Here is a 132,942-nt window from a genome sequence, read left to right as displayed (position 1 = left end):
GTAGTTTGTTGTATTGATTTGTTGGTGATTACAGATCTACAAAGGTAGCTATTTATAGCCCCGTACAGACGACTTCTTATCTGACTAGAATTCTATCCCTAATTCAAATGGAAAATGAATATTTACAAGTACGACTCGTACTAGGTTGGTTATTATACGCTTCATGGGCTGATTCCCTCTTCATCCTTATAATCCTTTCCAAGCCCATACCGGCCCAATTATTCCAACCTCCCAATCGACCGATTTCCTTATCAGCAAGGGGTAACCGATCGGGAACCAGGCGCGTCCGATCCAAACCCCAAGGGTCAAGTGAGGCGGAATTCCTAAAGATCTATCGGCCGATCCTGGACTGTAGCATCGGCCGATCCTGGACTGTAGCACCAACCAACCGATCTCTAACTGTAGCGCCACTCGGCCGATTTCCAACTATCACCCCTGTACCCTGCTGTATCTTCCCATTTCTTCCTCTCCTGACGCCGATTTTACTTGTGCCGAAATCTGGCGTCAACAAGACCATTTTTTAAAAAAATCATATTATATATGTGTCTCATTACTCTTGACATGCAGGTTTCGAATGAGGCGTACACTGTTTGCACGCATATGAAATGCCATAGAACAATACGATGAATATTTCATGCAGAAAAGAAACGATGCTGGTATACTTGGCCTTTCTAGTCCGTAAAAGATTACTGCAGCATTTCGGATGTTAACTTATGGAATAGCAACTGATGTTACAGATGATTATGTTCGAATTGGTGAGAATACTACTATTGAGAGTCTGAGAAGGCTTGTCAGTGTTGTTTGGAGGTTTTTGGAGATGAGTACTTGAGATCACCTAATGAAGATGATACTGTAGATTACTTGTCATTGGAGAGAGTAGAGGTTTTCCTAGTATGCTTGGGTCGATTGATTGTATACATTGGAGGTGGAAAAATTGTCCTTCGGCATGGCAAGCTATGTATACTGGGCATGTGCATAAGCCTACAATTATACTTAAAGCTATTGCAGATGAAGATCTTTGGATTTGGCATGCTTTCTTTGGGATGCCTGGTTCCCACAACGATATCAACGTTTTGCACCGGTCTTCTTTATTCGCATGGTAGCTGAAGGTCAAGCTCCAGAGGTGAATTATACCATTAATAACAACGAATATACAATGGGTTATTATCTTGCCGATGGCATATATCCCTCGTGGGCCACATTTGTGAAGACCATACCTGAACCACAAGGTAAAAAAAGAAATATTTTGCAACTGCCCAAGAAGCTTGTTGGAAGGATGTGAAACGAGCATTTGGGGTTCTACACGCTCATTTCGCTATCGTTAGTAGGCCAGCTCGATTTTGGGATGAAGACACCGCAGACAAATCATGAGAGCTTGTGTTATTATGCACAACATGATAGTTGAGGATAAGCACGATGAGGAAGATGATTTAAATTATGATGGGGTAGGAGAAAAGGTGAAAATTTCTTACGATAAAAAACCTGAACTTGAAGAGTTTATTAAACATTATAAGAATATAAAGGACAAAGATATTCACAGTCAGCTTCAAGATGACCTCATTGAGAACCTGTGGCAACATCATACAGACCAATTGATCTTGTCAATGCATTATCCTCTAGGCCTTGAACCTCACTGTTGGGGAAAAATATTAACGACCTCCCAAAGCCCATGGAAACAACAATCATAAAGGCCCAAGGCCCACCTAAGGTAATAAAGACTGCCGTCGGCCCAACACGGGAGGGAGGAGCCACGCTCCGCCTCGCCCGACCCAGTGTCCCGGGGTCGGACGTTCCCAACCCCTTGAAGACCAAACTCCGCCTCGCCCGACCCAGGGCGCGGAGGTCGGACTCATTCGAGCCCACAACACAAATATCCATCTCGGGCGCAGATTGGAAGATCAGGGTGCGGATCTCGTGGGTCCCCCTGTCGACCTGGCCATAAATGCGCCGCGGCCCTGGCACGCAAAAAGGAGCTGGCGCTCCCAGCGCGACTCGTCACAAGTACTCATGCGCGACCGTGCGGTGCGAGCTACAATGGCCGCGGCCCCCTCCGATTCGCCACAAGGTACTCATGGCCCGTGCCGCCTGGCACAGGAGGGCATTCCGCCCGTTCTCGCGCCCCGCGCTTCCAGCGATAGGGACGCGACGTCCGCGTCCCACAAGTCATCAGCAAGATAACAGAATCAGCTATCCTCCCCGACGGGCACAGACACCACGGCTAAACATCATCATCATGCCTGGCAGCAACGGCCACCGGAGAGATCATCGACAGGATCTGGAGGCAGCCGCCCTCTCCCGACGAACGCGCTGACAGGAGCCGGAGGCCGAAGCGAGGGGCGGCGGCCCTGGAACTTGGTCCCCATCCTTATGTTGTATTTTACTTAGCTTTGTTTATCTCTTTTATCTCTCCTCACACCCGGTCTCACCTGTAACCTCGGTAGCCTCCTTGTGCTATAAAAGGAGAACCGGGGGCTTGAGACAAGGGGGTTTTTTGGGAAGCCAACAGAACACACTCATACCCACCTAGAGCATCAGTGCATACCCGAGAGACCTGGGATCAGCTCCCTCTCTCGCACTCCTGTAACCCCTACTACAGAACTTCGCGTGGGCAACACGAGCAGCTCCCGATACTGGACGTAGGGCATTCCCTTGCCCGAACCAGTCTAAACCCTGTGTCTACCACGCCACCATCCGAAGCCTTACGCGCATAAAAGAAATTTACTAGTCTTAGTCTTGATCCGCTAATCTTGACAACGACACTCACCTTGTCCTATTTCACTTTGTAAACTTGCACTCGGATCAGTAGTTGAGCTTGTCTTCTGCTTCTTGTTAGATGTTTTAGCAGCAGCCAATTCATCAATTTTAGCAAGCCATTTTGGTTGTGTTCTCGTCTTCGAACTTGTACAAAGCACATGCCTCTACAACCTGCACACACCAACATCCAAGGGATATTCATATATGATATATAAAAATAAAATAGTCGAAACAAATCCTGATATTGCATAGTGAGTAAGTACCTTGTCTTGTATTGTAGTACCACTCTGACGTCTTAACTCAATCTGTGTTAGATATCCACAAAACTTGTTTACACATTTTTATATGGTCTCTCACAGGTGCATGAGAGAATTTATGGTACGCTTTGAGGGGCACGTCTCGTGTTCATGGAAGTACTCATAGATACGAGACCAATACTTACCACATTTTTGATCTTTGCCTACGACCAGATCCAAGCTTACATTCAGCCACCCTGAAACTAAAACCTCATCTTCATAGTCACTGAAATTCTTGGTCACTGAAATTCTTTGATCTCTTATGATTTGGCCTTGCAGAGGGGGCTGCTAGACTGACTTGCATTGCTTGTGATTGTTGGTCAGCATATGTGTTGTTACAATTATCAAAATTCCTTACATTGGTTTCATCCATCATCACGTTGGAAAAATATCCATTTTCTGCAAGAATTTAACCATTGAGAAGTTTTCTACATGTTAATTTACAATTATTTTGCATATGCTTCCAGCTTCTAGAATGCTTTACACAAGCCATTTCAGCTGTTGCTTCTCTCTGCCGATTGTTAGTAACTACAAAATTACTACGTTCAGTTTTTCATGCGTGAACAGAAGCTAGCTAGTGAACCTGTTGCATCTGTGCCACTGAATGGCTACTAAGTCAGTAACAATTCATAGGATCATAGTCCTATCGAGCAAGAGGCTAGTCTTGTTTGAATCTTGTCAAGGATGCTACCAGCAAGCTTTCAGATTGTTCCTGTTCTCAAAGCTGCTATGCAGCAAGCCTCCAGTTACATGTTACAGAATTTTTCTCTGAAAGCTACAACACCACAAATCACACTTCTCTTAGTTTAAGAATAAGTTTTCACGTAATAAGAACCAAACTAATTCTGATAAATAGGTCCAAGGTTGCTCTAATATCACAGAAAATTGAAATGAAGAGCTTATGATCACAGAGAATTGAAATGAAGAGCTTATGATTCATACCATTCACAAATAAGTTGCCGTTGGCCACTTGTTCAAAGGCAGCATAGGGGTCGCCAGATGGGTACGGCACCACCGATACGGAATCCAAATCGTCGCCGGCAAGAGCTGCCATCGGAGGACCACCGGCAGGTCGAGGTCGTCTTTACTAGAAGAAAAGGAAATTCACCAGTATAATGCTTCTCAAGATAACTAGGTGTTGGAGTATAAGTGAATTGTCCATCTCTCCTCATCAGTTTAACCTTTTGAGTTGAACTGGTTGGTGCATGCAACTCAATATGGTATCAAAGCCAGAGGTCTCAAGTTCGAATCCTGACGGGCGCGATTAAATAAAATAATTGCAACCCACTCCAATCTCTACGTATGTAGCATGAGGGAGCCTCTCTCCTCATTAACTTAAGCTTTTGGGTTAAACTGGTTGGTGCATGCAACTCAAGGAAATCTGCCAGACTAAAATACTTTGAAATTCTAACAGGGGACTTGGCATTTTTTAAGAATAGCCTGAATAGGATTTTGTCAGGAAGCTCATTCGAGCAAATATAAGCTTAGCATTCTGCTATAAACTAACCCTGTTCTGAACATGCACATCAGCTCTCATTTCACTTCTGTAGGATATACACATTACTGCAGCATGATTTCCGAAGTTTTTAATAAGAACCAATAAACAAATTACTGCAGCATGATTTGCGACGTTTTTAATAAGAACCAATAAGAGGACACAGGAAAAAGCAGCAGCAATATCAGTCAGTAAGTGGATACCTGAGTGGGAAAAAAACACCACAGTTCAGATCACTGACCGGCACCAAACATCAATTTGAGGGTTACAGGCCCACACCAACTATGTCGCCCGTAAGGTGTTAAACGCCATGCTGCTGTAGTGACCAATAACTAACCACTATTATACCAGCAAATTAGCCATATCAATGTATCATCCCAAGAAGAAGGAATGTAATGCATTGAAAGATACCATGCCCTGTTAATCATACATTTCAGCTCTCATTTTGTTTTTCCAGGATACACCAATACACTAATGACAAATATGCACCAACATCCATCCATTCAATACATGCAGCACAACATGACTGAAGATCTGAAAAAGAACCAAAAGGAGGACATCGGAAACGGCGGCAACCAGCAGAGGTATCCATGGAAACATTTTTACGCTAAAGCATTGTGCATCAGTGACCACAACAAAACACTGATATGAAATGTAATTGTCCTACACTCCTACAGCAAGTATGAGCCTGTTAAGCACAGTGCAAATCTGTCAGAGATGCACTCATTTGCACTAACCACTGCACTTGGCAGAAATTGCACGTACAGATATTGCCGTCAGAACTGCCACACTAACTAGTCACGCACACTGCAATCGATCTTGTGCCCTGCGAGAGAGACTATATATGCTCACAACTTGCTGGCTAGCGTGCATCCAAAGGACAAGCTCAAGACAATCTCCTCGATTGCACTATACAAAACGTTATATCCTGCTGCTTTGTTTTATCAGGCTCCCCAGAAATCCGTTACGGAGTTACCAGACACGAGATCAGGAACGTCCCACACCTGCGAGCAGTAGTCCGTCGTCGCCGCCGTGGGCTTCGTGCTCAACTGGCTCCGCCCCTCGCCCCGCCGCCGCCGCACCTCGCCCAGCCTCCCGCGTGCGGCACCTCGCCCAGCCACCGCTGCTGCGCACGCGGGAAAGGGCCGCCCGGGAAGAGTCCGATCGGGGGAAATCCGGCTGCTCGCGCGCAGGAAGGGTCCGATGCAGTGACCGGATCCGTTATGATGTGGCAAATAGATTGGGAAAGTTTCGAGGAGCTGAGTTCCTTTTTCTTTTTTTTTCTCCTTAAATAAGGTATTAGGGTACTATACACATTCTTTTGAAGTTGCTCTAATTCTTTTTTTTTTAACTATTTAGCAGCACGAACATGTCTAAATTGTGTGTATGCATTTACCTTTGAGTTCCTGATCTCGACGAGCCCCACTAACCAAAACACTATCTCGAGAGCATCCTCTAAGTAGGTTGCCACGTTTAAATAACCACATAGGGTACATGGTCCAAGGAGGCACTCCAAATCTAAGACCTCCTGGTACATTAACTTTAAAGTATACGTACCATATTCACCTTAATGAAAATTAGCACAAGAGATCACTTCTACAGTCCTGATTTTTACACATTAACCAAAATTAAAAGTGGATCCCATAATAAAGAAATGTAATTATTTGCCCATAATGCATGCTTGAGATAGTCTCTTTAATAATGACTACCTCGTCTCTCTTTGAAAAATAAGATGAGGTGGATTTTTCGAGGGAAAATTTAGCTAGCATATGTAGCAGAGGCCTACAAGCATCTCCAACAGCATTGGTATATTTGAATACCTAAAACCACTTATAGGTACAGGAGAGAGAAAAATTTAGGTATGCAAAGGAGGCCTTCTCCAATAGTTACTACTTGACCTATTATTTTGCTAAACCTCTCGCTGACGAATGGAGCCCACAAGTCGGTGGATAGCCACTTTCTCTTCTTCCCCGCTCCCTTCTTCCTATCCTCAGCTCGCCCGCCTCCACCTGCCACAGCTCCGGCCGCGCCCCTCCGTTCGACCGTCCCCTGTCACACCTTGCCTCCGCAGGGATCCGTTCGCGCCTGGCCTCCACAGTCAGCGCTGGGTCAAGCTACGACGGCGATAGCCTAGGCACTCAGGCAGGACCGGTAGTGGCCAAGGCCAAATCGAATCAATGGCACATCAAATCGAGCTTGCGAGCATGGCCAGGCTCAAGCTCTCCATCAGCCCCCATCGAATCAAGCTTCTTGATCACCGAATTGAGCTTCTTCATCACCGAATCAGCTTCTTCTTTCTTGCATCGAAGCAGAGTCTGACGAGGGCAGTCAAGGAGGTTAGAGTGCCGTGGTAGCGCTCCGATGGCGGCTACTTCCTAGATGTTAGGGGCGGCAGGAAGGCGAGGCACATGTAGGACGACTCGAGCCGGCAGGGCAAAACCCGCTGCGGTGCAAGGCAAGGCGGAGCAGGAGGTGGGGGCGCATGGTGAGGCGAAGCATCGCACGACTAGGCGACACACAGCCAGGAATTTGCACGGCCACTCGGAGGGTGTTCAGCTGCGGGAATGGCGGCGGTGCAGGGGTGAAGGCATGGACGGTGATGGCGGCGCTAGGGTGAAGGGAAGCAGATGGGTGGAAAGTGTCCAGGGAGACGGTTGGCTTCTCCCGCGTGAGGAAAGAAGAAATAGCAATCAAGAGTTGGATTAACCTAAAAGTTTTAAGTATAGCAATCCACATAGGTCATATGTTGGAGCTGATTTTTAGTGGTTTTTAGGTATTATGGCAGTTTTTAGTATGACAATTCATTATACTAAATCTAATGGAGATGTTCTAACGATGCTCGGCGTGCCTAGCCGTAGGTACCAAACCCACAACTGTCATGTGATCTGGGCCGCTCATCCGGACAATAGATGGACGACATTGCGTGCGGGGGCACCGCAACCTGATCTCCGATCGGGATCCTGGTCCACCCACAGAACACGACGCTTATGGCCTTGTGCGCTCGTGGCAATCGCATGCGTCAATGAAAAAAGAGCAACATTTCCTCTCTTCCCTGCTCTCGCGTCCAAACTTCAAAGGGAAAATTGGTTACTTAACATCGAAACATCGTGACTTCTATAAAATCCCACTAGCCCCGTAAATACCACATAAAATACCACTAAAAAACTTTAGCCCCGTAAATACCACTGAAAGGTGCAGACGTTAACTGAAACTCGCACTCGGTCCCGTAAAATACCACTGAAGGGTGCAGACGTTATCTGAAACTCGCACTCCGTCCCATTTTTTCACCGAAAACTTAGAAGGTGTTTGGATCCCCGGGTTAAATTTTAGCCCCTGTCACATCGAATATTTGATACTAATTAGGAGTATTAAACATAGGCTAATTACAAAACTAATTTCACAACCTCTAGGCTAAATCGCAAGAGAATCTATTAAGCCTAATTAGTCCATGATTTGACAATATGGTGCTACAGTAAACATTCGCTAATGGTGGATTAATTAGCCTGAATAGATTCATCTCGCGATTTAGCCTAGGGGTTCTGCAATTAGTTTTGTAATTAGCTCATGTTTAGTCCTTCTAATTAGCATCCGAATATCCGATGTGACACGGACTAAACTTTAGCTCCAGGATCCAAACACACCCTTATTTCACTTTTCAGCATATAACGAGAACGGGAATGACCTTGCTACCCTTGGCTTGAGGATAAAAGAAAATCAAGTCCAGGCATTCCTATCCACGCCTCCCCCGCTCGCCCGCCTCCCCGCTCTGCCCCCTCTGCGAGCACCCGACCTCCTCCACCTCCCTGTCTGCGCCCGCGTTGGCTAGCGCGTCCCCCGCGAGGCCGCTGCTGATGCGGAGGACCGCCGGGCCACCCAAGGCGCCCCCCGTGGTGGTGCGCGAGGAGATCGGCAATGAGGCCGCGGCGCTACGCGAGGCACTGGCCCGGCAGCAGGCCGCGTTCGGGGACCTGTAGGTGGAGCTCGACGCCGAGCGCGGCGCCGTGGCCGACACGACCAGCGAGGCCATGACCATGATCCTCCGCCTGTAGCACAAGAAGGCCGAGGCCATGATGGAGGCATGCCAATTCCGCCGCTACGCCAAGGAGAAGATGGCCCATGACGTTGCCGAGCTCGCCGCCCTCGAGAAGGCGCTCGCCAAGCGTGACGCAGCGGTGCTCGCGCTCCAGGTCGAGCGCCCGATGCCGTGCTACCGATGCCGCCGTCGAGGGCGTCCACTCGCGCTGCCCTGGAGCCGCCACGCTGTGGCACCCGCTGTCGTCATCCGCCGGCGGCAGATACTACCCGCCGCTGCGGTGCTGCATAGACCACCCGTGCACCGCGTCGGAGGTGGATGCCTTCGAGACCCCACACAACCAGCTCACCCGCCTCACCCATCGCGTCCACCTCCTCGAGCGCGGCGCCACGCCTATGGCCTCCACCACCACACCCATCATTCGCGTTGCGCCGGGCTCCACCTCACCGGTTTGGGGTATTTTTGTCCAAGTTAACAGAGCTGATGTTGAAATCTGAGATCTGCACCTTTCAGTGATATTTTACGAGATCGATGTCTTTCAGTGATATTTTACGGAAGTCGCGATCTTTCAATGCTACGGGGGCGTTTGGTTTCTCGAGCTAAAGTTTAGTCCGTGTCACATCGAATATTTGGAGACTAATTAGGAGAACTAAATATAAATTAATTATAAAACTAATTGCACATGTAGAGGCTAAACGACAAGACGAATCTATTAAGCCTAATTAATCCATCATTAGCAAATGTTTACTGTAGCAACACATTGTCAAATCATGGACTAATTAGCCTTAATAGATTCGTCTCGCCGTTTAGCCTCCACTTATGTAATAGGTTTTATAAATAGTCTACGTTTAATACTTCTAATTAGTATCTAAACATTCGATGTGACGGGAGCTAAAGTTTAGGGGAGCAACCCAGCACCCCCTGCATAACCAATTTTCCCAACTCCAAACCCCCCAAAACCCATCCATGGAACTCGCCGACCAAACCGTCGCCGCGGCCCGCGTGGACGGCGACCACAGCCTCCCCGGCGCTTCTTCGCACGGTGAGACATCCAGTTATTCGCTGTTGTTCCCGCTATGTTCTCTGGATTGTTGCGATTCCTCTTTGTGCGGTTCTGCTCTCTTAGAGTCTACGAAATGGGTGGATTTCATTGTTTTGTCGGTTCAATTTGGGCAAAATTGAGCTCCTACTCCTGGCACAATTGTGCATTGTTCAATCAATAGGGTATTGGGAAGATATGATGCTTGGTTGGCTTGAGATTTGGTGATCAATTACGCACTATCTGGGCGAAATGCCGTGCGCTAATGGCGGGGGCTTTGTGGATGCAGCGGGGTGGCGGTGAGCGCGCTCCGTCGGGAGCTCCTGAAGGAGAGAATTCGCGAGGAGATCATCACGCGTACGACCGAGCGCCGCAATTCGGAGCCCAAGGTCCGGTGCGAGCATGCTGTTCCCCACCATGGCATATCCACTGCGCGGCAAGCAGATCAGCGCCGCTCCCACATGCCCCTCTCACCAGAACTTCGTTTAGGAGAAGCCAGAGAGACACCCGGAGTGGTGATGTCCAGACGCCTGTTAAAGATCGGCTCAGTGGATGGTATCGGTCTCCGTGGCATGACAGGTCGGCAGGCAACGAGGATTCATCGTCCGGCTGGGTGAGGCTTATCTTACTTGCTCGATCTTATTCTGTGCTTCGATTCCTTCCGTTCTTTATCCAAATTATTAAGAAAATCTGGAAATGCTGCCATATTGAAGATAAGTTTCCAGCTTTGCATCCACTCGCTACATTGCTACAAGTTTTGCCCTCTTGTAAAGTCAAATATGATATCACTAACTGAAAGTCAAATATAGCTGTGTTGTTCGAGGTTAGAACTAGCCATGTCAGCTTATGTAACAGACTCTGAAGCCTTGTGCTGTTGAATCCACTTGAGTATTTGTGCAACCATGTTTGTGTTTAGCATGTTCTGCAGTTAATTTTTCGATCCACCAATCTTATGACTACTACCTTCTAAGCATGACTGCCATTTATTAGTTTCTTGGATTTCAAAAGTATTGAAACTGCTTTAAGCTGACCTATATGAATCATATGCAACATGATGCTTCACCCCTGGTTTCAGCACTATAATTGATCTTAGGTTCTGGGCTTTTAATATGTACACTGAAGTCAGCGCATTGTTTCCCTGTAAATATTTATGTTGTGCTACCCATTAGCGTGCTTAACAAGAAGCATCAATGTAATTTAGCACTAGGGACTAGCAGTTTAGCAATGTGATTTAGCTCTGATGTTTTGGTAACTTGTTGAACATGGGGCCGCATCAATGCATATGGATAAAAACAAATTAATGAGGTAATACTGGCACTGCACTTTGTTTTAGGGATGTTGTGCTTTTTTATGCTGAACATAGTTGCAAATATAGGAGGAAAACCCAAGGTTCTTCTAAGCATAGTAAGTTTTCAGATCCAATAGTTCATCTAGTACAGCACAGCATTTTTATTGGCTTTTTCTTTAGAATGTTTACCTTACAAGGATGTTGCTTCTGTTTCTTCCCTGTTATAAATGCTGCCAGGCTTCTGATTAGAACAGTTCCAGTAATAAAAAGGAAACTAGACAGTTAATTTGATTTCAGTGTGTATCTTATTTATATCTATATGGCGCTGAAAGTTTACTGAATCGTTATCATCTAGTAACCAGAATTGGTCGTTAATGTGTATTTACAAACTTATGTCAGACAGTAATCCCTATTTTTTTTGCGAGGGAGATGGTAACAATTTTTGTTCTGCCATTTTCCTGTGCTAATACTGCAAATTAACTGATCGATCATATTAAAGCAGGCAAGGCCGCCTAAAAAGACATTCTCTGGGGTGAAGAGGAAAGGCACTGCTGAAACTTCAGTTGCAGGGAATGAAAACTCATTTGGTAATTGGAGTTGTGCTCTCTGCCATGTGAATTTATGCAGTGAATTCTCTTTCATGGAGCATTGTGCTGGCCCCTTGCACTAATCAACTCTAGCATACATGGAATGGACAAAACAAACTACTAGGCTGAAGAGGATAGTAACAGCAGAGTCTTACCCTCGTCTGCAGCACAATCCAAATTCCAACAGCATGGAGTTGCAGCATATGCCAAGTTAGGTGTTCAAGCGAGTCAGAGCTAAAGAACCATCTGAATGGTAGGATGGGAGGCGCCAAGAGAATGCAGAAGCTTTATGGAGGGAAAGCAGGGAAATTGGAGGGAAGAGCTGGCTCCAGGAAGCTAAGTTGTCGCAGCCTATTTACAAGAACCAAAGACACGCAACAAGATGGAATTGTAGCATCTGCAAGGCTAGCGGTGCATCTGAGTTTGACCAGGAGAACCACCTCCGAGGCCAAAGGCACCAGCAGAATGTAAAAGCTCGGTTCTTATGAGGCAACGGGACAACTGTGGCCTCAGCCTCACATCTTGGTAGGAAGAAACACCTGGAAGTAAACAGTGCACACAACTGAGTTGCTGACTTGCTGCCATAGTTGCTAAAGATGATTTTGCAATTTGAGGCGCGTGCTTGTAACTGAAGTAAAACCTGAAATGACTCCAAGTCCAATATGCTCGCAGATCTCCTGACATTTTGAGATTGAACCGCAGGATTCTTTTGCAGCTGAATGCTGCTATGATCTTTTCTTTGTAGGCTTCGTTGCTAGATACTGAGAGCTGTTACTCTTTTAGTACTAGTTCATGGGAATTGGGAAGAGGTACACAATACTAGGCTATACTAGTGTTCGAAAAAGACTAGTATACAAACATCAAGATTAATTGTATACTACTGAAACCTTCACATATGGTATGGCTAGTATACATAAGTAGTATAGGTAGTATAAGGGTATTATGGTAAAAAACATAAATAACATCACTAAAAAATTATTTTTGACACTAGCATAAAGTTGAAAAGGTCATTCCATTTGAAAATATCACTTTTCACGTGTAGTAATTACTAAATCGTTCATAACTATGAATAGTTAGATCTTATATCTAACTTATATATACTTATATACTACTAAGTAGTAGTATTGTGTACCAAAAGAGCTCATTGGGAAAGCTGTTACTCTTTTAGTACTGCCTATGGGAAATGCAACGCATGTTTTTTCCCCTTTATTCGCAGGTCTAGTTCTTCAGTTCCGTTTGCTGGAATTATGTTTTGCCTTGAAACCTGTAGGCTGTAGTGTCCTATTTTTACTCTTTTGGTCAGTGATGCAGGTCAGCATACTTTATTATAGGAAGAAAAAAATGATGTTATCTTATTTTATTTCCGGCAGCATGTCAGGCCATTGTGTTTCGTTTCGTGGAAGGGGCCCTTTAGATCGGTTTCTTGAACTGATTATCTGCGAATTTAAAAAGAAAGGGAGAAATAAACCCTGTAGGTTGAGTTAACTTGAATGAAAATCATCTAGGAATTATTTGATGTGAGTGTGGTTTAGCCTTACAAAATCCAGCCGGTTAAGACTACCCACAGCGTGGGCGGCAGCCGATGCCCGGGAAAGGAGAGAGAGAAGCCCAAGCATCGAGGCTTGCCACTGTGCGATGCGACGCCGAAATCACAGACGAGGCTACAGGGATCATGTAGCATGGGATGAGCCGACCCATCCTATTTTTTTTGGGATCGTCCCAATTTGTGTTTAGTAATCCATGATGGATTCGTCCTAATTTTTTGTTTGGTTGGTGGCACTGTACTACGTGGAATGAGCACCGGCCGCACCGCTTGGGGCGCTCGCCCCTCCGGCCCCAACCCCTGGCCGCGCTACTCGGGGTGCTCGCTCCTCCGACCCCGACCCCTGAGCACCGGCCGCGCCACTTGAGGCGCTCGTCCCGCCGGCCTTGAGCACCGGCCACACCGCCGAAGGACCCCACCCCCGCCGGCCCCGAGCACCAACCGTGCCGCCGAAGGACCCTACCCCCGCCGACCTTGGGCTCAGGCCATGCTGCCGGAGGATCCCGCCCCCGCTCCGGCCCTGGGCACTGGCCGCGCCGCTTGGGGCGCTCGCCCCGCCAGCCCTGAGCTTGGGCCCCTACCGCGCCGCTCGTCCCGCTCGCACTTCCAGTCCCCCGCGCGCCAGTCTCGGGCGAAGACGGAGAAGGACGGCGCGAGATGGTCCGGAAGTGGGATGACCCCGTCTGCTCGTTTTGGCCGGACGGGGTCATCCCGCATCTTCACAGCATATTCTGTTTTTTGGACCGTTCCATCCCTCATGACTTCGAACCAAACACCATCAAATTTGGGATCGTCTCATCTCGTCCCCGGTACCAAACACACCCGTACACGCCTCGATGCTGAGTGAATAAATTAATGTTTCTTCATCTGCATACGTGGCGCGAAGGAAGCTAGGGCAACCAGAATGTATACTGGCAAAGCAGTTCACATAAGTGGGTCAATGGCAGTGGTCAATAATTATTTCCTATCTCACAATGTTGGTAGGAAAAGGAAGAAGTAAAGGTAGGAGATAAAATGGAGAGAAGGAAAGAAAGGAAGAGATAAATGATATTTTATTTTTTATGGGCAGGCCATATGCATTTGTATATCTTTTTACTAAAGATCACTATATGGACCACTTTCATAATGTTGCAGCTAGCTAATTGGAATATTTTAATATTTATGGATTGCTTTTTGAACATATTGTGGATGTCCAAAATGCAATGTTCACCTAAACGCTAAATGGTAGTCGTTCGGTCACTCCTTGAGTAGCGAGTAGGGCGTGTACACATTTTGTAAGATTGTAATAAAATGTATATTTATGCAAATGAAAATTAGAAATTTTGATATTTCATCGGTCTACTCACCGTGTAAAACTGTGTAATCACCGTTTCGCTCAGACTGTTTAGATCGTGCGTTTTTACCGTGCAAACGGTTCGAGTAACGGGAGAGACGTGGTTCCGACTGTTGGGCCACAATTTATGGAGCATTGATGAAGACACTGCATGCTGGTGGCATCGGCATGAGGTGGCATGGTCAGCATTTTTGGCACGCCTGCTGCAACTGCAAATCAACCGTGTGCTGTCAAATAGGTATCGCCGTCATTGAGCATTTCGAGGCCTTGTTTAGTTTCTAATTTGGAAGTTGCAAAATTGACATGTTGCCATAAATATGATACTGTAGCGTTTCGTTTGTATTTGTGAATTATTGTCTAAATATTGACTAATTAGGCTTAAAAGATTCGTCTCGTAAAGTACAACAAAACTGTGCAATTAGTTTTTGATTTCATCTACATTTAGTACTATATGCATGTACCACAAGTTTGATGTGATGGGGAATTTTTTTTTGTATAGTGTTAAAGTTGGGAGTCGAGGGTGAAGTAAGCTAGGCCGAATTCGGAATTCCACCGCGATACTGTTCGAACCTGACCAGCCTGCGGGCTGCGGCTGCGGCTGCGGGGCTCGTGACGATCGCGTGCATCAGTGGAGAAAGTGAGCAGCGACTCATCAGCGAGCGCTGACCACCGGCCACACCAAACCAAACCACCAGGCACCAGAACACTCTCCCCGTCTCCCGTCGCCCCGTCCCGTCATCTCCTACCCTCTCCCGCGGCTAGAGGCCCCCCAAAACCCCACCCCCTACCATGGAGATCGCCCGCCGCGCCGCCGCGACGGACTGCCTGGACGACGCCTACCTCCTCCCCGACCATTCTCCCTCGCACGGTGATGGAACTTGTCCTTTGCCTTCGTTTCCAGTTTGCGCGACTGCTCTAGTCCGCTCTCTCTCTCTCTCTCGGTGTTGCTGTTCCTCTTTTCGATGCCCTAGGGTTTAGAAATCGGTAGCGGATTTCAATCGGTTAAATGTGACGAAATCGAGCGCTTATTTAATTATACGAGCGCAAATTCTATCACTATTTGGAGGATGTCATGCTGATTGGCGAGAAATTTGGTGATCGGAGTCGGACCACATTGTCTGCGCAAAATGCCGTCAGTTGAACACACTAACAGCGGCGGCGTTGGGTATGCAGGCAGAATGTCGGTGGACGCGCTCCGGCGGGAGTTTGTGAAGGAGAGCATCCTCCAGGAGATCATCCTGGCCGAACTGGCCGAGCGGCGGGAGTTGGAGCCCGAGGTGCGGCGCGAGCTCGGGCTGGAGCACGCCGGTCCCCTGTCCCTGGGCACCCGTCCCGGGCTCCAGCTGACCGCGTCGTCCCACCATGACACATCCCCTGTGCGGCAAGGGGCTCAGCTCCACCTCCACATGCCAGTGTTGCCAGAACCTTGCTTGGTGGAGGGTGTGATGACACCCGGAGGCGTGCTGGTGCCCAGAGTCTCTGTTAAGGATCGCATTGATGAATGGTATCGGACTCCATGGAACAAAGGGTTTGCAGACGAGGATATGTTGATTGACTGGGTGAGCTTGTTTTCCTTAAATTTCATCTGTTTGTTATATACACATGTTGAAAATATAGAAATATTGCCATGTTCAACATGGTTTTTCATCCATTTGCTACAACACTGCAAATGCTGTCCTCTTACAAAGGAAATTTTTTTGCACATTAACTGAAAATTGGGTTCACAAGATGGTTTTGCATCCATTTGCTACAACACTGCAAGTGCTGTCCTCTTACAAAGGAAAAATTGTTGCGCGTTAACTGAAAATTGGGTTCACATCATAGTCCCTGTATCTCCCAGGTGTTGATTCTATTCATCATACCAACTTATGAAGGAGGCTTTCAAGCCTTTTGTAGCATTCATTTTGATCTATGCAAACATGTTTGGATTTAGCTTGTCATGCAAGGAAATTTTTCATCCTCCTATCTTGGGACTAGTGGTTAAACATGCCATCGATTTTGCTGTATGCATTTTTAATGTAATGAAAATCCATGAAGTTGACCTTTATCAACCTTATTCCGTGTCATTCATTCATTTACTCTCTGGAATAGGGGCCCTGTTAACACTCTAGGTCTATGGTAGTTATTAGATTTGAGCTTTTAATAGTTGATGCCCCCCCTAATAACGCAGCTTCATGTTTTCAGTGTGATTTTTTCCTTAAATATTAATATTGGGCTACCCATTAGTCTGCTTATTATGGTGCTATTTTGCCTTTTGGCTATGGACTAGCAACACAATCTGTAAATCATGTGAATTTAGCCCTAACACTTTGTTAAAGTGTTGAACTTGGGCCTTCATCAATGCATGGATTATATACAAATACATGGTGTGACATATACTGTTCCTACAGGGTTTTTTGGGGGGGCATGGTGTACTTGTTGATGATCTGCTCCAAAGATAAATAGTCCAGATAGTCTGAAGAATGACCCAGATTTCTTTAACTTTTCTAAGATTCACTGTTTCTTTAGTATTCTCTGAATATAGGCTTGCAAGTATGCTGCCTGCATGTACCTTTTTGTTTCACATGCTGCCTAGGTTCTCATCAGAACAATTTAAATGATAAAGTAAAGACCAGACGGAGTACATTTGATTTTTATATATAATAGTCTATTTATAATATGGAAACTCTAGTCTGGTGGGGTATCACTGAAAGTAGGAGGTATGTATCCTATATGGCACTGAAATTTGATATATCTAGTGCCCAATGAAGGTGGTAAATTGTGTAGCTACAAAGTTTATGTCGAAGATGGTATCCATTTTCCTTTTACCATTGCCATATGCTGTTACTGAAAACTAACTGGTCATTAAGCAGGCTAGGCTGCCTAAGAAGACATTCTCTGGGGTGAAGAGGAAAAGGACTGCTGAAACGTCAACATCAAACAAGAAAAGATCATCTGAGAAATGGATTTGTTCTCTCTGCCACGTGAATACATACAGTGAAGTCTCTTTCGAGGAGCATTGTGCTGGCTACCGGCACCAGTCAAATTTAGCAGAGTTTGAATGGACTAAGGAAGCTGCTGGAGCAAAGAGGATATCAACAGCAGAGGCTAGCATTGGCATGCAGCACAATCCAACTGCATGGAATTGCAGCATTTGCCAAGTTAAGTGTTCAGGCGAGTTGGACCTAAATAATCACCTAAAGGGCAGGAGGCACCAAGAAAATGCAGAAGTTTTATGGGGAGAAAGCAAGGAAAGTGAAGGAAAAAGTGGGTTCAAGGAAGTTGAGCTGTATGAAAAGAAAGAGGTACAGCTTGTTAACATGGACCAAAGACCCACCTCAAGATGGAATTGTAGCATCTGCAAGGCTAACTGTACATCTGAGTCTGACTTGGAGAGCCACCTACGTGGCAGAAGGCACGAGCAGACTGTCAAAGCACAATCCATACAAGGCACCAGGCGACCAGCACGACAGTCAGCCTCACATCTTGGTGGGAAGAACTTGCAGGCAGTGCTCAGTGCATATAATTGGGATGCAGTTGCAAACATAGTTGCTAAAGACGATGTTGCAATTTGAGGCACGTGTAAAGAACTGAAGGATTGAAGTGCATTTCATTCCCTCCAGTCTTGCTGATCTCCTGACATTTTGGGATCAAATTGCAGGAATTTAACTCTTTTGTGGGTAACTACAATGTATATGGTCTGTCGTAACTTGTAGGTATGGTGTTGTTATATTGACAATTACTAGTTTACTGGAAATCAGCTTATATGGCCACGGCCTCCTCTTTTGCATAGTAGGCAATGCCTGGTGGAAGTCCAAGCCTGTTTTTCGTTCATTCACAGGTTCAGTTCTTCAGTTTCTTTTATGGAAAGCATGGCTTACTGCCTTTTATCTGTTGATGTTCTGTTTCATCCTTTTGGCAATATTTGATTCCTGTTAGTGGCTGATGGAACTCGATATCTATGTCACAAATAACAGTAGAAAACTGATATTCCCGATGTGTATAATTCTGCAGACTTTCTGCATGTTTCTTATTTCTTATGCTGTCGTGCAACCGCAATTGATTACAATTGTGTACAAATAGGTTAGTTGCATACACATTTGATTCAATCAATCAAGACGATGTAGAAGGTACTCGACCTCCACTTGTTTAGTCAACGGAATCACTAATTGGTCATACAGTTTATAAACAACCGAAGGGTCAACTTTGAAATTGGTTCCACTGCTGTTGCTGACACCAGTTTCTATTGGTCCATCTGATGTTATGCTTTGGCCAAACACTATGGCCTTCTTCTCTACCCTTCTCTTTACCACATCTTCCTGGGCTTCAGATGTCAATAGTTTCATCAGAGCATCTCTGTCCTGCAATTGGTAAATGGTAAAATGTCAATTGGCTTAAACTCTCGCATATTCAATTGATCACCTGATGCTCTGTAAACTATGTACCTTGGCCTGAATTAAACTGGTGTAGGTCTGCTGGTCACCTCTGAACTTCACTTCTGCCACATACCTGCCATAGTTGATCCTTCTTGAAAGCACCTGCAGCAGGACTTACATTTTCAGAGTACATTCTTGACATTTAACGAATTATACATTTTTTTATGAATCATGAGTATGCAGTGTAAGGTTACTGTTTACCTGAAGACATGCAAGATCTGAATCTACAGTCGAGGCATAGTTGCCATCATCACCATTTTTAGCCAGCAGAGGGAGCAGCTCATTGAAGTACATGCTCCAAATGGCATCATTGACATTGATAAAGGCAGCCGCAGGATACAACTCCTGTGAGTTCAGTGAGATCGTTTCAGAATTGCTTGTTCATGAATCATTTTCTTTCAGCAATGGCAGCTGGATGCTTACGCGTGTGAAGTTGTATGGAGGTGCAAGAGTGAAAGGAACTCTGTAAGCGAAGAATGGAATCTCTTGTAGACTTTGGTACCTTCCGGCCTATGAAAAAGTTCAGCTTCAACTCTGGATTAGTGGAGCATAATTAACACTCACTTCAAGTTTTGGTCACAATTTACGCAATTTTTGTTGCTTGATGCCAACGGCAGTAGCAGTGCAAAGAAAACTTGCCGTTAGAACTTAATGCGTGGTTTACAACATGGTGATCAGAATTCTAAATTCAAATTCTAGTGCAAAAAAGGAAAAAACAATACTACCTCTCATCACAAATATACTTTTATACAAACAATAGCTATGAAAATATATTATATGTTAGGGAATTTTTTATAATATAAATTTAGAAACATCAACCTTATATTGTGAATCTATATTAATTTTAGGTATTGATGTTTCAAGTACTATTTTAAAATTTAAATAGAATGAGTTAGATGTTATGAAAGTATTTCTCATGATAAAGCTACGTAAAGTTTTAGATACTAATAACCAAAGAAAAAAAAGGCAACAACAGACATTAGGTTGGAGCTTCACTTACTGACTTCAGTCAAAACAACAAACATAAAATCGGCTTATATTTGTGACTAGAGGTTTTAAGAAGCTTTCATATTTTATATATTGTATTAATCTGTAAACGAAGATTTTTTTGGCCACTTTTTTACAAAGCACCTCTTTATTCCCCAGATCAAGATTGTTCAAAAAGTTATTGGAAGGGAACGAATTAATTATCATCAGTCAACACCTTCCCCGGAAACGGTAACCTTTGACCAGGATTTTCATACGCCTAAGTCAGCGCATCTTAAACAAAGTCCAGATAATCCAAACAATAATTTAATGGATCGCCGGCCATATGCAGCTACTGACATGCCGACGAACAATTAATCCGCACGAAAAAGAAACGAGCTCGCCAACTGAATTCTTCTTCTTCTTCTTCTCTTCATTGTTAGGAAAAAGGAAAACTGAATTCTACTTCCAAAATGAAGCAAGAACGCGAGTGAATTGTCGATTGAATTGTACCTTGGATTGGACGGCCTCGGACTCGCGGATGAAGAGCTCGGCGAAAGAGGCGTTGAGGTGGCGGCCAGGGCCGGCGCCGTCGCCGAGGTGGATGGGGTCGTAGGCCGGCCGGTTGAGCGGGTACTTTGCCCTCTCGATGAGGCTGAAGACTATGGCGTCCTCCTCCCGCGTCAGGAACTCCCTCACCGTGTCCAGGCTAAGCCCGGCGGACGGCGACACGACGGCCAGCAGCAGCGCCGTGGTGCAGACCATCGCCGTGCAAATCGCGCGCGCAGCCATTGCTGTTGTCTAGAGAGAGGAGCTTGATAGAGACTTTACAGGTGGGAGATGAAGAAGAAGACGAGGGAGATGATTTGGCGGCTCGGGGATTGAGATGCGCTGGGTATTTATTGCTGCCGAAAAGAACGCCACGAGATGGTCAAAGGAGGAAGATGAGCATGAACAGGATGATTCACCAACCAGTTTCCTTGATTAGCGTTGAAGAACGGAAGGATGGTGCAAGCAGCTGCACGGATGAGATGAGAAGTCAGACATCGGCGAATTGCAAGGTCAAATGGTTGCGAAGTTGTGAACAGATGTGGCGTCCTGACATCCGCGCAGCTCGTGACGCTGACAGTGGCCGCAGGTATCGGTTTTTTCTTGACGGTCATAGTCGTTACTCGTTAGGACAGGGAAAAACTTTGCTCTTCCAAATGATCAATTGCAGAGCTTTGTTTGTGCGGTGTGGATGGGTGATGCATGCATCGATCAATCGATGGATCATGGATGATTTCCTTTCCTCTGCATGGTGACATTCTCGTCACCCTCGACCATCGCCATTAAGGATTAAACTACTGAAAAGTATGGCACTTAACCTAATTGGATAAACCAAGATCATCAACTGAAATAGAACTGGCCACGTTCGATTGCATATTGCCATGTGCCTCATCCGCCGCCCTAGATCATCGCATCCGGGCGTCCGTCCTGATCTCTGCGCGAAAGTTAGGTATTGCTTCACTTGCTGGAAAACTGTTGATAATTTCTCTGAAAGATTGACGATGTAGAAAATTTTAACAAGTTCCCTACAGTCGTTGACTGAACAATACTGCCGTTGGTGGAATAAGCAGTGTCCTAGCGTTGACGATACCGTGGATAACTCCATCAACTTTAGAGCAAACAATACTTGACCATGAACTTTTGAATTTGAGATGCTCGCGGACAAGTAAGAAAAAAAAAACACAAAATTATCTACAAGAACCCCAAACGCAAAGAAGCCTAGATGCGAACGAAGCCCACCTTGCTCCGTCGTTCCCATCAAGCGGGCCCGCAACGTAGCACATCACCCAGGAGGCCCATCCCGATCCTCCGCGGCTGCGGCCCAATTTCAGCAGCCCATAAAGTGATGACCGCCCCGTCCGTGCGGGCCTGCTCCACAGCTTGGAAGTAAACATGGGCCTGGATCGTACCAAAAAAACGGCCCAAACCACGCTCTAAACGTGCATTGGGCTACAACATTTTTCAGCCGCCCCACGAGCATTGTTGCTGCTGAACTGAACCCAACCCTTCTTCTACACGATGCAGGATTGCAGGCGGTGGCGACATGAGAGCGAAAGAGACGGCAAAACTAAAGCTCCCTCAGCGAAAGCGAAGGCAGCACACGGGCAGGCGGATTTCAGCGCGCCCCTGCCCTCTGAAACGACGCTTTCCGGGGCCTTTCTTTTCCTACTAATCCTGGTGGTTGGTTGCTGCCTCGCCACTGTTACCATCAACCTTTTTCAGGCAAAGGCAAACCAAGAGGGACAGGAGACGTTAACTGCGCCTGTCTATTGCCAATTTGTGTCGCCTCACTCACCTTTGCTGTGCCTGTGCGCAAAAGCTCAGGTTTTAGTGCATCATCACGCCGACCATCAGGCCTCTAAAAATAACTGGAGGTGGTAGGATCAGGTGTCTGATGACACATTATTCAATGGCTAGCTAGGGGGCTATGTGAGTATGATAGTACTAGAATGTTGTTGGTAGGTGCTCGCTGTTCAGCACAGCGCCAAACGTGCGCACAGGATGGGTTTACGCAAAGGCATGCCGATGACGCCGGTAAGGCCTAGGGGCATGCCGATGACGCCGGTAAGGCCTAGGTCGGTAAGATGGGGAGGGTTATGGCACCCGCAATGGTAACGACGTTCCGCTCTCTGTCCATCTCAGCAATAGCAAGAAGAAAAGGCAATACGTCCAACAGACCAGCTTTAAGCACAATCTCCAACGAAATAAGAAAATACATAACTAGATTAATTACTTCATTCTAATCTAATTTCTCTTTCTTCAAGCTCTCGTCGCTGGATTCTTGAACAGTTGAACCTCCTGGAGAGTACGAGCAGCGAACACACCTTTCTGTCCACTAGATTCTGGCTTGCACCATCGCACCCCATCGCTCCCCTTTCTCTCCACCAGAGCCTGCCCTGCTTGTGCCGCACCTCAACCGAATCGGAAGAAGTTCTTGAAAGCCAAATCGAGCCTGCCGCCGTCCAATCGACGCCACGCTCCGGCGTTCGCAAGCTCCGAAAGCCTCGCCCCTACTCCCCTCTCTACGACCTCTCTACGCCAGCGTCACAACTCCTCCACGCACCGGCATTCGTGAGCTTCTCCGCGCACCGGTGGCAGCATCATGGCCTCCTCTCCTTGATCCCCACGAATGTGCAGCTGTGGTGCAGACCATGGTGGAGCACAGGGCTTGCGCGGCCCCCGTCTCGATCACGCAGGTGGCCCAGCGGCCAAGCCCCCACCTTGACCCGCGCCGGCGACCCGGCGGCCCCACCTCCAACTGCGTCTGTGCTGGTCGCCGTCTCCCCACCTCGCCTCGCAGCGGGCACCGGCGCCCGTGTCCTATGCCGCCTTGCCCTGTGCCGGCTGCGCGGAGGCCGAGCTCCGCTCGCGCCGCCGTGGAGAGCATCTCGCAGGAGCTTGGTCGCGGCACTGGCCATGGCACCCGTCGATCCGTGGCAGAGACCGCCTGCGCCGAGCTCCGCTTAGCTCGCGCTTGCGTTCTCTGGCTCGGCACAGGAAACCACGTAGGTGGGACCCGCGGGCATGGAAAGGCGTGCTACCGAAAGTATTGATCTAGCGACATTTTTTCCCCTCTCCTCTTCTCTCCGACGTACACGCGCTATCGCAAGCCACTACCGGCCCGTTGTGGGTGCCCTTGCCGTGATGCCGATAGTGATCGGGTTGCCCTTACCGTGATGCCGATAGCGATCGGTCATAGGTCACTTGGTAACCAGCGCTCGCGGCGTCACCACAGTTGCGAATGAATCGGAAAGGGTGATAGATGGAAGGACTGAAAGGCTTCCAAGAGAAGAGAGATATAGTGTCCAGACCTGGACATAGCAGGCCACTAACGGCCCGTTGTGGGTGCCCTTACCGTGATGCCGATAGCGATCGGCCACTTGCAGGTCACTTGGTAACCAGGACTCGTGGCGTCACCACAGCTGCGAACAATCGGAGAGGGTGATATATGGAAGGACTGAAAGGCTCCCAAGAGGAGAGATGTAGTGTTCGGACCTAGACATAGCAGGCCACTAACGGCCCGTTGCGGGTACCCTTACCGTGATGCCGATAGCGATCGGCCACTTGTAGGTCACTTGATAATCAGGGTTCACGACGTCACCACAGTTGCGAACGGATTGAAGAGGGTGATAGATGTAAGGATCGAAAGATTCCTGAGAGGAGAGATGTAGTGTTCGGACCTGGACATGGCAGGTCACCTTGCTGAAATTACAGGCAGGCAGGTTCCCGATCGTTTTGTGGTCGTTTCTTTTTCTAGCAACTGTGGACAGGGCTGGGGATGAGTTCAGCTTGCATTCCCCTAAAAGCCTGATCGAGAGAGGTTGGTAGGAGGTAGGGAGCAAATTTAATCTTTGTCTGGGAAACAACCACGCCACGTCTCAAGAGATGAAGATTCTTATTATGGCGTGAAGCTCAAAGGACACCAAGTAGAGAACTCAGTATTAGTCCCGGTATCCCGGGAGGTCTCCCCACACACGCACGTCGCAAGTCACAAGTCACACGATTTTTCACGCAAAATATGCGCGTGCGCGCTGCGTAGGATTCGAACACACGACCTCCAGCCTCGCGCGTAGCTTCCTTGCCATCCCACCTACACAGTACATCTAACTATATAGGGCATGCAATCCTTTTGTATTAACTCGTGAGGACCCTTTTATCTCGATTGGTATTACAAACCGGGATAAAAGGATTCGAGGGATTTAGTCCCCTTTCAGCCACCCCGTTCGGGACCCTTTTATCCCGGTTTGAAACACCAACCAGGATAAAAGACCCCCTTTATCCCGGTTGGTATTACAAACCAGGATAAAAGACCTTCATGTTGGTGAGCTCCCCGCCAGTGACCGAGCTTTAATCCTAGTTGGTGAACCTTTTGTCCTGAGCCAACTTTAAACCAGAATAGAGGGGGCGCACTGTTCAACGCATCAGCATCGCCATGCGAGGATGGCAATCGCTATTGTACGTCCAATTGATTAATACCAATCTATTTGAATAAAAATAAAATGTTGCTTGTGCAACTTATTACTACATGCGAGGATGGCAATTTTTCACTGCTCTCCATGTATAGTTTAGTGATTATGCAACATACATCCTTATGTCACCAAATACTATGGCATCTAGAACTCCCTTATGAATTTCTTCTCTATCAACGAAATAGGTACAATCTTGTACCCATTCGTTCAAAAAAAACTCCCTTATAAACATCAAAATATTTCTGGCACCTAGAAAGAGGAGCTATTTTGAACAATTGTAACTTACCGAAAAATACGGTGGTGGAATCGGAGCCAAAATTTTAGGTCGTCCAACAACAAAAAAGGAAATTCCACCAGTTTCACTACCTCTGATCAGAGATATAAGGTGCATTAGGACATTGACATGGACTCCAATACGACACCTTGACTAGCACAAAATATCTATAAAAATATATTGTCTTAAATAAGTTATATATTATGGAAGTATTTTTATGATGAATCTAGTAATGAATTTTTTGTGTTGTTATAAAAAAATTAGGTTTTATTCATAGTCAAAGGTAGCAAAAAAGTTTTTGACTTGGACATATATTTATGATAGAACCACTCTAAATAATAAAAGATCAATAACTTCTCCCATATAATGTGGAGCTGGCTTCGAAATTTAGCTCTTGCAAGTTTGAAAATAACTTGGTGTGGTGGCTGCCTTGTTGGGCTATTTGGCTCTATCAAATTTTCTTTCGAGAATTACATCTTTATTCAGGGAAAAATTAGAGGCATTGGTTGAGGTTAGATAATGGAGATTGTGGAATTCAAGATTGACATAAACAAAGTGTGCCGAGCATTGAAGATGGTTGCAAGCAATAGCTAATTTTTTTTGTTCCTTGTAGTGGAACATGTGTCCATCTAGGTTTGAGTCTAACTCAACATGAGTGTTCGTATTTTCCTAGATTTTTCTATAAATTAATTGTGATGTTTTTTTAGTTGTAGGTGGCATGCCAATCGACAAGTAAGTTTGTATTGTGCATGAATCTGGTATACAACGAGCGTGCATGCATTGCAATACAAGTGTCCAATCTCCCTTGTGCTCTTTTGTCGTCCAATCACATCGTATTGGTGGTTGAATGCCGACTGAATTCTTTTATCCGGATGCTGCTTTTCCAGAGAAACACCCTCGAATTATTCCGAATCCACTCTCCACTATCGCCTGGCTAATGGTCCCCTCGCTTCAGAAAGGCCGAGAATGTTGTACTCTACCATGATCCTTCAGGAACATGGATCATCCCCATTTGCCCCCGCGGTGAGAGCACCAAAAGCAACGCCCGAATACCCAATGAAGAATGAACACCCCACAAGAACCAACAGCTGGTGATCCGTGCACACCCTTTCCTCACGATGTAGGCACTGTCCAATGCTCCAAACAACAGAACCTGAAGGAGGCCAAAAATGCGTTCTATCTTTTGCCCATCAAAGTAGCTGCAACCTGCAAGCAGTTTATAAACTACAACTGATAAATTCATCGCAATCAAAAAAGGAAAAAGATCCCAATAATGAACAGTAAAGCAATGATAGTACTATGCAATGCCTGCCCTCCACTATATGCCGATCGAGCTACTTTGGACATAGTGGCGGTGTGGAATAAAGGTAGATGTGAGGTGTGTAGGAGTAGCATTCGGCCACATCATCCTTCGGATTGCACACCGGCAGTCATGGCCGTTTCCGATTAGTGGATCACTGACGACGCGTAGCCTTCTTGTCCGGCGACTTTGGTGCCCCCTTTCTGCACTGTCCCTCACGAATCCATGGAAGTGGAGTGCAGCATGCTCTCGGCATCTTGTAGTAGGTGGCGCGCATGAGGTAAAGAGGTTTCTGCTCTCAACCACATCTATCCTCTGTGGTGATCGCCGGCATGGTGCAAACTGATGCAGAGAGACGCCTTGCTCGATCTCTCAAAGTTTCAACTTCATACGGTAGATGATTGGATACGATACAGCAGTGATGTGACGACCGTTCCCAATTCGGTAAGCTCCCTGCTCCAGGCAGGCCATCGTCCAATAATTGGAGCGAAACTGAGCCGCCTCTCATCGCGTACACTGGACAGAGATTTGTCGCGGATCTTTTTGTCGTCCATCCATTCCAAGTTTCCAACGCTTGCTTGGACTAGCATGTTACAACACGTGTGTCGAGATCGTCCGGCCATGCCCCAATCAAGTTTCGTGAACCCTTAATTTTTTAACAAAAACGTTTCTTGAACCTTGACCGAGCGTCTACATGATCTTGCCCGGAGCGTACGTGCAGCCGCCCCCGGGGACCAAACTGATCGATCATCGATGCCGACCCGCGTGCCCTTTGTCGTTTGGGTGCACCAGGGGCGTAGTACAAGCTGGCTTACTTTTCAATGAGACGAAACGAAGTGAAAACCACGAAACAGGCGCATCAGTTAGGCCTCGTACGTGCACGTTATTGCCATGTAGTCGATCGATCCATCATCGCGTCGTCAATCATGGTACATTTGTTTATTTGGTATAATTCGATCATTGCATAATGTTTGTTGTTGGACGAAAAGGACGGGACGAATGAGATCATGGAACGAGACTGCAATGGTCCTGCCGTCGTCCTGGTGACGATACCATGTGTGTCCTCTCTGAGCAGGTAGCACAACGTACAGCTGGGGATGAACTTGCAACCTGCAACCTGCAACTCGTTCTGTGTGGTTTCTTCTAGATCTTTTTTGCCGGTCACTTCTCGTACAGGAGCTGACACTTCGTCATAAAGTAACTTTCGCCTCATTCACCAACCTTTGACGCGGTAAAACACAACAGACGGCGTGCTGACTCGAAACTTGAACCTGTAAACATCCACACCAAACCAGGAGAAAGCTACTCTAGTTTTGTGCCACTGCAGTCGGCAAAAGGCTATGTCAGCGTGATCCCTCCTCTGTCGAGCCGGGGAAGACGAAGTGCAGAAGTTACTGGCACGATCAGGATGGAGTAGCGTGCCGCTGCGTACACGGCTCCAAAGCCAGCAGCAACCACGCACGCATGGCTTCAATTCGGAACTGCAAGAAGCAGATCAGTCGTCGTCTGTGGTGTGCCGGGTCAGATCATCATGCCGATTTTATCCGAATCAAGCTTAGCGGCTAAGACAGTAGATCATCTGCACCTCGCCCAGACTGTCCGTGTTGACAGATTCCTTTTATTCGGATCATCTGAGCAGAACAAGCGCATCCTGCTTGGTTTTCTTTTCTACCTTCAAATTTCTAGAAACGACGACGTACGAAAAGCTTAACGGGGACGTGCACTAACCAGTGAGCCACAGCACCAGCACCAACGTGCGAAATGCCCCTGAGAGAGCAACTGTCAACAAACTCTCGCACGCGCTCGCCCTGGTTTGAAACGATCAGTAGCGTTCTTGGATGCTCTGCAGTCTTCAGATCCAGAGGAAAATTCCACGAACGCCGACACCGGGTAGAAACTGGGCGCTCTGATCGGCGACCACAAGGGGTAGTCAGACTCATACTAGTAAACCGGCTGGAGTAGACTGGTCACTGATCCCGAACCGGAGAAATGAAATGCAACGCCGTCGCAGCCCACTTGGACCGCCCGGTCCGACGCGGATGTGGTGGTAGTCCGCGGCGCAGTAACCAAACCAACAACCCTCGCCGTCACGGTCGCATGCACGACACGCCGGGGCCGGCCGGGCGCTCGGGCGCGCGCGCGTGACACGGCGCCACACGGGCACGGGCAGTCGGTCGAGCGCCAGGGAACCTGCACGCCACACCACCCCCGGACCCGGAGTGACTGAGCGAGCTCGTTGTGGTTGGGAATTGGGATGATCGGACGCCGGGTTTGGTAAGCGCACTAGCTAGGCCACTAGCGCCCTGAGCGCGATCGCGGGCGGGGCTCCGGGCGCCTTTTCCCGGCCACCCCACCCCACCGACCACTCGTTTCGTTCGCTCGCCCGGGCCCGGGGGGCACGCGGGCAGCAGTGCGGCGCCGAGCCGAGCGCCCGAGCCCATGCCCGCGCCGGCCGCCACAGTGCGCTGCGCGCCACTCCTTTCCTATCCCACCCCAGTACCTCACCAGTGAGGCGTTGACGCGCGCGGGGGGCTCCACCGACCACTTCCCCCGGCCTCGCTAGCTCTCGAGTGAGTGAGCTCGAGGCCTCGTCCATCCTTTTGCCCGTAAATAATGCTCTCCTCCCGTTGTCTCGCTCCCGATGCGTGGACGGGCGGACGACGGGTGGATTCCATCGGAGGCAGCTTTGCTGCTCGGACGGCCGGGGCGGGCCATGCAGAGACAGCGTACGTGCACCATGTGTGGCGCTCGCACGCGCCGACCCGGGACCCCCGGCCGGCATGCATGATTCCAGCAAGCCTCCTTCTCTCGACGCTGGCGTCGACCTCTAGTTGTGAAATATAAGAGGCGCTAGGAGGAACGTCCTCCTTACCCTCGGGTCGACGGTTGCGTGTTAACTAGATGAGAACGATGGTTGCGTGTTAACTAGATGAGAAACAGTCCCTCATATGGCATTTACATATATATGTTTACAGGCGCATGAGATAGATCTCTCACAAGTTGTTACTGGAAGAAGAAAATCTATAACAAACTCTATCTCTTAACAAACTCTATCTCTAAGAGGTTTCCTTTATTATCACGGTAAGTAAACTACCTGCATGCCTCAAACGTGTGGACTCTGATCATATCTTAACACCCTCCCTCGATCATAACCGTGTTAGGTTAAGATTGGCTTTGAAATTCTCAAGTAACCTTACCAACAGTGCTTTTGTAAATCCATCAGCAACTTGATCACTTGAAGAAACAAATTCAACATCTAGTAGCTTTTCTGACACCCTTTCTCTCACAAAATGATAGTGTACCTCAATATGTTTTGTTTTGGCATGAAAAACTGGATTGGCCGACAGAAATTTAGCACCCATGTTATCACACCACAATCTAGCTGTCTTAGGACTTTTAATTCCTCACTCACGCAGCAAGATTTGAACCCACATTATTTCAGCTGTCGCATTTGCAATTGCTTTATATTTAGACTCTGTACTAGACCTTGACACTGTTGCTTGCTTGTGAGCACTCCAAGATATCAAGTTGGAACCCAAGAAAACAGCAAAGCCTCCAGTTGATCTCCTGTCATCAATACTGCCAGCCCAATCGGCATCTAAAAAAGCACTAAACAAAGTTGCAATGATTTGTGTATTCGGAGTCCCAACCGAGTACATTGCTTCACATATCTTAAAATTCTTTTCATAGCTGCCTAATGAATAGTTGTGGAAGCGTGTAAAAACTGGCACACTTTGTTAACAGAGAAAGCAATGTCCGGTCTAGGAAGAGTAAGATACTGAAGAGCACCTACAATACTTCTATATTGAGTTGCATCTTTTGGACCTAAAAGCACACCTTCATGAACCGAAAGTTTTTCGCTGGTAGACATGGGTGTAGCAACCAGTTTACAATCAGACATTCCAACTCTCTTTAATAAATCTGAGGCATACTTATCTTGTGTTAGCACAATTCCATCACGTACCTTGGTTACTTCTATACCGAGAAAATAATGAAGTTCCCCCAAGTCCTTGAGGGAAAATTCTTTATTCAGGTCTTGCAATAAAGCTGTCGTGGCCTTTTCAGTTGAACTAGCAACTATTATATCATCCACATAGACTAATACAAACATAGTTACACCTCCTTTGTTATAAAAGAACAACGAAGTATCAGCTTTAGACGCATGAAATCCAAGATTAATTAGCTTTGCACTTAGCCTTGAATACCAAGCTCTAGGGGCTTGTTTCAATCCATATAAAGCCTTATCAAGCCTGCATACATATCCCTGCTTAGACTTATCCTCAAAACCAGGAGGTTGTTGCATATAAACTTCTTCATCCAGAAATCCATGAAGGAAAACGTTATTAACATCAAGCTGTCTTAGATTCTAGCCACAAGATATAGCCACAGATAAAACAATTCTAATTGTAGCAACCTTAACCACCAGACTGAAGGTGTCTTCATTATCAATTCCATATTGTTGTTTGAATCCTTTTGCTACAAGTCTTGCTTTATATCTATCTAAGCTTCCATCAGATTTTCTTTTGATTTTATACACCCATTTGCAACATATTACATTCCTCCCTTTCTGAGGTGGAACAAGATGCCAGGTCTTATTTTTCATGAGTGCATCATATTTAAGTTTCATAGCATGTTTCCAATTAGTGTCCACTAAAGCCTCATCTACATTGGGTGGTTCACCAGTAGCAACAAAGCAGCCATATTTTAGTGTACCATCAGTATAAACCTTTTCTTTTTGAATACCAGATTGCAATCGGGTTTTAGGACGAGCAACAATTTGAGTCATACCAGATCTGTTGCAGCCGATCCAACCTCATCCAAAGAAGATCCTAGCACCTGCCCTTCCTGGCACATGGCGTTGTGTGGCGGGAGAGCAATTCCACCATCACCGCCGTCATCATTGCGACAATCGGACTCACCAGCTTGTGCCCCCGGCGCTCCCAACAACGGATGCGTGACACCACCCAGTAGGCCGGCAGGCAAGCACGCAGGTGAAGCCGCCGGAGATTTGGTCTGCTGCACCGTTGGAGGAAGCGATCCCGAGGCTGATTCTGTCAGCTGCTGCCGCAAATCAGCTTTGTGCTCTGCGCCGCTGGATCCATTATTTGCTGTTGCATTTGATGGCTCCAGGGGTGTATTTAACTCCAAATTCTTTGTGTCATTCTCAACAAAGTCATTAGTAAAGTTTAGTGAACCATTAGCATGCTGATCTACCACATGTTCTATCCCACAAAGACTAAAATCAGGATTTATAAGGGAAGGAGATAGGTTGATAATTTCGGATCTTAACCAAGCCCCTGCATTAGAATGCATCTGAGAAAATGGAAACATATCCTCATCGAATACGACATCACAAGATATGTAAATCCATCCTGTAGATACCTCTAGGCATTTGAACCCTTTTGTGAAGGATACTATAGCCAAGAAAGACACATTACTTGGATTGAAATTAAAGTTTGTGAGTATTATAGGGACGTAAGTGAGGCCAACAGGCACACCCAAAGGTTCTCATAGCAGAGTAATCTGGTTTCTGATTGTATAAGCGCTCTAGAGGTGTAGAGAGGTCAATAACCTTACTCGGGACTCGATTAATGAGGAATGAGGTAGACGGCAGCAAGAAAGGCTTCATCCTAAAATTTCAAGGGCATAGAAGCATGAGAGAGTAGAGATAGTCCAACCTCTACTATATGGCGGTGCTTTCGTTCAGCAGAGCCATTTTGCTAGTGTGTGTGAGGACATGAGATGTGGTGAACAATGCCAACTTTAGAAAAAAAAGGAATTTAGTTTTCCATACTCGCCTCCCCAATCTGATTGCACGGCAAAAAATTTTCTATCAAATAATTTTTCTACCATTGCTTGGAACTCCTGAAATTTTTGGAAAACTTCATATTTGTATTTGAGAAAATAGATCCAAGTAAACTTGCTGAAATCATCAATAAAACTCACATAATAACATTTCCTCCCAACAGACTCTGGTGCTGGACCCCAAACATCAGAGAAGACAAGTTCAAGAGTAAATCTAGAGACACTTGTGGATTTAGGATAGGGGAGCTGATGACTCTTAGCTTGTTGGCAAGCGGTACACACAGTGTTACTACATTCATCTAAACATGGGAGTTTATTCCTATTGATAACTTGCTTAACAATAAAAGACGATGGATGACCCAAACGACTATGCCACCGTGAGAGAGGAATTTTGGTGGCGACACACACTTGCTTTAAAGATGACGCAGGAAGAGGGTAGAGACCATTGCGGCACCTCCCTTCAAGAATTTTGTTCTTCGATCCTTGATCAAAAAGAAGTTTGGGTGAAATTCAAGAAAGACATTATTATCAGTAGTAAGATGATGAACGGAGACAAGATTTTTGGAAGCTTTTGAAACATAAAGAATATTGTTTAAATGAATAGGACAATTGGGGGTATGAACAATAGTATGACCAACATGGCTAATGTCCATACCTGACCCGTCGGCTGTGTGAATCATATCCCCTCTGTTGTATTTTTCTCTAATCTGCAGCTTCTCCAATTCTCCAGTGACATGATCAGATGCACCACTATCTGTGTACCAATTTGTGTCCATTGTGTAGGAACGATTTGTTAGGATACGAGGTAGGCTACGCTAGCGTAAAACAAATTTTTCTACCACATAAATCAGGAATAATTGTTGTTATAGATCACGGGATTACCACTCGATGCACAGGTGCGGAAGTTGTAGATACACGTTGGTGCAGCGAAGTCGATCACACGTCGATGTCGAGCAGCTCCTCAGCAGCTCGTCCACGTGCAGCGACTCCCTCCTCTTGTCGCGGCTCGTCAGGCTCATCGTCGGCTCGTCAAGTTCCTCGTCGAAGCTCTCGTGCAGCAGCTCGTCCAAGTGCTGCAGATGCAACACCTCCAAAGTATCCACACATGCAGGGAGGAAGCGTCGCAAACCGGACTACTAGGTCCACGAGTTGCAACAAGGCGAGGCGTGGGAGGCGCGGCTGCTGCTGGTGCAAAAGGGATAAAACCCTAGGGCGCCCCCCACCCCTCAATATATAGGGGTTCGTAACAGGCCTCTAGGTCCGAGACCCATTAGTACTCCTAAACCTGATCCAATTCAGATCACATCCGAATTGGGCTTCCAGCCCTTTAAGTGTGTGACCCTATAGGTTCATATATGTATAGACATGGCCCGAGTACTCCTACTCGGCCAATAGTTAGTAGTGGCCTCTAGCAATACATACTAACTCCTATACGCACACAAAGATCATATCAGACGAACCATCACAACATCACGTACATGCTATTCCCTTTGCCTCACGATATTTGCTCTAGCTCCAAGCCGACCACTCTTTCTCGATGCTGTGATTCGGAATCCCTTTCTAGATTAACTCTTAACCTCAAGTAGCATGGCCATGTATTTCCATATTTGATCACTCGAGAGGCCAGAGATATCTCTCTCGAATAGAGAGGGCCAAATTCCATCTTGACTGACCATGCATCACAGCATGTTTCTTGACAAATCCGAAAGCTACCTTTATGACTACCCAGTTACGGTGTAGCGTTTGATAGCCTCTAAGTAAGTCGATCCACATCTTGAGTACATGCGACAGTCTCAGGTCTAAGGACAAAGCATACACATTGTGTAAAGAGAGAACTACGTAACTCGTGTTGGGTCAGTCCTAGCACATGTCTCTACACGTGCCCACATTATTAGTTTGACATCTCCATGTCCATGACTTGTGAAACATAGTCATCAACTAATACATGTGCTAGTCCAATATTCATGTGTGTCCTCACATGAACTCCAACTAGGGACAACTTTTAGAATAATTATACAAGTAAAGAGTTTCATACACAATTCACATAATTGCAATCAATTCAAGTAGCCTTTAATGGATATTCAAGGAACACAATATAAAACATGGATATAAAGGAATATCATCATCTCTATGATTGCCTCTAGGGCATACCTCCAACACGATTTGCAGCAGCAACAAACCTTTTATCTGGGACAAAATCCTCTTCAAATCGATGCCAACAGACTTCTGCGGTATGTCCCTTTTTAAAACATACCTGGCAAGTTGGCCTTTCATTATTGGAGCTGCTTGCACGGTTATTAACATAGTTGTTGTTGTTGACACCTTGCCTTGCGTTGGAGGAGTTGCCGTGATAGCTTCCACGACCATGACCAGGAGAAGGACCCTGGCCACGGCACCAGGTGTGCGCCCACGAGATCATCCACGGCCACCGCGACTGGAGTAGTTTGCTGACCCTCCTTGCTTGTCGTAGATCAGCTGCATGCGAGTCTCAAAATTCAGGAGTTGTGAGTACAACTCCTTGATCGAGATTGGTTCCACTATAGCAACCAGGGCAGACACAAGGGGATTGAATTCTTCATCTAGCCCGGTGAGAGTATACTCAACAAGCTCTTCATCTTCAAGCGGCCTTCCTGCTGCCGCCATCTCATCACCGAGGCTTGTCATCTTCGTGAAGTATTCAGCGACTGGCGAGCTTCCCTTCTTTGTGTTGGATAGCACAATGCGCATGTACACGGCCCTCGTCCGAGACCGCGACGCGAAGATCTCCTCAATGACCGCCCATGCCTCGGCTGCTGTTGACGCCGAGGAGGCCTGAGAAAGGATGTCCTTGGACAGCGATGAGAGGAGATAGCTCAGGACTTGCTGGTCCCTCGCCTCCCACTCTTCAAAGGCCAGATTCGGCTCTTTCTTCTCCTTATCACCATCTGTGATGGTGATTTCTGCTGCGGGTTGCTTTGCCTCACTAGTGAGATGCCCTATGAGACGCGCGCCGCGCATGACAACACGGACTTGGGCCTTCCACATCTTGTGATTGGTCTTGGTGAGCTTCTCAGCGACCGGTTGCCCGATCAGCATGCTCGCAAGGAATGTGAAACTTGATGCCATGGCTGGAGCTCTACCAATCTAGATGGCTATGATTACTATGTGAAATATCAGAGGCGCTAGGAGGAACGTCGTCCTTGCTCTCGGGTCGACAGTTGCGTGTTAACTAGATGAGAAACAGCCCCTCATATGGCATTTACATATATATGTTTACAGGCGCATGAGATAGATCTCTCACAAGTTGTTACAAGAAGAAGAAAATCTATAACAAACTCTATCTCTTGCCAAACTCTATCTCTAAGAGGTTTCCGTTATTATCGCGGTAAGTAAACTACATGCATGCCTCAGACGCCTGGACTCTGGTCACATCTTAACACTTGTGTCTTGCACCATGTGTCTTGCACTCTGGCATATATGCAAAGCTATATGCACCATGTGTCTTGCACTCTGGCATATATGCAAAGCTATATGCACCATGTGTTCCATGTCTGATGTCCCAGTCCAACCACTATTTGCCCAAGTCAGAATCTGGCTGACCTCCGGTGCATCCATCCACACATGGTCCAGGCACGTTTCTGTCCAGGCAGCACGAAACAGTTTCAGTTCAGAGCGGTACAAGTAACCAGTACCATAGACTTTTAGCCACTACGATTGAGCTAGAGTATCAAGGTTCAAGGCCTATTTTTTTCCCCTACCTTTTCGTCGCGACCCGTGCCACGTATTTTATTGTTTTTCCTACTTACTTTATATCGTATTGTCTCCTTACTCATATAAATTTTCTATGATCGGAATGTGCCTATATGCATGCACGTACTACTAGTGCCATTTCAAGAAAGTTTGGTGGCGCGATTAAAAATTCTAATTCAGGTACACTGATAGTGCCATTTCAGGGAAGCACAAATTTGTTGCCAATTCATAATCTGATTGAAGCAGAGATAGGGAAATCCCCCATATCAGACGCCAACCAAAATACAGATCGATATCATCTTGATGCAAATTTCTCAACAACTCGACAAAAGAAAACAACCATTTCTCGCGCATTATATACAATATAAAAATGCGCATGACATGTCGCGCGCGCGTCGTCGCCGAACGGCCGGAGATGGTAGGGGTTGCCGGCTCACCTAACCCGGGGTCGCCATCCCGGCGAGGGGCCGGCCGGGGCCACCGCACGGTGCCCCCATCCCATCCGTGCATCTCGCTGTCTCGGCTACTCGCTCGCCGCTCACGCGCACTGCGCTCGAACACACCACCCCTTGCCTCGCCATGGCCCTGCCTTGGCCTGGCTTATAAATTCCGCGCCACTCCAACGCCGGCCCTCTCAGGAAGTATCCTACCAAACCTACCAACTCGATCGCGCTCGCCCGCGCAAAGGGGAAACCTAAAAACTAACTCACCAACGCCTAGCTGTATTCCCTGCTTCGGCACTACTGCTACTCCACCGCGAGCAATAGCTATACCTTTCGTGACGAAATCGAGGAGTAGCTAGCAGGGGAGGATTGAGGAACTGATCGCCGCCGCCGCCGCCGTCGTTGTCTCGTCGTCAGTATGACCGTGGTCGACGCCGTGTCCGCCGCCGCCGCGGCGGTGGTTCCGCCGGCGGGGAACGGGCAGACCGTGTGCGTCACCGGCGCGGCCGGGTACATCGCGTCGTGGCTGGTGAAGCTGCTGCTCGAGAAGGGATACACTGTCAAGGGCACCGTCAGGAACCCAGGCATGCACGGATTCGCACACACACGCATATTGTACGTACGTACAAGCTAGCAGGGCACCTGACTAACGTTGTGTTCTTGGATGGATATCGTCTGGTGGCGGCGGCGATGGCAGATGACCCGAAGAACGCGCACCTCAAGGCGCTGGACGGCGCCGCCGAGCGGCTGGTCCTCTGCAAGGCCGACCTCCTCGACTACGACGCCATCTGCCGCGCCGTGCAGGGCTGCCAGGGCGTCTTCCACACCGCCTCCCCCGTCACCGACGACCCCGTGAGTACCATAACCATACTGCTCGACCGTTCCTCCTCCTCTAGCTCCTCGATCGCACACGGCAAACTCAATTATGAGAAAGAGATGCAGCAATAATCATGATGATGACGCACGCGCATGCATATATGCAGGAGCAAATGGTGGAGCCGGCGGTGCGCGGGACGGAGTACGTGCTCAGCGCGGCGGCGGAGGCCGGCACGGTGCGGCGGGTGGTGTTCACGTCCTCCATCGGCGCCGTGACCATGGACCCCAACCGCGGGCCCGACGTGGTGGTGGACGAGTCCTGCTGGAGCGACCTCGACTTCTGCAAGAAAACCAGGGTGGGTGCTTGGTCACTTTTACTTGCCTCTCTCTCTCTCTCCCTCGATCCATCTAGCTCAGTAGCTCCTGCTATGCTACCTTTCGCCGCACCATATCAGTATTTTCCCCTCTATTTTTATTTCTTTCTTTCTGCGGATAAAGTAAAGAAACTAAAGATCGATGGCTATCATGAGAGAAATAGGCGAATTATTACCTATGGGCATGCACTACCAACCGAACCCGGCCTAAAAAAGAGTTCGGATTGAGGCAGCCAATGGGATCGAGTGCGCATCGATGGTGCCTGTCCAGAGCACCACTAGATTTGAAACAAAACTTTTTCCTCTAGTGATCGACGTGCACTAGCCCAAAGAATAAACAAATTTGTGGTCTCGGAAAAATAAGAATAAAAGCAATAGCAAAGGCAAATGATTCTCCCCAAGGAATATAGAGCTAGCTAATTGAGCTTATTAAAGTACGTTAATCCTGCATGACCCCACGCCGATAGACACGTGCATGGCATGCAGAAGCAGAACTGCAAAGCTGATCAAGCTTAGCACAACCTGTTGCTTCTGTGTTACACTTAAGAAGACTAGAAGAGTATCGGCACCACTGGTTGCAACATCGAAACAAAATATCTGTAATATCAAAAATTTATAGTTGCAACACTAAAAAATATGGAAAAAATAACTATGTTGTTCGACTCCGGGAGAGAAAACTCTCGCTGCAACATGAATACTATGTTTTATGCAGAAACATGCAGAAACAATAGTTGCAACATCGATGTTTAACCATTAGAATATATGTCGAGGCATCCGATTTTTTTAAGATTTCATATGTCTGCTACGTAGCATTACCAAAATCTCTATTGGAGGCCTTGTTGTTAACAAAAACAGGACCACCGCTCTAGAAAATTTTAGGTTTAGTTTAAGTTTTGCACAAAATTAATCCTAGAGATTTGGGTCCTAAAACTCCCCTTACAATTCCAAACGGCCTATATTTATTTACTAATTTTACTTTTCTGTAAAGGTGATATTTTTTCCCGAACACGTACATGAACTCTTTGAAAAGCTGAAAAAATCGAACCTAGTTCGATCTGGTACTCGCCTTCTATATTCGATAGAAGCGCTGGTGTGGCTTTCCAATAGTGAGGTGAAAGGTAGAAGCACTACAAGTGGTAGTTGTACATGCGCGCCCACCATAAAAGTCTATAAACCGGCCACTAGAATCTGTAGTAACTTTAGCGTCGTCAATGAACGGTCATGCCATGCATGGAAATGGAACGTCGCTCAGCGCTGGTAGCTGAAAGCATGATCCATGTCGAGCATGTAAGCTACATGGACAGAAATGGTGGGCCTCTGTCGTTTCGTTCTGGAAGAAGCTTTTGGCTTTGTTGGGTGAACAAGTTAAATTGTACTGTATGCCTTTAACTTTAAGCTAGAGAAGCTACCAGGGTCGTCTTGCAAATGGTCAATCCTTCTTCAAGGTGAGCTGCAGTGCAGGCGTCTGATTTACTGGGAAGTGGTAAACCAAATTCTCGGATCAAAAAGCTGAGGAAGGAAGACGTCCTCTTAGTAAAGGAAAACTCAAACTTACTGATATTTGTCATTTCTATATGCAGTAGTAAAAATAAAACTGCTATGAGAATTTCGTAAAATATCACCATAGATGTAGGTTAAACACTGTGAAAATCCAGATGCACGATCGGTAGATAACAAATTTCCAGACAGGTGAACATTAGCAAAGCTAGGGGAAAAAATTTCGCTCTTCTTTCATCATAACACAGCGACCCGACACCCTTATTATTCTAGCATTTTTATTTCCCATCTCACAAAAAAAAGCCCAAATAACCCTCGCGCAATAATTCCGTCAGCATGACACACCATTGCTCTTGAACAGTTCACGGCCTGCTCAGTAGTGTCCTTGCAGCACACTGCTAGACTGCATGCGCTTTGTCTGAAACTAGCTAGCTTCTGTTGATGCAGAACTGGTACTGCTACGGCAAAGCGGTGGCGGAGCAGGCGGCGTGGGACGCGGCGCGTCAGCGCGGCGTGGACCTGGTGGTGGTGAACCCGGTGCTGGTGGTGGGCCCGCTGCTGCAGCCGACGGTGAACGCCAGCATCGCGCACATCCTCAAGTACCTCGACGGCTCCGCCCGCACCTTCGCCAACGCTGTGCAGGCCTACGTCGACGTCCGCGACGTCGCCGCCGCGCACCTCGCCGTCTTCGAGAGCCCCGCCGCCTCCGGCCGCCACCTCTGCGCCGAGCGTGTCCTCCACCGCGAGGACGTCGTCCGCATCCTCGCCAAGCTCTTCCCCGAGTACCCCGTCCCCACCAGGTACCGTACCAAACCTCTCGCTCGATCGCTCGCTTCGTCACCACAGTTCCGATTGGTTTCTAGCATAATTGTGGTCCATTTGGCTGTTTCAGCTGCTGCCAAATTCCTTCCGTACTTTCCTCAATGCTTAGCTAGCCAGCTACCAACCACATTTTGTTAATGGCGTGTGTCTTGTTCCACACGTATGAATGCGCATAAACTAAGAGCAATTTTGGTGTGCTTAATTAGTTATAGCAGTTGGTGGTGTGTCCATTCCAAGCATGTCTCATGATCCGTTACAAGCATGGATATCATGGCTAGGTCTACTTGGACCTAATACACACACACACACACATGTATGTATGTTATATTGTTATCGTGGTTAGTTGCTTAGTTAAGGGGGCAGTGGGCAGTAAGGGACGACACTGATGATTAGGTAGCAAGCGAGTGATGGGATAGCTAGTACTCTTACTCAATTCGGTGGATGCCATCGGCGGTAGGTAAACGATGGATAGGACTGGCCGGTGAACGTAAGCGAGTGATCATCACCTGCAGCTAGGCCGTGCGTGGGTTCATCAGGGGAACCAACTCCCTTGCCCTGACGCAACCTCGAGCGTACTCCTGTACAGGCCGGCCGGAAAACCGAGTCCCTGTTACTTTTGACCGCACGTTCTCTGATTGCAATTTGCAAGTGCAAGTCGTGAAGAAGGCAGAACCTTTGGTAAGTGTTTGTCACCACACGGATGGATCTCCAGTTGCTGTCTAGAGATCTAGACAAAAGTTGTAACGCAATACCAGTGTATGTTCGCCACTGAGAAGTTGATGCAGAGACTTTTTGGAGGAGTCGAGGCGATACGTGCGCGTCGACGTCGGCGGAAGTAGGTGAGGTGGTGGCCGGAGCTATCATGAGTCTGTATGCCACAACTGAACTCAACAAGGATATAGTAGTAACTCTAGCTCAGAATCTTTTTGCCTGCCACTAGTTTTAGCTACCTTTGCTTGTGTAGTGTCAGTGGATGGATGGTGAGCACTTGACCTTGACGGGTAGCTGTCGGAGCGGTAGAAATCTGTAGCATCAGAGCAGGAAAAGTAGCGTGTGGTCTTTGCAAGAGCTCTGATCGATGGCCATTATCCCGTGTTGATTACTTCCGTTGGCCAATTGAGTACGGCCGGTGCTGGTATGTATCAGCATCACCATGCACGACTTGGGTGCTAGAGTCCTAGAGCAGATGCCTTGCTCGCGTCTGCAAAACTGCAACTGCTGCAACTCTGCGTAAGTTTTGCTGGTCCATTGGCCACACCCACGCGGCATGCATGACAGAGTTGAACTTAATCTACGACGAAGTTGCTCAGAAATCATGCTTTTGTCAAAGACAGCAGCAATAGGAGCATGGGAAAACACAACCCGGGATACAGGCACAACCACTACTTGCAAGTTCAGTTGACGTTTCCTTAGGAAATTTATCTAAGAAAGCAGCAGTTTAAACAATTTTAAGAAACAGGGGAAGGATAACCGAAACTTCATAGGAATTTTTCCCATTTTCTCTTAGCTAAACTTCCCTTTCCTATAGAACACTCAAGGCATGGGAGTAGCACACAAGATTTATCCCAAATCAATTGGCAGCAGTTTCTTGAGCAGTGACCTCTGCAGTAGGTCATCTTCCTCGTTACGGAAAATCTAGCAGTAACTTTTTCCACATAAGAAAGCAAATCATGGCAGTTCTTCTTGCAATCATTTTTTTCCTACATCATTACTGAAAGATTCACCAGTATTGTTTTCCTACATCATGTATCACTTCTAGATGACTAAGACACACAAGTAATTGCTACACACGCATGTTAGAATATTTGCACGCCATCCTCCGGTATTTCAAACAAATCATGCACAACACAAAGAGAGGTAGTTTCATTCAAAGAACACGGAAGCTGCAATTATAGGACGCGAAACTGATGGGAATATTCAACTGTTGACTACAAATATTCAACTTTCTTTTTTGTCGATCGAGCGACGTCGGACTGAAATGGATCCGTGTTCGTTTACAGTAGTCAAGATCCATGACAGGTTCGTATGATTGTTTCAAAGATACCTCGTCGTCGAGCACCTTGGTCGATGTCGTAGTCTCACTCCTACCAACGAAACCTAACCTTAGCGTCCTCCATCACAGCACTAGCATCACACTGACGCAATGGCCGCGTATGCTCTTGGTCCAAGTGAAGGGATCTCACCTGCCCACAGGGAATCACCTCGTGTTTACACTGGAATCGACGTCATCTTGACCTATGCTTCTTTTTTAGGATGACCTGGAGTATTTGCTATTTGCTTCAGTTAGCTGACTGTGTTTGATTTAATCTGGTGCAGGTGCTCTGACGAGACGAATCCGCGGAAGCAGCCGTACAAGTTCTCGAACCAGAAGCTCCGGGACCTGGGGCTGGAGTTCCGGCCGGTGAGCCAGTCGCTGTACGACACGGTGAAGAGCCTCCAGGAGAAGGGCCACCTGCCGGTGCTCGGCGACGGCGAGCAGACGCCGGAGGCCGAGAAGGAGGAGCAGGCCCCCGCCGCGACGGAGGTGCAGCAGGGCGGGATCGCCATCCGCGCGTGAGAGGCAGATGTCGCTCACGGAATGAACAGGAAGCAATGCAAGCAGCAATGTTCATACTGCCCCCCGGTCCCTGATGTGTAAACCAAGTAGTGTTTGTTGCCTGTCCCTGCCATGACTTGTAATGTCGTGCTCGTTGATCTTGTGGACTATAGTGAGTGAATAAATATGGTTAATGTTCGTTCAATGTTCTGATCCTTCATCTTTCGCTGCGGAGTCCATCATTATGCTGCTTACAAAGCGATTCTGAAACCACATCGATATTGCTTGGAAAGCGATTCTGAAACCACCAACTTGAAGCACATGGAAAATGAGCGAGCCATCATAGTGGATAGGATTGGGGGTCGACTTCCCATAGTTTTGGGTCAGAAGGAACTCTCCTCTCTTTGCTGGGAAGCCAGCATTTGACATCTGCCATGGCATGTGCCATGCTTCTCCAACAAATGTAAAACAGAATGGCCAAACGTTGGAAGGATGGGAGTATCAGGAGGCCCCTAGACTGCAGAACACCCTTGTTACCAAAAAAAAAAACGCATTGGATAAACTCCATGCTTGGTAGCCCAGTTACGTGCAGAGGTAAGCTGTATTATTGCCTGACGCACTAGAACCTGCATTACTGCACAGAAGAGTTGCCTGCCACCCTTACTTTGATCATCGCATAAAGATTCACAATATGCCGTAAGATCAGAGAAACTCACACAAGAAACAATGACAGTAGCCAGGCATATACAACATGGTGGTCTGGATCTTGTAACATATATTACCAAGAATCATCTGACTTCTCCCTAGGTGAATAACAGAATGTTGAATTCTTGTATTTTAACTTGCTGACTCAAACATAAAGACAAGCTGTTGAGTGGTTAGATTTTGGAAGACGACAGAATCGACCAGAAGTTCCTCGATTATCAAACGTGTGAAATAAACATCTCCCTGTTCATGTTTGGTAGCCCAGTTGCTTAAGAACTGGCTCTATTAATGGTGATGCAAGAGTAGCTAGTAAAACACCACTTTGCCACCCTTGATCGTGACAATAAACACAATACATTGCACGGTCATTGCAACTCGCAAGAAACAATGACAGTTAACAGCACCAAGATCACAACATCTGGAGTTAAGTAACAAGACCAAACGAGGATCAAAGGGAAAGCAACAAAGAGAGCCAAAACAATGAGTTGGTGAACAGAGCGGAGAGTAGGAAACAAGTAATGTTTTGACCTACCTAATCTTTTGACTTGAAAGGAATCTACAACGAACAATCAGAATCAATTCTGAACTAAATAGTGTGATGCCCAATCATTGTCAAGAGACAACAAACCTCACACCGCATCACAACCTACCGCATCAAAAATAACTATATCAATCAAATTGTATCCTGAGGCCTGAGAAGACAGAGCCCAGAAAAGGAGATGCATATATATAAACCAATCCCTTGCTGAACTAAATATACAGGTGAGTTGACATTACAGAAATGTTCACTATTATGGCAACAGAAGGAACTCAGGGAAAAATGCATAAACTAATTCCAAGGCAGAAAGTTCTATATGAGAAGTTGAGACTTGATTATTTTTCCCCTCCAAAAATTCAGGATGGTACTCTTGCTACAAGACAGGGCTTTTGTACTCCAATACCTACGTATGCAGTCCTAATTCATGGGGGTATCCCTAATTTGTGAATGCATGGTATCTTCAATGCAAAATCACCTCTCATTGTTGAGATTCCGATATGGTACTTTTTCTAGGTAAAACCAAGTCTAGGCAGGCTCTGAACATTGCAAGCAGCGTTAGCAAATGCAAAAAAAAAAAAAAAAAAAAAAAAAAAAAAAAAAAAAAAAAAACACTCTTTTTTACATAAAACTTATCAGAGATGCAGTTGGTTGGCAGTGTGTATGACGGTTTTATTTATGATCTCATCAAGGTACAAATAACTGGTTGGCTCAAGGTTTTGTAATAAAAATTGAACTCATCATATTTGGTTTAGAAAGTCTGCTGGGCCTTGAGGAAGACAAGGAACAATATAGTATTTGAAATTAATGTTCTCAAAGAACGGGATCATTGATATTCTTCATTTATATCATTTATGCAGGAACTCAAAGTTTGTTGAGAATGGGAATTAGACATGATGGACACAATGTCATTTGGGGATGAGCAACAGAGCTTCAACCATCATCAGGGTGTGATAAAGAAGTCTAGAATAGGAGGTTGAGATAAAAGCTGATATAGTTTGGGTTGCTGTGTGCAGTTTAAGTTGAATCAATTGTGCTGACAATGTCAGGCTGGTACCCCTGCTCTGATGAACTTTTAGTAACTATGAAGATCAAAGGTGCAAAACCTGGGATCTTAAGCTAAGCATAATTCTAGAGCAGCTTTTAAAGGTCCAATCCCCTTCAACAAAACTGCTAATATCCCATCTCACCACAGAACGTATGTTTAACCCCCAACTCAAGCCCATTGGACTAATCTTCATCCCATCTCGTAGGTTTGTGCATCTTCATTTTCTAAATCTAGACATGCTAAATGACAACAAATCTACTTTTGCAGCACCACAATGGCAATATAAAGTTATAAACTAAAAATCATTATAAAGCACCACATCCATCAATCCATGTAGGAAAACATGGATATAACTGATTGAACATGTGAAAGTTTGGAATGAAAAAATATCTTTGTTACAAAAATAAGGAAACAAACAAAACATCAAATGATCTTTTACATACCCAACTCTTTCTTCTAATGAAAATCGATAGATCATATAGCTGTTCAGTGTCAAAAATTGGTCCTCTATTAACTATTAACACATCCGATGGCATAACGTTATCCAAGCATCGTGTTTGTCAATCATAGCACGAACTACCTAGAACAAGATGGATAAACTTAGATTTTCCTTTTATGATAACAGAGTTCATGTATAGGACAATTGGACAGTGCAAAAAGGTTATTGATGATGGACGAAAGGTACAGACTATTGCATGGAGGCATTAGGAGAAATAAATAATGAGCCTCAATGAATCCTAACAGTACAGGTATGTTTGGTTAAACACCTAACCAGGCCTAATGAATGCGGTGATCAAAGAGGCCCATCACTGTGTGCAAATCAGTTCAAAGGACTTTAAGAAAACAACAAATAAGGGCCGACATCCTAATGCATAAAAAAGTAGTTACCAGAAACAGAATGCTAGAGATATGGCAATTGAACAAGAAGAATCTGCTTTTGTGGGTGCTAGTTGACACTCAAAATTTATATGGGCTAGGTGTCAATTTGACAACACTGACAAGGGAATGAAACACCAGTGCATGAAATCTAATAAGGTCATTAATATATAGGAAAATTGCCTCTATAACACTAATGGTGAACCTTTTTGAAACCATGCTATTATGATTTATGCCATTCTAAATTACTAGTTTAGCACCACCTAGTTTCTCAGTTTTGCTCTGTTATACCACTATGTCAAATACCCCGTGCCAGCGCCGTCAAAGCTGCCATCTCCCGCAACTTCTTCCCTCCACTCGGCCACATCCACACGTCATCTCCAGCAGACCAGTGAGTGCACCCGCTGACTCCAATGTGTCTCATGAGACCCCAAGCCGCCCATCCTCCTCGCGCAACACAAGATCCCCCATTGCCTAACGCAAGATCTGGCCATACCTAAAGCGAACTGGCAGGATGATTCTAGGAGGTAGCCAAAAGCTGGCCAGCATAGTCACCCTACTGCTAACTCACTGCAATGCTCTCCTTGATGCGCCTGCCGAGACTGCCTCATGCACCAACCACTTTGCCGAGCTCTCGCTATCCTGCGCAAACCAGTGTGCACAGCCTAGGGACAACCTGGTTCAAGGAGGAACACTCTGATCTCCGGAATGGGTCGATCTAGGGATGAATCGACTTGTAGGTGGACGGCGGACCAGTTGAGGGAGGAAGAGGTGGAGCAGTGGCCAGAGTTCAGGAGAAGGCATGGTCTGGCAGAGCATTAGTGCGTGACAGAGACAGGAAGAGGCTAACGGTAGAAGGATTAAATCTCATCTGAGCGGTTGATTTTTTATCCTACGGTATAGTGGTAGACGACACAAAAATGAAGAACTAACTGGTGCTAAAATAGTAGCTCAAATTTGAGAGGTGTATGTTTGCAAAATGGTTCACCAGTAGTGCTATAGAGGCAATTTTCCCTAATATAAACAGAAATTTTGGTTATTGTATTTTTTTAGGGAATGTTTGTAATTACCTTATTTCACAGGACAAAACAGAATCTCGATACTATCAAAGGAACTTCCGCAACTATGAAATCATATTTTAGCAGATAATGCTTTGTGGATGCTAGACAGAAATATCACCAATTGAGTTAACAGATTTTAGCTAAAGATGGTAACTGGCATTCTGGTTTCTGGCAACCTGGAGATCAGTTGAAATAAGGCATGAAAGAACAAAGGGTTCAATAAAGATTCCGGCAACCTGCATGCCGTGAGAAGAAAAGTATTGCAACTCACATGCCAAGTAGGGATATCTTGATATTGAGGAATTCACATACAAATTCGTTTATCCATTAACATTCGGAGCAATGTACTGCTACACATCACATAAGCATCGATCTAAACGATATCAAGCCTGAAACCTATAGCATCTGGATACCAAAATAGTACTTGATCCAATTCAGCTCAATACCAATATCAGAACCGCAGAAACGACTACCTATTGCTTGAAAGTGTAGGGCTGGGGAAGCGAGATGGGACCCCGTCGGTCCTCGTCGCCGTCGAGCAGCCTCTGAACCCGCTTCTTGGCGCAGTACTGCCGGTCGAAGTGCTTCACCTGCGCAATCACCGATTTAACCAAGTGCCAACAAGAGAAAGCATGAAGCGCATGAAATCGTGCAGGGGCTATGCGCCGACGGCGGCGGCGCGGAATCCAGTGCTTACCCAGGTGGGGCGGCAGTTGCTGACGAAGTTGGCGCGGGACTTCTTGCAGTCGGCGGGGTAGAGGAGCCCCATGGTGGCGATCTCGGTGGGCTTCTTGTCCGCGTGCTTCTCCACGCACGCGTAGAAGGCGTCCCGTGCCTGCGGAGGAGGGCGCGCCTCCCGTCAGCAGCGGAAAGCCGGCGAGGAAGGAGAGGGTTCAGGGGAGGGAGGGGCGCGGGGACGGGGTTGAGGGCTATACCTTGTAGCAGGCCTCCCGGCCCTTGGCGAGGACGTCGGGCATGACGGATCCGTCGGAGCTGTGGTAGTCGGCGTCGGAGTCCGCGGCGGTGGACATCGTCGGCTGCGGGGGTGTGCGGGGATTTGTTCGGGGGCTTTCGCTTGCGGGAGGGGAAAGGACACGGGTGGGCCGGCCCGAGGTGGAAACGGGCAGGACACTCTGTGGGCTTTGGAGACGGTGCTGCCATGCCGGGCGTGCGGCCCAGAGAAGCGGGAGGGGGATGCGAGTTAGGGCCTGCCAGTGTTTACTGGCCTCGCGATGGGCCGTCCAAGTACAGTGTTATGGCATGATTTTTAGGTCAACGATTTTCTTCTGCATAAATGCCAAGCCGTTACCCTAAAAAAAAATTCCAAGCCGTTAACTCTTCTGATGTTATACAGTACTGCATTCCCCACACGAATTTACACAAGAGTCCATGTGAATCCTGACAATTGACAATACAAATCTCAAAAAAGAAAATCCAATTTAGAAAGGAAATGAACATTACACAACAACAGGATTCCCTCAATGAAAAAAAGAAAACCAGTACAACGACAGGCGTTTTAGTCATTCCTCACTACAACAGTCTACAGTAGCTACTACGACATCAGTAATGCAGTCCCCTCCTCATTCATGCATGCAGCCAACAACCGGGGACGACGACCGATCGAATATATCCACGCAAAGGAAGACGAGCGCCAGGAGACAAATGACGCGAGCTCGTCTCGACATCTCTGGCCGGCCTGCTGCATCAAAATATCGCGGCTCGCCGGAAGCAGATCAGAGATCGTCTTGCGTTGATTTCTTAGCATAAAGTGGAAGAAGTACAGACATCCTCGCTCGGAAGCAGATCAGAGATCGTCTTTAAACACAGCTGACAATGACATGCCTATCCGGGTGATGCATGTCCATTCCGCTGTGGGCATGGACGGATGGATGGATCTCAGCACTTTACAGGTACAAACAAAACGCTCTGAGATCCACTTTATTGTACATATGTAGAATATGGATGGCATGAACATGCATGAAAATGAAATTGGAAAGCTCAGAATCTCAGGTCATCTGGACCTTTCAAGTCATTTCCCTAGTTATTCGTTTATTTCGTATACGAACCCAAGCTGAACGAACTACTCATACATATAAAGCCTTCATCAGAGTACGTCCATAATGATTTAGCTAGGTTCCGGAACAGAACTTGTTGAGGCAGTCATTAGAGAGATGTTACAGTCTCCTGCCTGTAGTGGATACAACCATAACATAGCATGCACTGGCTATGCTTTCAAACGAGATACAATTGAATAACCAATACAGTCAACAAAAGGAAAAGATTCTTGCATACTTCGATCGTGGTCCTAAATGACGTTAGGAGTTAGCTAGGACTTGTGATTGTGTATGAGCATAATACTGTGAGGGGACCGACCGGCTTTATGGTTAAATGGGCCAACAGTGGCCTGATCTTGTAAACTCAACACTTTTAATTAACTTAGGGTTTCTATAAATTATCAACAGTGTTTCTTTTTACCTAGTTACACGTGAAACAGATACAGTTTTATCAGCACTTGGCATCTCTGGGAAACGATTAAATTTTTTAGACCCTATGGATGCACAGGATACTACAATAGGACCTGTACAACTAACTAATTAAACCAATGAAACTATATATGACACCTAGCTTATCTAGTGAAATGAGAATAACTAAATGATGATTAATTTGGTATCCGAGAGTAATCTAACAGCAAAAACTTCTAACTAATTAAAACATAAGAGGGAGTAAAAACATATACTACTTTCTATGTCCAAGTAGATGTGTTCATGTACAAACAATTATTATTGCTATACATCATATAATCTGGAGGTAACATTAACAATATGTCAAAAATAAAAAATGAAGAATTAATTAAAGAAATACTGCTGTGATTGTTAAAAAAAAGGCGTAAATCTTAACAATTGAGGTAGCTAACAGCTTTGTCTACATAATATTGAAGAGTTTGAGGGATTAGAGACTTCACCGAAGAATTAACTAAATGAACCTACCAAAACAAGCTTAGCTAGTATTCAAAATTTCAAAAAGGTTAGGGGGTGTTTGATTCCACGGACTAAAGTTTAGTCCCTATCACATCGAATGTTTAGATACTAATTAGTATTAAATATAGACTAATTACAAAACCAATTGCACAGATGGAACCTAATTCGTGAGACGAATCTATTAAGCCTAATTAATTCATAATTAGCACATATTTACTGTAACATCACATTGTCAAATCATGGACTAATTAGGCTTAATATCACATTGTCAAATCATGGACTAATTAGGCTTAATAGATTCGTCTCGTGAATTAGTCTCCATTTGTACAATTGGTTTTATAATTAGCTCATATTTAATTCTCCTAATTAGTATCTAAACATTCGATATGACTGGAACTAAACTTTAGTCCGTGGAACCAAACACAAACACCTCCTTATTTGAATGATAACAGGAGCTATCATTACAACGCTGGATAGCATGCACGTTTCATATGTTGATATATATCTAGGGACCAGAGAAAGGCGTGGTGGATCCTGACTCCTGATTCATGACTTCATGCAATCAGAGTTTTATCTCCAGATGTCCAAACATTGGCAACACGTGCCCAGCAGGAACCATGTTCAGGAAGGGTGTGCCAGTTCAGTTCTGGCCATATGGATAAGCTTGGGGGGAGACATACAAGTGGCGATCCACAGCTGGTAGCAATTGTTAGTATCTCTTCTTGTATTCATATAGTGCTAGTATTATTAAAAACCACAGCATACAAGGAAAAAATCTGTGTAAGGAACATTTGCAGATTCCTTTAAATGGGAGATTCCAAAGCCATACAAAGACAGCACTGGAAGTGTATAAGTTCGAGCTTTAATGAACTAGATTAATTACATCCTGGTAAAATGATTTACTGGGATTAACGAGAGCGACAATAAGTGAAAACAACATGACATGTATTTGAGATTTTGAGCAATAGGTATATATGGCTGTAGAGCAGTCGATCTGGACGATCTAGATTTAATTGATTAAGTAATAATTTAGGAACCCTCACAGAAAAAGCTAAGAAATTCACAGAACCTATTCAATATATAACAATATTAGATAAGAACTATACATAAAAAGGACTAATGTAAGGTACCAATTATGACCATTGCAATTAATCTATCCTGTCAATGACCAAATATGTGTGTACATGGCTTTGAAATTATTTATGGGTGAATTAAGCATGTTATTCCATATTCATCATTCGTGTTAGTGGATGGGTTCAAAAAGTTGTAGCCGTAGGAACACACATAAAATTGCACCAATTATCTTGTTTTGGTAAAACATCTCAGCCTTTGCAGAACACTTCTAGGTCTCTGGAACTGATATGACTACATAAAATTGTAATGGATCTTCCATTGTATATTTTGTTCAAATGCACTGTGAATGATAAAAAAACAGCTTTTTAAAGAAGCTGTATTATGAGTGAGAGGATATTTCATGCCACAACTATTTGGTGCAGGAAAAAATTGGGACACGGATCCAGAATTATTAGGACACCCTGCACATGAAAGAACAATCGAGCCTCTTAATCATCACACAGTACGTGAACCTCTAATATAGTTACCGAGCTAGGTCCTGAATGTGTTTCACATAAATGCATCTGCAAAGAAGTTTATGTACAAATACAACTAGCCATAGGCAAACACAAGAAAAATCATGGTACGACGAGACCCATAAAATAAGAATCTTGACCGAATTATCTGTATTAGATTGTTGCTTTTTCTGATGGATCAGAATAAATTGATGGTCTTAATATTGTGCCATCTTCATTAGAGAAAACAATAGCACAAACATACATAAGCGATCTGAAAAGATATTCGTGTGTTAAACCAAAAGATGCACTTATCTATGCATAACGGTCAATTTCAATATCAGGATATTAGTTGGCTAATTGAATTCATTCACCCCTGCTTGGCAAGTTACTAACACTCAAAAAGAATTTAGCACCATCCATCAGTACCTCAAATTAGGCACTGTCAGAAATGGAACAGTTAGAAAACAAACACGAAAAATGATCACCTGGGAAGAAGAATACATGGTAAGATCTGCAAGTACGCTTACGTAAGCACGTACAGCAGCTTCCAGATCTGGAAGGCAAACGCACTGATGCTCCTTCCTCTTCCGGGCAGGCAGATCTACCTCCTGCACGAGCCGGCACCACCATGGCAACCCCCCAAAAAACCTACCTGCACACATGAGATGATGATGGCAGTCATATGGCACTACTAGCTAATACTGCAAACAGAACATTTCAGATGAGGGAGAAAAAGTAAACGACCAGTAGGTCAGAGAAATAAACATCAGATCTCGGGGATTTTATCAAGTTACCGACAGATCTCGAAGCTAATGGAGTCACAGACATGAGAACAATGACGTAGGTAGCAAAGATCGATGGAGGCGACGGGACCGGCCGGAACAGTGCGAGGTCGTTTCGGCTACGCGCGCGCGTGCAAGGAAAGCCGAGCCAGCGGTGAGATCGGCGAGATCAGTTTAATCAAATCTATCACGCGCGGGGGCGTCGTCTCCTTCCCCGAGGCGTGTCCCCCCCGGTTCCCTCGACCTTGGGAGGCCGAGACACGGGGGCCTGCGGCGTGAAAGGAAAGCGCAAGCAAAAGGCAGGGAGAAACGGCCGGGCATGCGCGCAGCGGGGTTGCACACGGATAGCCGACACGTACCTTGCTCCAAAGTACGGGTCCAACTGCGCCACCGCTCCGACTCGCCCCTCCTCGGGCGGAGAGACGTAGGGCAGCCGGAGTGCAAGATAAGGACGAGACCCCGCCCAAACCGGCCTTATCTCGCCACCGCCGTCCTGCAAACCCTTCTTGTCCCGTCGCAGTAAAGCCTGAGCCTGCAACTTGCAGCAACAGCAACAGCAGGGAGAGGCCGGAGAGGACTGACAGAGAGAGAAGTGAGCACGCAGCAGCAGCTGCATCATTCGTACGTGTGCCGTCTCGATTGCAGATCGGATCGATGCAGTCTGACCGCTGCGTGCTCACTCTCTTCTGTCAGTTAGCCAGGGAAACCACCGCCGCCACCGCCGCAAAACCACTCGCAAAACAAACCATGCATCGTGAGGGAGAAAGTTCGTGCAGAAGCCGACCGGGAGATCGGCCGGACTTGAAGACGAAGGGGGCTGAGGCTCAGATCTGTGTGTGCTGCAGATCTGCTTCGTTGTGTGGTGAGGCTATGGCCGGGGTTTGTGCCGCATTATATAGAGCCGGAGACATGGTCCTCCTTCCTGCGCCCATCTTTTCCTGCTTTCCTGATCCCACCACATACGGCGCTAGGGTTAGGGCCTCATCCCTTGACCGCGCAGCTCTATCTCGGAGATATCTTGCTATCATGTTGCTAACTTTGGATATGGGGAATAGGGTTCTCTAGTGGGAAAGGAAGTATATCTCGGGATGCCCTCTCATCATACTCATCCATCGGCTAGAGATACTCGTCTGCAGATTGGTTGATATCAGGAGGTCCACATTTAACTGCGCAGACCATCGTGAGTACATCATTTGGACACGTCTGGCGACTTTTGTAAGAGGAAGAATTGGATATTATTTTTTATAGTATGGTCCAATGACTGAACGACAACGATAAATCATGCTTTTAGTTAAAAGTCATGCTAACATATTGCTTTAAGTTAAAAGTCATGCTAACATATTTGAGCACTATACTCACCAATTATGTCATATGTCCATGTATTGTATATAGTTATTATTGTTAAAGAGTAGATATGGACGAATCAGGCATAATTCTACGAGCCTATCTAGTGCCAACTCTTAACATTTATGGAGTATGCATATATGACGATGGAGAGTTTGCTCAGCCATAAGAAAAGAAAAACCCACGAGAGAGCCAAATTAACCATGATATTGAGTGGCTTTTATGGCGTTCAACATAGTATATTTAATTCGCTAATCTAGTAAATCAAAGCATCAATCAAGGTTGATTACAAAGTGTCTTTTTAGTTATTGTGCAAAATACACGTGTCAATTTTTCAGTAGTTGTTAGTTGAATGTAAATAACTATTGAAAATTAGGTTAGGTTACGTAAGAATATTAAGAAAATGATATGTAAGTTTTTTCTTTGTTGGGGTTAAATATATGATTACCTCTTTTGTCTAGGTGGGTTTCATAGTTTTTCTCATATTTGAAAGACCATTAACTTTGTATAAAGTTCTAAGATATTTTTTAGAAGAATAATAATTTCTAAGATATACAAAATGTTCTTTGTCGATTTTACAAATCCCTAGAAAAGAAATTCATAGTTTGATAAACCCTACAGTTTGAGTTTTCAACATTTATCTTTTACAAGAGCTCTCAAGCGAGATATATAGAGGGTTAAACGACCTTTTACAGAACGGACAGATGTAGTAATTAGCAGCCATTTCAAGAAGCATGTTTTTCTTCTTTTGTGGTATAACCTTTCCTTTTCTTTCTTTTCAGATGTTTCTGAGATGTGTTCCTCGCTGGACCGTGGTACGACCTTTCAATACGTTTTTGTGCTACTTTTTATCATAGGAATCTTGGATGAAATTCGTAGTATCTCCATAGAGTGGACCACGAAATTATTATATTTTATTTTTTTAACGTAAACGGGTAGGATCTTCCGTTTAGTAATATAAAATATGGGAAGCAAGGCCTAAGCTCAAAAAATGTACATACATGCACCCCCAAGCAACGGCTTTGCGCCCGCCGTGGACCATGGAAATTAGAAAAAATTATACCGAACTGGTGGGTCGTATTAGATAGAATGGGCTGTGGAAATGCCTCGCTTGTTTTGAATTCGTTAAAAAGCGAGCGAGCTGTGCCAAAAGCTTGTCACGAGGCCCATTTGTCGCAGATCGGAGCCAACAAGCCAGGCCCAGCCCTTTGTACTTAGGCCTGAGCCCAGAAGTGAGCCGAGTTACAGATTTATATTGCCTCTAATTTGAAATCCGGTCCCCTCTGTTTGAATTTTGAATTCTAAACATCTGGCACTGCTCATTGTGCATGAGAAAACTGCAGGTTATCTTTTACATCTCAGCAGAAAATGGGAGATATGCAGTTATTATGGGATCTAGACTATGAACCTTCAGCCTGTTCGTTTCAGCTTATCAGCCGACTTATCAGCCACCGAACAGTATTTTTCTCTCACAATAAATTAACCGTTTCAGCTTTTCAGCCAGCTTATAAGTCCAGTCGAACCAACTGAAGCTTGTCCCCGAGACACGAATGGCAGCATCCGTTTTTACCACTCGAAAATCCTGCGGCGAAGATGCGTGCTGTGAAACACGCATCCATGGCCTGAAAAATCGCTGTGGCCCGCGGGGAAAAGAAAACAAACACTAAAACCCGAGCATTATTGGCGACAATCATGGTCATGCCCCACGTCCGTTATCTGCATGTCGTGTGCCCATCCGCTCTTCGCATCTACGACGAGCCAGCCAACCCGGGAGAAACGGGAACCCACACACCTCGCTACCCATCCACGTCCACGTCCACGTCCATGTGCACTGTGCCCGCATCTTCTCAGGCTCAGCTGCATCTCCCTCCCTGGCTCCCTGCCTCATTCGCGTCTGATTCCGCTGCAAGAACCAGCAGACATCCAATGCTGAAAGCGATCACGAGCCACGGTGTCCAATGTCCCATTCCACAGCAGGTGACGCCATGAAGTCTGCACGGGTAAGGAGATGACACATGGACACCCGAAGTACAATAATTGTACAGTTTTCTTTAAGCGCAATAATTGGAGGTGACCACAAAAAATTCAGAGAAAAGCGACCAGACAAAGCTACCATTAGGGCAGCAATTAGCTACTGTTTTTGAGTTAACGATCAAGGCTGATTATCCAGTGTCTTTCTTTGCTAGCGCAGGATTGAAACACGAAGCAGAGGGTATGGCTGTTAAAGATTCTGCTGGCGAGATACACGCATCATGAGTGCAGGGGAGTGCATCTGGGAGCTTAGCTTGCGTTGCTTGTCTTGTGATCGTTTTCTTAATGGCATTATTGCTGCTCGTATCTTCTTCGTGCCTGTCAAATGGTTCGACGCTTGTTCTGTTTTGCAGGGGCATGTTGCCACAGTATAACGCTAACGCAGATAGGTGGTGAGCTTCTTGATGCATTTGAGCTGGCTGGTTGGCCACATGGACGGAGATAAGGCTACAGGACGTTTCTCTGAACCGCATCCGGCTCCGACCTGATTCCTGTCGACCCGGATCGTTCAAACATCACCTCAGGAATCCAACTTTTTTCTTCTGTCTTGTGACGTGCTGGATCAAAAGGAAGCTATGGAGTTTATGGGACTTTGCCTTTTTCTTTTTTTCAAGATATGCCTAGCACGTATTAAGAAGAAGAGACCACAACATTAATAAACACGAAGAAACACACAGCACTACACACAGAACTTTGCCTTCCCAAAAACAAAAGGAAGACTATCCTCTCCTAGTCTCCTGCGCCTGCAAGCAAAATTTCTCAATGAAATTTCAGACCACTCATCAGTCATAACTAAACAACAACGTTGCCATGGGATTTTTTAGCACAAGTACAAGGGATGCTCAGCAAAATATAATGCTTAATTTGCCTAATAGATTATGGAGCGTATCATTAGGTGTTTGGTACACATTGCAAACATGATGGTGGATTATTTAAAAACGCTGTCGTTGCGCACGAGACTTAAATCGTATGCCAATTTCACAAAACAAATGAATAAATAAAAGGGAACGGCTTGCAGTGCGTGAGTTCGCCACTGCCTGCCTGCATTTGTTTGTTTCCTGAACCAGCGGTGGTCAGTGCCCTGACGTGTTAGGTAGCTCCAATAAACAATCACAAGAACAAGAGAACTTCTCTAGTATTAAACCAGATGAAGGGATACGACTGCAAGAAACCGTATCCATTTCGGGGGTTTGTCTGAATCCGGTGGCAGAAACGAAATCGGAGATACCCTGAGATGGCTCGTGCACATGCTACACCTGCAGAGCACAGCACTGGTCTGTTCCCCTGCTTCTCTTTGCTAGATTAAAAAGCAACCCCCAGATTAGCCATTCATACCAGTTGACAGACGCAATGTCATTTCAGTCGCCCTCTCGGCCTCTGGTCATCTCCAAGCGTCTAGGTCTAGCAACACTAACACTGTTTCAGCTTGAAGCAAAGTGAAGTTCTGAAAGCAATTCTCTAAAGGTTGAACAGTGATTCAGAGGGCTACAACAGCAGACATAATCGGCAATTATTGTACCGCCCTACGCACATCCCGGCCAATCTCGAGCCGCCACACGAACGCAAGGATGGTTCAGCCACACTAACCGTGCTCCTGCTGCAATCCGTCCTTTGGACTGGACCAGTGAACACTTGTCGACGTCCAGGGCAACACTGGCACACGCCATTGCGACACGGTGCCACGGTCGAAACGTACTACGAGCTCATTGGATTCACTGAATCACTGTGGCCGATGATGGGATCTGACAGAGCCACAGAGGAAGCCCGTCAGTGGATCCATGCATCAGCTGAAGTTTCAGTTGCGTGCCGCGCTCAGCTACAGCTACCCTTCCCCGATTTGTGGTAAAAACGTGATCTTGCCCGAAGAAGTTTCGTCCCCGCCGGAGCATTTTCTCGGCGACAGCGACGGGGAGGTCGCCGGAGGAAAGAGAGACCAGACAGGCGGACACCACGGCCACCAGCGGCGATACGGTATCCATCCTGCTGTCACCGCGCGGCCACACGTTTTGAGACGAAGACGAGCAGGAGCTCAGGTCCCCGTGGTCCTTTTCCGCCAGATCTCTGGCTGCCGGGCCGGGGTGAGATCGTCTCCTCTCATCGTCCGCTGTCAGGCAGCGCGTGGCAATTGCCGAGAGAGGTGTATCGAGACAGTTCTTGCATAATTGAACATCCTTCGTCAGCTGGTCCTCACTGAATTTTGACGAGCTGCTACAAGGCTGTAGTCGAACACAAGCTTACTGTTCACCAGTCACCACCCCCAGGTAATTCAAGTTCATCCAAATTTTTGCTCCATTCCTTCATGTGCAGCTTTACCAAGTAATTCAAGTTCATCCATGTTTTGGCCCATGCCTTCATGTACAGCGTTAGGAACTATAGAATAAAGCTGGCGAGGAGGAATTTGGCGCATGTTTGAGCTGATTTTGGCTTAAACAAACAATGCTGGCACATAAAAAAGACATCAATGATGAAGGGATGCTGTTCTAGATTAAGACATGGAATGTTCAGGTGCAGGCAGAGCATAAACAATCACAAAAACAACTCAATTATGCAGAGGCGCCGCTCTAGGCAGCGATCAAGATACAGATTCCTCTCGCTACTGCCCCCACAAACAGCAACCTCACGTCATTATCGAATCGAGAACGGCGAAGCAATCACTTGAGTGAAAAATGGAACTGACACTGACTAAACAATGGCATCATGGCACTACGATACAGAGCAATGAGCGCGCGGCGGTGCGGCGTCACACGACGGCGGCGGCGGCAGGCGCCGGGTCGGCAGCGGCCCAGACGATGTCCTTGAGCGCCGGCCGGAGCTCGTCGCTGCAGAAGGACCGGTACTCGAGCGTGTCGCCGCCGTCCTTCTTAACATCGACCACGAGAACGGACGGTGCCACGCTGAAGATGTCGGCGGCCACGGCGAGGCGGCCCTTGGGCCCCCCGCGCTCCGCGCCCTCGAACCGCACGCCGCGTGCGCCGCTCTTGGTCACCCGCATCCGCCCACCGCCGCGGGCGGCCACCTCCTCGAGCCGGGAGACGACGCCGCTCGCCGACTCCCGCGTCGCGAACCGCATGCCGCCCTCCCGGTGCCCCCTTGCGGAGCCACCCTCGACGTCGAACAGGGGCGAGAGGTCGAAACCCGCGGAGAGGGAGATCAGGTGGAACGCGTTCAGCGTCTCCGGCGGCTCGTCCTTGTCGCCGCCGTCCTTCCCGGCGCAGGCAGGCTCGGCCGGCGGCTCGGCGGCCGCATTGACGGGCCTCGGGACGGACGACGACTTTTTGAACCACGGCGTCTCGACCATCTGGGCGATGGTGATGCGGGTGTCGGGGTTGGGGTCGAGCAGCCTGGGGATGAGCCTGCGCGCCTCCGTGGACAGCCACGGCGGGCACCGGTAGTCGCCGCGGCTCATCTTCTTGAACATGGAGGCGATGTTGTCCTCCGGGAACGGGAGCGAGCCGGCGAGGAGCACGTAGAGGATGACCCCGCACGACCAGATGTCTGCCTTGGCGCCGTCGTACCCCTTGTTCCTGAACACCTCCGGCGCGACGTACCCCGGCGTGCCGCAGAGCGTGTGCAGCAGGCCGTCGCTGCGGGTGTGGTCGGCGAGCGCGCTGAGTCCGAAGTCGACAACCTTGAGGTTCCCCGCCTCGTCGATGAGGAGGTTCTCCGGCTTGAGGTCGCGGTGGAACACGCCGCGCGCGTGGCAGAAGTCGACGGCGGAGACGAGCTGCCTGAAGTATCGCCGCGCAACGTCCTCCCTCACCCGCCCGGCCCGCACGATCCGGGCGAAGAGCTCCCCGCCGCGGACGAGCTCGAGCGCGAGGTAGATCCTGGAGCGCGTGGCCATCACCTCGTGGAGCTCGACGATGTTTGGGTGGGACACCCGCTTCATGACGGCGATCTCGCGCTTGATCTGCTCCATCATCCCCGCGCGCACAACCTTGTCCTTGGACAGCACCTTCACCGCCACGCTGCGCCCGGTGCGCAGGTCACGGGCCGTGTGGACGCGCCCGAAGTTGCCGTGGCCCAGGACGCGGCCGAGCTCGTAGCGGCCCTGCAGCACCCCGCCCGCCTTCACATCCCCGTCCCCCTCACCCATGAGGGTCGAATGCTCGATCGAATCGAATCGATCGATCCACTAATTTCTTCTTCCGATCCAAAATTCCAAAGAGAGAAAAACGAACAAACTGTACCCTACGACTAGCGCCGGGGAAGGGAGGGTGGGATGGGTCTACCCGTCCTCGACGTGCTTGCGGTGGCAGGTGCGGCCGCCGCGCAGCTCGCGCTGGCCGGCGACGTCAGTGCCTGAGCGCCGCCTCATCGCTCCGCATTCCCTGGGGGCGCGGGGGCGCTCGCCTCGACGGCGGTAGATCGGGGCAGGCGCGAGAAGCAGGGACACGGGCGACGCGGTGGCTCTTGCGAGGTGGGAGGGTGGGAGCCTGGGATAGTGGGATGGGTGGTGAGTCCGTGTGAGATTGGCTCGGCGATGCGGCGCCCGGTTTATAACGGGCGGGCTAGGGCGGCGGCCGCAGAGGCAGGGCCCCTAGGGGTGTACTGGAGCCGTGGGCGGACCGTCGTCTATGATTGAAGGGCTGGACCGTCGTCTGGCTCGGAACGGACGGGCCCTGATTGGGCTAGGCTGCCGGCTACGCCACGAGCGGCATGGTGGAAACCCGTTACGGTCTAGCACACCAGGTTGGCGTGGTACACCGGAAACCGCGACGGTAACGCTAACGCAGCGGGTGCCTACGCTACAGTCCACGGCCCACAGTTTTGGTGCTTCCTGAGATTTTTTTTCTCTCTCAGCCCATACGAAACCTGTGATTGTTGCAATTTGCAAACGAACTTCTTTTGTCGAACAAAGGTCGTTGCAATTTGCAAACAACCGTCGTCGATGATGAGCGGTGCGAAGCCATGCGAGTATGACGAAGGCATAAGACCCAGCGACCATCTTGTTGTGCACACTATGGAAGTGGTTTCTTAGATGGATTTATTTGTGACTTCTTTGTAATTTGGTCCCACACGTATACCTTATAGGCTATTAGGCTTATACGTACTAAGTAGTCGTGAGGAAGAAATATTGGAACTTTTAGGCAAAGCTGATTGTGTACTACTGTCATGTAGTAATGGCCATGGAGCTACTACCATTCAACTGATACATGGCGGAGTTTGAACATTTTTTTTGACCTGCAAAACGATGAGGGAGAACTCAAGATGAGATTGGAGCTAGAGGGACCACCATTCAAGTGATGCACATGGCATAGCAGGCTTTACCTCAAGATGAGGTTGAACGATGACATAGCCAGGTTGCTCAATGAGTTGATGCTGGTTGCTTATTTTTTTACTTAATTTTCACTGTTCCATCCAGCTATAAAGTCTCAGTCGTTTTTAGATCCGGGATTAAAAGAGTTTTAGTCCCGGGTCCAAAACTAGCTCCGACGGGGGCTCTTTAGTCCCAATTAGTAATATCAACCGGGACTAAAGAGCCCCCTTTAATCCCGATTGCAATGGTTAGGAACAACGAGGAAATTTGATAGGGACTAAAGCCACTCATTTAGTCCCGGTTAGTGGTTCCAACCGGGATTAAATGGCGATCTTTAGTCCCAGTTGAAACCAACAACCGGGACTATATCCCTCTTTTTTTATTCCCTTCGATGGACTCTCTCTCTCCGCACTAGCCTAGCGGGCTTTATCACCCCACTGGCCTCATCTCTCTCCTCACTACCTTATCCTTTCCCCACCACCGACCTCTCTCTCCCTCCACCGCTTCCTCTCCTCCCTCTCCTACTCTCTCCTCCCTCCACTGGCTGCCACCGGGCGCGCAGCCTCCCCAGCCGGCCCAAGCCGCCGACCGCTGGCCCTGCGCGCATGCGGGCGAGATGGCGAGTGGGGGGAGCTTGTGGATACGAGAAGCTGGTGAATGTTTCCTTTGTGAGTGGTAATGCATGATTTGTTTGTGAACGATTCATTTGTGATTGTGCTGTGTTGTGAATGAAATCGAACTCATATGTTGCGAGTCAGAATATTGTGCGAATTGATTGGTTGTGTGTTCTCACCTGTGTGATGTTCATGTAAGATGAGCATGTTTATTGCTTCAATTTGTGAAGTGTTAATTGTTTTGATTGTTTCTGTGGTGGAGTTGGAGCTCGGTGGTACGGTGGTCGAGGCGGAGCCAAGGGGGGAAGCGGCATGAGCAGGTAGGATGGTGGTAGCCCACTTTTTTGTTTAGTTTTTGAACCTTTTTAGCCCTTTTTAGCCTGGTTGGTACTATCAACCGGGATTAAAGGTAGTCTCGAAAGATTAATCTCGGTTGGATTTTCGAAACATATGCGTCTGTCCAACTGGGACTAATGCTGACTTTTCCACCGGTACTTGGCATAAAGGGTCAAGGTTTGACGAGGGGTTCAATCTTAGTGTTCAAGGGGTAGGGTGGGCATCTGTGCATGCGTTTATTTTTAGAATAAGTGTACAAAAGTTCCATGATACTATGCAACTTATTTTTCTCCCGTTCGCACATTTACTGCTTCTGTCCTTTCTGACCTCCATATTACTGGGAAACAGAGATATAGGGCCTGTTTGGTTTCTCTTGCTAAACTTTAGTTGCTAAAAGTTGCTAAACTTTAGGTGCTAAACTTTAGCAAAAGCTGTTTGGATACTCTTGCTAAAAGGCATTTAATGAGCTGTGCGCATGAGGGGGGAGACAAGCAATAAATGAGGGGTATAGGTTGTCCAGCCCAACTTTTAGCAAGTTTTAGCAACCAAAAACTTGCTAAAGTGCTAAACTTTAGCAACTCAACTTTAGCAAATTTTAGCAAGGGTGTTTGGCAGTTTAGCAGCTAAAAGTTGCTAAACTTTAGCAACTAAAGTTTAGTAAGATGGAGTCAAACACCCCCATAGTAGCAGTTTGTATAGCTTCCTCTTCAATCCCCAAACTCCCGTTCTTAGAAACGGAGTGTTGCTCGGCTTTAGTTCCTGATCACGAATGCCGAATTGTATCGAGCGGTCCTTGTATATTTGTGGAGCACGTAGCAATGTAAAACACCAATTTTCCCAGCTTTACAAGATGATCAACTCTTGTCGTGCTAAATTCGACACGCCAAGGATCCCTGCTTCCAGAGGTCCAGTAAACGGCAGCGCACACGTCAGCGACAACGACACGGCAATACAACGCCTGCACCTATCTGCTGCAGCTTCCTTGATTCCAACAAAAGGTCCCACTGCCATTTCATCGATTAGCATCTTAGCACTAGCAAGATGCTCCGATCCCTTCCATTCACTGATACATCACCAGAGAAACAAAATACTGAGCACCCGGTAATCGAAAGCGTTGCTGGATCACTCGACTGATAAAAACGCTGGACTCCGTCACGCGCGTGTTCCATGTGCGTCACGTGGAAAACGTAACGAGGGATTAATTGTGCGTAGCAGCATATAATCACAAGATCAAATGCTCATCCCAAATTCCATATCATGGAGCCTTGAAAGTGGGACACAGGTCGGCAGGGGTGGCGTCGTGCTAACCATTAACCAGCACGTCAGTCCCTAGCGGTAGCAGGGGTTACCCGAGCTAGCAGCGCCTACCGCCCCCCGGCGTCGACGTCGATGCCGACCGCCCGCTCCCTCTCGCGGGCTCGCGGCCGGACGCGCGCGCCCCTCGCCGCTAGGCCGGCGACAAGTGTCGCGGCGGTCGCTGTGCGCCCCTACCCTGCGGTGGGCAGGGCTGACGGGTGGACGGCCGGAGACGGGGCGCTGTGGGCCGGCGCCCTGCGCTCTCGTCGCGTCGTGTTCCCCTGCGGCCTGCGCACAAGGCTGAAGGCGTCGGGGTCAGAGGCCTGACGCGATACTCGCCACGTCCTGTACTTTTGCGTGGCGCCATGTCGCCAGTCGCCACCAGGCGGGCCGATGTCGCGTCGCGGTCGATCCCTTCACCTGCGCGGCCCTCTCGTGCCGTCGTTATCCTTGGGATATCATGGCGGGCGGCATGGATCGGTAAGCGGCGGCAGCCACACGAGCGGCGGCGGTTCGCCCATGCGGAAGTGCCGTACACGGACGCAGGAAAAAAGAACTGCTGCATTAGCGGCTTTGCCATCCGGATCAGCGCCGTTTGGACCAAAACAGAGGCTCGTGCACGAGGTGACGTGATCAGTGATCACCCCACAGCCTGTTCCGTTGCTATGGCTCGCTAGACAGTCCGTAGTGTTGTATAAGAGAATTCTGACAGAAGCATCGTAAACTTGTTAGCCGCGAGAAACCGGTAAGAGCAATTTAAAAGGCTGTTAATCTTATCCTCAATATTTTTTTTAGAAAAAAGAGAAAAACGAACTCCAACAGTTTACCCAAACCTTCCCAATTTTTTAGCAACGCTAAAAAACAGCCTACCACCGTGTATATTTTAGTGTTGGCATTCCTCCTCCAATCCTGATCCCCGCACGCTCGCGCGTCCCTTCTGATGGGCCCAATACGATGACGTGGCCTGTTTTAAATATTGAGACCTATTTATTAGCGATCTGTTATGGATTGATATATTTTTTGGAGAAATTTTTTTTGGAAGAACCCCTAATAGGAAGAATTTTTTGAAGTACTCTTGGAGTTGCTCTAAGGTTAGCAAGTTGTACAGTAATTGTCAGGTCAACCAGGCGCATCCTAACCGGATCCTGATCATGTTCTTCGTAAACACTGACAGGGCTCACAGCGACCACAACAACGTGATAAAAGTTTGTTGTGAATTGTGATCGACCTCAACTCAACTCAAGCAGCAGTGAGCGTGACTATCGATACTGTAGGGAGTACTGCAGAAATCTATTATGGGCCTGGTTGTGACGTTTCGGCCTTGTGCGCAGCTCGCAGGCCTGCCTTCTCTCATCGCGTGCGTAGTCCACTACGAGGCCCGTCATCCTCTCAAACAGGCCCAGCCAGATCCCACCGCGCGAGGCCCTCCTCACCCGGCATCCCACTTGACCAGTGACCACCACACCCACCCACCCACACTACTCCGGCCGATATCATGGGCCTGACGGACGGTGGTAACTTCGCCAACGCCGACTTCCGGGACCCACCACGCACCAGCCCGAACCCAGGCTGCGCCGCCTGTCCTTTTCCTCCCATAGTCCCATCGGCGGCGCGGCGGCTCCCATCCACAAGTTGGAGCAGCCGCAGGCCGCAGCGCCCCCAGCCTGTGGCGCAGCGGCAGGCCCGCAGCGGCTGGACCGAGCCGACCGGTCCCATCTCTGCGGCCCGCGGCGCGCGCTCGCCACATCCTCTCTGGCTCTCACCCAAAGCCGCCCGCACCCCCGTCCATCCAAACCGGCGCCCGCAGCTCTCGGCACTCGCCACTACCCCCGCGCGCCGCGCTCCTCGCCGCCACGCCACGGAGAGGGGGGGATGGCGACGGCGAGCGGCGTCTCCGCCGGCCCCGTGCTGCAGCTCCCCTCCTTGCGGGTACGAGGACGCTCTCCGCTCTCTCTCATCCTATACATGTCAAATCGTCAATTGTTCAGAATGCGTGCTTGACTGCCTGGCTCGGTTCCAAATTACATCGCTCACCACTCGTTCGCTCTAACTCCTCTGAGGCCTTTAACTGGCCTTTGTTGCTGATGTTCAGGTGCCGGCCAGTAGATTGCGGCCTCCGAGAGCAGCCACTGGAGCTCCGGCAGGTACGCTTCTGCTCACGCAGGTGCCGTTTGGTAGTGGATTCTGCATTGCCGGGTTGCGTTCTTGGTCAAAATGTAGGCCTTTGAGTGGTTGGTTGTAGTACTACTTGATGGGAAACAGTGAAGCCTTAAGATACCAGTTTCACAATTCGGCAGCTCCTGAGACAGGGTCTATGGTCTATCATGCCATAACTTGCAATTGAATTCCAATTCCATAGTCTCATAGTCTGTGCTAATGCAAATTAATAAATTGCGATGTACCTGAGAATTTATTGTGTTAGGAGTTGAGACAGGATGGCATTAAAGTTTAAAGCCAATAAATTGTACCATAGACGTAGATAACTGGCTTGTTGTTTGGCTCATTGGAGTTTATCTTAGTGAGAATTGTTATCTTCCTCATTTCCTTTCAACAGCTTTCAAAGTGGTTGTTATGGTTTTGGCTACCCCCTTGGATCTGGGGCCTAGAGAGGGAGGGGGAGGTGGCTGGCGGCCATGGAGGGGGGCTGCGCAGGAGGCGCAGGGGGAGGGGGCGGCGCAGGGATAGAGGGAGAGAGAGCTTTAGGGTTTTACCCCTTAATTCCTTGCTTGATTCATTTGGTACATGGGGCCTCTATTATATAGAGGGGATACGACTTGGTTCTCAAGGAACTTTAACTTACTTGGCTTGCAAGCCATCCTATTATCTAGACTCTTCCTAATTCCTAACCTAAGTAGACGGACGGCAGCCGGCGTGCTACAGTACCCGCGGGTCCTTTTGGGCCAGTTCTGGGCCCCCTTTGGCTCAGCCAGCCTCGGGCTAGCCTTTGGCCCAACCGGCCCAGCTGGGTCCTCCAGGTCCCTAACAGTGGCACTCTTATTTTCATCAGGTAATTTTCTTGTGAAGAGAGATGTTGCATATAACAGAAGAAGCTACCACCATTTTTTACCATTGAACCAAAGAGGAGGTTTGCAAGCAGCAGTGCTGCCTATTGCTGCACCAATATTAGATGATGAGGAAAAAAGGAAGCAAATGGCTGAAGATTTTGGGTTCACACAAATTGGAGAAGAACTACCAGATAGCGTCACCCTTAAAGATGTCATGGATACTCTACCTAAAGAGGTTCCAGCTGCCAACACCAGTGTGCTTTTGGTGTTCTATTTGCACAAATCCTTACATAAATTTGGCTATTGCTAGGTATTTGAAATCAATGATATAAAGGCTTGGACATCGGTTTTAATATCAGTCACTTCTTACGCGTTGGGCCTATTTTTCATTGCAAAATCTCCATGGTATCTTCTTCCCTTGGCTTGGGCTTGGACTGGCACAGCAGTGACCGGGGTTAGCTCCCTCCCTTGCTCTCTAAAGCTTGTGTGTGAATGTGAACATGTTTGTTTCTCGGTGGTTTCTTCACATTCTAATTGATGCTTTTGTAAAGTTTTTTGTCATAGGTCATGATTGTGCCCACAAATCATTTTCAAGGAATAAGTTGGTGGAAGATATCGTTGGAACCTTAGCATTCATGCCTTTGATATATCCTTATGAACCGTGGAGATTTAAGCATGACCGACATCATGCCAAGACAAATATGTATGTACATACCTGCTTGTAGGTTAATCTCCAATAATATCTTGATGCAGAAATGCTCTTCAGGGTTCAAGTAGTATAACTGCTACTTCCTACTAGAAGTGCTTCCTTCCTGCATTGCATTGTAACAAGAATTCATCACATCGTACTCATGCAGCATTCTGTTACCTGTTCTGCTTTTATTATTGCACTTCATGTAGACTTAATTTTTTTTTCTTCCAGTTTTTGAACTTCCACTGGAAGGTTTTTATAGATTTCAGTTAATCCCAGTAAATGTCAAACGAGCAACTTCATGGATACTATTTCATCCCTCATGTAGCATATCTAATGCTTATACTAGTTCTTCGACATTCACCATGCACAGATAATAGATATACTGCAAATTGTTTATATATCACAGTGTAACTTATACAACTCTTTAATATTTGTATTGTCTGTAGGAATATGGATGAAATCATGTACTCATATTATAACATGAAAGCCTGGAAAATTTCCAGCAAGGTCCTAATTTGTCATTCTGAATATTTACTTTTGCATAATGCCCAGGTTGATAGAAGATACTGCATGGCAACCTGTTTGGCAAAAGGAAATTGAATCATCACCTTTTCTGAGGAAGGCAATTATTTTTGGCTACGGCCCTATCAGGCCATGGATGTCTATTGCTCACTGGTATTTCTTTTTCAATCATTTCTGTATTGCAGGAAGAACTGCTTCAGTATACAATATTTTTTTTAACTATTGATCATCTGTCTCTCAGGTTGCTTTGGCACTTTGATCTAAAAAAATTCAGACCAAATGAAGTTCCAAGGGTTAAGATAAGCTTAGCATGTGTGTTTGCATTCATGTCGATTGGATGGCCTTTGATCATTCTCAAATCAGGACTGGCTGGATGGTTTAAGTTCTGGTTTATGCCATGGATGGTTTATCATTTTTGGGTAAACTTTCTTATTTCCACCATCATTTAATATATGCTGTGTCCAAGTCCATGGTAACTGTTGTCATGCTCTTGAACTCTAATATAGTTTTTCATAATATTTAGCGTTTCCTGTTTCCTGTCACCTTTATTTGTTGAAATGTACATGGCGTCCAAGTCCATGGCAATTATTGTCATGTTATTAGACTTTATTTATATTGTTTTATAAAAATAAGTGGAGAAGTCATGTTAATTCATTGTTTCATGGTTAAATATTATAAATTACTGTTGTGCATCAGATGGTCTAGAAAGAGGTGCCCTTTTGCACAACTTTTATCAAAGTATTTGCTGAAGGTTTAAAGGCAAATGGGCATACTGTTCACCTGCTTTTGTATCCCAGTAGCCATTGCTTATCCTTTTGGTATTCAGATCAGAATGTAATTTTTTTATATGCAGTTGTTTTTCTATTATTAGAGCTTTACAGTTACAGTGTTCAGAAATCAGAAACTAGCAACAGATTTTGTTTTGGAAACCCCTGATTGAAATATTGATCAGAACATAGGTTGGATTTATCATACTAACATTGATTGAATTCCAGTGGTAAACCAGACAATGTTTTGGTATTCTGGCATTAGCTGCTTGGAGCCTTGGACAGAGTGAAATGTGCATAGCTAAAAGGCTAATTAATAACCAGTGTCAAAAACTGTAAACTACCTGCATTATCTAATACTTTTTATACTGAAACTGAAAGTATACTTTATCTTTTAAATGATCCTTTTCAGATGAGCACTTTTACAATGGTACATCACACGGCTCCCCATATACCATTCAAATCCTCGGAAGAGTGGAATGCTGCACAAGCTCAATTAAATGGCACAGTTCATTGTACCTACCCTAAATGGTGCGTTTTTCAATTGCATTGCATTCACACTAAGGACAACTTTTATTTGTTGAACATGTGACTTGTATCGAGATAACAATGTAAAAAGCCAAACGGTTTTCCATTATGATTCTTATTGCACAGGAAGTGGTTGAGATTTGAAAATGTTTCCAACAAAATGACACTGATCATGCTTCTCTGTTTCATCTCACCTTCAAAATTTAAAATTCTGTGCCAAAGTGAAGGATCATATTTGGTAGGATGTGCTGGACGAGCTTGTAAACCATCAACCCTGCTTTATTTTAACAAAGTTATTTGACTATGGAATTGTACGTTGTCTTAGTTAAGAATTATTCATAGGACATATAGTTCGGTAAAATTTCAGCTCAAGTACAGAATGCTGTTTGGATATTTTGTGATAAAGGATCCGTCTTGGCTTAAGTGCTAAGTTCATGGGAAAATGTTGCCTCGTGAATTGAATTTTATCTAACTAATTGAATTTTACAGGATAGAGATCCTGTGCCATGACATAAATGTACATGTCCCACACCATATTTCTCCAAGAATTCCAAGTTATAACCTTCGTGCTGCCTATGACTCCATCAGACAGAACTGGGGCAAGGTACTTCGAATTTCTCCTATCTCTGTGCATCTCTCTGGTTCTTTGCATTCTGGTCTCATTCTCTGGATGCGTTCTACTTGCAGTATGTCAATGAAGCCAACTGGAACTGGCGATTGATGAAGACGATACTGACTAGATGCCATGTGTACGACAAGGAGAGATACTACGTTCCATTCGACGAGCTCGCTCCTGAGGAATCCCAGCCAATCAAATTCCTTCGGAAGTTCATGCCGGATTATGCATGATGCCATGACTACTGTTGGCTAGTTGAGAGGATCGTTGGAGGGGCGAACGATACAGTGACTTAGAAGACACTTCCTAACAGCATCGATGCACATCCCAAATTTTGACTGAATTACTATGCCACATGCCAATTGTGTTTTAGAAAGGTTGCAGAAAAGGGGAAAAACAATTGCTTCTGAAAGGTTACCGAAAAATAATGCCAATTTTTCTGTACTTTATGGTCATGTTAGAGGAGTATTTACTTTTTGTTTAATCACGAAAACGCAGGAGATTTGCCCTTCATTTTATTTAGTGTTAGAGGAATATTTCTAGTTAGATTTGCAAGCGTAAAAATTTTGTACGGTTCTCTAATACATTTGTATATCATGATATAAATACACCAGCGTGTTTCATGGAGAAGTTACCGAATGGCCAAAAGTCTGCGGAGCAACTTTTTTTGCAAATTTGCTGATTTTTAATAGTTATTGTTCTCTTTGTTACTACTTTGGCATCTTAGGTTTTTTTATCGTGGCGAAAAAAAGTTCCGTGGCAAAAAGCATCAAGACAAATTACTTTTAACGCACTTTATTCTTCATGCAGAAGATCTGGTACAGGCAGAACCGAAGTGTAAATAGCATACGAATTTCACGTGGCTATGGAACATTTGAATTCTCTACATGGTGCTCTTGCGGCTATAAAAACATACAACTCATTCCCTCTACATGAACAGCTCAGCCCATGGTGTAGGATGGTGATGGCAGGTTTATGACAGTGCTCTTCACCTTGGTCATCATGTTAATGCTGTTAGTTATCCCCTGGGATCCAATGCCACTGTCCTTCAGACCCTGCAAATCCAGAGAGAACATAAGATTATAAACACCTGGAGCAAATTAACCTCTTTGCGCAAACTGATGGTCACAGCTGGTTGTTCCAATTCCACTGTCATCGTGATAGCAAGTACCTGGAAGGGGAAATGGTCAGGTCCACGAGCAGGTGCAGAGTTGATCTGAACGGTTCCAGTCTCCATTGCATCACTGATGAGGATTGCCTTGTTGATGTCTCTTGTGAAAACACATCCCTGAAACAGGTCGTGCACAAACAATCAGTTGAAGATGCTAGATAATGGTAATGGTATGCTACTAATGGCGAGGGGAGAAGGGAAAAACCTGCAGACCAAAGTTGCTGGCGTTGCAATGGTGGATGCCCTCCTCAACTGAGTTGATCCTGATTACAGGCAACACGGGGCCGAAAGGCTCTTCCCATGCGATCCTCATGTCAGGACGGACATGATCCAGCAGCAACGGCCAGATGAGGTTGCCCTCTCTCCTGTACTCCTGACAGAAAGTTGCTCCTTTCTCCTTTGCATCCATCACCAGGCCCTCAATGAAGTTGGCTGAGGATTCTGTTACAACTGGGGTGATATCAGAGTCGTCCTCAGGTGGCCCAACTTTCAGTTTTGCCAACTTGGCGTTAACCTTCTGTACCACGGCATCGGCTATTGATTCCATGATCAGCACTACTTTCACAGCAGTGCACCTCTGGCCACTGCATTGATCACAACATACTTGAGTACAATATCAAGGAGTACCAAAGATGGGAGAGTATGTTATTCACATTAGTAGTAATACTGGTCTCGATTAGAACAATGAGAGTAATGCATCTACTCAATCTTTTGAAAGTCATAGCATAAGAGTTGGTGCATGGAAATAAAGAATGTGAAGATACACTATTTTGTGTTCATGACACTGACTTGGATACCACATGCCATGTTGTGTTAGCTAAAAGCTTTTATTAATTTCCAATTGTTACTTTCACTCTTCTGAGGAATGGTGATGAGCAGATTTCGACAAGTCTGAGTGTCTGATGGATCAAATGAAGTGGTAAGATAAATGTGTTTATTCTATAAATGTAAGACATCATTATTCAGTACCTGTATGAGAAGCCACCCTTTACTATACTTGCAGCAACTAAATCGAGATCTGCATCCTCTAGCACAATGCAAGCATCTTTCCCTCCAAGCTCCATCTGAAGAGGGACCATTCCAGCCTTCTTTGAAATGGCTATACCAGTATCACCTCCAGTAAAACTAAGAAGCAAAGAAACAAATAAGGTTGTCTTACTGAAACTGAAGATATCAACTGTCAACAAGCACTGCCGATACTTACCTTATGCAGTTGACTCCAGGATGCATTGTAAGAAAATCACCTATTTCAGAACCCTTCCCAGTCACACAACTAATCAAGCCTTTCGGGAAACCAGCCAGGTGGAAGCAGTGTACCATATGAAGTGCAGCCACTGCACCCTATTGAACAATAGTACTTCGTATAAGATTTTTTTTTTACTTCAAAAGGCATTAGCTTCACACTCAGGAAGGGAGATAAATATTAACTAAAAGTAATCAGATACCTGAGTTGGAGGCTTGAGCACAAGAGAATTGCCAGCTATTAGTGCTGGGCCAATCTTAGAAACTGCTAGGTTGACAGGATAGTTGAATGGCGGGATTGCCAAAACTACTCCAAGGGGTATCTACATGAACAGGATGATATATTAGGTATGCAAGGAAACAATATTGGTGGAGACAACTGCAGTTCAGGGAGAACCAATAGGCAACTTATCAGCTATAGACATTTATAACTTGCCTCAACACAAAAGTACCAGAATTGTTAATTTATACGAAATACATGGATATTAGGTGCTACAGTTTAACATCAGTGTTCGGCAACAATATGGGTTGATTATCGAGCCCGTAACTGAAAGTTTGGTGTGAGTCCATAACTGAACGTATTGTGTTTGGAGCTACATTCTAACAAACATAACTGAATGCAAAGTGGTCACAAGAGTCAGCAAGTTGGTTTCGAAAGTAAAGGCGAAAAGAGCCCTGCATAAAGCAACAGCTTCAATGATTTCAATAATACACTGAGGGAACAACCAGCTCAACTACTTAGGTTGAACAAATAACAATGAAGTGACTGCATTAGTAATAGACTACTACTGCTTTTGCAAGACTTGCAGAAAATCTAACAATATGATGCTAATGGGTGATTCAATCCCATGGCAAGATTTACAAATTAGGAGGAACCAACCATTTTCTACTCCCAGCTCGAGGCACAATACTAGTCCTCGCTTGTTTGATCCTATGTTTTCTTTGACCTATGGTTGAATTTGACCAATTTCCATCCAATTTCGTACATTTACAGTTGAGACAGGCAGATCCATGCCCATGTTGAGTTTGGCCGAGACACAAAATCAACGACACAGGAAAAATAGGATGGATAAGGAACCAACACTTCACACTAGGAGAGAAAACACAAAACCTGAGCAATCACGGCATAGCAATGACATCAGAAACGAGAAGGCAAAACAACGTAAAAGGAATCAGCAAGACATGCCAAGTTGCCAACAGCATCCGAGGAATATTCTATCCTCCTGTGCATGTCAATAAGATACATAATTTCCTCAGAAAAAACGAGCTGCATATTTTATCACTGTATTGATATGACCTTTTTTTTTTAAAAAAAAAGGAGATGACGCACTGCAGCACAAATTAAAACTTTATTGCCCATTCCAAGCTTTTATAGTTGGTCAGATCAAGTAATATGATAAACATCAATACGACATTAAATTAGCTTAGTTCTGGCATAACATTTCTGAATAAACACATGGTATATAAGCAATACTATAGAGTGAAAACAATGGGGCATGCCCAGCAAAAACAAGAGACTAGTAGTACAGCTATACCTTGGAACTCAGACAGTACTTGTTCCGCTCATTACCGGGGAAGCTATCAGAAACCAGCAGCTTGCCCTCCCCCAGTATGCGAACACCCTCCTCAGCTGTGTAGGACACCAAATCCCCAGACCGCACCACCTATTGAACCCAACAAGACATTTCTTTTGCTTGTTAGCAGTCTCGATTGAAGAATTAGAGCAGAACACAATCAGGAATTCCATCCGCTGGTGACCTCAGAAACAGCATCCTTGGCCGGCTTGGCGATCTCCTTGACAAGGCACTCGGCGATCGGTGCCTTGTGCTCCTTGAGGATCGCGGCGGCCTTGTGCAGGAGCTCGGCACGCTTCCACAGCGGCGTCCGGGCCCACGCCTTCTGCGCGACCTTGGCCGCCTCCATCACCTTGTTCACCTCCTCCTGGGTGCATGCTGGACAAGCAGAGGACCGAGACCAACAGCAAATTGTGAGGTCAACTCCTTTCGCAGTTCACATGAACACTGAACTTGTTACTAGCAAATCCTAAACGCTAATCCATTGGAGAACTGGTTAATTGAAGAAAGGTTGGATAAATTGGGAAGTACTAGCTCAACTTTGGGACAGCAGAATTAAGCTAGGAAAGCGAGACTATTTGGGGCAGCAGTTAAGAGGTTCTATCAGAGACGGTCAGCATAATTAAGGAAAGCGATAGCGGCCGCGGCCATTAATGGCGCTTCTCGGCCAAGTTTTAGCTTTGTGAACATCGACGGAATTCGACAGCAGCACTAGCACGTTTGCGTCGCCATCAACCGTGTTTCCCCAAACCAGGGGACAGCACTAGCGCCAGCTCCCCGACTCCCCGAGGTTCTTGGAGCCGGAGGGGGCATGCTAAAACAGGGGAGCAAGCACAAGCGGGAGCCCGCACCTTGCACCTTGTACTGCGTCTTGCGGGTGGTGGGGTTGACGATGGCGACGGACTTGCCGGAGCCGGAGACGTGCCACTCCCCGTCGGCGTAGTACTTGTACACCTCCCCGTCGAGGATCTCCGCGAACACCCCCGTCCCCGCCAGCGCCATGGCCGCCGCGCCCGCCTACCAACACCGAGCGAGCGAGCAGGAGGACGTGTGGCGGAAGCCGCAAGGGACCAGGGACAAGCACACCGGTTCGGCTAGCTGCTGCTTGTGGTGGTAGTGGCGATGAGAGCTCCGGAGGGGAGGGAGTAGTGGTTGGGGGCGTGATGGGTGCGCGAGTGGCGGAGCAGGGGCGGGGGGACGCGGTTAAATAGGAGGCCGGCGCGTGGCGGGGGAGCGGACCCACCGAGGCGGGGGGAAGGGGGAGAGGGGAGGAGGAAGACGACGAAGGCGACGGAAAGGGGGCGAGGTTTTCGCCCCATCCGCGGCTTTTCTTTCCGTTTCTCTATTTCCGAAGGCGCGCTGTGGGAGTAGGGAGTGTGGGACTCTCCGGGCGTTGCCGCGGACCACGGCACTGTGTGGCTGGCGTTCCCGAAGGGTGACACGGCACCCTGGGGCGTGTAGGGCTCTTTGGCTTTGCAGTTGCAGCCTATCACGGTACCGGTACCACCTGCCAGCAAAGGTGTCCCAAAGTTTCTTCAAGAAATACAGCGACATGTACTGCTCCAGTATTTTCGGAGGCGATTTTATCGTGACGTGTTGATCCTCCAGAAGCTTATGTCCCCCCTGGGGTCTGGGTGTGCACACCACTTAACCACTTAGCAAGCATTAGCGTCATCTATTGGCCTCATGTCTAGGACCTACAAATAAAATCACTAAAATTACTAACGCGCAAGTAAAATATAAAATATTAGGATCTTAATCTTTGTTGGTAGATTTGTATCCTAGCGCTTCCATCACCACACTAAGATCTAAGAGGGTAGTTCCTTTTCATTGTTAAAGAACAGTGTTAAGTTTGTTCTTCTCTTGCTCTAGTTCAATCACTTCCGTTCTTTTTCTTCGTCGAGAACTCACTAAATAAAAGGTGTGGCATCTAAGACCCCTAACATCTATAGTCCATTCTAGTTAAAGGGTTTCCACCGTCACATTGATGTGGTGATTAGTGGATGTTCTTTCTCTCTATTCAAGAGATGACACTAAACCCTTTCTTCATTCCACACTTGTAACAATAGTGCAAATAATCCTCACAATACTTATGCGAAGTGTTTATAAGCGTCCTTGCCATTCCGAACCCAACTTATGCATTGGTCTCTCAAACGATACTTAGCTCGTTTGAAGGGTGGTAGAGGTGGTCATGACAAAGTGGATGAGGCACACCTACGTTCCATCATTTTTCTTCATAACATGATTTAGAATAAAGTCTCTTATAAGTGCGTCAGCCATTAATATTTCTTACATTTATGTTATATTATAAAATATGTACAGTCCAAAGTACATGAAATACATTTTTTGTGCACACTATATACGATGATTCATTTAAAAAAATCAAAAAGAGATTCTCCGAGCTCCTAGGTGGTTCTAGATTCTAGATAGGTAGTACATGGTAGATTGAAAAAGAAAGAGAAAAATGTATAGATCAGCATTATATTTTGTCGTCCCCTGTTTCTTTCTGGTTCTGGACCTCCTTTGATGCTGTTTGTGTTCTACTCCTTTAATTTTGCTTGTTAACTCATTCGGTAACAAAATTATTGACAAAGAAAGCATTTTGGTTATTGAATGAGTTCAGGTGTTCATGTGCATCCACGTTGAAATAACCCAACAACTCCAAAAATCACAATCCTTAAGAGGTATCGACACTTGTATTGCTTGCAAACAGATCACAATATTGCTAAACAAGGGTGCAACATTAATTTTTTTCGAAATGAACCGGACAGAAGAGTTGCCGATTATATTAAAAATAAGGAGTTCCGGATTGGAAAAATACAAAGCACCAAAAGGTGAAAAAAAGAGAAGACGGCTATTAATTACACTTTCGAGAGTATAACGTATCAACAACGCGCCAGAAGAGTGGACAGATGCTTTGCTCCTGCCATGATCCACGTCACGGCCTCATCTTTAAGTCTTGTAAAGATCATGTTGATTGTAGATTCCCTGTTATTAAAAATTCTTGTATTCCTCTCTCTCCACATTGTTCATAAAGTGAGCATGATGAGGGAATGCTTGCCTTGTCTTGAGCAGCAACTTGCTGTGGCCCTTGTCGTCCACCAGGGATGTAATGTGTCTGTGTGCTCCCAGACCCTCGGGTGAATTGCCGGAGTAGATACCCAATCAAGGCCACCATGACCCATAGTCTTCGGGTGAACCTGCATTCAATGAGCAAATGCATGGCCGACTCATGCGTGTTGCGGCATAGCGGGCAGTTGGTTTGATTTGGCCATCCCCGCTCTGCAATCTATCCGTCGTCCAAAGGCGGTTTTGAATTGCGAGCCAGGAAAAGGTCTTGCAACTTCGAGGAGCCCATACCTTCCAAATTAGCACGTCAAAATTGGTGAACGCCGAACCAATGAACTGTGCGTTGTAAGCTGATTTGGCGGAGTAGGTGCCATCGGTGATTTGGCGGAGTAGGTGCCGTCAGTACTGAATTTCCATGTGATCTCGTCGTGCACACCGGGCCGAAGCATCACTTGCTGAACAACTTTCCATAGGAGGACGAACTCCTGAAAGTGTTGCACGGAGAAGGTACTGTGTTGTAGGTTGATATTCTTAATCCAGTTTCTATTGCATAAAGCTTCCTGCAGACTCCTGTTCTTTTTCCTTGAGACCAAGTAAATGCGCGGCACTATGTCCCTCGATCACTGCCCCTGCGCCCAGTCACTGTTCCAGAAGGAAGTTTTCGCGCCATCGCCTATGTCGATAGTTGTGCATGTAGCAAAGAGTTTTTTTATCTGTGTTGTTACAGGGTACTTCGGATCCCATCCAAAGCTTGTCCTCCGCTTTCCACTTTTGCCATAACCATCTGAGCCTTAACCCTCTTGCGATCTTCGTGATGTTTAGGATACCCACACCCCCTAGCCTAGTTGGCATGGCGGACCGTACCCAATTTACTTTGCATTTTCCACCGGTTATGGCCACCGCCCCTCCCCAGAAAAAGTTTCTTTCACGTGGAGTCAATATTCTCCATCACTTCTTTGGGAGCTTCTAGCGTTGATAGGAGGTATACCGCCTGTGAAGTTAGGACTGATTTCATCAGTGCTAAATGCGCTGTCATGGTCATGTTCTTGCACTCCAAATAGTGAGTTTGCCGACCGCCTTGTCAACAACGTGCTGAAATTGACTCGCTTTAATCTTGTCGTTGGTACCGAACCGGGAAAGAAGCTCTTGAGGGTGCAACATTAAGTTTCTATTGCAATAACGATGTTAATTTCCACAAAGGCATTAAACTATTGAGCATAGACTTTGCCTTTTTCTTAATGAACTGTGCCAAATAGTACGCTTTACTATTAATATAGTAGAAAAATACAATACTATGATCAAATACTATGATCAAATACTATGATCATGGACGCCACAATCATGAAAAGAAAAGGAAAATATGAAAACAACTAAAGCTCGGCAACACGACCGTAGCAGTCTAGCACCATGTCTCTTTGTCGCTATGCGTGGCCAAATGCCTCGAGGCCAACAATGAATCTCCAAGCAAATCCCTCTTGCTGCCAACGCTAGGCAGCATGTTAACGAGTTAGGTTTCCCTCATATGTCACCATAGAATGGGATACACAAGCACAGAGCTAGAGAGGAGAAAGATCCGCTCGTTCCCATGTATGGACTTGTCTTGATAGTTTATAACATCATCGCCCCTGAAGACAAGCAGCTAGGGAGATGGAGGAACTCCAAAGGCGGCATCTCTAAGGAGTACGCAAAGCATAAAGTATTGCCACCGCTACCCATCTAAGAGATTTTAGACATAATATTTACTCGGAGTTCTCACTAGTAGGAAGGGTGGATAGAGCGCCTCGACGAGGACAATACTCCACTAAGAAGAAATACGATGATGCTTTAACATCGCTGCTGTCAGCCCTATGCACCATCGGGCCCATCTACCCCTTGTTGACGGTCAAAATTGGGAAGAATGGCCGGACCAGTCTCCGTACCGGTACGACCAGTTTGGATAAAGTGCTCAAAATGCAAATTGGACTTCACCATTGTGTAAATCTCGTCGAGACAATCAAAATGGATATGTAGAATGTCCGATTCAAAGTTCGGATGAAGGAGTTATGACCTCGAGAAGATCTGCACCTAGGAAAACCGGTCAAACTGGTTTAGTCTATGTAGTCTGAGTTAGGAGTTATATTTTGACATGAGATTTATTAGTATTTCGACTTTTAATGGGGTATGACCTCCCCTCCCTATAAATATAAAGGGCTACGGACGATTGAGGAGAATCCCAATCGAATCTATCAAATCTATTTTTTTTATCGTTTTACCTTTCTCTCTTTGCTCTACTTTTTCCAACCCCACGTATTGTTCTTCTCTTCCTTGGCATGAGGAGGCGCCTTAAGCTGTTTTACCGAGCCTAGGGTAACATAAGGTGCACCTGCCTCGATGAGATCCTTCCCGAGCGGGCGTTCGTTGGATCCTCGTCGGGGAGCCTGGCGAGACCGTCTGATCGGCCTACCAAACCGGTCTGACTAGTTTGGTATAGAAATGTTGCACAAGGAGCTCCTCTAGATGACGAGTATTTGGCGCGGCACACTTTCGCGTCTAACACCCCCTACTACGACAAGTCCAGCAACCGCCGTGATCATCTCTACCCAACCGGCTCACGACGAACACAACGACTTCACCTGCTGCCAGCTGCTGCCCGGCAACACATAACATGCTGTTGTGGGCATAGGCCTCCTGCTGCACCCTGTCACATGTTGCACAAGCCTCCTGCATCCATCGCGCCCGCAGCCTCCTACCGCGTCCCTGTTGATGGTGGCATCATATCCTGCCATACCTCACCACATCTCACATGTCCTAACTAAATCACTGAGCAATGTAGGAGATATATTTTACATGATACATGGCCAACCACTTCCACATTTCAAGGTCTCAGCTAAGGAGCTGTTTGGTTGGACGCCGCACTTCGCCGAGCCAAAGTTGTGGCGCAACCATAAAATTGTGATCCTTACTTGGTTTCTGCCGAAGGTTTGGCTCGCCACACAAAAATCAGCTCTTTTCTACGCGTTTTCTCACCAAACTTGTGACGCCGATAATCGGCGCCTAACTCGTGGCGCCGCCGCACCTGCGGTGTGGCAGAGTGCGGCCGGCAAGCAAGTAGCCCCTAAATCGCATTGGTGTTCCACGGCAGGATAACACAAGGAGCAACCAAGGCATACTAGCATACCACGCCGCAAGTTTGAGAAGCCTCGACTAACTCTTGTATTGTACTCGCTGCACAACGCTCCCAAGGCCCAAAGTGCCCGGCAGAGCAGTCAGCACCAAGGACCACGGGCGGGAGCCACGGACCACGGCGCCACCGCGCACGCGCGTCCGCGATACAGCCGTGCCGCTGGCACCTGCCCCGCGCCGCCGGCTTTCTGGTTCCCGCGGCATCCACGTACGTGCGCTCGGCCCGGTCTCACGGCTGACCACCAGATCCCGTCCCCTGCCTGCCGCTCGGCCCCGCCCGGCCGGAGGAAGCGATCGGCGTCATCGTCATGATGCGCGCGCGCGGGGCAGCGAACCACCCATGACAGACACCCACCAAGGCCACTGGACCGGGACCGCCAATTACTCCTCCTGGACCGGGCCTCGCGCGAATGCGAACGCCACCTGCCCCCGCCTGTGATCCGAAGCCCGTGGGTACGGCGAAAACAAGCGATCGGGAGCAGCCGAGGCGGGTGCCGGTGCCCTCTGTTTTGCTAGCCACCGGGGAACGAGAGGCGAATCAGCTGGCACCTGGCAGCGAGTTTGGTGCCTGGTGGAGTGGCCGGAGTGATCGGATGCTTCATCTGAAGCGCCGATAGAATGATTTCGTGCAGCGGCCGGCTGGTGTGATCCCTGACGCCCGGGCTGACTGGCAGACAGGCCGTGCACCGTACCTCTCGGCCGGCGGTGTGCAGTAGCCGCGGGAATGGAACGGAGTGCCACTGTTTTTTGTCCTGCGGCCCTGTCATTCTGTTCCTGTGTGTGCGACTCACATTGATAGATTCTGTGCTGTTCGATGAATCTCAGCTCGGACCCGGCCGGCACACCGCACGCAGGAAGTGGAGGCAGGTGTCGGATTTAACGTGGGCCAAGCATAATATTTTATCTAATTAAATCAAATAATTCTAAGACCCGTATTAAATGTTGTGTGTACTTACCACATGAGAATTTGACTGAATGTTTACTCGACTTATATACGTGAAATATATTTGCTTATATTGAGAAGTTAAGAAAAGAATGAAGGCGAGCCACACGCACGCCGCCACCGCCGCCGCTGAGGCGTGGCATGCGGAGCGGTGCCTGCATGCATGGTTATGAGAGTTACTTCCTGACTCCTCTATTAAGCTTCTGCCTGTGAGGATAAAAGGAGAACTCCTTCAACAGTTTGCCGACACTGGGTATGCCTCTGTTACACTTCATCTTCTAATTTCAGTACTAATTAGTACTGTCTACATGACTGCTCATTGGACGACATCTGCTACATCAAAATGAACAACTACATCAACAGAAGCTATGAACGGCGCTGGGTATGCCTCTGTTACACTTCATCTTCTAATTTCAGCACTGATTAGTACTGTCTACATGTTCCTGAAGCTTAGATCATCCAAACACTTGCGCATATTTGATGTCACAATCTTGGTAGGATTTTTCTAGATTAAATTAGTACTGAAATTATTTTTGGGGAGTGTCTAGAAGAGACGTGACTGCTCATTGGACGACATCTGTTACATCGAGAGGAACAACTACACCAATAAAAGCTATGAACGGCGCTGGGTATGCCTATGTTACACTTCATCTTTTAATTTCAGCACTGTCTATATGTTCCTGAAGCTTAGATCACCCAAACACTTGCGTATATTTGATGTCACAATCTTGATAGTATTTTCTGGATTAAATTAGTACTGAAATTGTCTAGTTAAAAAATGGATTAAATTAGTACTGAAATTGTCTAGTTTTCTAATAGCAGGTCTGAGCCCATGAGAACCCGCGAAGAGCTAACCAAATAGGGCGAAGGGTTGCCGACTTGCCGGTTGGGATTTACGATTACGACCTCACTAAAAGTTTAGTACCTGTGTACGCACTGTACGATTACGATTACTGCCAAACTGCAGTGCGCGATCTTGAATTCGTGCTGGGTCCTGGGGGATGTCGCCCGTGCCCGTGCCCTTGTCTGCCCAATTGCTTTGTGCTAAAACCTGCAGCAGGAGCAGAAAACGGTGTGCCTCCGGCTCTGCTGGCTACGGTATCGGTTTGTGAATGCCGAATTGCGGCGGCCATGGTATCAGCACGATTCTGGCTGCGGTAGCGCTTTCCTTTTTTGTCATGTGCTTGCCCAATCTAGGTGCAACACTTTTTACATGTAATTAACTTGACTATTTGTGCATTCTTACGGGCATGACCGCATGAGGCATGAGTCATGACTGAATGTGACAAAGACCTGTCGATATCACACCATCCATCCCCCACGGCCTAGACGTATTGGGCCAAAGTGGTTTGGTCACACTAAGATGGGCCGTCCCTATACCAACCCAGGCCAGCCCAATCTAGTAGACATACCAGGCCCAGCAGGATGGGTTTGCTTTCTGGCCCAAGCGCACGAAGGTAGCCCGTTGGTGCGAGCTGATGCACTCAGAATAAATCCTCACCGCTCATCTCGCACCCGACGGCCTCAACCTCACTTCGTGACGTCTCAGGGACACGTGGCTTCCCTTCATTCGCCAGCCACACGTGGAGCCCTGTCCGAGGGGGCCCGAGTGGCCCCTCGTCTCCGCGGAAGCAACGGCCCGTCCGAACTCCTCCGAGTCTCCCCCTCAGCTCGCCGCGAACTCACGACGCACGCACCGACGCACGAGACCGAGCAGCCCCACCACGCCCCGCCCCGCGCGCGCGCCGTGCGGTCACCGCCCGCGGCCACGGCACCGCCGGCCCCCGCCCCGGCCGCCAAGAGGAAAGGCAAGGCCGACGTCTCCTCCTCCTCGTCTCCACCGAGGTCCTGCCGCGCGCTCGCCGTCGCGATGGCCGCGTCCCTGCTCGCGCTCGCCGTGGCTCTCCTGGTCAGCGCCGGATTCAGCGGCGTGGACAGGGGCACAGCGGCCCCCGTGGAGTCAGAGGGCGGCGAGGTGCGCGTCCCGGATCTTAAGATCTGCCGGAGAGGTTCGTCTTTTTCCGTATGGGTTTGGGTGCGATTGTGATCTGGATCTGCGCGGGCGTTTGCAGGTGACGTACGGGAGCGTGATCAAGCTGATGCACGAGAAGACGAAGCACCGGCTGCACTCGCACGACGTGCCCTACGGCTCGGGCAGCGGCCAGCAGTCCGTCACAGGATTCCCCGAAGGAGACGACTCCAATAGCTACTGGGTGCGTCTCCCTTTCATCATCAGCACATAAAGTGGGCATGCCCTGTTTACTCTTAATGGAAATATATATGAAAAGATCAACGATTCAAAGGGTCTTGAATTGACTTACTATAGATTTCAGAAGGTAGCATTGAATTAAATTGATTGATGAGAGTGCAGCGCTCTGACCAGCATCTTTGAATTCAGTCTGCAAATTGTCCTGTAGTTTTCAAGAGCTAGCTAATTCGTATTGATTAGCAAGAATGTAGGATCTATTTGAAAATATAATGGCAGGTATTTCTTTAATGGAATGAGTAAAACATGTGCCGAAAGAAAAAATATTATTGCAAATCTGGTACTTATGTATTTTTCTCAGTTGCCAATTTAACCGCTATTTGGTATGAAAAACCAGCAGTTACAGTTTGATACATATGCGATAGTCATTTAAGCAGTCAGCTTAAAGGTGATGGGCATATTAAATGCAGATCATAAGGCCTACTCCAGATTCATCGTCTAAGCAAGGTGATGCCATCGAGACTGGTAGCATTGTAAAGTTGCAACACATGAGGACACGGAGGTGGCTGCATAGTCACTTGCACGCTTCACCGTTATCTGGTAACCTTGAGGTTAGTTTATATCAATCTCTCATGTTGCAGTATCGAATGCCGATTTAAATTCTGTACATCCTGCAAGCTTTATTTAGATTGAAAGATAAAGTTGTAGTTCTCTTCAATTGCTTTAGACCACTTCTAACGAATGTGGCTATGTAAGTACTGAGTACAACATGTGATTACCCTGTATCCAGATTCTATGGAACATCTTGGCCAGTCATCTACTTTTCTGAATAAACTAGGATAGAACAGTGCACGAAAATAGTAAAATAGTGTCATATCAGCTCCTGTAATTCCAATTGAAATGAAGCTGTTAAACATTTTTGTTGTGATAAATCATTTTCAACAAAAGTTGAAATGCTTTCACATATCCGATCTGAATCTCTATATAACAATGAATAGCCAGCTGCTTTGTGGTGTAGAAAATTGATGGAGATGCGCTGTATTACATATTTTCCTGCATTGTCTACTACTCATTGTCTTGTCTGGAAGCATTATGTGTATATTATGGCTTCATTTATAGCTTGTTCTCAAACATTTTTTTAAAAATTTGACAGTTCACTTCAACTTTATAAGCGTCTGCATAATGTTTTCATTTGTTCTATGGTGATAAAACGATAGCCATGGTGCTTCAAAAAGTATAGCATGCCATGCCGTGCACATCCATGCCGTGCACATAATTTACTCTCATAACGAAACAGCATGGCATCTGGCCTCCAACTGACCGAGAAAATATTATATTCCTCTGTAGTAGACCAGCTTTTATGCCACATTTTAGTGCTGTTGTACTGAATCAATGTGAAAGCTAGGGGCTTACAATTACTTAGATGTTTTGAATATATTTCAACTTTTTTTTACGGGGAAGTAAGTTATCACCCAGTTTTCTTATGGGGAAGTTATCACCCAGTCTTCTTATGTCTACTGTCTTTATGAGTACCTTACATAGACTAATGCTTTGCATTTGAAGAGATCAGTTTTATGTCTTCTGTCTGCTCTGTTTCGTTTCCATTATTTTCTCATATTAAGAATGTGCTCTGAAGTTTGGATATCAACATTTGTATAGGTTAGCTGTTATGGTGGGGATGAACTATCAGACACTGGTGACTACTGGAGGTACAATTTACTTACAGTCTTACACGGAATGTGGGTGTATGTTTATTTGTTGCTTAGCTTATTCCTCTGGGTATTCTCAGGCTAGAAATAGAAGGAAGCGGAAAAGTATGGAAAAGGGATCAAAAAATAAGGCTTAGGCATGTTGATACTGGAGGTTATCTGCATAGTCACAACAAGAAGTACAATCGCCTTGGTGGTGGGCAGCAAGAGGTGAGACATTGATTTGCTTGCAAAATTTTCTTCTTGCAAAATCAAAAGATGCTTACAAGGTTTGACAGTCAACATGAATTATCAATCGTGGAGACCCCAGATCAGTCTACTCTAATTCTATACGATTTTTTACTTGCTGCCATGTTGCAAGTGAATGTTGTTAAGTTCAGATACGTTTTGGTGCAGGTCTGCGGTGTCCGAGAGAAGCGAGCTGAGAACATTTGGTTGGCAGCAGAGGGTGTTTATCTCCCGGTTAACGGAAGCAAGTGAAACAGCATCTTCTAGTGTTTTCCTGTTTCATGAGAGTTAGCATAGGATCAGGTGTTTTCCCCGTTTTCATTTGTTCTTGTTTGTTCTTTGAAAACACGGGACCTGACCCTTGAGTGATATGCTGAATTTAGATGATATCGACAAAATGAGTACAGTACAGGCTTCTAATTGATATTTACAATTCAGTATGACCATGTATAGATCCAGGCACCCAGAGATGCAAAGTGACACATTCTTTCGCAACTAGGGATGTTTATTTTCCAGATGTGACGCAGAAAGACAGTCCTTCGAAAATCTGGAAGCTTTTTTTGGAACCCGCTGCATTGTGATTTTGAAACTTGAACCGTTGTGCGTATGAATAGCGGTCCACGATTTCGTAATATCTTCTGAGCTGCATTTGTGGAGCCCAAATTTCAGAGTTCAGGGCCTGTTTGGTTAGCATTGCTTATGCATAAGCAACTTATAAATAAGCAAATAAGTTGCTTATAACCCAAACACTCTTGCTTATAGAGTTGCTTATAAGTTGCTTATGCATAAGCAAATAAGCAAGTTTTGAGCTGCTTATTTTGCTTATGGGGCACTTTTACTCCTCCTACCCTCATTCTCTCTCTCCTCTCTCTCTCCTTTCTCTCTTCTCTCTCCCGTCACCACTGCCTGGCGCCGCTTCCGCCGGCCGCCTGCGCGCCGCTCCCGCCCGCTCGCCGCCCGCTCGCCGCCCGCCTCCGCGCCGCTCGGCGCCCGCTCCCGCGCCGCCCGCCGGCCGCTCCCGCCCGCCCGTCGCCACTGCGCCGGCCGCCGCCCGCTCGCCGCCCGCCTCACAGACGCTCCCGTGCTCTTCTTCGAATCCGGCGGAGGCGTGGAGCTCGTCAGTCGTCTACCTCCGACCAAGATCTGGGAGCAGCAGGCGTCGCGACTCCCGACGCGTCCTTCTCCCAGCCAACCTTGCTCCTCCTCCCGCGCCCTCGCCGGATCTGGACGAGCGGAGGGGCGCCCGCTGTACGAATCGAGCCTTCGGCGCCCGTCGGGGGAGAAGCAGGCGGCGCGTCCAGTGGGCTTGAGCCCGCCGCCCATTTTCCATCTCGCCGGCTGCTCCCGCCCGCCGCCGCCGCCCGCCCGCCTCCGCGCCGCGCGCCCGCCGCCCGCCGCTCGCGCCCCGCGGCTGCCCGCCGCTTGCACCCCGCCGCTGCCCAAACCAAGGGGTAGGAGCTGGGTAATTATCAGGGGTAGAGGAAAATGGGATGGCAGGGGTAAATATGTCCATAGCAATCATATAAGCAACCCAAACCAAACACCTAGACTTATAAATAAGCAACTACAATAAGCAACTTATAAATAAGCACCCATAACCAAACAGTCTGGTGCTAATGGCAGAGGCTCTGCCGTCCAAGCGAAGACCAATGCTTCAGTGCAGGCTGAGCACCAGAATGATTCTTTTTCAGCAACAAAAACCACCAGTTCCGGTTACAAAACAAGCCAGAGGTGCTCGGTACAGTAACAAAACAAGTCCACTTGGAACAATACACAAAGTTAAGACTTCAGCATTATAAGTACTATCAAAGACAGAGTGATGCTATGCAACATCGCAACTTCCCAAGAAAGCTATGCAATTAGCAAACAGCATTGTGTGCCCATTCTTTGACATCACTCATGACAGTGGAACAGCAAATTCATCAGATGTGATGCTTTCAATGCTCAAGCTCCCGCCTAAGAATCAAATGTCAAACCTCGCAGACAGTAGATAACAGACATGAGTTCATTCACTTATCATAGGGCAAAAAAGTAACTCAACAACGAGCAAAATTAAACTAGACAATAAGCAACTAAAAAATGCCCAGGAAGTTTCTAATGAATTCCTGAAGTTGTGGCAGAACTAGTATAGCCACATGTACTGAAATGTGGCGAACCATAAGTTCATGACCGAAATGTTACTTTATAAAGTAACTAAAAATCAGAGCAGCAAAGCATCATCATGGTTGCAACAATAATATTTTTTCTTGCTTTGACAACTGCATACTCATGGAACCATATCCATGTTCTTGCTTTTAAAAGTAGCACGAGGCTGTAAACAATTAGTAATCCTGCACAAATCTTCATCTAAGCAAGTAAGCAACATAACAAATGTCAAACAGAAGAAGCACAGGACACATGCAAAATTTGATAACCTTGAGCAAGGGAGAATGGATACTTATCGTTTGCTCATAGTCATCAGATCAGGTTAAATTGCAGTCCAGAATACAATTTAAACAATTGAAGGCAAAATTACACGCGGGGGGGGGGGGGGGGGGGGGGGGGGGGGGGGCAGGTAATACTTTAATTTACCTGGCAACCCTTTAAATGGCTGCTGTACTGCTGTAAGGAACAACGACTCCACATCAACAGTAAAGAGGAAAAGGTGAAGTACCATGTGCAGCAAGATCAAGCTAAGACTTTGCAATGCTTTAGTCCCTTGTGATTCAGATATGTGCAACAAAAGTCAGCACATGGCAAAATCTTTATGATTAATAAGCAGCATCAAGCAAAAGAATTGTAATTCAGAAAAGAAGAAGTAAAAAGACAAGTCCACTTGGAAGTTGGAACGATACACAAGAAGTAAAGGACTTGAGCAGTATCAGTGCCATCACACAGAGTGATGCTATGCAATAACTCAACTTCCCAAGAAAGAGCTATGCAATTAGTAAAAAAGCATTGTGTGCCATTCTTTGACATCACTCATGACAGTGGAACAGAAAATTCATCAGATATGATGCTTTTAGTGCTCAAGCTCCTGTCTAAGAATCAAATATCAAACCGCGCAGACAGTAGACAGGAGTTCATTCAGTTATCATAGGGTAAAAGAATAACTGGACACCAAGCAAAATCACACTATACAATAAGCTACTCAAACATGTCCATTAGGAAATTTCCAATGAATCCCTGAAGTTGTGTCGGAACAAGTGTAGCCACATGTACTCAAATGTGGCTGACCCATAAGTTCATGACTGAAACTGTTACTTTATAAGAAACTAAAATCAGAGCAACAAAGCATTATCATGATTACAACAACATTATTTTTCTTGCTTTGAAAACTACATACTCATGGAACGATATCCATGTTCTCGCTTTTAAAAGTAGCACGAGGCTGTAAACAATTAGTATTCCTGCACAAATTTTCATCTAAGCAACAGAACAAATATCAAACAGGAGTAGCACAGGACAGATGTAAGTTTTGATAACCTTTCAGTCAAGGGTTTTAAGCAGGGTAGAATGAATATTGATTATTTGCTCATAGTCATCAAACCAGGTTAAATCACAGTGTAGAGTACAGTTTAGACAATCGAAAGCAAAATTACAGGGTTCAAAATGGTGAATGCTAAAAACATACACTTCCCCCCTTAATACTTTAATTTTCCTGGCAACCCTTTAAATGGCACTATAAGGAACAAAGACTCCACATCAACAGAAAAGAGGAAAAAGGTGAAGTATAATGTGCAGCAAGTTCAAGATAAGACTTTGCAACATTAGTCCCTTGTGAATCAGATATGTGCAACAACAGTCGGCTAATGGCAAAATTTGTATGACTAATGGCAGCATCAAGCAAAAGAATTGGAATTCAGAAAAAGCATGTTTTGCAGCTAAACTGCTGTGCAACCAATATGAAATTTACCACTTGCTGAATGACTGAAGAATAGAATACAAACAGTGAGAGTGAAGGAACCGGATGGCACAAAGGCAACAAAGCAGCAAAAGGAAGACCAGACAGAATCACGCCTATGTTAACATGAACAATACCCAAACATACAGTTGTTCATTTTCCCATAAACCCAACCAGACAAGGTTATCCAAGATAACTAAAGCAATAGTTCCTAGACATGCTTTCAATCACTAATAGCATAACAAATAAGATATCTTACTGAGAAATACTTAAGATGAAGAACGAGCTAACCCACTATAAATACAGAAAATGAAGTAAGAACTTTCAGTTGCCTGATACTTCATGTAGTACCTGATTTCAAACATAATGTTGGTGTTAACTATTAGGTAATACCTAGCCAGATGAGCACACAAAACAAAGAAAAGTTAATCATTCAGTTGAAGAAATGGGGGAGAATAGTTAGGCGAGAAGGCCTATCATATCAAGCACAAGAAATCATCAGATCAGCTCTGCATTTTTTTCTCATTCAGAATCTTGTTATTTAACTATCCATTACACATTAGATGGGCGGAGCTCCTGGTTTCACCCAATCACCCCTTCCCCTGGAATAAGCCCAAACAACAAACCATCATACAGCTTGACAGATTCCTTCAAGTACAAATTCTTGACCTTCAAGAAGCACCACAGGGTCAGCAGTGAATCAGAACCAGCCTGGTGGCTGGTCCCAACTCGCTCGACTTTGAGCAGCTCCCCAAGTTTGCTCAGCCCGCCATATAGGCCACTACAGAACCTCATGAGATGCTTGACGTCGTACATCACCGGGAAGAAGGTCTTGGTGAGCTCCAGGAACTCATCCAAGGTGTTCGGCATTTCCCGGCCGGTGAGCAGCCTGAGCAGGTAGCCGAAGTCGTGCCCGCTGTGGAAGGTGACCCACTGGACACTGTCGCTGAGCACGAGCCCGGACGTCATCATCAGCTCGGAAAAGCGAGTGGAGTCGACCCCCTCCGCAGCGAAGCGGTCGAAGTCGATCCCGCTGCGGCGGAGTAGGTCGATGGAGATGCTGCTGGAGGGGTCGGTGCGCGGGTCGAATCCCCGGAAGTTGAACTGCCAGATGCAGCCCCGCCCCCCCGTGCCGCGCGGCGGGAGCGCGCCGGCCTCGTTGGAGAGGGTGAGGCCAAGCTGGATGAGCTTGAGAATGTTGACGTTGCCCTGGAGGGTGGCGTAGTTGACGTCGCTCTGGCAGGAGTAGCTGCCGGTCGGCTTCACCACGATGCCGGGGAACTCCGTGTCCATGGCGACGTACGGGTACGCGTCGATGACGTCGCGGATCACCGCGAACTCCTGCTCCAGGTTATCCGCCCAGACCTCGCGGATCTCCACGGCGTCGGGGCCCTCTGCGGCGGGCGGAGGGGCAGCCATCGGAGCAGCAGGCGCATCCAAGAGCTCGGGGAGGCTTGGGGCGGAGGAGCGGCGAGCCGGCAAGGTGGTTCCGACAACAGTTAGGATTAAGGTTTCCGATGTCGGCGGGAGGGGGCGGGCGGCGCGGGTCGGTGGAGGCAATAAGAGGAGGGGAAGGAGGAGGAGGGGGAGGAGGCGGAGGCGGAGGCGGAGACGGTGGAGGGCGTTGAGCCCCAGTGTCAGAGGCGGCGAGAGCCCATGGGAGGTGACGTGCGGTTGCTGCCGATGTGCGAGGCGAGAAGACGTGGGGGGCGGATCTATCGGGTCGGAGTCCTCCTGGAGAAGAAGGGGAGAGGAAAGCGGAAGGCGGGTGTGCTCGGCTGTCAACGAGCCGAGCTCGAGCGAGCCCCGGTGCCCAGGCTCGAGCCCGACACGAACCCCAGCCGAGCTCGGCTCGGTCATACTTCCGCGGTTTCCACCGTTAAATTCCCGTGCATTCAAACACGTTGCCTACGCTTTCATTTTTTTTAATAAAAGGTTGCCTATGCTTTAGTTGGCCTGCCAATTTGGGCCTTGGACCTTCAAGAAATCAACTAAATTAGGAGCCAGTAAACACCCGCGCTGGTCATCTAAGGCTACTGGTTTTTACTTAAAAAAAAAGATAAACGAACCCTATCGAGCTTAAGCATGTTTTGGCTCGTAGGCTATAGTCCTCGCTAAAGTTTGGCTTTGTTTACAATTGGAGCCAACCTCGGAAGCCTTCAGATTTATTTGGCAGCTTTACGAGTCATCGGAAATAGGATGCTCATGACGCGTCCAGGGTAGGTGGGGAAAGAACAGTTTCACATTTTTAATGACTGAGTGGTCCTAAGAGTATACGTATTGTGTAGTTAAGGTGAGTGACATCTCATATAACCGTTTCTTCTTAGAGTCATGTTGACCGGTTTTATGACCGTATACTTTTCTAAGACTGAAAATGCATGCACCATTTGAGTAGAATCGCTAGGGAAAAAGGTGTAGATATAATTACTTTTTACAAAATAAGGGTGTAGATGAAAGAAAATTTCATCATACAAGTTGCCTATGCTTTACTTGGTTCGCAGATTCCTGCCTCATACTTTCTAAGAAATCAACTAATTTAGGAGTCACTAAACTCCATCTCTGCTCATCTAGACTATGGGCTTTTACTCAGTGGAAAAGATAAAAGTGAGCCCTGTCGAGCCATAGCATGTTTTGGTTCACAGGCAATGGTCCTCGCTCAAGTTTGGCTCATTTACAATTGAAGCCAAATAAGCCTTAAGCTTTTTTTGACAGGTTTGCAGGCCATCGGAAAATGAGGCTCCTCATGATGTGCCTGGAGTAGTAGGTAGGGGGCCAACAGTTTCACATTTTTAATGATAATGTTGTCCTTAGAGTACACGTGTCGTGTGGTTACAATGGGTGACATCTCCTATGACCGTTTTCTTCTTGAAGTTATGTTGACCCAGTTATTACTATGCACAATACATTTCTTTTCTGAGATCGAAAATGCTATGTGCCTTGTTGAGTGGAATCGCTTGGGAAAAAGGTGTAGACATTTATCTAAAAAATAAGGGTGTAGATGAAAGAAAACTTCATCATACAAGCGTAGTCCACTAGACCATAGAAACAAAAAAAAATCCTAAAAAAATCCTGTAAGCAACTCTTTACTCACCCTATAGCAACCGCAATTATTATAAGTATATTTATATTATTAAAAAACTGATGCAATATATGCCATGCACAAATACATTGGCATTTATAATTTGGTCAACATGACTAAAAAACCGTTGTACGAGATGTCACTCATCGTAATCACACAAGACGTGTACTCTAAGGACCACCCTGTCATTAAAAATGTGAAACCACTGGTCCCTACGTACTCCGGACACGACCCATCGGCTTGAAAGGCTACAATGCAGGCTAGAGGCTTGCGAGATCGGTTCCAATTGTAAACAAGCTAAACTTGAATGAGAACCATGCTTGCGAATCAAAATATGGTAGAATATACCGAGCGTTGCTTTTTTTACCGACATATTTTATTTCATTGGAACAATACTTTGGACGAGTATTAATTATGTAACACAGAATAAACAAAAGTAAGTATTTTTTAATATAAATATAATAATGTCAATTGTATATGATAAAAAATTAATATTATAGAGTAATAATTATTTGCCAAAGGATTGTTGTAATAAAGAAAGAATCGAGTACTTACTTGCAAAATTGCACAATTTGGTTTGTCTACGAACATCCTGTCATAACTCCACACACCTGTAGCACATTGGCACATGGGAACGGGAAACGTCTGCCAGAGACAAACGCTTGCTCAACTAAGGCAAACTCGTCTAAGCCACATGCTTAAAACACCGAGTTAGCCTTTTTATCTTTAGGCACTCTAACTACAGCAGCCAAAAGAAGGTTGTATCAGCATTTGAAAATATAAAACGATTTTGTATTTGGGCTTCGAAGTGGATCGAGGTTTGCGCAAAAGGGCATTGCAGCCATTAGGAGGTGGAACAGTGTTGTTAATGCTACTAATTGTCGAAAGGGTGGTTAAGACTTAAGAAGTTGTGAAAAAATCTGCAAAAAAAAAATTAAAATTAACATATACATTGGCTCAATTTATTAGAGATAAACTCCAATCTAAAAACTGAGGAAAACAAAAGGACTGAAAGAAGAAATATATAAAAACAAAAGGAAGAAAATCGAAAAAGATAAACCCAGCTGCGGTCGGCGACCTTGGTTTATCCCTACATGTTATGCCTGGTTATATCCACATTGTTGAACCAATCCCTTTCAGCTCTTTTCGTGATCATGCATTTTTTTTCAGTACTTAGTAGCAAAGTAGCACCAAAAATGGCAGTGGCCATTAGATATGCTGCCAGCAGCACATGCCACTCTTGTTCCATTTTTGTGATGGATGAGAATGACAGATCGTCCATAATAGAAACAATCCTCACCGGCCACTGGTTAGGCGTATAACGAATACATGGCATGCCAAACCAATTCACGGAAAAGGGGGTAATCGTGGAAAGGCATGATTAAATCATACTTTCGCCATGCTGACAGACCGAACGTGTTCTTGACACCAAAAGGCGATTTCAATATTGCATTTGTTACATAGCATACAATCGCAGGGCATCAGTTCCTACCAAAACTCGGCTAGTTTCAGGCTTCCCGCCAATATCTTGTGCCTAGTTCATGATGGAGTTCCAAGCCCGAAAAAGGTTGTTAGGCAGGAGCACAGTAGACTGGTCACGACTGCCCGACTGCTATAGAAACCAACCTTTTGGCAATCCATGCGTGATGCAGCGAACAAGGTTGGTAGTTAGCATTCCAACTTTGGCTTTACTTGAACAGAGTATCTATTGCATACTATCCGTTTAGAAGAACCCTTACGCAGTATTGATGTCATCCAAGTCAGCATACCATCAATCAAGTTGAACGTTGATCCCTTCAAATTGGAAACTAGACAGGTTGTACAGGAAATGTGTTCCAGAATACCAACATTGCTATTGAGGCTGCACAAAACAAAAGCAGCATAGTTCAGATGTCTTGGCTTTGATGATGGCATGTAATAATCAGTCATGCAAATATCTTAAGTAGCAATACTTCTTATTATTAATATAAGCCGGATAATTACCAGATTTTTTTTGAAAAAAAGATAAAGTAGCAATACCTGCAGTTCAAAGCTAGACCAACAGTTGAGATGCCGTCTGGTATAACTGATGACCACATGAAGTTTCCCCCTTAGCGAATATCAAGTGCCCACGGATTTCTTGAGGGGTGCTCTCTCATTAATCTGAGGGACTAAAAATAACCAAGGGGATTGAACATGTTTTAGCATTCCAAATACTCCTTCAGATCTAGCATCAATGAACTATTCCAGTATATCGGAGAGGAATTGCATTCAGAAAGTGTTGAAGCAGCTATCTCAGACGAAACACCCTCCAGGGCCTCAGCTAAATCTGAATCCCAAAGTCCTAACCTGCAAGCCTTTCTGTACACTTCAAAACCTGCAGCTTTCAGACCTTCTGAGAAGAAACTATTTAGTGATGAGCTTTCCAAGCTTATTTCTTCTAATAACTGCATTGCAGTATCAGAATTACGGAATATCAAAGCAGAGCATGTCCTATCCAACAGCTTGACCTCAAAATCTTCTGAGAAGACCTGATGTAAGCCAGGAAGGTAAGATTTTAACTCCTTGGCAGATTTTTCCCTGAAGCCCCACAAGAAAATGATATTATCAGTGCTCACAGTTTTTGCGGTGTCTGGCTCATTAGCAAAGTCAACATCATCAGAGTCTTCGACCATACAGCTTGGATAAAAGATGTTACAGTACTCTTCAACTGCAGCACACTGCTCACCAGATTGTAATTGGCACTCAGGACTGATTTTCAATAAATTACTTAGCTTAGCAAATAACTTTGTTATTCTCAGGACGTTTTGCTCATTTTTTGTTACACTGCTGGTAACATCTGTGCAAAAGACAAAAAAAAAAGAGAGGGCTTAATCAAAATACTAGCAAGGAAGCACTACGAAGATGTAGACAGCAATTTGATTCCCATGTTACTAGTTACCAATTGCCCCACATTCTGTTTGTTAAAAAACTGAGGGAGAAAGTGAGACATGGTTTACTAAAAAGACACGATTTGTGAATATGTTAGCTGGAACTGTACCTTGCTGTGGTATTTTAATCTCCATTGGCACAAAGTATTGTCTTTGTAAGTAACTGAGAGCAGCTTGTATATTCTTCGCTTTTCTCAAGGGACCAATTTGTCTCCACAAGTGGCTGATATCAACAACATTAGAGAAGACCATTTTTAAAGAACACATAAATTCATGCATGTTTGGTGGAAGAGGCGCAACAAATTTGGAGTGCATCATTGTCAGATCTGAAAAAGAGGGGAAAAAATGACATGATCAAAGTATCAAGAGGTTAATGGGCCATATAATTGTGCAAGTTGGTGAAGCATTAACCTACCATTCAAGCAATTGTATGATATGATTGGCTTCTGTGAAGATGATAGTAGATCAATAACTTCTCGAAATCCACGGAATTTTAAATTCTGTTCCTCTTCTGATTTATGGATATCCATCTGCAAGGGAGTTCAGTAGAAAATCGACTTCTATTAAGATGGTGAGTTTTGATATTTTTAATACATTGTACACAGTGCAGATAATTTCTAGATAAGTAGAGATACAAACCAGAAGAAGATTCTTATCCTCTTTTGAACTAGTAAATATCACACACACAGCCCTAGCAGCTCCAGCTTTGTCCGGAACAACAAGAGGTACAAGGTCATCAGAGATATGGTTTACTGCCTGCAGAATAACTCAAAATAGTTAAAGAATGCTCCAGTACTTTGGAGTTACTATTTGGCTCTATAAAGAACAGGGAATTCACAAGCAACATTTAGATCAACCAAGTTTAGCAATCACAGTTTCCTATACTCGCATACAGATCAGCTTATTTCAACTACATCTTCAATTTAAAAGCACGCCATGAAATTTTACATCCTTCAACTCTTTGCAGGCATTAACAGTTGCAACCACAGCATGAGCGAGGAACTCATATTTAGTTTCCTTAAGGAATCTACCAGTAAAAAAAACATTTCTTCTTTTTTTAAGAGAAAACATCAAACTGAAGTTGTGCAATCACACCTGCAAGACCAGTTGAACTTGGTGATCACTGCAGACATCAATACTTATACTGGGCCTGGAACCATATGATTCACCACCTAAAATTAATCTACTAAGGGAACCAACCAAAGAATCTGCACAGTAAGAAGACAATATTAGGAGCAATCTAAGTGAACCAGACAAATTTCTGTAACTTATTCATTCTTCTTAATGCAACGACACACAGTTCTCCTGAGTGTTCAAGATAAAAAAAAAAGGAGCAATCAAAGTGAAAGGCGATGATGAGGGTAAGCATTTATCGAAAGTAACCTACCATCATCCTTTTTACTTGGTTCTGCATATCCTTTTCTCCAGTGTGTTATTCTTGACTTTATTCTACTTTTGAAAACTGAATCAGCAACTGATGTGTTTTGTGATGGCAACAGTGGGCGAAGACGAGTAGTAAAGATCTTTTGCCTTGCGAAGGATTCTTGAACCCTTGATAGGTAAGATATACCTGCCAATGCAGTCAACAGAGAATTAGTCCTACATATCAAACAACCTTACTTGCTGGTTGTTTTTGAAACATAGCTAACTACTCACCATCATAGATGCACATATTGAAATCAAAGCCATCATTAGCCATAGTTGATAAATAAGATGATTGACATGAGAAACTGTATGAAGGCATTCCTAGCTGAAGCTCATCTCTAGGAAATAAGTGAAAATTGTACCTGTATAACATAAGCACCCACAGGCAATAAAGCATCAGATAACACATCATAATAAATAAAAATAAAAGGATAGGCTGAAGTAAAGACACATGGGAAAGCAATGTTAAAGTTTGAGAGAGACCTGGATTGGTTATCTATTCATCAAACCCTATGAAGCTATATAAGCATTTACCAAAAAGGAACTTGGAATCTGTTGTTAGCAAACAGGGAAAAGATGATTGTATAGAAAATAGTGAATAATGCAAAGTTTAGTGTGTCAACTACCATGCATACTAGAGCAATGAGCAATAACTACTATTTAATGGGTAACTTAACCAACGCACTTTGTATGTTACTATCGTCAGAACTTTCTTACAACTGAAATAAATAAAACCCAGAAGAGGTTCTACGAGCAGAACATGCTTCATTTTATTGCTAGATATGTCTGAAATTGTTGCCTAGCATTGCCTAGCAAGGTTAGAGGACACGCAAGCATGTTTGGTTCCTTTGCTTGTTCTGAGTTTGCGCCGTATGCGCACGGATTTCTTTACATTTGAGGAGAGCAAAATTGGCTCTGCTCCCTAGCAAGGTTTGCCCTGCACCCTTGCCCATTCTTGTCAAGCAAGGCTAGTGGGCAAGCAAACTAAACATGAAGTGCCAACCGACCCTGCTATTGCTTTACAGGAGAGTTAGACATATGCCAAAGCTCTATATCGATACTACTGGTTCCTAGTGGAGCCTTACTCAAAATATTTCTGCTAAATTATAGATTATCATGTTAATGAACGCACAGAACTAACCTAACACAATTCAGACTACAGAATTTATCGTTGCTCGTTTGTTATCAAAGCATGCGAGTGTACTTGTGAAACTGGGGAATTTTTAACCTACCTAAAATCATACCAGCTGGGCAGTTTCATTATGTGATTTCACCTTAGAATCAGGTTGTTTGTCTGAAATACTTTGTTCAGTATGCTCCCCCTATACAGATGTAGCCACGTCTATTTACTTGTCTTCTGACTATTGATTATATAGTTGAAGTTCTGTCTTTTGACAGCCTGCGACCTTATGCAGAATTGAAACCATCACGCTAGCTCTCACATACCATTTCTGGTTGAACCTAACATGGATGTTGTACTGCTTGCTGTAACAGAACAACTAAGCTTTAGAAAATGTTGATGTAAGTTTCCATTTATCTACCAGTTACAAAGTTCAAATTTCATACTACTCCCTAAAGGCGGAAGGATTCCGTTTATACACACACGGTGTTTGACGAAACGCCTCAAGCATTCAAGCTGGATGAAACGCCTCAAGCTGAGCCTGCAAAATATTAGGCTGATACGCTACACCCATTGCCCAACCTAATAGCAAAATCACCAAGCCGTCTGTTCCAGCGGGCACAGCATGCTCGACAGAATACCACGCCAGAAATCCCAATTGATGCTCCATTTCCATGTATATGAAAGAGCTGCTTACGGGTAAGCGACGAGGGTAGAGGGGGAGGAGTCATGCAGCCGGAAGGGGCAGACGGCGATCTGTAGCGGCTGGAAGGACTCCGCGGCGAGCTTTGCCTTGAGGTACACCGTCTCCGCGGTGTCCACCGGCAGCGCGCGGCGCCACCCCGTGGGGGCGCCCGTCTTCTGCGCCGCCACGGTCACGTAGTCGCAAGATTCCAGGTGGGCCCCCAGCTCCCGCACGGACTCCGCGAAGTTCCGCCTCGTCACCTGCTTCGCCGACGCCGCGGCGGCGCGCGGGGCAGCCATCGCGCCAGTGGAAGACGCTGAGCACGAGCAAGGATAAGGGTGACACAATGATGGGAGGTGGGGACGCGGGGTGCGCAGCGAGTTGGACCGGCACGGGTAGGCGCGGCGGCGGCGGCGGTGGCGGCGGCGGCGGCGCGCGATCGGTGGGTTTTGGGTATCGCCGAACCGAATGCTAGTCGGTGGCGGAGCGGGCCGCACGAAGTTGGGCTCCCTTTTCCTTCCGAGAGCGGAGTTGGGCTGGGTTGTGTTTGTTGGGAGCAAAAGCGAGGCTAGCTGGGCTGCGTGAGAAAGTTCAGATGGCACGCCGAATCCAACGATGGAGATTAGATTTCCCGTGGCATAAACTTTGGGATCAAATTATGCTACGCATGCATGTGAGTATTCACATTTTGGAGTTAAAAGCGAGATTCAAAATCTCGTTTGGACACTATTGTTGTGACTCCAGGGAATAAGCTAGTGTGTCCGAGCAGAGCTACGTCCTTTTGATTCGTGAACAAACGTGCCTCGACAAACGATTGCTACAGTTTTTCCAAGCACCATTTGCTCCCTTTTTTTTCCTTGTTAGCTGTTGGCCAAAATGTTTGAGTAGCGAAACCATAACACACATCTTGACCATGACTAGTTTAACAGCACATAAAAGCTTATACGTCGCGCTCGTTCCGCCCTTGCCAGTCCGGCACTCCGGCTAGCTGGCTGGCTCGCGCTGGGCACGCCATGCGTGTCGCGCTCCTCGACCGCTGTCGCCACGGGCACGGCACACGTCGGCCGCGTCACGCCCGAATCCGATGGGGATTTCAGAGCGAGTGTTCGAGCAGAGCTACGGGCTTTGTTTGATTTTGTAAACAAAATTGCATCGCCAAAATTTTGCCCGAAATATTTGACAAGCAAATTAAACCATAACAGTCAACAGACACTTTGACGACATGGCGTGCCTAGAACATCACCCCTCACACGTCGCGCGCGCCCTGCACTTGCCAGTCCGGCTAGCCGGCTCACGCCGTGCCCATGCGTGCCACGCTCCTTGACGGCTGTCGCCACGGGCACGGCACACGTCGGCCGCCGCACCTCCACGCATCACACCGTGTGACCCGCATGGTGCGACACCGTCGGTCGCCGGAGTAGAGGAGGAGGACGTCCGCAAATCCTGTCCGTCTCCGTCAAACACTCAAACTGGTAAAGAATTCCGGGCAATGCGACATCACCACAAAATGCTAGTAGTATTCAAATCTTAAGCATCCACTCCAAGCCCAAGTTTAATTCAAACTGCAACACCAACCCAACAGACACATGCTCGCCATTTGCAAGATGGCGGCAGCGACGACGACGAACGAACTCGATCCTGATGTACAGTACTGAATGTACACGCGGTAAACCGTAAACGACGGCAGTAACTAGTGGTAACACCGGACTCTGATTCTGAACACCGTCACGGCCATCTCGCCGCCTGGTCGGCGCCGCAGCGGGCAGCACCCATGCACTACTTGCCAAAGATGGACTTGAACCACCACATCCCGCCGTCCCTGGGGCTCTCCTCGCTCTCCGGCGGCGGGTCGGGGTGCGCCGTCTTGCGGAGCTTGGACACGTCGTATCCTTCCTCCTCGGCCCGCTCCACCAGCTCGTTGTACACGGCCTCGTCCATGTGAGGCTGCCTGCACAGGATCTGCGGCGGCGCACAATCAAACGCAGGTCAGCCACAGATCGATGCGTGCTAAACACCGGGAAAGGAGAACGTCAATTGAATGGATGGAGAACGGAGGGGGAATCAGCACGCACCCAGAGGTACTTCCTGGAAGGCTGTCCGACGAGCGCGTACTGGTAGTCGCCGTCGATGTGGAGCACCCAGTAGTCGCCGGTGACGGGGATGATGGGGAGGAAGGGCGGCACGTAGAAGCGGACCTTGAGCTTGGCCTCGTCGCTGGCCGGGTCGGCGCGCCAGGCGGTGCCCTCGATGTGGCCGCGGCGGCCGTCGGTCCACGTCTCGTTGAGCACCTTGACGGTGCCGTCCGGGTTGAGCGTGTAGGTGGCGCGCGTGTTGGTGCCCGTCTTGGGCTGGAACGTGGACGGGAAGCACGCGATCTCGTACCACCGCCCCGCGTACCGCTCCAGGTCCAGGTCCCGCACCACCCGCATGGCCATGGCGGCGGGGGAAGAGGCGTGGGTTTAGAGGGGGAGAAGACGAGGTGGGGGTTGTGCCGGATGCGAAGGCGGCGAGCGGGGGATCGGAGTAGAGGGGATAGGGATGTGCAGTGCAGGCGAGCAATAAAGGCAGGTGCGGGAGACGTGGAGGATTGTGGGCGATACGTTATCGGAGGCGTGTTGCTCGGTGCGCGTCGCGGCCCGTGGTCTCCCCTTCGTCTTCTGGGCCGGGTTGTTGCGGGGTGCCGACGCAGTGTCTCGTGGGCTTCTTTTCTGGATGGTCGTCTCTCCCCCCTGGGCCCTGGGTCCACATGCCACCAATAAACTCACAACCACCCCACCAATCAAATGTCTGTTGCTCGGCTCTGATGCACACAGCTGAATGCTCGTCATTTTCACAGCTCAGAATAGTCGGGCGTTGCATTTCCAACCACAAGTTGCATAGAACAATGAAGTCAACACTCAATATAGCCTTCCTCTTATGTCGCTCTGATCTGTTCTGAACGAGGCAACAGCCACCATTTAGCTATCAACTCGACGGATTGTGGTAGCATCAGTTACATGCCTGCCTAACTTCCTCCATTCCAAATTATAAATCATTTTGTCTTTACTAGTATTATTATGCATCTAGATATAAGATATGTCTAAGTGTATAATAAAATTCATGAATCTAAAAAACTAAAACGACATCATCTTATTTGCATGCATGGCCATTGAGGATGATGCGGCGGAGCGCTAGGGCTGATAACGCCTTCCCAAACACATGCGGTCAGGTCGATTAATGTTGTAGCAGCCTTCAACGTTCAACAAAAGCCAACCTAAAGAGTGCCTCGTTGAATGCTTAATTAGTGGATTTCTTATCTTAGCGTTGGGAGTAAGTATGCTGGTATTCCACCAAATTTTCAGTATGCCACAAACAAATTTTGCTGACGGTCAAAACCAATTTCTGTTGGTGGGTTCCGCACCCACCAGCAACTTACTGTCAGCACAAATGATCTCTGTACTGATGGGTATCCACCCGCCAGTACAGTTGCATTTGCACTGGCGGGTGCTTAGGTAACTTGCCAACACAGATATTTTTGGACAATAAAAAAAAGCAGCACCGAAATCGCGGCCGCGCCGCCGCTCGTCGTCGGAGCCCACCGCTCCTGGAGACCCGCCGCTCCCGCTCCCGGAGACTGAGACCCCGTCGCCCGCCGGTGCCTGTAGCCGCGCCCACCAGCTGCCCGCCAAAGCCGCCGCTCCCACCGCTCCTGGAGACCCCGTCGCCCGCCGAAGCAGCCACTCCCGCCGAAGCCGCCCACCGCTCTCGCCGCCACCGCCCGCCACCGCCGCCCGTCGAAGCCGCCTGCCGCCGCCCGCCACAGCCCGCCAAAGGAGTTGCTCACGTCGCCCACCGAAGGCTCCTGGAGATAAGGATATAAAATAAAGATAAGGATGGGAGGCTCATGGAGAGATAAGATAAAGGGAGGTGCAGTGAGCTCAGTGCTGACGAGCTACCTAAGGGCCCATTCCCATTTGTGCTGGCGGGCACTAACCTGACCGTCCTGATCACTTTTGTGCTGGTGGGTGCTAATTCTGCCCGCTAGCACGCTAATTTCGACGTGTCAGCACAAATTATTTTTGACGTAGTGTTTGATGCATATTTCATGAACTATCACAAATGCCATGAAAATTAACACTAGTTACAGGCAATCAATCATACGTGAACTCAGCACATAGCACAGTTCACTTGATGAAAGAAATAAAGTGGAGAATGAGTTCATGAGAAAATTTCACGTGTTGAACCTGAGCGTCTCCGAGACCTCTTAACGGGTGATGACATCCCTTTGCTGACCATTTTACTTATAACAATACCCCACTAAGCCACTATTAATCAGTCAGCTATTAACTAACACAACGAATGTCAACTAATGACCATCGGCAGCAGCAATAAAAGATTTACGCCGCCATGCTAGTTGCATCACAAATCACACAATTATTTATACCGGCAAAGGAACGCGAATATATATGCGCTTTGCGTACACCTGCTTTCTCCATATGTTTATTGAAAATTAAGGGAAAGAGCTAATCTAGTTAAATTGCTCCATGCTAATAATAAATCTAGCATCATAGATTGTCGGTTTAGACAGCTCTACCAGAGTTGCACCGTACTTTCTCCATTTACCATACTTCAACACCTCTGCCAGCCTAAAGTATAAGGGTGTATTTGGTTTGGAGATAAGAAGGGATAGGATGTGCCGTCCCTATTTTTTGAGATGAGATCATCCCATATGGTATTTGGTTAAGAGGGATGGATCCCTCCCAGTTCTTTATTTAGTATGAGGGATTAAAAATAAGGGATGGATAGCTTTGGTAACACCATTAGCTGCAGCTTCTGGTGCGACCCACGTGTCATCTTTTTTCTTTTTTTTTCCTCAACCTTATCTTCTCCACCATGCTCTTCTTCTTGAACGGCTCCGCACGCTCGATCCCTCCCCTCGGGCTCATCGTGCCACCCCCACCCTCCCCTCGAGCTCCGACGGCGGCAGTGGCGGCAGCCTTGCCTTGGGGCTCGCCGCTCCGCGCCGCCCCACCCATCCTCCCCTCAGGCTCCGGCGGCGGTGGCAGTCTTGCTCGCAGGCTCGCCGCGCCACACCGCTCCCACCATCCCCTCGGGCTACGTCGGCGATGCCGCGGGCTCATCCACGGCCATGGCGGAGCTCGAGCTCCCCTCCCTTCCGCTCAGCCATCTCGCACACCGGCAAACGGCGGCAGACAACGCGTGACGGGGGCAAAGTGGGATGCCCCCGTCCGCTCATTTTCGTGAGACAGGAGCATCCCACATCTTAAAAGTATATTCCCTTATAGGTATGTTCCTGTTCCACCTATCTCTAAACCAAATATGGGACGAGGTCGGATCGTCGGACCCGTCCGCTCCCCGGAACCAAACCCACCACCGTAATAAGGTTCAAACGGAGTTGCTCAAGTTGTAAGGCACGGGTCAAATCATGGAAGGCCAGAGGCAGGACTACTGGTGATGACGCAGTCAGTTATCCTGGCCTGAGCGCCTGGCAGTATTTATGTGAACAACGACACGAAAACCTCACCTGCGGGCAGGGATTTCCCCGGGATCACCGGCAACCTTTGACGCATGTCCTCGACTGGCCTCACCTCGCCCACCGTAGTCTGTCCGGTTATCTGGCAACCCAGCTACATCATGTCTCGTGCAGCCCAGAAGAAGGAATTCCAAAGTTTTCATTTGCAGGCGAACTCCTGTAGACACCCATCTCGGAAAACGCTAAACATCTCTGGATCAAGGATTGAGTTGCGACCGGGTGGCATGGCGACACCGATACTCGCGAAATGCAGGCGGCAAGGCAGCAGGCGTGCAAATTTGGTTGCTTTGCTTCATTCGTCGCAGTTTATGGCTGTCGGTCATCTTCACGTGCTACTGGTTGATACATCGGTGGAGGCGGACTGCTGGAGTTTGAAGACTTGTGTGAGGTGTTCTAGTTACGATTAGAATGTCGAATTGATAGGTGGTTTTGAGCTATATATGATGAGTTTAAGTTCAATATGCACAAAATGTGGTGAATTTCATTCTTTTTTCATTCTTTTGTAATGGCTGCATATACCTCCGGCTTGTTGCAGAGCCTAAAACTTTATTGAAGCTTCCTTCATCCAAAATAAAATTACTACTCCATATGTTTTGGTCTCTAGACTCTAAGGTTTGCATACATGGTTCTGATTTCCGAACAGCTCGTACGCACAGGCCAACTCCAATCAGTAATCGCCACCTTTCACTTGTAGGCAGTCTTCTTCAGAGCGTACGTGCCTGTCGTGTTTCAATTCAGATCTGGTTTCAGGAGTAGCTGGTGCAGCGACTTTAAGATGGGTCAAGTAAAGGTAAACCGGGCGCGCGGGTAGCAGCGTTGCAGCTGGTAGACGACAGTAGTCGGCAGATGTTTCCAGGTGCCTGCACAACGTCAGGCGTGATGTGATCATGTGAGCGGCCCTCTATCTTAGGCCCCGTTTTCTTCCACTGACTTATTTTTAGCACCCGTCACATCGAATGTTTAGATACTAATTAGGAGTATTAAATGTAGACTATTTACAAAACTCATTACATAAGACGAATCTAAACGGCGAGACGAATCTATTAAGCCTAATTAATCCATGATTTGACAATACGTTGCTACAGTAATACATTTGCTTAATAGATTAGACCCGGTACTTAAAGACTAAGACTTTTAGTCTTGATTTCTTTGTATCAGTTCCCAAACTAATACCCATTTTTCCGATAGCGATACTTAAAGTATAGAAATGAAGTGTTCGGAGAATTCTCCTATAGTTTTCCTTCAAAAAATATGGACCGAGCTAGAGAGAGATGAGAGATCGAAGTGGAAGCTACATTAGGAACAGGGGCGATGGCCTTAAATTTGGCAATCCCGCATGGCCCTACTAGGCCTTGCAGTTAAAGTAGCTAACCTTGTAGGTAAACATTCTTTGAATTGTGCACGCATGCCCTCAATCTGACGCACGCGGCGCCTCTCAAACCGCTATATATAAGGCGTGCAGGAGAGCATGGACTAGAGAGAGTTAGAGCGGGGCGGCCATGAGAAAGATGATGCAGCCCAGCAGGTTCAAGAAGATTTGCGTGTTCTGCGGCAGCAGCCAGGGGAAGAAGACGAGCTACCATGACGCCGCCGTTGACCTCGCCGAAGAGCTGGTATATAATAAACGATGAACTAATACGAAGTATACATGCTTGCCTTATTTTATTACTATTCAAGCACCAGCTAGCTAGTTTTCGATTACATTATGCATATATGATATACACGCGCGTTGCTAGCCAGCCAGTAGCTTTCTTTGTGCCATTTCTTTTCATGTCATCATGTGTGTGGTCTAATGTATTAATTATGCGACAGGACATATTGATCAATTAACACATGCATAAATAGATCGACTTCCAGTTTTGGCAGAGGGAGATTTATCTTTCAATATTACCATATCCAATGGTGAAGAAGTACTTCAGTGTGTAGCATGCTCTGGTGCTCGATTTACTTGTTCATTGGTCTAAACGGTTGAACCACAAGTTCAAAAATAGTCCAGTGGTGAGTTTCTTTAGTAGTCCACAAGAGAAGGAGGGAAGGAGGAGGAAGAAGAGGGAGCTCCTCCTAAGCTCAGGGGCCGCATCCGCCACTGGTCCTAGTGTTCTTTGAGCATACTATGTTTTATTAGCATATACTATGTTTTATTAGCATATACTTCCTTTGTTCCTAAATATTTACCACCATTGAGCATACTAAGTCATGGTTAAAATATCTTTAATGATAAAACAAGCCACAATCCAAAAAATATATATTTACATACTTTGTCTTTGTCTTGAATAAGATGAATAGTCAAATATCATGTCCAAAAGTTAATAGTGACAATGCAAATATTTAGGAACGGATGGAGTATGACTTTGTGCGCCTTTATTACTCGCTAATAGATATGCATACTCTTTTGCCATGCTAGAGATGTACACAGGGGGTCATTATTAGTTAACTTATAATAATACACTAAGTCTAAATGCTTTGTATGCAACAACAGAAGTAGTGAAGCATACTTTTGTATTTCATATATTTTGTCTCTCGAATGGTTGTCATAGGTGCGTCTAATAGTGGTTAAATCGACCTACTAAAGAGTAATGGTTAAATGTGGAACTATTAAGGGGAAGAAACCCTTAAACCTTGTTTGAATACTTAGTAGATTGAAGTGAAATGGATTGGAAAGTAAATTAGTTCATTCTATAATCTATACTCAATCCCCTCCATTCCATTCCAATACTCTACTATCCGAACACAGATTTTCGTCGCTTTTTGTCTGGTTCGATTCAATGCCTAGCGGAAGACGACTCGAACCAGACGACCGACGAGTCATTTCAAGCGTCCGATCAAGAGAGCCAGCGAGCACCGACCGGCCTGCCTGACACGCTGTGCAACGTGAAAACGTGCGTACCCCCTGTTGCAACTTGACAAAGTCCAAAAAAAAAAACGGGCGTACGCCGCCTGTTGTGTCTCGCCGCTCGCTGGTTGGCTGTATGATGCAGGCTCTGCTCGCTGCAGCTGCGTGGTTTAGCAGTGGAAATCACGTACGACTCGCAGCATGCTCGCACTAGGTACCACTACTTTTTTTCAGGAGATCGGGGGATCCTCACCTACATTCATAGCTTCTTGCAAGCTCAATAAATATAATGTTCAGCAATTTTACAAAACCCAACACAACACACTCCTAGAAATAGAGATAGAACAACATGATAGAACACGCAGACCTCACAGTGCAAGCCTAGAAAAAGAGATTAAGATCAAACAGCTAACACATGCAACCAAATGAGGGTAAGATGTCTTTTTCCTCTGGCCTATGTTATCATCAAACTAAACTATACTTTGCCGATCCCCATTCCGCAACTGTGTAGCATTGAGTCGAAGCTGAAGCTGACATACGACAGTCTTGATTGCAGTGCCTTGGAGGACCATCCGGGATCCAATCGACGCCTTGATATGCCCTTTCTAGGGAGGAAACCACAAAGGAGGAAGGGCCATCGAGGGGAGAATGGGGAGATCCAATAGAGGGGATCATGGTCCCGTTAATCCGGCATATGATGAGACAGTACCATCAAGGAAGGAGGATGATGACAAAGTAGAGATGCCGACAATAATCACATACATGCTCATGGTGAAAGTGAACAAAAGGGTGCAGGGAGGAAGCGACAATGGTTTCATTGGGAAGCAAGCAGCAGCAGTAGCAAGTGGGAAGGAGGCGTCTTGACAAAGCCTCCATGGAGGAGAGCGGCACCCGAAGGCGTCGCCATTGTTGGCACCAGTGCAATACCGGGCTTGGATTTCTCCTTGAAGTTTCCCGCCCACCCACCTTGGCCACACCAGCACTTGAATGGAAGGAAATTGACAACGCCTCCACAGAGGAGAGCGGCACCCGCAGGCGTCGCCGTTGTCGAAACCAGCGCAACGCTGGAAGAGGATTTCTCCTTGCAATTCCACCCAAAACTGGTCATCAAAACTGCAGCCGCAGCACCGTGCGCCGCCGATGGGGAAGCCCCGTGCCGCCTCCCCCGCGGTCGCGCATGAGGCCACGCCCACGCGGCCGCCCAAGGTGCTGTCCAAGGCCGTCTGCCACCACGCTGTCGCGGTCTTGGAGAAGCTGGCGGCGCGGGGCCTCGGCACGTTTGTCTGGCGCAAGAAGCTGGACCACGACCTGCCCCGCGTCGTCCTCCCGAGGATCGTCTCGACCTAGTTGGAGCGGCGCCGCTGCCTCGTGCGCCGGAAGGAGGCCGACGGGGACAGGGTGTCAGCCGCGGCGCGGCGCGTCTCCCCGCTGCTGCTGGTGGCTCCGACGCTCGCGAGGGTGGAGGAGGAGGCTAAGGAGGCCGCGTTTCTCCTCGAGCAGAGCAGGCGCGCCAGATCCGGCTGACTCGGGGGGGGGGGGGGGGGGGGGGGGGGGGGGAGCTTGGGGTGACCGAGCTGCTGCTACTGAGCCCCATGCTGGGCCAAATCCGGCCATCCCCGCCCAGGCCATGCCGGAGCTCCAATCCGCCGTTGGCCACAAGCCCGCGGCTAGGGGGCAGAGCCCTACCGTTGCTGTCGTGGGAAGACAAGATCCAGTCTAGGAGAGGGCGGATCTGAGCGCCGCCGAGCGCTGGAGCTTGCTGCAGCTTCCTTCTGGACGGATCTTGAATATCGTTGTGTGTGAGGCCGTGGAGGATGAGAGGGAAGGTGAGGACTGAGGAGGCCTTGCTGCCGCTATCCTGGCACATACATGGACTTCCGGCGTGGTGCTGCAGCAGCAACGAGAGGCTAGGATGGGACGGAGGGGGTTGAGGATGGCGGCGGTGGTGGTTCCACCCGAGTCGCCCTTGAGGGCGACGCGGGGGACGAGCGACACAAATGCCCTAGCTACCACTACTGTCACATCACTGGTGGTCTCTACCCTTTTCGTGCAGCGCGCTAGGTCTGGTACGCCCAGGTTTTGTCCGGTCAGATCAGCCCAAGCCTAAACTGGTAGTGAAACTGGACGTATCGGCACAGTAAAAATTTGCGCAGTTCTCGTTTTCAATGCATCGAAGACCGTCTTCACTCGTCGTTTTATTATACATCGAATATGCTCTTCGACCACGGGTTGAGTCTCTCGTGAGTGCTCACTAAGATAGGTTATTATATGCATATTTTACAGAAATAACTGTTCGTGTGTGTGAAAGTTGTTTACATCATAGATAATAATTTATTAAGTTTGATTATGCATGCATGAGGCTCCTATTTTAGAATGCTGGAGGGAGCGAGTACATATGAACAAACCCTAACTCTCTAAACCTAATGCACTGCAGGTGTCTAGGAACATTGACCTGGTGTATGGCGGCGGAAGCTTAGGGCTCATGGGGCTCATCTCGCACGCCGTCCACCGCGGCGGTAGGCATGTTGTTGGGTAACCACAAGTCCATAGTTCGTTTGTCTAAGCATGAGCATTGTATACGTTTATACATATCCGGTATTCCGATGCTACAAGCTAACTGTGTGTGTGCTGCATGCATATGCCATCCGGTTGCAGGGTCGTTCCCAGGGCTCTCATGACCACTCCTGAGGTAGCGTACAGTAGTCCTTCCAATACAATCACACATACATCATGCACATTTTAATTAGGCATGGATTTTGATCGAACTTTTCGAGTTTTTTTTAAAAAAATTCATAGATTGAAGACAATATGAGTAGATTTTATTAATATGCTATCATAAAAAGTTCCATCAAAATCTGCATAGAGGGAGTGTTTGATAATTTTACATGTGTTTATCATCATCTGGCTGGGTCTTGCCGGTATCAACAACGAGAAAGAACCTGATCTTGCCAGTGTATTCATCGACCTAGGTCTTCCCTGGATCGATGAGATTGGCCAGCGGGATGTCTTACCTTCCCTCGAGTTCGATCCCGGGAAGGCGCTTAGGCAGGGGGGCCATCCCCATGGGGGGGAGGCAGACATCTGGCTGCTATCAGTCGGCTGGATGCATTACTAGTTTCAAGAATTGTACCATCATTTTGAATTATTGATATATATATGCACCAAGGTACTAAATAGCGTTTAGCGGTATGGTAGCGGATTAGGGCTGGTGTAGCGGATCGCGGGTGCTATAGCGAACACTTAGTCCAAATAGCGGAATTCAAAAAATAGTCACAATTTTAGAATATATATGAATATTAACATCAATTACTTAAAAAAAGTTAAAATTTTAAGTTAGACATTACATTTCAAGGTAAGAATCACAAATAAATAGATATAATTAAGATGTATGGATATAAATTGACATTAAATTCTCATATTAATAAATAAAAAAGCATTTTCATCCCTAATCCTTCGTCATGACCTAAATAATCATTTTAAATATTATTATTACCATTTGATTCATATTCATATATCACTTGAATCATAAATGTAGCGAATAGTGGCTTAATATGGGCAATAGCAGGCAATAGCGGACAATAGCGGCCACTAAGTCGAAACATGCTATCTTGGATCTGCTACCTTGTAGCGGTAGCGGTGGGGTACCGCTACCGCTATAGCGGCTGCTATCACGGGCGCTACAAATGCTATTTAGTACATTGATATGAACAACCTTAAACAGATTTACAATTTTGGTTCCTTCTTAAGAGCAAAAAACTTGATCGACATTGTGTCAGATTATCGGAGAGACAGTGGGGGAGGTAAAGGTGGTGGAGGACATGCACCAAAGGAAGGCGGAGATGGCAAGTCAATCCGATGCCTTCATAGCCCTGCCTGGTAAGTAAGTGGTTCTTCTTCGTTTGCCTTGTTGAGTCTCTCTTGTCAGTGTTGCATGCATAACTTGACATCACCATTTATGGCTATGTCATTGATGTTTAGGATAAGGTAATAGTTTAAAAATGAACTAATCATCTTGTCCTAAACGCCATGTATTTCAGAAAGGAGATTGTATATTGCAGCATAAAAAGTTAGCAAATCAGATATGTTTTACAAAATCAGTATAGTATATGGAACTGATATATGAATGAGATATGATCCAGGAGGATACGGAACTCTGGAGGAGCTGTTCCAAGTAATCACATGGGCACAGTTAGGCATCCATCATAAGCCGGTAAAATATATTGTAATCAGTATGCTAGCTCCTATACATCTGAACTGATGCATTCTATATTTAGTATCCAATTGGCCTGATTTGATCGATTAGCTCACACATTAGGTTGGCTTGCTGAACATTGATGGCTACTACAACTCACTGCTGGTGTTCATTGACCATGCCGTGGAGGAAGGCTTCATCAGCCCCAGCGCTCATCACATCTTCGTCCAAGCTCCCAGTGCACAGGAGCTCATGGAGAAGCTTGAGGTACCTGCTAGACTAGAAAGCATGCACTAATTTAAAACTGAGGCTTATTCATTGTGCACAGCACCAAGTCCTCATATGTATCATTCATGTATGTAGGGGTACGCCCCGTACTATGACAAAGTTGCTTCCGAGCTCAACTGGGCCGACGATGCAGGTGATGGTTTTGGAATCAGCGTTTCATCATATGACACAGATCAAATTCTTCAGCCATGGGAGAAACCTCTTTTGTCTCCCGTGAAAGAGGCCCCTTCTATGATGGATAAATAAAACTGCTTAGGGGTAGGAGAGGTTGGGACACCTCAGCTGGTTCCAACTGATGAAATGGAAGAAGACGTCATGACAGATGCATCGATACCTTAGGAGGTTCTTTCAATCCTTATAGTGGTTGTTCTCCACTTTTCGGACAAGGCGCGAGGTCCCAAGTCCCAACAGCTAGTTGTAGGGTAATATCCACCCTGGATGTTTTCTTCGGTGATCCTCTATCCTAAGCTAATGTAGAGCGTAAGGAGTTGGCGAGAGTGTGTTATTCTGTTAGGTGCTCTTGGTGTTTTTCTGTTTGTCATTGTTGTGTGTGCAGTGACATTTGTATGTGTTCTAGCTAGACTTCTAGTGCAAGTGTAATTTTTATTTGTTCGTATCAGCCGATGTTTTTATAATTAATGAGGTGAATTCTCGTGTGTACGTTGCTGTGGGAATTTGAGGAAGAATTTTATATTAGGATTTGAGGTCCAACTATAAGGTCGAAGGAATAATGGTGTTGTCCTGGCTCCTAAATATTGACCATTGAGGATAATACAACGAGCAATTTATCAAACATGAAAATAGGAGTAATAAGATAGCCAGTTAGCTACTCTCTTTTCAGGCTTATTTAGGTCTCAAACATGAAAAAATTGAAGTAAGATCTAATTAATTTTATTTTTATTGCATCTGTTAGCATTCAAACTTGAGTCATTTAGCCCTAACACTATATCAAGTTACCTGCACCGACCAATTCAACCCCAAAAGCTTAAGTTGATGGGAAAATGTAAGAAATCGACTTATAATTAACACATACTAGTAGATTAGCTCAAGTTTCTCATGATAGGCGTCTGGTTGGCAAATAATCAATGGAAAGAGACGCAATAAACCATGTAGACTACATGGTGAGCCCGACATAAATGAGAACAAGTACCATTCACGAGAGCACAATCTTCGTGGCATCAACCGAAGCCTACATGATTGGAGCAGAACCGGGGATGAAAAGACACTTTCTTGAAGCTGTACAACATTGCCACCATACAAAGAAGCAAGAAAACCAGTCATATATATATGTTTGTGAACTCCAGACATGATGAGATTGCGTTCATTTGATCTACATAGTGTTTGATGAATTACAATTTGATTGCAATGAACCATGCTATGTCAAATTGAACAATCCACAATACGCCTCTAAGTATTATGGATTGTTCAATTTGACATCTTGCTATCTTCCTTGGTTATAGCATCTTGCAACCTTCTGACATATTAACTACACCCAGGAACTGTAGTCGCAAAATGAGTCAAAGCACTGGTCTTTTGTGATTTGACATTGTTGGGCATTACTCCAACACAATAAGAAGTGAATACACAGGAACAATTATTCTCTGTCCAAAAAGAGTCAAGCACGTCATCCTTCACATAATTTGATACTGAAGTCTGAAGATGAACATGTCTATGATGATGGGGAGGAGCGTGGTAGAGGTCTCGCTCCAAGTCGGCAGCGGCAATAAAAGAGGCATCTAGGGAGGAAGGAAGACAAGGAGAGGTGGAAGAGCGGTGTGTAAAAAAAAAAAGAGGCCCGCAATGGTTTTTGTTGTAGGAAGTGATGGTGGCCAATATTCCTAATGTTTCGCCATTTCACTCCTACCCCCTTCCTGTGGCTCCTTTTCTTTTTCTCTGTTTTGCGTTCCATGGTTCCAAACAAGGCATTATTTAAGATGGCCGGTTTAGAAGCCTAGACCTCTGCCATTCTTTTTGAATGAATGAACATTCGAAAACTTGCATGATTGAATTTTAGAGAAGGAAACACTGCTAGCCTATTCCCAGGCAGAACCCCTGCTTGTATTGGTAGTAACTAGTACGTGCAGACAGTAAGATTCTTTGCATATCTGGCACCACCAAAAAAAACCCTTCAAATAATAATAGTAATGTCAAAGTGCCAAGATGGTGGTCATATGGCTCTAAATGCTGTAAAACATACTAATTAATCTAACACAAATGTTCATTGTTTTACGTGATATTCAACATTCTTCAACCATCTGATAAGTTCAGTATGCTCCTTGTTTTCCATGTACGCATGCAGGAACGCGGCAAGATCATCATTAACTCCTCTTTGCTCCAAGTAATCTCGCACTGCACTTTGCATCTCCTCATCTAACTCACTGTTCACCAGAACAAGCAGAATGATCAGTATACCCTCCACATAAATGAGAGGAAAAAACGGTCTGTTTCATATTGCCTCTAATGAAGCTAATTGGTGGCAACAAAGAGCAATTAAATCAAAATGGCCATGAACCATGTGCTAATATGTTCCATTCTCAACTTTGCTTGCTACACCCTCGTCAGCAGCAACGCATAATTGCTGTGAAGAACGGGACTTGTGAAAAAAGGACCGAAATGACAGTTTTGGTAGTTCAGGGACTAAATTGAGCCTACGTTGATAGTTCAAGGACGATAATGGCTATTCCGCCAATAAATAATTAGTCCTTGTGTTGCATCTAACAAGTTAGCACCACACCAGTCATTCTTCAAATGAAACGCAAACTTGGGTATTTTTCACAGAATTTTCACAACATTTTCTTGCAAAACAAAATGCAGTCACAATTCCTGAACATGAATTTGGAAAGGAAAGGGATTTCGACCTTTCCCCATCCCAAGTATTTCACCTATTTCATGAATGATCACACCATCTTTAGTTCACAAATAACAAGAACAAAGCACATTTTAATCACTGGCAAGATGAGTACCAACACGCAAGCAAAATTTAGAGATGTTAGTCAATTCCCATCTACATTGTATCACCTGAATTGGCGGCCGACGTACTGCTGCAACGGCACAGGCCCGCCGCAGCGGACGGGGAAGACCCTCTGCACCTCCATCTCGTCGGGCCACGCGGAGCACTCAAAGTTGAGCGCCACCCCGGGCCGCGCTGCCTTGGAGACCTCGACCTTGACGGTGATGTGCAACCTGGGCGGGCCGCCCGTGTCCGCGCCCGAGCGGGTGGGCGGCAGCGCGCCGTCGACTAATGTGGCGTCCACCTTGACCTCCTCTTCCTCCCCCTCCTCGGCCGAAGGGAACACGCCGCGCAGGCGGGCCCACTGCTCGCCCGGGCGGTCCTCTACGGCGAAGGGCGCGGGGGGCGGGGGTGCTCGTGGCGGGGTCGAGTTGTCGAGAAAGGAGATCTCAGAGCGGACGGAGCGGAGGAGGCGGTCGATGAAGGCGGACCGGCGCATGTCGGAGATGTAGGTGCGGGACGGGAGGAGGCGCGGGGGGCTGGGGGAAGGGAGCGGAAGCGCGCCGAGGTGGGGGCGCAGGCGGAGCAGCCGCCGTGCCAGCGCCATGGCGATGCTCGTCGGCGGCGGGGAGTCGGAGGATTTTGAGTGGTTTTCCGGACGGGAAGCGTAGTAGACTAGTGGAGCACGGGCAGCGGGCACAGCCCAGTCTATTCAGGCCAGAATGGGCCAACGAGCTTGCTCTGATGGGCTGTCTTCGGCTCACCCAGTAAAAGGGGTCCAGTGAAGAGTTCCCATGAATCGAACCCACTAGTATAGTGGACCCGTGTTTATCATGGCAGCCACGGTTCGATTTTTGGTCAGCCACGGTTCGATTTTTGGTCAGATCCAACGGCGAGATTGCCGGACATGGGCAACGACGATGCTGTGGCCATCGTACAAAATGGACGCGTGAACTGTGTCAACATAGCATGTAACAATTGCTGTCAACAATTCCTAAGAAATAACAATATCAGTCCAGCAACAACTACAAAGTGTCATTCCTGTAGCATTTGCATCCAAAAAATGAGGAAAAGGATTTATGTCTAGATCAAGGCTGCTCTTCCAATGGGGAGGAGGAGGCCTGAAAAAGCCATTTCCAGCAATCCAGCTATGGTGCTACAATGGTAGCACCACTGACGATCACAGTGACAAAGTAAAATTTTCTTCTTAATAAAACAAATTGGTTGATATGAAGATGCTCTTAATAACAGAAACAGGTTCAACAACAAATTATGGTTCCTTTCTACGAATGAGAACAACATTTAACTCGGATACTATGGAAATCAATGAAGAAGAATTGCCGAAACTCTGCTCACCTTAAGTGGAAACAGTTTATTTCCTCCCTAGAGTTCCTCAGCGAAGTTTCTCCTTCACAGAATGCTTCTTGGCAGCCTCCCGTACCTTTTCAAATTGGTGGTGTGAGTGTCGCCATGTACCGGTTTGCGGGGAAAGGTGTCAAGTCAGGTACCATAGCAGCAGCTCACAACTTCTCAGGGAGCACAGCAATGGCCTCTTTTTTTAGTGTTAGAAGTGATGAATCTGTTGTTTGCCTTGCACGGTGCCGCTGCATTAGCACACAACTGTATTATTTGGTAAGTTGCCGACCATCTTCGATTGTGAACTCATACTTGGGGATTGCCTCCTCATCAACCAGCCCAAGACTTATATAGTCAAGTCCAGGTGGACCCATCAGCACACGCCACCCCGGCCCCCCCCACCACCAGTGGCTTTAGCTTTGGCCTTGGCTATATCAAGCTCACACTGGCTCTCCTTGGAGATAAGTCCAAGCTCCAAGCGTTTGGCCTCACGAAGACGCTATTTGGGAGACAAGTGCCACAGGGGAGTATGGGCATTTGAGACAAGACTGTGAAATCTGAGTAATGCGCTCCATGGCCTCACGACAACCACGACCACCACCTCCCCTGCCAGTGGAAGGCGTCCCTTTCTTTGCTCCGATGGAGGAACGCTTCAAAGGCTGATCTGCTTTGAGCTTAGCCTTTTCTTTGGCTGTGCCACTCACTGGCGCACACTGTTGAAGCTGGTGATGCTGACTGGTCACACCAGATGCTAGTGCAGGGCTTATAGTTAGTGTCTTGAGACGCCGAAACATGACATTCCGTGCACTTGAAGCCATTCAACTACCTTACCTACATGACTCAGAAATATGTAACAATTTGACCTTTTCTTTCTTTTCTTTATGTGGAACATACAAACATATAAAGTTTTCTTGCGGATGGTCAACCAAACAGAACGAGTAGGATCAAAAACAATCAAGCAGCAACAAACGAATGCTAAATACAAAATAAGATATGCTTGAACCACATAATGGAACATGCAATAGAAAAACCCAGTACTCCGTAGTAATTATTCCAATAGAGAACAAAATGTGAGTAAACTCACACCAGACATACCAAGTATCAAGCAGCATTTATGACTCTATTTTTGGTCAATGGATGCTAGCTTTTTAGAAACTTTTATGATGAGGGCGCTTCAGCTTTGAGTGAGACCTCACACATTGGCATTAGCTTCTAATATTGAGTTGCATGCACCAACCAGTTCAACCCAAAAGCTTAAACTGATAGGAAAAGGTGGGCAATTCACTTATACTCCAATACTCCTCCTCACGTGCAGGCTCCCTCAGGCCACATGTGGAAATTGGAGTGGGCTGCAATTATTTTATTTAATCGTGCCCACCAGGATTCGAACTTGAGACCTCTAGCTCTGATACTATATTGAGTTGCATGCACCAACCAATTCAACCCAAAAGTTTAAGTTGATAGGGAAAGGTGAGCAATTCATTTATACTCCAACATCTAAGACTACACCCAGTTTCATTTAGCATCAACCATCAGGCATCAAATCACCATTGTGGTGGTTGGCAACACATTATTCAGTTGAGAAGAAAGTTTGCATTTCCAATTCCACCATCCACATCCAATAGTTGAACGTAGCATATACCGAAATTTGGAGAAAAATAATAGGGTTTCAATACCTCAGTCGGACTGGAGGAAGCTCCTCTGGGGGTCGCTGCAGCAGGGCCTCCGACGTCGGCGTCACGAGCTCTCCAAGGTCGGTCCGGCGTTGGCGTCAGAGTCATCGATGTCGGTGTGTAGCGGCGCGGCGAAGAGGACGTGCAGGTGGGGTTTGGAAATGGAAGAGGAGGCAAGTGGAGGAGGAGGGGTGGCGGGAGCACGTGGAGCTGTTGGTGTTGGAGTGAGGGAGGTCGGGAGGGTACGGCGGCGAGATGGGGATTGGAAAGGTAGAGAGCATGGGCCGCGGGGCAGGATCGGGACTCAGGAGATTGGGATCGGTGTGGATGGCTTGGTCAGAGTCGAACGAGACGGAGAGTGGATGCGGCGGGTGGGTTTTGGGTTTTGCTTTTTTTAGAGGCGGTTTTGGGTTTTGTTAGGTGGCCGATTTTTGCAGTGTAAGGTGGGCCAGTCCAGTTTGCTTGTTGCTGCCACGGTCCATGGCCTATAGCTGTGTCCTGACTCCTCTTAGTGCATATCCAAAAGTGCCAAAAAAACACTCCCAATAAAGCCCGTCTCAATGGGAGTTTTATGGCGCCGGCACCTCAGAATCGACGGTGCAAGGGGCCGTCCCTCCCTCCGTCCACGGTGCCGGCTCGTCTCCGTCTGTAGCGCCACCTCCCCTTCACCTAGGCCACGCTCTCCCTTAGATTGAAGTTGTGCCCATCCTTTAACTGTGGCAGGTTGCTTGATTCCCCCATCTTTTTTTTAGACCTCTCCACCTTTTATTTATTCAAAGTTATAGGAGTACGAATTACAAACACCATCCAGTGGTGTTAGAAACCACACATGTCTACTGACCTGACTATAAATCGAGCTCCTAGCCAGTGCATGTGCATCAATGTTAGATCTTCTGCTTTCGTGCACAACCTCAACAGCTTCGAATCTTCCTCTCCCTACATTGATCTCCCAGATGATCTGTCCATAGCTGCCAATGCCTGCCCCTTGGAGATTCTTGACGACACTAGCACAATCACTCGCCAGCCTGAATTTCTGAATGAGTAGGTCGCTTACTAGTGCTAGGCCTTCCCTGCATGCCAGCGCTTTTGCTATCTTGGTATCTGTGACCCCCTTTAGTACCACAGCTGATGCTCCAACAAAAGTGCCAACAGCACTTCGCGCTACTACCGCCACTGCTGCTGTGTTCGAGTTTTTGGACATGGCCGCATCAACATTGATTTTAGGAAAAGCATGCGGAGGGGTATCCACTTCGGAATCCGAATTTGTCCTAGTTGTTGTTACGACTTTGGGCTTGATTTCAACATCTCCAATTCTGTTATAAACTGTTCGATAAAATAATGTGTCGACAGCGGACTTTAGAATATATTCTCATGAATTGCCTTGCACCGTGCATGCCACACTGCCCACAATTTCATGACTACTCGTATAAGTATATTATGTGGCAGTACCTCCATCACCTCCTTCAGCCAACCTTGGGCGTCTTGATTCTGAGCCTGACCCAAAACTTCTATAATGTCATCGTGTTTCAGTGCCCCGACACACCTGGACATGTTACATTCTAGCAATGAATGTCTCCATGAGTCCAAGGCTCCACAAAAACCACAGCCAAGGAGGTAAAGGCTACACACCCCCACCGGTTACTTCTACATCCGAATCTCGGGACGAGATTCTTCTTAAGGGGGGTAGGCTGTAACGGCCTCGGATGAAACTCCTACGCGTTAATCTTAATCCGAGTCCCTGATCACCTGTCTCAGTTTACCAAGGTTGTTTGCTCAACCTCCAGATCTCCCGACCCTTCGATCCGACCCCTCGCCGTGGTCTCCCCAGTTCCGACCCTGCCGACCCCCAACCCGCTGTCGGATCTTTCTAAGTCCTCCCACAACACCTCCCTTCGGTCTGAGCCGTGGACCACCAAGACTGACCGGTGGACCCACGAGATCTTTCCCCCAGATCTCCCGCGACAGGCGCACTCGAGTTGCATGCCTGCTTCAGAGTTCCCCAGCCGTGTGGCTCAACTCCTCCGACGCCTGCCGCTCCGCCTCGTAGCCGGCCACGACCGGATGGATTCTCGCGCCCCCTTCCCCAATCACGGCAGAAGCTCCTCTGCTACCCTTTCTGCAGCACCTCGCCGCCCGCGCCCATCATCACATCGCCAGATCCCGGCTGCAGAGCCCGATGCCGCCCATCTTTTCCGTCACCTCTCCACAGTCGCGCCGCCCCGGTCCTCGCTACGCGACGATTCCTCCTCCGCCAACCCAGACCGCGGCAGCGACAGCTCCTTTTCCGCCTTGTCAGAAGCTCCGCCCCGACAATCTGTTGCTCCGCGCTCGCCCGCGCGACCGCAGTCGCCTATCTTCTCACCTGTGCGCCCTCGTTTCTAGCGCCGTTTCCCGGGTCACTTCCATCAGATCCACCGCACGACGACACCCACCTCCGCCAAATCTCAACCACCGGCAAACCCGCACCTGCGCCGCCCTGACATCGGTGCCCAATGACCGCCGGTGTCATCCCCGAAGTCCTGCTCCACCACCCTCGTTGCTCAATCGTCGCCCCGGCAGAGCACTCCATCGTTTCTTCCCCGGCCTTCGCGCCGCTCCCCCTTATCACTTCCGCGCCGCTATAAAATGGGATGCCGGAGCCCTGCCGGAGTTCCCCTTTGCCATAGCTGCCCTCTCTCTTACTCCCTGTTCGAGCTCACAGCGCCACCACCTAAGTCTGAGGAACTCTCCTCTCCGCGCAAACACCACTTTCCCCAATCCACCAGCCACTGCTTTCAGTGCTGCCCAAGAGCTTGCTTGTGATCCACAAGAAGCACCGCCGCCGCCGGAATACCGCCGGACATCCTCGCCGCTGTCCCAAGCCCCTTAGTCCTTCCGCCCAAGCCTTCTCTGTAAGACGAAGGTAAGCTGCCGACCCTTGTTCGCCTCGTCCGACCCCTCCTATCCGCCCGACCCCGGTTCCGTCTCGCCCGACCCTGTCTGTTCCGCTGACCCTTCTCCACCTCGCCCGAGGGATCGGCTGTATCTTTTTCTTGAACCGAGGGTGTATGTGTAAAACTTGGAGACTTTTTAGCGTTAAGTCTGAGGACCCCTAGCACATCTATTCCTCTAGATTAAGGGTCAGATCATAAGTTCCTCCCCATCCGACCCTTATATCTTGATCTCCATCAACTCCTTTGAACCTCCCCACCCTCCTGTAACTTGCCGCAAGTTTCTGGGCTCAAACTTGCTGTTGAAATAACCGTCTAAATGCTAACCCATGCATTGCATTCGTGTAGAGCTGCGTCTCGCCGACGGCTTCTACGAGTTGCACCCGGCGCCAGAAGATGAAGGTGTAGCCGAGCTCCTGCCTCCAGAAGCCGAAGCTGCCCAAGCAGACGAGCAGTTTCCCTCCTCCTTGCTCGAAGGCAAGCCCCGGATGCATGAATCCCCTGTGTTTTACCAAACTTGTGCATGCCTTCCTTTTCATGCTTGTGCATTTACGTATAGGAGTTGTTTGGAACCATAGATGCATGACTTAGTTTTCCCTTCATCTGACACTAGCTGTTGGACCGAGTAGATGCTTTGCTTAATTAGGAAACGGTAAAAGCCGAGTGATTTCCTGTCACTCGCGAGTTGTAGGAGTTGGTTGTTTCCCTTCTGTTACAACTATAAGGACGATGGACGGGGCAGGGTTTTGGGTAACTCTTTGGTGGTCGGTTGATCGCCCCGTCTGTCTATGAAACTTGCTAAGGCCCGACAGTGGTGGTGTTCGTGATCAAGTGTTTGAAAGTACTAATCTCATACCTAGTATGGGATGGGGAAGCCTAGTACCTGATTGAACTAGGGCGTGGCTTATACCCCTGCTGTCCCTGGAACGAGGTTCCCATGGTGCATCATGTGGGTGCAAGTGCGGTCACAGTACGGTAGAGGCCTGGACTACGGAGCATTGCATGCCAAGGGAAGTTTGGACCTGACACGCGCCTGGGAATTGATGAGGACGGCCGACACAGGAAGCGACCCTTGTGGTGCGCGGATGTCGTGAGATTAGGTTCGCCATGCATGGTTAAGAAACTCGAATCGATTCGTCTGCCTCTCACAGTTTGAGACTGCTTGATCGCTATGTCACCCTGAGTAAATAAGGAATCTGATGATGACATGGTCTGTTGATGATGTATATACCCTTTGGTTGGTTCTATGTTTGCTTAAAACAAGTTGCTAACTTAGACTGGATAATGAACTTAGAACTTGAGCTAAAACTTAAAAGTAGGGATACGCCTAGCGCTTTTGGCAAACAAACCCCTCAGCCAAAAAGCCTTGCATGTCTAGAAGAGGTAGTTTAGCGCGCTCCCTGTCGGTTAAGTCTTGTTGAGCTTAGTAGCTCAGCCTTGTTGTGGCTCTTCTTTTTCAGGTGAAGTTGCTGCCTCTGAGCCTCCCTCTGCTGGTACTTGGCCGCCCCAACTCCCTCCGGGTTGGACGGTTGAGTGGGATCCCTCCTCGGACGGCGAGGAGCGGGATCAATGATGTCCCGGTTGGCCTCACCAGGGATGTCCGACCTCGACGAGTTAGCTTCCGCTAGTTGTTTTACCTTTTGTTGTTTTTCTGCTGAACCTTGTAAAACTCTGATGTTGTTTTTATGGCCAAACTAAATGGTTAATTTGTTAACTCAGTGGACTTGTTGTATTCTCTGGAATCGCTCACCTTCGTGTGGGTTTGCTATTCGGTCCTGTTCAAGTGGTTAAATCGGATGAAATCCGATGGCACTTCGTGTTTACTCGGGTTAGGCATGAGCGTCACGTATCATGCGGCTAAATCATGTTTAACCAAGTAAATCCGAAGTGGATCCGCCACAGTTGTGTACCAACATTCTATAGGCAGATCTGACAGAGAAAATGCCAGTTCGCTCATAATGCCATGCCTAGAAATCATCCCTTCCATCTGAGCTAAGAGGGATATTTGTGATAACTTCTATGTCCATCGGAGTGAAGAAAAGATTTAGCTTGTGGCAGTTCCAAGTCCCCGATGTCTGATCAATGAGATCACTGACTAGCTGCGGAGGATTATTTCTAATGCAACACACATGACGTAATATGCAGTTCCTTGGCAGCCAATTCATGCTCCAGATATGTGTTTCCTCACCATTGCCAATTCTACGAATGATCCCTTGCTTGAGTACCTCTTTGTCATCAACAATTGCTCGCCACACCCTTGATGGTGACTCACGTACTTCAGCATTCAAGAAATCTTCATAAGGAAAGTAGACTTTTTTAAGGATTCATGCACTAAGTGAACCTGGCTCTTGCATAATTCTCCAAGCTTGCCTCGCTAGCAACGCTAGATTAAACATTTCAATGTCCCTAAACCCCAGGCTACCTGCACATTTAGGTTTAGTTATGTGATCCCATGCTACCCAGCATGTTCTATGTTTCCCTTCCTTACTCCCCCACCAAAATCTTTGAAGCAGCCCGTCAATATGTTTGAACAGTCCTCTCAAGAGCTTGAAGCAAGACATGGAGTAGGTTGGTATAGCTTGGGCTACTGCTTTGATTAATACTTCTTTCCCTCCTGATGACAACGTCTGCTCCATCCAGCCCTGCACTCGCTTCCACACTCGATCCTTCAGGTACTTAAATGCACCATTTCTTGAACTACCTACATCGGTAGGCATACCTAAATATTTCTTACTTAGAGCTTCATTATTAACTTCTAGAATATTCTTTATTTCTGCTCTTAAGCTACCTGAGCACCCCTTAGCAAAGTGTACAGATGGCTTGTTCATATTCACTTGCTATCCTGATGCCTTGCACTACACTTGTAACACATTCTTAACTTCCTTTGCACTCTCCCTATTCGCTTTGAAGAACAGCAGGCTGTCATCCACAAAGAGTAAGTGACTCACCACCGGAGCCGATGGAGCCACCTTGATGCCATTAAGTTGCGTTGACTGAACTCGTGATTTTAACACGCATGAAAGGCCCTCTGCTGCCAATAAAAAGAGGTAGGGAGAGATTGGATCCCCTTGACGAATACCCCTTGAGGGTTTAAAACTTTCCATCCATTCACCATTGAAAAGCACCGACAATGAAACCGTGGTCACCATTCTCATAATTGACACTACCCAGATTTGGTGAAAACCAAGCCGTATCATGACTGACCGTAGATAAACCCACTCTACTCGGTCATAAGCTTTCCTCATGTCCAGCTTTAGGGAACAACACCTACTATCTTGAGCTCGCTTCTTCTTCATAAAATGCATGCACTCATAAGCTGTAATGATGTTATCTGTGATCAGTCACCCAGGGACAAAAGCAGATTACTCTTTAGCTATAATTTCCGGCAATATTCTCCTCAATTTGTTTGCCAACACCTTGGAACCAATCTTGTATATCATTGCAGAGATTGATCAGTCGAAACTGACCAAGCTCTTCTGGCTGACCCACCTTGGGAATTAATATAATGCTAGTATTATTTATGCTTGATGGATCATCTTCTCCCCGCAACACCCTTAAAACAACTGATGTTACTTCCTCACTACATAGATCCCAATGATGCTAGAAAAAATGTGCTTGAAAACCATCCGGCCCTAGTGCTTTGGTTGGAAACATTTGGAATAGAGCAACCTTAACTTCTTCATCACTGAAAGGCAGGAGTAACTGACTGTTCATCTTTGTTGTGACCTTAACAGGGACCGTGTCTAAAACACGTTCCATATCCTCCGTCCTTTCCGACGTATACAGATCGTTATAAAAGACTGACGTCATAATTCCCATCTCCTTCTCATTTTCTATAAATTGACCATCTAGCTTCCGCAGCTTCACTATCTTATTCTTCTTTTTTCATTGACTTGCTCGCAAGTGAAAAAAAACTTTGTATTCTTGTCACCGGCCGTAAGTCACAATTTTCTCGAATGTTGTTGCTACATAATTTCCTCTCAATTATGCAATTCAACAATTCTGTCTGATATCTTGACCTCTGCATGTGATGGGCCGATCCTAGTTGGGTCAGATCGCAACCTCTCAAGGTCCTCATTCAACTTCTTTAGCTCTTGTCTAACATGGTCAAAAGATTGTGTTTTCCATGCACCGAGGTGTCCACATACAGCAGTCAATTTTGCCTCCAGCTCCTTGAGCGTGCTCACCTTGCCCTTACCCAGCCATGTCTGTGCCATCACAGGGAAAAAATCTTGATGTGATTCTCGCATTAGTTCATACCTGAATGCTTTCTTCTTTCGTCGTCATTGGCGGCAATTAGTATTATGTCCCCACCTCAGCAAGATGGGATCATGATATGAAGCCGCTGCCGTAAGGTGACTCACTCGCGCCAACGGGAATCTCGTACACCAATCTGTAGTGGCAAGAGCACAATCCAATCGCACACGACAGAACATCCCACCCACCACCTTCTTCTCGAAAGTCCAGCTGGACCCTTCATAGCCAAGGTCATAAAGGCCGCATATATCCACCATCTCCCTGAACCCTTCGATCTGAGAACGGTTGCGCTCTTGGAGTCCATTATACTCGGACCTGTGTAGGACTTCATTAAAATCACCTATACAGACCCAGGGTAAGGAAGATGTCGCTTTGATAAATTTGAGCATGTCCCATGTCTTGTGACGTTCTGAGACCTGCGCCTCTCCATACACACATATCAATCTCTATGGATCACTCCCATCCTCCGTTACAATTGCATCAATATGGTATTGGGAGAATGGTAAAATTTGAACTCTTGTTTTATTATTCCAAAAAATTCCTAATCCACCACTGCGGCTAGAACTATTTACATCAAATGCATTATCAAAACCAAGAGTAGTTTTCAGACTCTCCACTCGTGCTTTGTGAACTTGAGTTTCTAAGACACACAGCACCGAAGGGGCAACCCTCTTCGCTAGCTCGCGAAGTTTCTTGACTGTCGTGGTGTTGCCCAAACTGCAACAGTTCCAACTAAGGCAACTCATTGCTCCCGGTTGTCCTCCTTCTCGGAGTCTACCATAGTTGTGTTTGGAACCTCCTTCTCAGTCTCTATGAGTTTCTTTTGTTTCTTCTTCTCTCTCGGTGAGATATACTTAGGAGGAGGAGGGGGCACACATATCTCCACTTTGTTGCTCGGCTCTGCCGTCATGGAGAGTTGCTTCTTAGCTAACACTTCCCTGGACCTGCCATGCTTCTCCTCCATGGGTTTAACAGGGCTAGTAGCAGTGTCACTAAGTTCCGCATCGGTTCCTTTGTCCAAGCCTGCTTCCTCTGACGCTCGCTTCCTCGACCCTGAACCATCGTCCGATCCCACCTTTTTCTCCATCCAGACTCCTCCCCGTGGATACGAGCCCCAGCCACCTCGGCCTCTGCCTCTGCCCTTCGCCGGGCAATCTCCACGCTCTTCTTTGGGTTGCTCGTGCTCCACACCTATGTTCCCACGAACCGTAGGAGTTACTGGATGCCACGTCTCTTCACCCACTATCATCCAGTTGCCAAACTAGAGATCTTCCTCTGTGTATTCCCCTGTGCCACACTCTAGATGAACATGCCCCATAAGACCACAGTGCGAGCAAAACTGAGGAATCTTCTCATATTTGACTTGTATCAAGATGTTGTCCTGCCCCTCCGGCGCCAACGTGAAAAATCTCAAAAGCGGTCTTGACGCTTCTAGATTAACCCTCGCTCTATGGAAGTCACCTCCACTAGTTGATTATGGCTCTCATCTCTACCGTTACCAAGCTGTCGATCTTGCTCGCCAGCTGCTTCAAGTTTGATTTCGTGTGGTACAGATGTGGAACTAAACCCATGCAGGAATCACGTGAGGCAAAACAGATGGAATCGCGGTAGATCCATCGAATTCTTCAAGCATTAGTGCACACCGCGGAAAATCCATGGTCCTTCTTCCATTATCCTCTTCCAATCACCTAGGCAAAAGGCTTGAACGACAAATATGTTCTTCCCAATTGGGCAAAAAGTCACCTCATGCGCCGTATTCCAAGCCGATCTCATGGTCGACATCAACGAAGCTTCACTGAATTCTTTGACTGTCAGGAGCTTGGCCGCCGCCATCCACTTGACATCTGGCAGGCTCTCTCTATCTTCCTTAGCCAGGAACACCCCCTCCTTCTCCGAATCACTGAGCTTCAACTTTTGCAGCAGTTCATCAACATCCGCATCAATCCTCCTTGCCTTCCCTTTAGATGCATTCGCCGCCATCCTTCCACCTGGAACCCTAGATCACGTTTCCCTTGACTGGAATGTGCCAAGGTCGGGCAGTTGACTATGTCAACCCCTTTATCAACCCGAGCAGTGCAATTTGGGCCAGATCGTAGCAGGATTCCGGTATCAAAATCCTCCGCCGCCAGTAACGCCGACAGAGTCGTCCAAAACGCGCCGCTCACGCTTGATTTCCCCATCTACTGTGTCTCCAGGTAAAAGTGGACCGATTAGACTGCTGGAGCTCAGCATGTCTATTGGATCAAAGAGCTAGGGCCAGCAGAGTATGGAAATGCAGCAGTCAAGGCGGAGAGGCGGCGATCGAGTAAAAGATCGTGAGATGAGGAATAAACGCTGATAGGAGGCAGCATTGGTTAGATCATTTTTTAAAACTTAGCGTTGGTTAGATCTCCCGTGAAAACAAAATCAACCTAGGCCCACCTCTTGATGATGTGGCACCATTTAATTTTTTTGGAAAAGTATTTTTTGAGCACTGTTTGAGAAGGTGTTTTTTACTCCCAATATTTTTTGGCAAGGTCTCAAAACTAGTATTTTTGGACTTCATCTTTTAGGCACTCTTGGAGATGCTCTGTGCAGCACTCCCTCCGTCCAAGAAAATAAGTTATTCTGCGATTCAAAATTTGTGCTAAAAAACAAGCCTTTATACTCAATTTAACATCAATTTAACATGTGTGCATGTGCATGTGGGCATGCAGCAGTCAATTAGTGTTAAATATGGTTAATAAATAAGGGCAATCGAGGTCATTCTACCTCTTATTAATCTGTCCTAAAATTATCAGGATGGCTTGTTTTTTGAACGGAGGGAGTACATTATCCAAATGGCAAAATTACCCGTGTCCCCCTCTTAGTGCAGTACATTATTACAATAGGCCATCTTATGCAACTCTGGTGCACATTTTCCCTTTGATTCTATCCCTTGATTGTTTCTTTTCCTACTATACAATGGCCAAGTATCGAGGCAAAAAGATGCTATAGTAGTGTTTCAAAGAGTTTTCGACTCCGTAGGAGTGCTCACATTTTCTTATATTTGTTCTAGGAATCAACTGAGATCTGTCGTGCGTCTGTATTATGTGGAGAGAGAGAGAGAGTAGAGAAAACAGTAAGTACCCTCGTGTAACACGGACAAGCATTAACCATGTTGGCAGAATTTTCATCCGGATCCTCCCTCACCTTCGCTTCAAAGTTAGCCTTGGCAAAAGCTTTCACTAAAAATACCGTGTGAACATGTAGCCGCCTTTAAGCAAGTTGAGGGAAGACTGGCAAATGAAAGTAAAGACCTTATGTACCGGGTCAAATGCAACATAAAGTAGCTAGGATACACGGTGATCTTGCTCACTAATGGTTAGCTATATAGATATAAAATTGCATTCAGTGGCTTTAGTTGTTGTCTTTGATGCCGGCCTCTCATGACATAACTTCATTTGTCGGACTGAAAAAGAAAGTCCAATCATCATACCAGACCGTATGATACCATACAAGAAACCAACAAACATTTGTGGGGTTTTAAACAACAGGTGGAATTGTCAAGTCAAGTCTTTAAAACATGATCAGAGGTCTCTGTGGCGACTTCTTATGTTCCCATTTACCTAATGACCTAACTAACATGGCATAATTAATGAACTGACAACGATAGCCCTCCAGGCATGCCATTCTAATATAACAACCGCAGCTAACAATGACAAAGTGGCTTTATATAGCATGATTAAACTACAGTAGCTCGAAAAGCTTTGCATACGTTCACATCCCAACACTATTGAATTCAAAAAAAAATTTAGTTCGCGAAGTGTTACTCCTCAAAACCAAAATTTATACACGAAAAGAGGCTTGCTAATTAAGTCGGTGCCTATCATCGAATAGAGATAATTTACTTTTTGTTATTCTCGTTTCTGATAAACAGAACTGAATTTTAAAGGCTTTATCATGCATACTATATTGAGATACTTTTGAGGACGTACTTGTAGTTGTAGTGCTAATCTTACGTAACTTACCTATATTAAATTCTACTAGTATATCAACTACTGTAGCAAAAGACAAATAAATATAAAAAGGAAGAAATCAAAACGGAGCTGTTGATTAATTACTCCATAAGTAAATGAAGTGAGGTAGCTATTGGGTATGATGTGGACTACTGTCAGTGGTGGCAAATCAAGTGAGACACCAGCTCAATCGATCAACAAGAGCAAATTTGTGTTGATGGCCATACGCTTACTGCCATGCCTCCTACTGGTAGCAGCATTAACGGCCGCCGCCGACGCTGAGAGCACCACCACCAGCTGCCCCGACAGCTGCGGCGGTATGCGCATCCAGTACCCCTTCGGCATCGGCGCCGGCTGCTTCCGCAAAGGCTTCGAGATCGTCTGCGACGGCGGCAGGCCGGTGCTCGCCGGCGCCACGGCGCCCATCCCGGTGACCCACCTCTCCATCAGGACGGCGGGGCTCCGCGTGATGCTTCCCGTCGGGTGGGAGTGCTTCAACGCCTCCGACGAGGTGCGCGCCTGGAGCGACGGCGACGTGCGGCTCAACCGGGACGACGCCGACGCGTACCGCGTCTCCAGCGCCCACAACCAGCTCGTCGTCCTCGGCTGCAACACCCTGGGCTACATCCAGGGCCAGCGCGACGAGGGCAACGACTACTCCTTCGCCTACTACACCGGCTGCCTCTCCTTCTGCAACGACTCCGGCAGCGCGGCCGACGGCGCCTGCGCCGGCGTCGGGTGCTGCCGCGTCGACGTCCCGCCCGGCATCACCGACAACAAGATGAACTTCAGGGCGTACAACCACAAGGAGAGGCTTGGCTACAGCCCCTGCGACTACGCCTTCTTCGTGGACAGGGAGAACTACACCTTCCACACCGCGGACCTCAGGATGGAGATCAACCGGACGATGCCGGTGTGGCTGGATTGGGCCATCCGTGACAACCTGACCTGCGATGAGGCCAAGAAGGCGCAGGGGTACGCCTGCGTGAGCTCAAACAGTGAGTGCCACAAGTCGTTCAACGGACCTGGGTATGTCTGCAACTGCAGCATGGGCTACGAGGGCAACCCCTACGTCGTTGATGGTTGTACCGGTAAGTGCGTGTGTAAAGAAGAGGAGGGATGGTGAACCGCGCTATAACAGCTCATCAGAGACTAGGTTTTTCTCTAAGGAACCAGCTCTGATGAGTGACGAGTTCATTTGCTATTTGGGATTTTTGTGGTATACTGTTGCAATATATAGGTTCTTTCATTGGAGTCTGGATTTATTGAAATTTTTTTACAGGATTAGGTTATGCTTTGAACATGGACTCAGGGAGGGTCCTCTAGCTAGGAAATTCTTATTTGAACAGTTTCCAATCCCCTTCGGTTTTTTTTTTCACTACAACCACAAGCATGCAGGTTTCTCCCGTTCACGCTAAGAAATTTATCCAAGGTTCTTTTTGCCATCATGTAGTCATATGTCGACAATATCCCAGATTCTAGAAAGTAGCACGTCTGTTACGTTGTGACGGTCTCTAACCAAACCTTGGTAATATTGGTTTTATACATTTTATTTTGTCCATTTTTTATTGTTTTGTCGGTAAGCTGGTTAGGCATGAACTGTACCAGTTTATAAAGCAATTCATCAACTTCATTTCAAAATATTTTTCAAGAGCATTTCTAACTTTATGTCAAGTTTTACACCGTCCACTCTAGTCTCTACTCCCTCCGTTCCAAATTATAAGTCATTCCAACTTTCTTGGAAAGTCAAACCATATTATGTTTAACTAAAATTATAGAGAGGATCATAAAAATTTATGGCACCGAATAGATATACTATGAAAATATATTTAATGAAGAAACTAATGGTACTGGTACTTATTTGGTATCATCAATATTAGTACTTTATTGTATAAATTTGATCAAACTTGAGATGTTTAATTTGGGACGGAGGGAGTACTTCCTAATTGGGGAACACTCACAACTCACCGTTTCTGTACAGATATCAATGAGTGCGAACGTCAAGAGTATCCATGCAGAGGTGTTTGCCGGAATACGTTGGGTTCATATGAATGCAAATGCCCCAGTGGTTTCCACAGTGCTGATCCGTTTAAAGAGCCTTGCAACCTCAAATTTCCACTTGGTGTAGTAATTGCTTCAGGTACATATGTGCCATGCCATGTATATACATTCTTTTGATATACAAGAAACTAGAACATCATATCATTTAAGTATCATCATTGGAAAAATGTTTTTTATCATAAAGTTTGTCCCACTGTTTTGATTGTACGACCTGAAAAAAAAACTATTGCTACCATATCCAACCTTGAAAATCTATCCATGCATGTATCATTCTAGCAAGGATAACTGACATTCACTGGAACACGTAAGTTCTTATATATGCATGCCTAGTTCAGAAATCAGAACAACCAGGGACAGAACTAGATAACCTCCATGTTTCTTAAAGCTATGGTATTTAGGTAAAGTAATTATTATAGCAAAAGTAGGCAGAACTCTATTAAATTTGTGCTGGTTAGTTAGAAAAGTTGTATAATCAGTAGGTTGTATATTTTTGCAATTTATGTAGGTGCTGCTGGTTGTCTGTTCATAATATCGGTTGTGGTGTTCGTCTGGCTCCTTCGCAAAGAGAAAAGGAAGACCAAGGAATATTTTCAAAAAAATGGGGGTCCTACGCTAGAAAAGGTTACCAAGATCAAGCTATTCAAAAAGGAGGAGCTGATGCCAATTTTAAGAAGTAACAATCTTATTGGAGAAGGTGGCTTTGGTGAGGTTTACAAGGGGCTTCTTGGAGATGAACCGGTAGCAGTGAAGAAGCCCAAGAATGTCAATTTGGCAGACCAGTTCACCAACGAAGTTATAATTCAGTCTCGAGTCATGCACAAGAACATTGTCAAGCTCATTGGCTGTTGCCTAGAAGTCGATATCCCAATTTTAGCCTATGAGTTTGTGCCGAAAGGCAGCCTTGACGACATTTTGCACGGCAGCAGGGAGCCCCTGGACTTGGACCAACGTCTGGATATTGCTGCACAATCAGCTAGGGGTCTAGCTTATTTGCATTCAGATACCATCACAACAATTCTACATGGTGACATTAAACCAGCTAATATCCTTTTAAGTGATGACTTGGTACCAAAGATATCCGACTTTGGTATATCTAGGATGATTACCGTCGACAAAAAATACACGAGAAATGTCATTGGTGCTGTGAGCTATGTGGATCCAGTATATCTGCAGTCAGGAAGACTAACGAGTAAAAGTGATGTCTACAGTTTTGGAGTCGTGCTCCTAGAACTCATCACAAGGAAGAAAGTCACAGATTCTAACAACTTACTAAGGAACTTTCTCGATGCTTACACAAAGGACAAGAGAGTGATTGAGCTTGTCGACTCAGAAATTGCAACAACGGAGAACATGGAGCTTCTTCATAGTCTGGCTGGAATGATTGTGGAGTGCCTAGATCTTAACATCGATCAAAGGCCGGAGATGATAGATGTAGCAGAGAATCTTCGCGCCATGCTAAAGGGATCACGGAGCAAAACGAATGAGATATGATTTTTTTTTCCCTGTGGGTTTGATGCATGATACAGTTTGAAAGTTGTACATGTGGAAGGAGTTTGGAAATGAAATTGTAATGCAGTAAACTGTCATATCTCCTAAGAAGGAAGTGAGGCGGTTTCTATTTGAAACAAAGGAGTAGTGCTTCCATTTTCGCGTGCGCTTTGCCCCCACTCGCTCGCTTGTTAATGTTGTAGCTCTCCCTCGAGAAGGCGAAGAACGGTGGCATTACAAAATTTAGAAGTGTCACTGTTTATCGTGGAAAGCTTGAGGAAACTCTTGCCGGTCGCTTTTCAAAAGAAAATGATCATGATTGTTGATTCAGCCATATTGCCAACAAATAAAGATCTTTAAATCCCAACATAGATTTGTAATTCGGTGGAAAACACAACACTCTTCCGGTTTGCTGGAGAACGCAACTCGACACACGACGCACGGATAGCGCACAGCAGACAAGTACACTCCCAGCAAGCAACTGTGCTGGAGCAAAATCCCGCACCACGCGCGCGCCTGCTGCAGTGATGTGCAACGCGTGCCCCACGGGGATTCGGCACCCGCAGCGGCTGCGCCTGCGCCGCGCACAGGTGTCTACTCGTCGTGGACTAGTGGCCGCCTCTCCCCGCAACGCAGGGGGACGCCGCAACGGCAGCCGAGCCCGTCGTCTTCCATGTCCTCCCCAACCTCCCCCCAGACCCCCACGCCCCGCCTCCGCCGCGCGGGGCACGGCAGGGCGCAGCGACCGTGCCGCCACCCCCCACGGAGTCACGGACGCCCAGGATCCACGCGCCCGCATCGTTACGTCGGTCAACGGGTCAAGCTCGCAAAGCCTAGAGACCGCTTTCCACACGGCTGGAAAGCAGCACGCCGCTGCACTGCTCGTTCGGAGCTCCGGATGAGCCGGACTACGGCTACGGCGGCACGGTTGACCAATGCTGAAGGGTGAAGGGAGACCAACCTGAACTCTAACATGGTCCAGCTACTTGGTTGACCAATGCTGAAGTGACTCTGACGGCACGGCTGCTCTCGGCTAGGCACTGAAGATAGTGACTCGTTTCGGTCCGTCATTCCGGCGTCACCGGGTTTTCTAGGATGCAGGGGAAGATACCACGGCCGGACGCGTAATTGATCGGTCGATTAACCGATCGGCCATGACCAGACGTAGTCACGCCGGTGAGCAAGAATAGTTTCCGGTTTTCCTCATGGCGAGTCATGGTCAAAATTGAGAAGTGGACCCCAACATGAAGTGGGGCTGCAGTCCTGCAGAGCGCGTATGGTGCCCGCAGCAACCCAAAAACAAAGCTAAATTTAGCCTTTGCTTGGTTCAACAACAAAAGATTAGAAAAGTAAAGTCTTGTCATTTGAGTTTACTTCATATAATTTTGGTGGTCCAAGTTGGTCAATTTAGGCCACAGCATACTGACCCGATTTTTGAATGCCGAATTCCGGTCTGGTTTTTGTATTAGGGTTTAGACACTTTACTAAAGGGCGGCTGCTGCTGCTGCTACAGCTACGGCTAATTGATTGGTACACACAGCGACATTTCGGTTCGGTGTATTCGGTTCGTCAAAAATTCGGTGTACAGAAATCAGAAACCGATCGGTGTTGGGCAAAATAGAAAACCGAGCACCTCGGTGTCGGTAAATTCGGTTCGGTTTTCGGCGGACACCGAACTTCCACCGAAGTTCATACATGGCCGCAAGCAGTTCGTCAGTTCACAAGATTGCACCCATACCCAACGCAAATCAGAAGCTAACAAAATTCGCATGTTTCACAAGCTAACAAATTCACGATTCGCAAGCGATCAAGCCAGCAAGCTTTCATCTCACGATCTCACTTGGAAGCCAACAAGCACGGAGGATTTCCCTGGCCATGCACCCGCGGACCCCACCCAAGCGGCCAAGCCTCCGCAGTGCAGGTGCTGTTGTACTTCGCCGCTCGCACGCGGGCACGCGGCCTTGGCTCGCCCCGACGCCGGCCGCCCGCCTTGTGCGCCGCCACCGTCGCCGGAAGACAGATGGGGGCTGGGAGATGCTATGCGGCTAGGGTTTGGAGGAACGGACA

General features: G+C 46.9%; 14 protein-coding genes, 1 non-coding gene and 1 pseudogene across 15 annotated transcripts; 6 read left to right on the top strand and 10 right to left on the bottom strand.

Annotated features, from left to right (window-relative positions):
- The first annotated feature begins 15,039 nt into the window (after positions 1-15,039).
- Positions 15,040-18,243, top strand: LOC117862128 (uncharacterized). The gene is made up of 3 exons (XM_034745644.2): positions 15,040-15,236; positions 15,542-15,927; positions 17,221-18,243. The coding sequence occupies exons 1-3, from the start codon at positions 15,158-15,160 to the stop codon at positions 17,920-17,922; spliced, it is 1,167 nt and encodes a 388-aa protein (XP_034601535.1). The 5' UTR covers positions 15,040-15,157; the 3' UTR covers positions 17,923-18,243.
- A 103-nt stretch (positions 18,244-18,346) lies between these two features.
- Positions 18,347-20,961, bottom strand: LOC117862129 (chorismate mutase 2, cytosolic). The gene is made up of 5 exons (XM_034745645.2): positions 20,263-20,961; positions 19,207-19,293; positions 18,985-19,128; positions 18,793-18,885; positions 18,347-18,708 (listed from the first exon to the last, which is right to left on the bottom strand). Exons 1-5 carry the CDS (start codon positions 20,539-20,541, stop codon positions 18,457-18,459), a joined length of 855 nt encoding a protein of 284 aa, XP_034601536.1. The 5' UTR covers positions 20,542-20,961; the 3' UTR covers positions 18,347-18,456.
- Positions 20,962-34,632: 13,671 nt separating this feature from the next.
- On the bottom strand, positions 34,633-34,771 carry LOC117862328 (small nucleolar RNA Z247). The gene has a single exon (XR_004641976.1). It is a non-coding gene; the product is annotated as a small nucleolar RNA Z247 (small nucleolar RNA).
- Positions 34,772-36,473: 1,702 nt separating this feature from the next.
- On the top strand, positions 36,474-42,568 carry LOC117860566 (cinnamoyl-CoA reductase 1). The gene is made up of 5 exons (XM_034743887.2): positions 36,474-36,902; positions 37,016-37,170; positions 37,302-37,490; positions 39,453-39,805; positions 42,144-42,568. Exons 1-5 carry the CDS (start codon positions 36,737-36,739, stop codon positions 42,382-42,384), a joined length of 1,104 nt encoding a protein of 367 aa, XP_034599778.1. The 5' UTR covers positions 36,474-36,736; the 3' UTR covers positions 42,385-42,568.
- Positions 42,569-46,846: 4,278 nt separating this feature from the next.
- Positions 46,847-47,682, bottom strand: LOC117860567 (uncharacterized). Its single transcript, XM_034743888.1, has 3 exons — positions 47,524-47,682; positions 47,286-47,423; positions 46,847-47,178 (listed from the first exon to the last, which is right to left on the bottom strand). The coding sequence occupies exons 1-3, from the start codon at positions 47,617-47,619 to the stop codon at positions 47,062-47,064; spliced, it is 351 nt and encodes a 116-aa protein (XP_034599779.1). The 5' UTR covers positions 47,620-47,682; the 3' UTR covers positions 46,847-47,061.
- Positions 47,683-57,813: 10,131 nt separating this feature from the next.
- LOC117862013 (CBL-interacting protein kinase 6) lies at positions 57,814-59,777 on the bottom strand. Its single transcript, XM_034745523.2, has one exon. It carries the CDS (start codon positions 59,388-59,390, stop codon positions 58,035-58,037), a length of 1,356 nt encoding a protein of 451 aa, XP_034601414.1. The 5' UTR covers positions 59,391-59,777; the 3' UTR covers positions 57,814-58,034.
- Positions 59,778-64,579: 4,802 nt separating this feature from the next.
- Positions 64,580-69,562, top strand: LOC117860498 (omega-6 fatty acid desaturase, chloroplastic). The gene is made up of 10 exons (XM_034743810.2): positions 64,580-64,729; positions 64,893-64,944; positions 65,808-66,040; positions 66,116-66,259; positions 66,357-66,508; positions 67,052-67,174; positions 67,263-67,440; positions 68,201-68,319; positions 68,806-68,920; positions 69,004-69,562. The coding sequence occupies exons 1-10, from the start codon at positions 64,673-64,675 to the stop codon at positions 69,163-69,165; spliced, it is 1,335 nt and encodes a 444-aa protein (XP_034599701.1). The 5' UTR covers positions 64,580-64,672; the 3' UTR covers positions 69,166-69,562.
- Positions 69,563-69,711: 149 nt separating this feature from the next.
- Positions 69,712-74,064, bottom strand: LOC117860497 (NADP-dependent glyceraldehyde-3-phosphate dehydrogenase). The gene is made up of 9 exons (XM_034743809.2): positions 73,771-74,064; positions 73,104-73,297; positions 72,881-73,009; positions 71,549-71,668; positions 71,308-71,444; positions 71,073-71,228; positions 70,309-70,687; positions 70,104-70,220; positions 69,712-69,987 (listed from the first exon to the last, which is right to left on the bottom strand). Exons 1-9 carry the CDS (start codon positions 73,919-73,921, stop codon positions 69,874-69,876), a joined length of 1,497 nt encoding a protein of 498 aa, XP_034599700.1. The 5' UTR covers positions 73,922-74,064; the 3' UTR covers positions 69,712-69,873.
- Positions 74,065-81,743: 7,679 nt separating this feature from the next.
- On the top strand, positions 81,744-84,802 carry LOC117861084 (stromal cell-derived factor 2-like protein). The gene is made up of 6 exons (XM_034744559.2): positions 81,744-82,068; positions 82,166-82,306; positions 82,770-82,910; positions 83,959-84,008; positions 84,089-84,218; positions 84,405-84,802. Exons 1-6 carry the CDS (start codon positions 81,964-81,966, stop codon positions 84,486-84,488), a joined length of 651 nt encoding a protein of 216 aa, XP_034600450.1. The 5' UTR covers positions 81,744-81,963; the 3' UTR covers positions 84,489-84,802.
- Positions 84,803-88,600: 3,798 nt separating this feature from the next.
- LOC117861083 (probable CCR4-associated factor 1 homolog 6) lies at positions 88,601-89,994 on the bottom strand. Its single transcript, XM_034744558.2, has one exon. It carries the CDS (start codon positions 89,977-89,979, stop codon positions 88,702-88,704), a length of 1,278 nt encoding a protein of 425 aa, XP_034600449.2. The 5' UTR covers positions 89,980-89,994; the 3' UTR covers positions 88,601-88,701.
- Positions 89,995-92,560: 2,566 nt separating this feature from the next.
- On the bottom strand, positions 92,561-97,840 carry LOC117862097 (poly(A)-specific ribonuclease PARN-like). Its single transcript, XM_034745608.2, has 9 exons — positions 97,350-97,840; positions 95,764-95,894; positions 95,495-95,677; positions 95,203-95,315; positions 94,747-94,863; positions 94,523-94,637; positions 94,218-94,433; positions 93,218-94,016; positions 92,561-93,059 (listed from the first exon to the last, which is right to left on the bottom strand). Exons 1-8 carry the CDS (start codon positions 97,634-97,636, stop codon positions 93,379-93,381), a joined length of 1,800 nt encoding a protein of 599 aa, XP_034601499.1. The 5' UTR covers positions 97,637-97,840; the 3' UTR covers positions 92,561-93,059; positions 93,218-93,378.
- Positions 97,841-98,834: 994 nt separating this feature from the next.
- LOC117859780 (temperature-induced lipocalin-1) lies at positions 98,835-99,899 on the bottom strand. Its single transcript, XM_034742961.2, has 2 exons — positions 99,410-99,899; positions 98,835-99,296 (listed from the first exon to the last, which is right to left on the bottom strand). The coding sequence occupies exons 1-2, from the start codon at positions 99,770-99,772 to the stop codon at positions 99,114-99,116; spliced, it is 546 nt and encodes a 181-aa protein (XP_034598852.1). The 5' UTR covers positions 99,773-99,899; the 3' UTR covers positions 98,835-99,113.
- Positions 99,900-104,336: 4,437 nt separating this feature from the next.
- Positions 104,337-110,429, top strand: LOC117859723 (probable cytokinin riboside 5'-monophosphate phosphoribohydrolase LOGL10). Its single transcript, XM_034742901.2, has 7 exons — positions 104,337-104,483; positions 108,138-108,235; positions 108,359-108,392; positions 109,480-109,579; positions 109,843-109,913; positions 110,019-110,162; positions 110,259-110,429. The coding sequence occupies exons 1-7, from the start codon at positions 104,370-104,372 to the stop codon at positions 110,427-110,429; spliced, it is 732 nt and encodes a 243-aa protein (XP_034598792.1). The 5' UTR covers positions 104,337-104,369.
- Positions 110,430-112,262: 1,833 nt separating this feature from the next.
- Positions 112,263-113,847, bottom strand: LOC117859724 (uncharacterized protein At2g39795, mitochondrial). Its single transcript, XM_034742905.2, has 2 exons — positions 113,202-113,847; positions 112,263-112,561 (listed from the first exon to the last, which is right to left on the bottom strand). The coding sequence occupies exons 1-2, from the start codon at positions 113,738-113,740 to the stop codon at positions 112,402-112,404; spliced, it is 699 nt and encodes a 232-aa protein (XP_034598796.1). The 5' UTR covers positions 113,741-113,847; the 3' UTR covers positions 112,263-112,401.
- A 679-nt stretch (positions 113,848-114,526) lies between these two features.
- LOC117860427 (uncharacterized) lies at positions 114,527-115,307 on the bottom strand (annotated as a pseudogene).
- A 12,169-nt stretch (positions 115,308-127,476) lies between these two features.
- Positions 127,477-131,039, top strand: LOC117861267 (wall-associated receptor kinase 2). Its single transcript, XM_034744797.1, has 3 exons — positions 127,477-128,417; positions 129,308-129,466; positions 129,893-131,039. Exons 1-3 carry the CDS (start codon positions 127,544-127,546, stop codon positions 130,876-130,878), a joined length of 2,019 nt encoding a protein of 672 aa, XP_034600688.1. The 5' UTR covers positions 127,477-127,543; the 3' UTR covers positions 130,879-131,039.
- Positions 131,040-132,942: the final 1,903 nt, after the last annotated feature.

The sequence above is a fragment of the Setaria viridis genome, chromosome 6 (genome assembly GCF_005286985.2).
Source record: "Setaria viridis chromosome 6, Setaria_viridis_v4.0, whole genome shotgun sequence".
Lineage (NCBI taxonomy): Eukaryota > Viridiplantae > Streptophyta > Magnoliopsida > Poales > Poaceae > Setaria > Setaria viridis.
The sequence above is the reverse complement of the archived record's forward strand: the minus strand, read 5'-3'. Positions and strand labels throughout refer to the sequence as shown.

Excerpts from the sequence above, each read along its gene's own strand:
- LOC117862128 (XM_034745644.2), top strand. The coding sequence starts at position 15,158 with ATGGAGATCGCCCGCCGCGCCGCCGCGACGGACTGCCTGGACGACGCC. Across the intron at positions 15,237-15,541 it reads CGACCATTCTCCCTCGCACG|GCAGAATGTCGGTGGACGCG; the intron begins GTGATGGAACTT and ends TTGGGTATGCAG. Across the intron at positions 15,928-17,220 it reads AGGATATGTTGATTGACTGG|GCTAGGCTGCCTAAGAAGAC; the intron begins GTGAGCTTGTTT and ends GTCATTAAGCAG.
- LOC117862129 (XM_034745645.2), bottom strand. The coding sequence starts at position 20,541 with ATGGCTGCGCGCGCGATTTGCACGGCGATGGTCTGCACCACGGCGCTG. Across the intron at positions 19,129-19,206 it reads CTCCATACAACTTCACACGC|GAGTTGTATCCTGCGGCTGC; the intron begins GTAAGCATCCAG and ends CTGAACTCACAG. Across the intron at positions 18,709-18,792 it reads CCAGTTTAATTCAGGCCAAG|GACAGAGATGCTCTGATGAA; the intron begins GTACATAGTTTA and ends TACCAATTGCAG.
- LOC117860566 (XM_034743887.2), top strand. The coding sequence starts at position 36,737 with ATGACCGTGGTCGACGCCGTGTCCGCCGCCGCCGCGGCGGTGGTTCCG. Across the intron at positions 36,903-37,015 it reads GGGCACCGTCAGGAACCCAG|ATGACCCGAAGAACGCGCAC; the intron begins GCATGCACGGAT and ends CGGCGATGGCAG. Across the intron at positions 39,806-42,143 it reads GAGTACCCCGTCCCCACCAG|GTGCTCTGACGAGACGAATC; the intron begins GTACCGTACCAA and ends AATCTGGTGCAG.
- LOC117860567 (XM_034743888.1), bottom strand. The coding sequence starts at position 47,619 with ATGTCCACCGCCGCGGACTCCGACGCCGACTACCACAGCTCCGACGGA. Across the intron at positions 47,424-47,523 it reads GCCGGGAGGCCTGCTACAAG|GCACGGGACGCCTTCTACGC; the intron begins GTATAGCCCTCA and ends CCTCCTCCGCAG. Across the intron at positions 47,179-47,285 it reads GCAACTGCCGCCCCACCTGG|GTGAAGCACTTCGACCGGCA; the intron begins GTAAGCACTGGA and ends GTGATTGCGCAG.
- LOC117862013 (XM_034745523.2), bottom strand. The coding sequence starts at position 59,390 with ATGGGTGAGGGGGACGGGGATGTGAAGGCGGGCGGGGTGCTGCAGGGC.
- LOC117860498 (XM_034743810.2), top strand. The coding sequence starts at position 64,673 with ATGGCGACGGCGAGCGGCGTCTCCGCCGGCCCCGTGCTGCAGCTCCCC. Across the intron at positions 66,509-67,051 it reads CATCATGCCAAGACAAATAT|GTTGATAGAAGATACTGCAT; the intron begins GTATGTACATAC and ends CATAATGCCCAG. Across the intron at positions 67,175-67,262 it reads TGGATGTCTATTGCTCACTG|GTTGCTTTGGCACTTTGATC; the intron begins GTATTTCTTTTT and ends TCTGTCTCTCAG.
- LOC117860497 (XM_034743809.2), bottom strand. The coding sequence starts at position 73,921 with ATGGCGCTGGCGGGGACGGGGGTGTTCGCGGAGATCCTCGACGGGGAG. Across the intron at positions 71,669-72,880 it reads AGTACTGTCTGAGTTCCAAG|ATACCCCTTGGAGTAGTTTT; the intron begins GTATAGCTGTAC and ends CTGTTCATGTAG. Across the intron at positions 70,221-70,308 it reads CCAGCAACTTTGGTCTGCAG|GGATGTGTTTTCACAAGAGA; the intron begins GTTTTTCCCTTC and ends GACCTGTTTCAG.
- LOC117861084 (XM_034744559.2), top strand. The coding sequence starts at position 81,964 with ATGGCCGCGTCCCTGCTCGCGCTCGCCGTGGCTCTCCTGGTCAGCGCC. Across the intron at positions 82,911-83,958 it reads CGTTATCTGGTAACCTTGAG|GTTAGCTGTTATGGTGGGGA; the intron begins GTTAGTTTATAT and ends ACATTTGTATAG. Across the intron at positions 84,219-84,404 it reads TTGGTGGTGGGCAGCAAGAG|GTCTGCGGTGTCCGAGAGAA; the intron begins GTGAGACATTGA and ends GTTTTGGTGCAG.
- LOC117861083 (XM_034744558.2), bottom strand. The coding sequence starts at position 89,979 with ATGACCGAGCCGAGCTCGGCTGGGGTTCGTGTCGGGCTCGAGCCTGGG.
- LOC117862097 (XM_034745608.2), bottom strand. The coding sequence starts at position 97,636 with ATGGCTGCCCCGCGCGCCGCCGCGGCGTCGGCGAAGCAGGTGACGAGG. Across the intron at positions 94,638-94,746 it reads AGGATAAGAATCTTCTTCTG|ATGGATATCCATAAATCAGA; the intron begins GTTTGTATCTCT and ends ACTCCCTTGCAG. Across the intron at positions 94,017-94,217 it reads GATTAAAATACCACAGCAAG|ATGTTACCAGCAGTGTAACA; the intron begins GTACAGTTCCAG and ends TCTTTTGCACAG.
- LOC117859780 (XM_034742961.2), bottom strand. The coding sequence starts at position 99,772 with ATGGCCATGCGGGTGGTGCGGGACCTGGACCTGGAGCGGTACGCGGGG. Across the intron at positions 99,297-99,409 it reads CTTCCAGGAAGTACCTCTGG|ATCCTGTGCAGGCAGCCTCA; the intron begins GTGCGTGCTGAT and ends GCGCCGCCGCAG.
- LOC117859723 (XM_034742901.2), top strand. The coding sequence starts at position 104,370 with ATGAGAAAGATGATGCAGCCCAGCAGGTTCAAGAAGATTTGCGTGTTC. Across the intron at positions 104,484-108,137 it reads TTGACCTCGCCGAAGAGCTG|GTGTCTAGGAACATTGACCT; the intron begins GTATATAATAAA and ends AATGCACTGCAG. Across the intron at positions 108,236-108,358 it reads GGCGGTAGGCATGTTGTTGG|GGTCGTTCCCAGGGCTCTCA; the intron begins GTAACCACAAGT and ends ATCCGGTTGCAG.
- LOC117859724 (XM_034742905.2), bottom strand. The coding sequence starts at position 113,740 with ATGGCGCTGGCACGGCGGCTGCTCCGCCTGCGCCCCCACCTCGGCGCG. Across the intron at positions 112,562-113,201 it reads TACGTCGGCCGCCAATTCAG|TGAGTTAGATGAGGAGATGC; the intron begins GTGATACAATGT and ends TCTGGTGAACAG.
- LOC117861267 (XM_034744797.1), top strand. The coding sequence starts at position 127,544 with ATGGCCATACGCTTACTGCCATGCCTCCTACTGGTAGCAGCATTAACG. Across the intron at positions 128,418-129,307 it reads CGTCGTTGATGGTTGTACCG|ATATCAATGAGTGCGAACGT; the intron begins GTAAGTGCGTGT and ends GTTTCTGTACAG. Across the intron at positions 129,467-129,892 it reads TGGTGTAGTAATTGCTTCAG|GTGCTGCTGGTTGTCTGTTC; the intron begins GTACATATGTGC and ends CAATTTATGTAG.